The sequence below is a fragment of the Paramormyrops kingsleyae genome, chromosome 3 (genome assembly GCF_048594095.1).
Source record: "Paramormyrops kingsleyae isolate MSU_618 chromosome 3, PKINGS_0.4, whole genome shotgun sequence".
Classification (NCBI taxonomy): Eukaryota; Metazoa; Chordata; class Actinopteri; order Osteoglossiformes; family Mormyridae; genus Paramormyrops; species Paramormyrops kingsleyae.
Window position 1 is genome coordinate 10,613,426 of NC_132799.1, and position 134,886 is coordinate 10,748,311.

General features: G+C 39.5%; 8 protein-coding genes across 12 annotated transcripts; 2 read left to right on the forward strand and 6 right to left on the reverse strand.

Annotated features, from left to right (window-relative positions):
- Window positions 1-9,597: 9,597 nt before the first annotated feature.
- On the reverse strand, window positions 9,598-20,093 carry slc22a15 (solute carrier family 22 member 15). Of its 2 annotated transcripts, XM_023840946.2 has the most exons (12): window positions 19,223-20,093; window positions 18,557-18,703; window positions 18,160-18,292; window positions 17,618-17,782; window positions 15,759-15,888; window positions 14,187-14,408; window positions 12,796-12,936; window positions 12,469-12,554; window positions 12,277-12,385; window positions 11,879-11,951; window positions 11,119-11,277; window positions 9,598-10,720 (listed from the first exon to the last, which is right to left on the reverse strand). In XM_023840946.2, exons 1-12 carry the CDS (start codon window positions 19,304-19,306, stop codon window positions 10,673-10,675), a joined length of 1,497 nt encoding a protein of 498 aa, XP_023696714.1. In that variant the 5' UTR covers window positions 19,307-20,093; the 3' UTR covers window positions 9,598-10,672. The 2 variants fall into 2 exon arrangements, with proteins under 2 accessions (XP_023696714.1, XP_072565693.1); XM_072709592.1 differs by lacking the exon at window positions 17,618-17,782.
- Window positions 20,094-20,226: 133 nt separating this feature from the next.
- Window positions 20,227-27,824, reverse strand: LOC111858835 (receptor expression-enhancing protein 3-like). The gene is made up of 8 exons (XM_023840965.2): window positions 27,523-27,824; window positions 25,285-25,357; window positions 24,212-24,288; window positions 23,991-24,111; window positions 23,085-23,198; window positions 21,593-21,737; window positions 20,763-20,899; window positions 20,227-20,619 (listed from the first exon to the last, which is right to left on the reverse strand). The coding sequence occupies exons 1-8, from the start codon at window positions 27,552-27,554 to the stop codon at window positions 20,548-20,550; spliced, it is 771 nt and encodes a 256-aa protein (XP_023696733.2). The 5' UTR covers window positions 27,555-27,824; the 3' UTR covers window positions 20,227-20,547.
- A 1,072-nt stretch (window positions 27,825-28,896) lies between these two features.
- On the reverse strand, window positions 28,897-31,406 carry LOC111858150 (2-aminoethanethiol dioxygenase-like). Its single transcript, XM_023839631.2, has one exon. The coding sequence runs from the start codon at window positions 31,146-31,148 to the stop codon at window positions 30,387-30,389; it is 762 nt and encodes a 253-aa protein (XP_023695399.1). The 5' UTR covers window positions 31,149-31,406; the 3' UTR covers window positions 28,897-30,386.
- Window positions 31,407-34,872: 3,466 nt separating this feature from the next.
- On the forward strand, window positions 34,873-43,738 carry rtkn2 (rhotekin 2). 3 transcript variants are annotated; one of them, XM_072709593.1, is made up of 13 exons: window positions 34,873-35,011; window positions 35,828-36,029; window positions 37,171-37,364; window positions 37,570-37,628; window positions 37,872-37,925; window positions 38,210-38,327; window positions 39,056-39,256; window positions 39,689-39,783; window positions 40,021-40,127; window positions 40,706-40,837; window positions 41,648-41,813; window positions 42,129-42,236; window positions 42,388-43,738. In XM_072709593.1, exons 2-13 carry the CDS (start codon window positions 35,895-35,897, stop codon window positions 42,918-42,920), a joined length of 1,902 nt encoding a protein of 633 aa, XP_072565694.1. In that variant the 5' UTR covers window positions 34,873-35,011; window positions 35,828-35,894; the 3' UTR covers window positions 42,921-43,738. The 3 variants fall into 3 exon arrangements, with proteins under 3 accessions (XP_072565694.1, XP_023697950.2, XP_023697958.2); XM_023842182.2 differs by lacking the exon at window positions 35,828-36,029; XM_023842190.2 differs by lacking the exons at window positions 34,873-35,011; window positions 35,828-36,029 and adding an exon at window positions 36,214-36,365.
- Window positions 43,739-45,638: 1,900 nt separating this feature from the next.
- Window positions 45,639-79,901, reverse strand: LOC111859464 (AT-rich interactive domain-containing protein 5B-like). Its single transcript, XM_023842150.2, has 12 exons — window positions 79,721-79,901; window positions 70,173-70,484; window positions 68,997-69,112; window positions 68,433-68,687; window positions 66,113-66,347; window positions 61,449-61,670; window positions 56,645-56,763; window positions 55,790-55,991; window positions 55,391-55,443; window positions 54,471-54,568; window positions 51,613-51,814; window positions 45,639-49,657 (listed from the first exon to the last, which is right to left on the reverse strand). The coding sequence occupies exons 3-12, from the start codon at window positions 69,030-69,032 to the stop codon at window positions 47,591-47,593; spliced, it is 3,489 nt and encodes a 1,162-aa protein (XP_023697918.2). The 5' UTR covers window positions 69,033-69,112; window positions 70,173-70,484; window positions 79,721-79,901; the 3' UTR covers window positions 45,639-47,590.
- Window positions 72,036-79,459, reverse strand: LOC140588177 (uncharacterized). 2 transcript variants are annotated; one of them, XR_011989470.1, is made up of 2 exons: window positions 72,576-79,459; window positions 72,036-72,193 (listed from the first exon to the last, which is right to left on the reverse strand). XR_011989470.1 is itself a non-coding variant. In XM_072709595.1 (2 exons), the coding sequence occupies exon 2, from the start codon at window positions 78,640-78,642 to the stop codon at window positions 72,868-72,870; it is 5,775 nt and encodes a 1,924-aa protein (XP_072565696.1). In that variant the 5' UTR covers window positions 78,643-78,856; window positions 79,239-79,459; the 3' UTR covers window positions 72,036-72,867. The 2 variants fall into 2 exon arrangements, 1 of the variants encoding a protein (XP_072565696.1); XM_072709595.1 differs by having other exon boundaries at window positions 72,036-78,856; window positions 79,239-79,459.
- A 647-nt stretch (window positions 79,902-80,548) lies between the features above and the next one.
- Window positions 80,549-84,759, forward strand: tmem26a (transmembrane protein 26a). The gene is made up of 6 exons (XM_023840188.2): window positions 80,549-80,978; window positions 81,235-81,331; window positions 81,545-81,616; window positions 82,623-82,831; window positions 83,379-83,458; window positions 83,839-84,759. Exons 1-6 carry the CDS (start codon window positions 80,788-80,790, stop codon window positions 84,081-84,083), a joined length of 894 nt encoding a protein of 297 aa, XP_023695956.2. The 5' UTR covers window positions 80,549-80,787; the 3' UTR covers window positions 84,084-84,759.
- A 22,582-nt stretch (window positions 84,760-107,341) lies between these two features.
- LOC111858272 (transmembrane protein 26-like) lies at window positions 107,342-114,420 on the reverse strand. The gene is made up of 6 exons (XM_023839895.2): window positions 114,103-114,420; window positions 113,751-113,847; window positions 113,383-113,454; window positions 109,401-109,609; window positions 108,803-108,882; window positions 107,342-108,365 (listed from the first exon to the last, which is right to left on the reverse strand). Exons 1-6 carry the CDS (start codon window positions 114,291-114,293, stop codon window positions 108,121-108,123), a joined length of 894 nt encoding a protein of 297 aa, XP_023695663.2. The 5' UTR covers window positions 114,294-114,420; the 3' UTR covers window positions 107,342-108,120.
- Between the last annotated feature and the right edge of the window lie 20,466 nt (window positions 114,421-134,886).

Below are 134,886 nucleotides of genomic sequence, written 5' to 3' on the forward strand. Positions count from 1 at the left end.
TAAGCGATACTTCAAGCAGACTGTACTGGTAGGTTTGTGTCAACCATCTTTAAATATTGTTTTAATGTCGAATTTGCACCACGTATAAGATTTTTAGTATATTTGTGAATGTTTATATAGTAGTGTGCTGTATACTGTAATAAACAGTGTATTGTACCGTTACGAGTTTTCTCCGTATGTGATAGTTGAAATAGTTGAGATCAAAGGATACCATTGTCTCAGTTGTCTTAAGCCTTACATTTTTCATTCAACATGACTCCTTTCCTTTGTTTACACTGACTGAGGTGGAATTTACATGTGTAATCAATCAACGATCATCCGATTCACTTGGGTTCTTCTGATTAATCTCTTTTTATGAAAGATGAGTCCCCAGTGCAGCTTACAATTGTTTCATATAGCCCTTCACATCTTTATAATTTCTTTAAATATGGAATGCAATTTAAATTATTCTCTGCACTCCTGTGTAGTCTTAAATATGAAGGTCAAATTTATTTACATATCATGTTTAAAATCAGCTGAAATTACCCAAGTGCTGTACACAGGGGCGCTGCTAGAGATTTTGGGCCCCATGAAAGCATATCATATTAGGCCCCCCAGTCTAAAGCAATCCAGTTATTTTCCTAATTTTTTAGGGCCCCTGTCGCTCAGGGGCCCTTGGAATCGTCCTAGGTTTCCTCCCCCTTACGGCGCCCCTGGCTGTACAGAATACGAGCAGGCAGGTTATCCCACAGTTAAGGAGCTGCAGCAAAATCCCAGTCTCCTTTCATCGTTAACTTAGAACATGGAAGCAGCAAATGAAGCTGACGTTATGGCGAGGCATGACGGAAGGAGAGACGATCCATGTAATGGCTCCAACTAAGCAGGATTTATTAACAAAAACAAATGAATAGCCAGAAAATAAAGTGACCGTGAGGGGTCAAAACAAACGGATAAAACAGAAATTAGGGCAGGGAGCAACACTGGGAGCACAATACTAAAGGCAGGGAAGTACTGAGGAAGATTGCAGTAATTAACAGAGAAAACTACAGCACAGGGAATCAGTACAACAACACAGGGTAACAGAGATTCAGCCACAACGAACCAACAAAGAACAAAACAAAAGCAAGCACTTAAATACACAAATAATAAGATGTGACACAGGACAGGTGAAACCCATAACTCTAACATGGCAAAAGGTCTCAGGGCAACAAGGAACAGGTGGGGTGCATTACAATTAAGCACCATAGAGACTAGGGAATATTAACAAAAACTGAGGGCTGCCTACACTACAAAAGACTAGGAACACAAGAACCACAGATCATAATCAGACAAGGCGCAGGCACAGTAGAACAAATACAGAGATACAACACAAAGACATAAATAAATACCAGACAACAGGGAAAAATAAACCAATAAATTAAACAAAAGATGAGGCTGAATAAATGGGGAAAAGGCACATGGGACAGTTACTTGACTGTTACTTGACCTAAGAAGGGCGGGACTAGAATTGATACGGCATATATCAACAATATAAGAAGGAGCCTGACCACGCAATGCCTTGAACAGAATTAATGAAACTTTAAAATCCACTCTATATCAAACTGTCAGACAATGTTGAGGTTAGCACAGGATTACAGGTTACGTGCTTCCTTTTCCTGGTACCAGTCGGGAATCTGGCAGCGGAATTTTGCACCAGCTGAGGACAAAACAACAATGCGTGAGGGATACCTAAGTAAAGAGAATTACAAAACTCTAGCCTAGAATAAACAGAAGGATGGATGACTGTATCTCATAGTCTTCTTAAACGATTGTAAAGGATAAAGAAAAATCTAGAACTTCTTTAAGTACAGTTGTAAAAGCTATCGGTTGCTTCTAAAACTATCTAATTAAACTCACTCTCATGAGGACAACCACAGAAGGACAGAACAAGAATTACCTCAGAAATTGCCAGTTAACCACATCTCAGATTACAGCCCAAACAAATGACTCGGATTCAAGCAGCGGACAGATGTCAAGATCAACTGTTCAGCAGAACCGGTGGGATAGGCCTCCTTGGCAAATTCACTGCCACAAAGCCACTACTTAAGAACAGCAATAAGAAGATACTTCCTTAGGCCAAGAAACACAAGAAGAGGATGATAGACGGTTCACATTTGAGGATTCTGGTTCCAACTGCCGTGTTTTTGTGCGATGCTTCAAAAGTGAATGGATGAAGTCCGCATATCTGGGTCCCACCATGAGGAACGGGTGAGAAGGTGTCATGTTAGGAGGGCTTTGCTTGTGACACTCTTGTGATTTATTTCGATTGTAAGGCACAATTAACCCCCATGGCTACCGCAGTATTTGCGCTCACTTGGGCTGTCATTTGGTTTTCAGCAGGACCTCAAGGACACCTCCAGGTTGTGTAAGAGCTATTTGCCAAAGGAGGAGAGTGATGGAGTAATGCAGCCGATGACCTGGCCTCTACCGTCACCTAGTAAAGATGGTTTGGGATGAACTGAACCAGGGAGTTATGGAAAAGCAGCCAATATGAGTTCAGTATATGTGGGAACTCCTTCAGTTTGAAGAAGTATGTGTGTGTGTGTGTGTTTTGGGGGGGGGGGGGGGGGTTATGTATATATTGCATTATGGGGACCACATGTCCCCACAATATGATAAAATTATGTTATTTTGACATTGTGGGGACCATTATTGTATTTTGTTTGGTTACTTATGGTTAAGATTTGGACTGGGTAGGGGTTAAGGTCGTCATGTTGGGATTAGAGTTTTCCCAGTATAAATGAATGGAGAGTCTACACAAAGATAAAAAGTCAAACCTGTGTGTTCAAATTGCACTGAAATCTGTGAATGCAATCAGCAAACTAAAAATGCCAAAAGTCTTGAATTTTGTTTTGTTACTAATGATTAAGGTTAGGGCTGGGGAGGGGTTAAGGTCATCATGTTGGGATTAGAGTTTTCCCCATAGAAATTAGTAAAAAAACACAGTAACCTGAATGTTTATTTTAAAAATCCCGGTAACCTGAGCACTTCACTGAGAGGTGTAAGTCTGCTCGAGTGCAGTAAGCTTTAAGCAGAGACTAAAGCTCAGGAAGAGCCGTGTGCATTGTTGAGCAAGTTGATCCATCCCAAATGTTTCACAACATTGAATATCCATCCAAATGCTTGTCCTATTCAGGGTTGCAGGGGGTCCAGAGCCAATCCCGGATGCTACAGGAGCAAGGCAGGGAACAACCCAGGATGGGGCACCAACCCATCACAGGGCTCACTCATAACCCATTCACTCACACCTATGGGCAATTTGGTAACTGTGGAGGAAACTGCACAATGACACAAGAACATGTAAACTCCAGATCATGGAGCCATGGCAGAGACTCAAACCCTGGTTGCAGAGGTGTGAGGCAACAGTGCTAACCATGAATCAACTTTAATTCCTATTTTTTTCAGTGCATGCAGCAAATTACCATGCTCTTCATACATGCCAGCTGACGCCATTCTGAGTATCACCGGTCGATACAAATACCACAGCTTGAGAATCACTGATTTAGCAGTGTTATAGTTTGGGGTCATGCCCGTCTTAAGGAAGAGTCAAACGCGAGCTTCATTGTAACTCAGAGGAGGTGCTCTCTGTTTCAATTACTGGACAAGACCCTTTAAGACACGAGCCATTCACACAAAAAAGGGGAGGAAATTTAAACACGATCCACCAAGGTGAAGGATAATTATTGGCTATGTCAGACAACATCTGCTATTGCAGCATTCCTCCAGTCAGCTCCTCCGAAGACAAGCTCAGACCTCCTCCAGAGTTCATGACTGACATAGGCCTCTGGCTGTTCTCTCATTCACACTCATTTATTTCCATTACAATACGTGCACCTGGCTTGATGCCAGAGGAGCAGGGAGATTAAAAAAATGGTATTTTTTAAGAACAGTAAAGAAATGATCTGCATCTCTTTGTGCACATGTGTGTGCTTGTCTTGGTGTGCCACTATCAGGCTTCCAGAAGTAACTTAACTGCAGATCCATAGTTTCTGAGCATTCCGGATGTTTCTTATTATCACTAAAGGTTCAGCTCACCCAGCAGTCAAACCTGTAACACTGAATTACCAAATGTAGTATTCATATAATGCAAAGCAGTGTACTACTAATAATATAATTATAACCTTTATATATGCTCTAGGCTTCCCTGTGACCGCGATCAAGATTATCAATTAGAAATTGGAAAAATGGATGATAATTATTGCAAATCACAAACAGCAAATATTACAAATTAACAATGTGGCCTGCAGGCTTAGAGGTTCCTGTATTTGAGTGGGTTTCCTCTGTGCGCTCCAGTTTCCTCCTGCACCACAAAAACATGTGATTAGTTAAATAGGTGTTTTAAAATTGCCCGTAGTTGTGAACTTGTAGCCTACAATGGGAAATTGCCCTCCTGGGTCACTGCCAAACAGCACAAGTTTATGGGAGATGGATGAATGGATGGACATTGCAGATAAAACTAATCTGTATAAAATCAGCAAAGCATCCCTCACCATTTGTCCTATTCAAGGTCAATAGGTGTCCAGAGCCTCTGGGCACAAGGTGGGGAATAACCCAAGATGGGGCATCACAGGGCACCAACCCATCACAGGGCACATTCACACCTATGGGCAATTTGGTAGCACCAAGTGACCTCAGTATGTTTTTTGGGGGAAACCCCATTATGACTCGGAGAACATGCAAACCCCAGCAGAGACTCAAACCCGAGTCTCAGCACTGTGAGGCAACAGTGCAAACCACTGCATCAACCTTGGTACCCCATCAATAAAGCACTATTTTCTTAATGTACACATTTTTGGTATTGTATTTTTTTAACTCATATTTGGTATTCAGAAATTTATATTTAGTAATTATGTTCAGTGTTAAGTGTTAAAATAATCTGAAAGGTTTTTAAAAACACTTTTTACGAAACATTTTTGCTGGCCTAAATCTCTTAAACACAATGACAAATAACTTGGATTGTTGTGATAGCTCAGAACTACTCAACAGCTCACTGTGAAACTCATAGCAGCCTTGGCCGTGCATTTCCAATAGCTTGACAACCCTAGACCTGTAACAAATAGTACTTTCATAAATTCATGTCCAACTAACAGCAAAGCTTCACAGTTGCTGTTCATGTATAGTCAGCTAAACACAGAGTTGTTACTTCATCCATTTGTCTTCTAATTGCTTGGTACCACAGAGTGTCTCATGTAGTCCTTGCTGTTTTGTTGTTAAGGATTCTCTACAGTACTTTTAGAATAGTTTAATGCTCAGTTCTATTAGGTCCTGTTACTCAATAATTCAAAATCCTTCATAAGTTATATCTTGTGCCCTTTGCTTATTGGGATCAGTCCCAGGATCACTGTAACCCTGTACTAGATAAATGTCTTTCAAAGACATTTGTATAGTTTGATTTTTTTTCCTCACGATCGTTTCCTAAAATTGAGGCTCAGACCAAATTGCTTCATTTTTAAACATCCCAATATTAAGAAAATAATGCATTGTGCCTGACTGACAGATTCTAATAATTCATTAATTTGTTTCACTGCAAGGATGAAGATAATTTTTAAACACCTGTAATGTCATGGAAACACTGTTCCTGGAGTAAATAGTTCTCGAAAGTTGCAGGTGATTTTCGTCATTCGGAAAAATCAGCAAAGACAAGCTGGCTTTGTGGCAGAGGTCAAAGGTCATCTTACATTATGGCTTCCTGAAGTGGTACCTGTTAAGTGGTGCCATTAAGAAGGAGACGTGGTGTCTAGTGTGGGTTAGTAAGCTGCAGATCAGGCTTCCTGCTGGCTCTAAACAGAGTAATTATCCTCAAACTCTTCATGAAGATAGGACTATAATGAGATGGTAGAGTGGTGCGTGTAGCAGGAAGTGAAGTCGCTCTGCTGTTTCATCAGGGTGAGAAGCATGTTTTGGTCTCCAGCTGTGTGTCACAGTATGAACATCCACAAATGAATTTCAATTTATGTGATAAAATCAAGATCATACCCAATGATACTGCTTGAAAGGCAGTGCACCTCAATATGTGCATTGATTAATTGCATTTCAGACGACATAATCTACAAAGGAAGTTGTTTTGTGTCCTGTATTGCTTTGTATAAGCCCCCTGTGACCCTACTGGATAAGTACTGGATAAGTGGTAGGAAGTTGGATGGATTTCATTGTAAAAAAGTCTTTAATAGTGAATTCCTCTGCCTTGTGCCTTGTGCTGTCTAGGATTATCTCCATGCTCCTATTAATCCTGTACTGATCAAGTGGATGGAGTTTCCCTTTATTGTTATTATAATCAGCATACATTTACAGATTTACATCAGTTACAGAATTTGTAGAATAAGGCAAGAGAAAACGTGTCATTGTTTGGTAGAGTTAACTTGGGTCAAGGAGTCCTGGCTGCACAGACAAGGCAAAGTTTTCAACAGAAGATATCAGGAAACTGACAGGTGGAGCCTCAGAGTGGTGCAACAATCTGGCTGCAGGAGTGAAAGCAGGGTATTTGGGTTAAGTACTTCATGGTTTTGTTAGGTGAAATGCTTTGCCTGTTAGGAATCTGACAAAGAGAATACCAGAATCAATTAAACGAGCTGGTCTGATCTAATAAATTTAAGCTGATAGATTTGGTATGTGCTGAAGCTCCACAGCTTTAGTGGGTGGGTCTTTGTGTAACTGCCAAGTTCATAATCTTAGTAAACTCATTAGCAGAAAGTGTTTTGTGTCAGACTGGCATCCTGTTCAGGGTGTTCCATAACCAACAGGCAAATGGGGGGCGGGGGGTGGAGGAATGAAGCAAATGAGAATTATGTGTTTCAGCACAAAAAAAATTCATTAAATGCTTAGTGACTATAAGCGCAACATGAATGTATCATAATTATCCAGCCACTGATCCAGTATATTTCCACAACATCTTCAAAGGTGGTTGTAACTGTCAGTTGAAATAAAAAAGATGAACCTACAAAAAGCAGAAAATATTGAAATTTGATCTTAGTCATTCTCAATAGACTAGCAATAGGTTGGGGACGAACAGCACTTAGAAAATAGCCAGGAGCAAAACTGGTTTTCCAGTCGATCAGGTTCACATCTATCACTGTGTTGTAGCTGATGCGTTGCAACCACAGTTAGGAAGGCGCTGGCACTACAGTTGCACTGACAGGAAACAATTTATAGGGTGTAATTATGATCAGAAGCTACAATAGGTGTGAAAACAGCCCACCAAATTAGGTCATATAGCGTTCAGGAGTTCAGCAGAAGCCACAAGGTTGAACCGTAGCTGGGAAATAGCTCTGTTATAGCCCTGGTCTTAGACATCACTAATCCACCTAAATCACAGTGACAGAACATATTTACTTTTTTGTCCATCTATCATTTTGCAGCTTCTCAGTTGCTCCTAGGAACTGCAATATCCACAGCTGTGAGAACATTTCCTGGGTGAGGGAACTACACGTTTTAATTCTACAATATAACAGCAAACGCTGTAGTTCCCTGACGTGTGCAACTCCTGGAAGTAGAAAAGTTATAAAGTGTGATTATAGCAGAGGGTGACATGCCGACCTAGGAAGTAATAATGAAGATTGCACACCTATTAGATACACTCTGTCTTAATGGTGCAGTACTCAGTAACATACGCTTAGAATCAGGTTTTTCCTCATACAGAACCACACTCACAACCTCCATGTATAAATTCACCTCCTGCCAACAACTCAGATGTTACTCCCACTATGGGGGCTGAGATATATCAGGGGCATCCCTGATATTTCCTGCTACTCATAGAATATCTTGTGGTCTTCAAGGGCCCGCAACTATTTTAGACACAGGAATGGTTAGAAAAACTAGCATATTAACATGTAGACCCCTGGTTATATGTTTTTTTTTTTGTTGTCTGTTTTGGACTTCAAGCAATTGTTTCTTTGACACCATCCCTAGTGAATTGTTCTACTGTGATTTCCATGATTAATTCTTTCCTCCATATTCCTGCATTGTTATCCTAGTGTATGTTAAGGTGCTTAAGATAACTGGAAATGTTCAGGATTCCAAACAAGAAATACCTGGTGAGGTCTGGTGATACTCCCGATGAAATAATTGATTTATCTGCAACATCCATGAAAACTGTTCCGAATCATGGACTTCAAGGATTGATTAAGTCAGGGGTACTCAAATAGTAGAAACACAACGTATTCTGGACCGTACCATTGCCCCCAGGTTGGCAAAATCTACGGAGGGGGACCCTTGCCCCAGTCAGTGAAATTTACCCCACCCCCCACGGTCCTTGGCTAAGTTTAGCTGATGCATATTAGACCTTGGGGAAAAATCATTAAATACTACTGCTGATTTAAACACAAACTTTTCACTTTGTTGTGGGTACACACTAATACAATCATTCTAGGAATGTGTAACTGATCCTTCCGTATTTTAGCTAAAGTGTGGTATAGAGGTACCATATCCATGTCCATAATTTCAGACTTTCGTTTCTTATAGGCTTCTATTGGTATTAGATACATGTTCAGACTTGAACTCTGTCTTGCAGTGATCAATTTTCTATTCAATACTGTCAACAGAAAGACACATCCTGACCCACTTCTTAAGTCTTCCATGACTTTTTATACTTCTGGAAAGGAGGGGTGAGACAAATCAGGTTTTAAATACATTTGCTTAAACTTACTATCAAAGACTGTTTTCCCCCTTGTATTTGTTCAGAGAAACATATCTAAAGTTGATCCTTATTTTATTTACTATCTCTTGTTCAAGATTCATTTTAAATGCATTATCTTGCTATGCAAGGTCACACCTAGGTTAACGACGTTTGTTGCCAATTGTTTGCGAAACAGAATCCTGTGATGGGAAACTGCACTAAGAAACAACAGGATATAATCAGAACATCTGCAGTTATACCTTTTAAACTTGATAGTTATACCTGTTGAACCAGCTGCATTGGCCAACTTTGCCACAGGGTATCATTATTTCGTGTGAGAAAAGAAGAAAAACATTATGTGGTTTTTGTTCTTTGAAATTGTAGATACTGAATCCTGTTGTACTGCTGCATTAAACTACCCGTTAACCTTTAAACAGTAAATATGAACAACAGCGACATCTAGTGGAAGGTTGCTATTTTTCTCATAAACATAATAGCTATGGATGGTCACACTAACATACATATATATTCAGGAAAAGCATTTATAGATTACATTTTCTTTAGTTCTAGATTTTTGAATAAGTCAAAATATTCAAATCTGCATCTCAAACATAAAACAAAAGGAAATTTTAAGAAATCTGCAATAGTGTGGAATTATTTATAAATGCTACATGGTTTCTTACTGTGCCAGGAAATTAAAGGAAATAAAGCATCTAGCTTTTATTTACTGCTATTCGTTTTGCCTTAGATTTCCACTGATGTAATACAACAAATTGTTTCATAAACAATAATGAAAAGGATTCGAGAATCACAGCAAAATCTTTCATGCAAAGCCATAGCATCAGGTGTGATTTATAAAAATGTGCCAACATACTGAAATTAAATTAATTACAAATTATCAAAAAAATTTGCTATGGGAAATGTTGTTTGGATATCTTTGGGAATAAAGCACAACTTATCATTCAATATATCAAAACAAAAATTTTATTATAAAAAAGTACTATGAAATATACGATAACAAAATCACACTTCTGTAAATATTTTTACACATATATACACACACACACATTTGTATTCATATCTTCATTTCTATGGACAAAACCCTAATCCCAATGAGCAGTAATCAAACAAAATACAGGATATTTGACATTTTTAGTTTTTTTGATTACAGTCACAGTTTTTTATAAAATTCCCCTTGTGAGTTTCCCCTTGTGGGGATGGAAAAAATGGTCCCCATAACGTCAAAATATAACACACACACACAGACACACACTTGTACTCATATCTTTGTGGGGACCATCCATTCATTTCTATGGGGGGAAAACCCTAATTCCAACAATGATATTATTTACTCCTACCCAGCCCTAACCTTGCACCTTTACCTAAAACAGTGTTGTAGAGTCAAATAAGTCACACAATGTTCTGCTTTAATTCGGCCATACAAGTCTGATGACTAGACAACATGTATATTCAAAATGGTCTTAATAAACACCAACCCAGCACTCTGCTAATCTAATAGTTTTGACTTCCATTTATAACTTCCATACAACATAATTTTAAATCTTTTTAATGAGCAGCAAAAGACCTGACCAGCAGATCAAAAAGAGGGAAACATTGTAATGTATAATGTAACAGCAAGTGTTAAAACAGTTGCAAAACAAAATTTATTTTTTATGAACTTTGGTAGTAATGATAGCATTGTCCATTTTAGCAACAGATAACCATAACCATTGTCATAATATACCTTAAACTCGTGATATTTACAGGTGAAATAACATTTTCAAAAGGCACAACGTGAGCGTAAGATAAATTTGTTTTCAATCTGCAGATCAAGAACATCCACAGTAATTCGGTTCATTATGCAAAGGCAGCATTAGTAAGCAGGTCAAAGGCTCCCAAGATCGGGGCTCCTGTATCCATATATTGCTTAACAGAGATATTTCCAAATAGAATAATTTGCTGTTGTTGATTTGAGACAAAGCTGCCTTTCTTTGGAATGTCATCTTTGTTGAATTACATAGGGCCATTTCTTTCAGAACCCTTTTACTCTGGTACTTTATGTTTTGAGGGGTCCTCTTCAAATAAGTAAACCTGTTGAAGACAAAAAAAAACATCAAAACAGCTAATATACCAGACTCAGATACAGATGTATTGCATGGTGTCAAGAGGAGCCACAAAGACACAACAGACAAATTACATAGCAATGAACGTCAAACGCCTCAAATGTTGACTGCTGTCAAACATATAGCAGATAAAATAGACATTCTAATCTCTTTACAGAAGTTTCACTGCAGAAATTAAACAAGACTGGCAGTAATAGAAAACAACATGCTCAAGAAAAGTAGCAAATGACAGAAGAATCATACATTTCAAATTTAATTTTCATTCAACGTTTTTTTTTTTTTTTTAAACAGGAACACTAATTTGGACCGTAATGGATGGAAATGTAATGTTCTCATTATACAGAAATTCTAAATGCACATACGCACCTCCTTTTCCAGAATACGCTGGTAAGGAGGGTTCTGCAGCTCCTCCAGTGTCTCTGCGATGGGCCTGTTGAGAGTCTCTGGGAGAATCAGACCCAGGCATCCCGCAGAAATGCCGGTGAGGGCAAATGCCATGAAGGGCATGGACTGGTGAACACCTCTCTACCAGGGCACAGAAATCAATAGGGTGCGATAAACAGCACACACCAAAGCATGGTTATCAGCAGGTGAAAGACAGGATGCTAGATACATACAAATATAGCACAGAATCTTTGTGAACCATTCTCTATTGTTATGTTATTCTGACTCAACAGATTATCATCTATATCCCAATAACAATTTGCACACTGTTATACAGACAGAATAAGGTCAAATTCATGGAATCCGATTAAAATTAGCATAAGTAATTATCAGAAGTTTGCACATTTCTCTAATAAAGACCACAAAGCTCAATCAAAGTGTTTATTAAGGTCATGGAAAAAAAATGTATCTATTTGTGTGTTTAATTACCATTACCGATTATTCAGATATAGATGAAAACCAGGTGAAGTCTCAATATGCAACTGCAAGAAACTATAGCCCTCGCAACTCATTTCACCTAAAAACTTCTGAAGAACATTTTAGTTACCTTTGGGTTATTAGTTTTAATAACTGTTACAGACCATGCTCGACAGTTATCCTGTATAATAATTATGTATATTACACATACTGATTTTAAAATTTGATATTGTTATTATTATTATTATTATTTTGCTTCACATACCAGAGAAGGCACAAATGGTGCTAAAATTCCCCCCAATCGACAGGACATTGAACAGATTCCAAGTCCGGCATTTCTACACATTGTAGAAAAAATGCAAATAATTTAAATCAAATTCCATTCATCATGTAGAGAAAACAAAATTCTGCATGAAAAACCAGAAAATACCAAAGTAAACCACTTATCAACAACAACCGCACACACAAGTATACATCATACACTTTATGCTGGTAAAAACCACTGCAAGCTGCACATAAAAATGCACCCACCTAACCTATATAATACCTAAATACATTTACCTGGAAAACCATTTGAGAGACAGAACACACGGTCAAATCATACTAACATCACATTAAAATTTCATAAACAAGTAAAGAGGTAAATAAATGAGTAAAAATTACCTGATAATCGTAGGATACAGTTCCGATGTATAAACATAGACAATGTTGAAGGCAGCACTGACCATAAGCTTTCCTAATAAGGCTAAAGTGGTAGCATCAAACCATGACCCTGAAAAAAGGTCAATTGCTTCATTCAATTGGGAATTGGGATATCAATTAACAATTTAAAATCATTTTACAAAAAGGATGTACCTTCATGAATTGGTATCCATGTTGTCAATAAACAGGAAACTCCTGCAAAGACTAGAAAACTTGCAACCGATTTCCGTCTTCCAGCCCTTACAAACAAGAATTGTTAATGCATCTTCAAGCATCTACTTAAAATCTTTTATTTCAAAAAACATGCCTAAACTGACACGTCAAGTTTGTGGAGAGATGCTGCAGCTGACTCAAATAATAAAATATGAATGTTTACCTTCCAGAATTTTCTACTGTACATACCAACGAGTTAAATGGAAATGTCCAAATATCACACAGCATATGGAAAGAAGAATTAAGGATTAAGAATTGAGAACGTACCATTGTTTATTAATGAAGTACATACAAAGAGGGTATGCAGGTAGCTCCACCAATCCAAACATTGCTACACGAAAGTAGCGGTTCCCAGTACTTTCACTACCGTTCATTGTCAACCCGTAATACACCAGACTGCAGGCATACCTCGAACACAAATACAAAATGCCCCATTAAAAACCAAATGACAAATATTTAAACAAGTCATGGCAGTAAGTATTACAGATTCTCACAATTTGTCCAAGTATTTCAGTTTCATGATAAGCACACTGCAAAGCTGAGTCACTTTCTAGAAGGTGAAATGTTATAACAGCTTCCTTTGTTTATCATCCATATATTGCATACCCATGGAACCAGATGAGAGCCTATACCGTTTTTTGCAGCAAATTAAGTTGTGAATAAACCAGGTGGAACTCTGTAGTATATCTAATGACGTCTCTTTCTTTTCCGGTTTTGCACACAAACAATCAACAGAATCATCATACAACTCAGCTTAGTCCCTAAGCCACATAAGCACAATGACAGCAGTAATATTATTTTCACTATGCTTTTCAGGAGAAAATATTAACATTAATACATCCCTCAGCTTGTGTTTAATTATTAACTGACCTCCTTTTAATTGCATGACTTTTTGTGTTTCGTTCAAAGGGGCAGAAAATTTCTGTTAAATTTCTAGAAATTTTCCACTTTCCATGGGAAGTAGGGATGCAATGGGGTGGAAACTTTCCAGAGACTTTCAATGAGAAGTTAATCTGAGGAATTGTGGAAATATTGAAAAATTTCAGTTTATTCCTATTAATTCCCCTACATTACCGTTAATTCCCATGGAAATTTTCCAACTTAGAAGATTCCCAGAAGTTTGCAATGGACTAAGGTGCTTGCTTATTGTAGACATCTCCCTGAGGTGCCAATACACTTTTTTTGAATAAAATTACATCCATCAATGTCATAAACATTCTGGTGACACAGTGTCGCCAAATCTCCAGAACTAGGTTTCAAATCCCACCCTGTTCTGTTCTCCTTGTGTTGCGCAGATGTCCTCCTGCAGTCCAAAAATGTGCCCTGAGGCGAACTAGTGTCTCTAAATATCTTCCATGATGTGCATGTCATTGGCCTGCAACAGACTGGCATCCCCTGCCTTTTGTCCTACACTTCTGGGAGCAGGGTCCAATTTACCATGTCACCCAGTACTGGATGACTAAATATGCATAATAAACCTTAGAAGGTTACAGGGACATCTTGAAAACTTCTATAATATTTGATAGCTCATATAGAGGGGGCAGAAAATACTGCCGGTGTTTGAGGTTTACCGAGTATGTGCACCAGTACAACAAAAGCAGCTTTCATGTACTCAAAGACTGGTCCACAGCAGACAATCTTATCACAGAAGCACTTACCACACATACATTAGTACCACAGTTCTCCACCGGAGTATGGAGTGGGTCACCAGAGCCAGAACTCCAGGGCCAGTGAAAACTGGCCCACCTGGATCCATGCACCTCTTGAGCTTCACCACCACCCTATCCTTCCCATTCTGGGAGGCCATGTCCTGCAGCACCTGCTCAGCCTGCTCTGTGAGCCCCTGGGAGTACAGCCAGCGTGGGGACTCAGGTAAGGTCCTAATCAAAGAAAGCAGTGAAACTCATTCAGGTTCACATGAAGAAATAAGAACGTAGCCATCCCATCTTTAAATGAATTAATAATAATAATCATCATCATTATTATTATTATATATCATGGGAACACGTTAATACATTATTATTATTGTTGTTATAATAATAATAATAATAATAATAATAATAATAATAATAATAATAAATCAAGTAAAGTTGATCTTATTACAAGAACATATAGGAAAAAAAAACAAACTTCACATAGAAGCACCTTCATGTCCATTCTCATAATCACACTCCCCCCCCCCCCCCCCCACAAAACATTATTTTTTTTTAAACTATATATAATCACATAGTTATTTTTAATTCCCACATACAATGGAATATGGCAAATTTACAATGGCTAATTTTCCCATCTTTCCCCCCAATATTTCTGGTACATTTGAGCCGTTAAAGTCAGTCGAACAGGGCTTGAGTGAACACTTAAGTGAACTGGTGTCTCCAAACTGCATAAATCGTATGACTGTGAGTGATCTGTGATGAAATTGCATTCCACCCACTGTCCCTACGGAGCCCTGCTCATGATATAATGGTAAAAATGATATAAATCATGGGAACAAATTAATAAAGTGTGGCTTTGATTTCCCTAATACGAAGGAACAATTTAGTAAAACGTGGCCACGATTAAACTAAAACGAGGGAAGGAATTAATAAAACATGGATATGATTTAACTAAAACAAAGGAACAATTTAGTAAAACATGCTCACAACTTAATAAATCCTGTGAACGAATTAGTGAAACCACTGGACCCCTGAGCATGGCACTTAACCCCAACTGCTTCTGGACTCCTCCAAAATCATTTCTACTGTGTTTAAGTCAGGTGGCCAGATCGTGTGCGGCGACATTATATCACTTCCTTTGTAGGCGGCTTGATGTGTCCAAACTTTTGACTGGTACTGTACTTTAACAAAAGGTGTGTACTGCAAAGGACATTACACCTCTGAAGTTGTGTCCTTGTTCAAAAATGTCAATTTTCAAGAGTCCTTTTGATATAGATGTTTCAATGTCAATAAAAGTTGGACAGGAAAAAAAAAACTCTGCCACTGACAGAAGTAATTAATGGTGCAATAGTTGTACTTAGATCCATTTTCTAGAAAATGTATTAGAATAATCTGGAATATAGTTTGTGGCAACTATGCTAGCAGAAGGTAGCAGCTACGAACAGCGCTATTGATCGTACAGAAACTACCAAAAAAAAAAAAAGTGTTTCACATTATTGACCACCACAGATATCACGACAAAGCTTATAACAACAAAAAACACGTAGAAAAATAGCTTTCCCTCCCAGAACTTACACACATAAAAGGAAGAAAAGCACTCCAGGAGAATTGGCTGCTGTTGCAAGACTACGCCATGGTCTTACATAATACCCAAGGGCAGCAAAGAGAGCTATTCCCACAGCAAACGTCATATTGGTGAAGGTTCCTGGAAAAAATTAAAAACAAATACTGCTTGTTACATTACTTATGTCATGTCAGTTTTATTGTAAGCTATAATACTATTTACAGGGATTCAGGAGGAAAGAAACACTTAGTGTTCAAGGTAATTCAATATTATCTTCAGGTGTGAAAAAAATTATTGCACCTTGTCAGTCAACAGATTATGTGTATATATGCTTAACTTCGGTCCTAGCTGTTAGTACAAATCTTCTACAAAAAATAGCATGGTGCAGGAAATTCCTGAATACTGCTGGATAATAGCAGTTAATGGATTAAAAAGTCATTTCTAAAACCCTGGCTCTCCACCAAACTACAATTCAGGGCTATATCAAGTTTAGGAGAGAAGTTATACGCTATATAGACAAAAGTATTATGACACCTCTTAATCATTGAATTCAGGTGTTTCATTCAGACTCATTGCCACAGGTATATAAAATCAAGCATCTAGCTGTGCAGTCAGGTTTACAAACGTTTGTGAGAGAATGGGTTGTTCTGAAGAGCTCAGTGAATTCAAGCGTGGTGCTGTCATAGGATGCCACCTTTGCAATAAGTAAGTCTGTGAAATATCTTCCCTGCTAAATATTCCATGGTGGACTGTAAGTGATATTGTTACAAAGCGGAAGCATTTAGGAACAACAGAAACTCCCAAAGTGACAGACCAAGTAAAGTAACGGGGGTGAGTGCTGAGGTGTGCAGTGCATAAATGGTATACAGTTGTTTTTCAGGAATTGGGCTAGGCCCTTTAGCTCCAGCGAAGGGAAATCTTAATGCTTCAGCATACTATGATATTTTAGGCAATTCTATGCTTCTGACTTTGTGGAAAGAGTTTGGGGAAGGCCCTTTTCTGTTGTAGCATGACTGTGCCCCAGTGCACAAAGCCAGGCCCAAAAAAGATATAGTTGGGCGAGTTTGGTGGGGAAGACTGGCCCGCACCTCAATCCCAGCACCTTTGGGATGAAGTAGAATGGAGATTGCGAGTCAGGCCTTCATGTTCAGCATCAGTGCCTGACCTCACAAATACTCTTCTGGGCAAAAATTCCCCACAAACAAACTCCAAATCCTTGTGGTAAACCTTCCTAGAAGTTTGGCAGCTGTTATAGCTGCAATGGGGGGACCAACTCCATACTGATGCCTATGGATTTAGAATGGGATGTCATAAAAGTTCCTGCAGGTATAACGGCCAGGTGTCAATACTTTTGTCCATATAGTTTATACAAAAATGTAGAAATTTGGAATATGTGGAATCTAGAAATCCACATATTTAACTGTCCCTATAATTCACTCAATCACACACAAATATTACAGAAAGTAGAAAATAAACCACCACTGTCAAAAAACAATGTTCTATAGAGATATCTGTAAATAGTGGAAATTCTAAAATGAAAAACAGGATTAAATTCCTCCAGAGCATCAGCAAATAATCTGATGGCAGATGTTTGCTAAAGATAGCATAACCAGTTAAAGAGGGTATTTTGAACTTATGCAGTTATTTTCATCTTGAAATACACATAGGCAAATTCTATTAAATATTTACACATTAATTTTCACATTATTAATTAGAAAGTTGTTTAAATAGAATACTTATTGTTATTGTAAACAGAATGTACAATTAAATCTATGCATGCAATTCACTAAACAGACAACATTGAAAAAAAAAGTGCCAAGAAATAAAACTGACATCAAGGAGGTCAATGGCACAAACTGTTACATTTTACCTGTCAATGCCCAGTACGACTTCCCCACATACTCCTGGGTCAGCACAAAACACACCAAGCCCATGCCACCATTCATTATGCCCACCAGAAGGCGCGATACTGCGAACACTTCATAACTGGGTGCGAATGCAGTGACATAACCAAACAGCACCTCAAAAAACAAACCTAAGACAAGGACATAAGCACATATCAATGCTACGGAATTCCGTACAATGCAATACGTTTTCCGTACAATGCAGAGCATATTCATTAGTTTGTTTTAAGCACTGCATGAACTTTCACACACTTTTTCTGAAGACTATTTAATTAGTCACCAGGCAGTTAATCCGAGTACTTTGCACAGATAAATTATTCGATTTTAAAATTTGTGCATTTTTTCTGATTACTTCCAACCCACATACCACTAAATTAGCTCATGAGACTTTTTCATAAATCATTTTTCGACTAACCTCAATGCAAAGACTATCTCTTCAGTGTAACAAGCAAACTGGGTAAACACAAGCTAGCATTTATTGTTCAGTGGATAATCTGTGACCTCATACCTATAAGAAACACCGGTCTCCTTCCAATCCTGTCAGAAAGTGGTCCAAAAAAGACATTGCCGATTAAAACGCCGGCAAAAAACAAAGAGCCAGCCAGGTTCACCTTGTAAGCTTGATGCTTAACCAGGAACCACTGTAAAATAAAGTTAAATAAATACACAATTAAAAGGTATGGTCATAAAATCTGTCAACAGTTTTGTGCTGTATTTACACATCAAAATTGTAATGAAGTTTTAAGCCATAGGATGGAAGCACCGTTTTACTCTTCGTAAGTTTTCTTTAACAGAAACTCTAAAAATATCGTTATAAAAGGTTAACATAAGAAAGTTTTCTGCTAAAGGTCAAAATCGAAGGGGTTGGATTGAGTATCAAATTATAGACAGATAACTGTTCCCACCTCTGTCACGATAGAACTGATGTCTTCAGTGAATGTAACATGTTTTATTAGATCATCTTCACTTGTCAGGTCGGAACCTTTTTCAATACGGTAATTTGGTACAGCTCCAACCAGCACTATAAGCATCGACTGGCATGCCATATAAATCTAAGGAACGAAAACGAAAAAGCTGAGCGAAGGATAACAGCTATATAACTATGCAAACAGATCGCTTATTCCCACCGTACACGTGAATTCTTCATAGGACTGCTACCTCGCTATTTACCCGGATAAGATTTGTTAGTTTGACTAATCCACTTAACTTAGCTTTGATTTTTCAAAACTCCGTAACGTTATCTAACGTGTTTTTATCTAATAGCAAGGTACAGACTTTGACAAATCAACAGTGCAATACGTTTTCCGTACTAATACACGTTATCAAAAAGATCTCATCAGTTGCGTAACTGGTTAGCAAGCTGTACTGAAAACATATCGTGAACCGCAAACGATGACAAAAACAGAAAAAACGGATAATTGACAGTCTCAAACTAGCTATTTTAGATAGAGAATCATTAGACACACTGAATAACGGCCTTCGCCGTTAGATTTCTACAACTGACATCAGAAGATAATACAAGATAATTCAACTAGCTCGTTAATTCAACGTAAATTAAAACAAGTTAACACCTGTAGTAAAATTAAAATAGTGACCATCCGTTTCTGGTGTATGCCAAATTCTCCTACTAATTGAAACGCCGCTTCTAAATCCATTCCAAATCGAAAACAAACCACCACGTAACATAACAACGACGAATAAACATTGACACGCGCGCGACACTACGTCACAGCGGTGCGCGGAAATGGGTGGGGGTCACGTGATAGAGCGGAACCCTATTGGTCAGAATGGAGAGCAACTGGAAAGTTCAGTGCAAGTCCTGAACACATATACGTGTTGCTAAAGTACTGGTATTTGAAAATGATCATTCATAGACGTTGAGGAATGAGATGTCTTTTAGTCATAAATTAAAAGGCAAAGGGAAATGCTGAGTTTATCAACTTTTTTTTGAAAATTAGCTATTAAGGACCACAAGTATCGGGCTATACATTTTTACAAGAAAAAAAAAATCAGATTTCCCTTTCACAGATTACATTCTTTATAAATTTTGGCACCTCGTCAGTTCAGCTGTTTAGTCTTTACTGCTTTTGGGGTGGTAAGTGCTGTCTCTTGGATCAGGGATCGTCAACAACTTGTCTTTACAAGAACAAACGTGTCCGTGGCAATACTTGTCTGTGTACGTGGTAAAAAAAAAAAAAAAGGAAAAGAAAAAAAAAAACTATGTAGGTTACGTTTTAGAATACCATGTACATGGTAAAAAAAAAAAGGCATTTTGGTCACAAAGTCTGTCCGAATTTTCCATCGTGTTAACCACTGACTTGGAGCAACAGGAACAAGGAAAAGATGCTGCTAATTCAGGAGAACATGCACAAACACAAAATAGCATTAATAATAAAAAAAAGAAATTAACTTGTTTGTAGGATTTGAATAGAGCATTGAGAGGACATGCTACCATTTACATTTAATTGATGTGCACCAAAAAAGCATATAAAGCTATAGTAATAAATTTTACTATAATTATAATTATAGTATAATTATATCTTAGGAATCCAATCGAAACAACAGCCAACACAAATTAAAAAAAAAAAAAAATCATTGGCATTTTATTCTGATCTATTTGGTTATTGATGTCTGGAGTGCAGAACGTTCAAGTTTATGAGATACAGCTATTACATGCCAGACAAAATAAAGTCTGAATAACATCAAGACAAAAAAACATACTGGATGTATGGAGTACAAGATGTAGTATATATTGGAAATACAAAAGTTTAAGGCCCGATAATTTGTAAAATTTAACAAATACATACAAAGTATGTTTCCACTGTTAAACATGTATTCAATAACTATTAACATCAAAAAGTTATGTTAAAACCATTTAAAATTCAGTGGCAGATTTTCATATTTCATAGTTGACGGAGTTCAGAGCAGGTCTTCGTTTCGTTTTGATTTTCAAAGATCCGTATCGGGGCTATAGAACAGAAAGAGAAAGTTTTAAACAGTTTTCCTCTCACAAACATTTCTACTCAGATGCCTGCGTAATAGTGCACTCACTGAAACAAAATAATACTTGTGAAATTGATTAATTTTTTTCAAAAAAAATTTCAAACTTACCTCCTTGCGCACTTTTGGTCTTGTGCTTTTGACACTCTGTGATCTTCTTAGACTGCGCTGGCCGATGGGCTCTTCATCAGAAAAGAAAGCTTCAGTAGTTTCATCAGTCTTCTCAGTTGGTTCATACAGACAGTAGTCTGAAAATATAAATTGAATTACTTTTTGCCCTGTGTTTTTACATGGCAATCAACACTGCCAAATAATGCACAATACATTCCTGTCCCTGCTTCCATCTATCTTCCAACCACCTATCCAGTACATGGTCAGGGTGAGTGTTTCACAAGTGCAAACCTACTGTAAGACAATCAAGGATCTTAACATATTCCGCATGGTGGACTGGTCTAAGATTCCTCTTTAAGCATGTAGGTTTGGGGAAGGTTTAAAAGTTCAAAAATAAATAACCAATTATATGAACACCCACAAAACTAGCCACAGCCCACAAGAAGGTATTCAGTCACCAGTTTATCAGTGATGCTTTGGTTGTACAGTTAATATTTGGAAGCTGTGTTGAAATGGTCAAAATACTCTACTCAAAGAATTCCACTGAGAACCCATTCAGAGTTCCAAATAAAATAATTCACACCTTAAATACAATCATATTATCTACAGTAGTAGACATTCAGTTCCAGTATTTCCCAATTTTGCCTTTCTAACAAAAATCAGACAGCTGTAATAAAAATATTCTTTATTTTGATTCAGAATTACAAACAAAGCAAACGTATCAAGAATATGCTATTTGGATTAACTACTACTGTGGTGTTTAATAACATATTTCATTATAGAATGAAAGCCATCAAAAATACACTTTTACTAGAATATGATACACTTACCTGGGCTGTTATAACCTTGACTTTTGCCTTTTTCTCCAGAAATAGAGATTCTCAAATATGCTTGACTGCTATCTTCATCACTTGGAATTTGTGTTAGATCGTGAACGCTGAAGCTCCTCAGTCGCTCAGCTATAGCTCCCTGACCCTACAGAGACAGAATCAGACAAATAGGTCAAATTAGCAAAAAACATTTCACTCCCAAAGAACGTCAGAAAGTCTCTGATGTTTGTGAAGGCCTACATTTAAGCTTCTAATTTATACAAAGCAGGATGAGAAATGTCTGTGTGAACATTCAAATAAGCACCCAGGAACTTTTATATATATATTATCAGAAATGTAGGGATATATATATTACTGGAAAGCTAAATTACTGGAAATTTGGACGAAAATGTAACAAAATGTCTTGTTTTGCATAACACAATTTTAAAATATCACCAAGATTCATGTTTGAAACTGTTCACATTCACAATTCAAATGCTTATATTGCACAGTGAGACCAATAAAGTGCCATTTACGACCCAAAACAAACTGATTCCGATGAGGCATTCAGCATATCCAAAGGTGGAACATCTGTAACTCAGCAGATCGAAGCTGCTTTCCTGCTACTGCCAACACCCATCTTATGTCTTTGAGGGGCTAAAAACATCGAACAGTCTCCCAGCTGACGTACGAGTATCACTACGTTCCTGCTACAAACGAATCTGCCACAAACAATCTGCATTTAATGCCACAACAATATAAAATCAAATACTGCATACAGATGAAACTTCTCTAGATACAAACGTGACTTTTGGGGCCAGACACAAATGGTTTTTTTGTAGAGAATGCTAAATGCTATTTCCGTACCTTGAGTGTAAGGAAACTGACGCAAGTTGTGCAGTGTTCATATGGGGGGTAGTATTTTATTTCAGAAATGAATGGAAAACGAAAGCAACAAAATTAAGAACAACAGAAGATGAGGAGAAAAGGTGGTTTCTTCCTGGAAAGGGAAAGAATGATTCCTTCCATCTCCTGCTTCGTCATTTAACAAAAATTTTGTGTCAAAAGAGCACTTACTACATATGCTTAAATATCAAACTACATTTTGAAGAGGAGTTCATATAAGAAATAAAAATTAATTAATATGAAAAAATTGAACCTGTAAGACGTGTATATTATAAAAGTTTACATGAAACACACTTTGAAATACCAATGTGCTGAAAGACAGAAAACACAGGGGAAAAAATGTAGTATATCCTATAGCAGGGGTCTCCAACTCAGGTCCTGCAGAGCTACTGTCCAGTAGGTTTTCAATCCTACCTGGCTTCTGATGAGCCACACCTGTTCTCAGGTAAATACCAGGGCCAGATGTGGCTCATCAGAAGCCAAGTAGGATAAAAAACCTACTGGATGGTAGCTCTCCAGGACCGGAGTTGGAGACCCCTGTCCTATCATGTAATGGTAGTATGACTGCACCTCATATAGCAACAAACACACCACCATAAGAACTCGCCTTGGCAGCTGCTGAGATTGCCGCTGTTGCCGCTATAGTAAGGCCTTGCTTGCCAAAGTTCACCATGGTTTCATAGCTCCGCTCTTTTGCTTGAACAAGGTAATCATCAATTTCCTAAGAGAAAAATAAGTGCACAATGAATGTTTTTTGCCATGCGCCTTTCCAAACTGGTTACAGTGAGGAGGAGAAATGTTGGGACGATGAAGCAAATTTTATTGTGATATATTCATAAACTTTGTATTTCAGAAGATGGAAATCAGTACATCATGTCCGCTTTCCTGTGTAATGTTTTTATACATCCTACACAGTGCATGAAGAATGGCGCTGGTTGTTTGGACCTCTTAGTTTCAGCTGAACATTAGTATTGGGACAAAATAATTAACAGATTTTAATTTGTATGTAACCCACCGACATCACCAGCCCTGACTTCTTACTTTAAGATATTCTACTAAGCATTAAGGGTAGCTTTTCTCAGTAGTTGCTTGTTTTGAGGGTGGTCTAACTACAATTTACTCTTCATCAAATGAAACGCACACTCAGCTGGATTTGGACAAGGAGGCTGACTTTTCATCTGTACGATGAACCCCCCGGTTAACTGTGCAGTGCGCTTTGGGCTGCAGTCTTTGCTGCATTTTGAAGTTTAACCCAGTGATCCGAGTTATCTGAGGATGAGATGACACATTCCAAAGGCAAACTCCAATGGCTACTGCCATGCCTTCAAATTCCCAGCTGTTTTATGTGGGCACAGGAACGCTTTGTAATTAGAAATATCTGTCACTCTTTTGTCCCAATGCTTCTGCTGAGCAAGCTGAAGACACTTTACACATGAATATGCAAAAATTTTCTTTAACTGCCACAATATTTATCATTCTGACTGTAACCGTATTTGCTGAAGTGCTGTCATACCCTTTCTCTTGAAGACAAAAGAGGATGCAAAAACTTCCTGTAGATAAGATTTGCACCTTTTGTGTATGGCGAGAGCAACCAAATCACGAAGGCAATTTTTATTTCATAATACAGGGGAAACCTGCAAAAAAAAAACCCACAATGATAACATAACCATCATTGAAGCTAATTAATAAAGCAAAAAATCTGCACAAGTAGATTAAATCACAACCTAGTCTTACCAAGATAAGGAAAAATCTGCTGCAGTTTCAACTACTGTATAGAGTGCAAAGACAATCCAGTACATCATCCAACGAACCTAAGGACATGGGAACAGGGCCAAGACATCAGAAAGAGGAGGAAATCATTGTTAGCTACTCAGCAGACTCAAATATAATAGAAATCGCATATTGACAAAAAACATGATTTACAACATATTGTCTCTCCAAACAATTCATATTGTTTGAAAAAGTAAGGTTAATTTGCCAGTAGAATTAACATACATTCTAATACTTTAAATTTCATGAAACAACAGAAAAGTATTCAACAATGGCAAAAAAAACCCACTTTATTCTTCCAGGTTGACTAGATATTAATAATCTGGAGGTCTGTATTTTATTAAATGCTTAAGAGATACTTTGGCATAAGTCTTGAATATATACAGCCACTTATTCTGGGCAGCTTGAAAGTGAAATTTCTACCAAGACAAAAATTTAGTCAACACTATTGCTAGCCAGGGGTTTCCGATTCACATCATTTTATATTAGTGTAACCGTATTTACTGTGCACATAATTAAAATAATCCAAAAAAATTAAGTGTATGTCACTGATTTATGTTATATTATTATTATGCTTTGCAGTAATTTTATTGAGGTTAATGTATATTTATTTTACATTACAATGTTATGTTGAATGATCAGATTTAATAATTTATTTTATTTTATTTGTAATCAGTTACAGCACTTTATTATTTCGGTTATATTTACATGTGTTACATTTAGGTTCAGTATGTTCCCTTGGTTAACCGTTTTAACCGGTTTAGAGGGGGAACGGTAGAGAGCGGCTGGAAAAAGAAGTTGGAAAGTGCTGTTTTGCCGTGTTGGTGATTATTAAATGCAGTTGTGGAACAAACTTTAGCCCGCTTACTACCCACAGCCCGAGAGGGAGACTGGCACATGCGACCCACTCATCCAGAACCCAGGGTTACACTAGTTATAATATATCCATGTTCCACCCACATATTCAGAACACAGTTCTGTGGAGTAGTATTTGTCATAATAGATAAATTATTCTTCATCATATCATATATACTCACATATTCTTTCACATTCTTGGATTTGACTGCTTTATAGGAGTAGTACGCAGGGTACAAGGTCCCAAAGACAAGCCTATGATTAAGAGAACACACAATATGAACTGTATCCGTTTTAAAAGGAAAGATGATACATTTTATTCATCTTGAAAACAAATGAAGAAATTAAAGCAGTATCAAATATTGAAGAACATTGGAAGTATGAATACAAAATACAGATAAATCAGGTTTTACACTACTACTACTACATTACTACTACACTACTAATCAGCATTTTTTACTTTCATTAGTATAACAGCATGCAGGAGGGTTACAGGTCACCACCGCTCTCTTCCCTGCCCCCTCGTGTCACATCTTACTATTTCTGTGGTAAAGGAAATTTCGGAAGTAAAGCGCCTGTTAATGTGCGGTTAATAATTGTATTTCCAGAACAGTGCATCGTGGCACAGTCCTCCCTCAATATCCATCATCATTACACCAGCCAATATTTACAGTACAAGCACAACGTAATTACTACTATATTATAAAGACACTGAAATACATTAAAAGACACACACTTAATAAAGTAGGTAATATACAGAACAAAAATTTAAATCTATGGATATTACAATAATCATTTTCCAAGAAGTTTTCATCATTCATTTTCTTAGAAAAAGTGTGAATGGGTGGCTGTTTTGGGGACAATGGATAGCCATTAAAGACAGTTGATGACACCATGCATTGTCCCATTTTCACAATGATAGCTTCTTTTCTGTGTTTGCCCCACAAAGGATCTTTTTTTTGTAAAATCAGCCTGTAAAGCAAATGTCAGGTGGTACATAACAATGCACTCTTCAGATGCTGACCAGATAAATTCTAAAAAGTACTGCAAACAAACATCCCTCCATCCCTATCACATTTCTATGGCAACTAATAACAACTAAATAATAATAATTCTTGTTTTTAACACCTGGGCCTTAAATACAGCATTTGTTGGTCATATTCTAAAAACAGGATAAGTATTCTACTCTTAACCCTCAAACTGTCAACAAATTATTAATTGGCATGTTGTTATCAATTGTGTTGTAATGTATTGCAAATGATGTCATCACCAAATATCATGCTTGTCTGCTGCATATGCAACTAGTTTACAAATAAAAAGTCAGGAAATTATGTTCCATTATGTGGAGACATTCTCCCTCTTCATTTGCATAAATATAAATGTGTTACATAATTTAACATCCTATTGTCAATGTACTAAATTAATGCACAAAAAGAACAATGGATTTGACCATTAAGAACAGAACTTAAGCAACCATCTCTAAACAGAATAGACATTTTCCTGGTATCTGTTTATTCGTTGATCTATACCTTCATAAAATCAAAAAAGCTGAAGAAGCCAAAAACAATTAAAAAGTATTTAGCACAAATAATTGACAAAATATTAGCTTTTGACCTATTATAACTCAACGTGTAAAATGCATTTGTGCTGCCAGAACATTCTGCGCTCATGACATGCACTTATGCACAACTGCCCAATAAATAAACAGAGAAATCTTTGCAAAGCAGAACCTGTGTAATTCCTGATGAAAAGTTGTACAATTTTAAAACAGATAACACTATTTACAATTTTAAGTACATCTCACCGAAGTACCAGCATATTTCAATGGTTCTCTAAGTGCATCTCAGTATCATTCTAAATGCAACTTAATAACGGTTAGGCACATGACTGTTATACAATGTTTCTACAACGTTTTCTTTACAACGTTTACTTAGAATATGTTAGAAATGCTCTATTTAAAGGGACACTGAAACAGTTCTATAACCCTGCTATTTTTATACCATAGGGAAAATGCATGCAAGGTATGGAAAATGCTCATCGTTTCGACAGGAAGAGGTCTGGAATCATATTAAAAAGTAAAACCGTCAGCTTTTACACACAGGTAATCCAGACCAGGCTGAACATAAGAAATCCGAACAGAGATTAAATACAATGGGAAAATGGACAGTTTGGGTAAAACACCTATCTAGTTATTCATCAAGACCGCCCTGTTTTTCAGGCAATTAACAACTGGACTACGATACACTAATTCCCTAATGGTTTTACTTATTTGGAAGATAAATAGTTGGTTACGGCTCTGAGAAGTTTATAGTTACACATCGAGAATTTAGTTACGATGGAGACAGTTGTAAAAGTTAGTTACCTACTTACTTTTACTATGTAAAGCTCGCGTTAATGTACATTTTTAAAAGTTCACTTACACAACAGCTCTAGAGAGGATCCAGGAGACCATCTTTTTAAAAAGAAATCAGGCCCACAACGCGAAAAAAGAGAACAAAAATTACAGGAAAACACCTTCGCACTGCCGGCTCGCCATTTATATCGCTGCTTACGCTACTTTAAAAAGGAAAAACAAAGATAAAGCAGCCGTCTCTATATACGTATATTTTTATAAAGTATGTCTGACCACTCTGGCGTATTTACCACTTCTTTCGCCATTCCCAGGTTTCCTCTCATTCACACCCCTCTATACTGCCACCTTTCGTTTCGTAATACAACCTCGTCGCCTACGGGAACGTCAAATTGTCTCCGAAGAGACACCGGGAAACAGAAGTAGCCCGTTCTTTCGGACATGCTACATGCTTTGTTGATGCAATTTGCGCTAGAATACTATTTTTAACTGAATAGATACAATGTGATGAATCCTTTTCCCCCAATAATAAGTTGCACTTGAAGTTATTTGGTATTTTTGTGCAATTTCCCGTTCCATCTGTAGTAGCATTATCTATTACTAATCATCTGAAACATTTTTGTTAGATATCACACTACCAAATTAAGTCATAAAGCGAATGAGGCCATTCCCTGTGCAGACTATTCTAAAAAGGTCATGCATGTGTGTGAAGTGAGAGGAAAAAATGTTAAATTGGAGCAGAGATTTATTGGGTTTTGTGTTTGTTTGTTTGTAGGTTTTAACTGGTATTCATTGCATTGTTGGATTTGACCTTTCTGCGTTCTCCAGATTGTAATTTCAGTGATACAGTTACTGCACAGTTCACCCAAAAGAGCTGTCCATAGCGTAATAAACATAATTCAAAACCATTGTGATGATGTCAAAATAATATGTGTGTATATGTGTAACTGAATTTATAGTGTATGCACAAGTATCCCGTTATCAGAACTGTCATTTGAGAGATTTTATTTCTGATTTGTGTGTTTTGTGCGAGATCCTGCTACACAGAGGCAAATCTGGAGTACCAAATTTGGCATTGGCTAACCTGGATCAGTATACCTCAGACAATGCTGAACTGCAGATGAAAACTTCTGCCTGATGATTGCAATATGACACTTGACCTACACCACAGAACCGTCAGATCGCTGTGTTGCTACCTCCAACAGCACCCATGCATCGACGAGCTGACACACAAATGATACTTCCAAGACGAAGACACAGAAGTAGTAAAATGAGACACCAAAAATTCATAGGGGATAAACATGTATAACAGTGTGAAAGGCAATGAGCAGCATGATTGTAATCAGTGTGGGTTATTCAAAAATGAAATTTTACACATACAAAGTATTCATAATCAAAATTAATTTTTCCAATAATAATAATAATATAAACCAGCACAACATGCTGATTTGAAACTCTTTACTGAAAAAACTCAGCAAGGCAAAAAAAATGGCATTTATACCACTTCAAATGACAATTCTTGCAATAATAGCAATACAATCAAGGACATTTTATACAAATAAGGAGAAATTGTAAGAAAGAAAAAGATTACCTAGGATGACAAATACATTAATTATAAAACAAAGAAACTGATGCTCATGCATGTATAAACCTAATTACAAAAGCATATTCACATTGTGCTTCCTTGACACAACATAATCACAGCCCCTATACTTGTATGCTTATTTTTAATCACATCTCTGAAATGTGCCCATGACCGAAATAAAATTATTGCAAGACATAAAACAAACAATTGTTATCACTTCTGACAGTCAACACTAAATTGCACGATCATGGCTAAATATATAAACAATTTACATTACACATATATACACACATATGCACACTGCACTTCAAATGCAACATGCTAGTTATACTAGATTTTACATCACCTCAAGTTTATTGAAGTAAATACTTGGATAATCTGAAAAATACCCAATAAATGATGTGAAATCCTATTGCGTACACACACCTACAAAATTAAAGCCAAGACAATTTGCCTCAATTTTGAAAAAAATAAAATAAGGCTCGATTTGGGAATTCTGACCAAAGACATTGACTAAAGCCTTCACATCCTTTGAAAGTTTCAACTAGAACATGTTGTGCAGTTTATGTCATTGCTCTAATTTTATTTTTTACTTAAGGCACACCTTCCCAGAGTAAAAAAGATTTACAAGTGACAAGTGTTCTCTTAACACAAGAATTACAGCAAACTTCGTTTCATGTAAATACTGTAGAGGAAAAAATGACCTTAAAATTCCATTGTGCGAAAAATCACAACCATTTTTCCCAATCGGATAAACAATCCAAAAGGACACATTGCGATAGACTGTTCGGCACAAACCAAAATGCCTTACAAAATGTTTCAGCACAAATCAAACAGGTTGCATAAAAACCTTAAAAGTCATTTTAATAAATAATTAACTAAATGAGAAAGACTGACAAAAATTGTGGGTGCCACCCAATACATCACAATTTTGATTAACACAAACATCTGCAAAACAATTAACTTGTTTTGATTTTAAGAAATCCAAATTATTTCATTCCAAAAGCTGCAACATTTTCACTCAGTTCTCAGAATAGCAAGAAAATATATTACTTGATGTACATTAATTTTTTACAAATAAATTAGTACAGCAGGGTTATAATTTCAAGCCTTTTTAGAGAAAATCCATAAGATCAGATTCCACAAGTTAACAAGGCATGCCTAAGTGCATCATCAGATAGTAAAATTATGAAAAAAAAATGCAGGCAGATAAAGTTGAAACTGAGTTAAAACAGGAGCACAGAAATAAATATGTAAAACATTTTATTTATTAGCAATGGATTATCCTGAGTGTCCCTCTGTAGTTCCAGTAGACATACTGATTAACGATTCACTTCCATGATTTTACTTCAAAGCGAAACCTCCGGGCCGGGGTAAGATTCACCACCACACCAGAAATCTGTAGGCTGTGGAATCTCAAGCAGCCACAGTTCTTTGGGTTCCTGGGACTCTGGTTTTTTGACAGCAGTGTCAGACATGGGCTGGACAACTTTGTAATAGTGGCAGTCCCTTCCATTATCTGGATCATACGGGGGTGCCAGAATATCGAGAAAAGCAGTTGGTCCGTCCACAGCATCGACCTGGTGAAGGTTGTCTTTATGGGGAGCCAGGACGCATGCTGCACTTTCTTCAGTGTATTCTCCAACTGACCGAAACACTGCTCTCTTCAAGGAGTCCTTCTGAAAGGGTAACAGCGGTGGACTAGGCTGTGTGCTGCATGCAGCATCAACGGGACTGTCCGATTTATCGAAACAAGTAATTCTGACCTTGCCGTAAATTACTTTGAGCATGCCGTTCATTCCGGGGTGGTCGTGCAGCGGGATAGATGCCCCGGTCTTCAGCAGAAACACCCCCATGCTGAATACGTCGGTCTCACATATATGCATATAAGTCACCGGTGGGGTATGTGGTGCAGACATTGCAGAACTTTCAGCCTTTCTTGGTGTGATCTTCAGATCCGCCGCTCTGACTTCATTCATGAGGCCGTAAAGCTTACCATGGTTTTCCAAAAATGACTTGCTACTGTCCCCGACTGATGGTGGATTTTTGAATGTCACAAGAGCTTGCCTGGCGATCCTTTGTACAAGCGAAGTCATGTTGTCCCGTGGCATACTGTGGCAATTTAGCTTACTACGAAGCAGTTACCTGCACCGATGCAAGTTTTCACAAGCAAATCCTTATAAGCAAGAGGCTTCGGATTTTTTTTTACCTTGTGATATTCACTTCAAAACCCTCTCAAACGTTTTACAAAATTACAATCACTAAACTTCGCAGCGATCTGCGTCCTCCGCTACATACAAGCTATTGACTTCCACGCTTCCAGTCATGCCCCTACCCCATTCATGGACATCTGATTCACACGTACGCACCCATAGCGCTTACGTACATTACACTTTGCATTATGGGATATGAATTTTCTTAAATTGTCTATATCGATAAATGAACAAAGTTAATCAATAAAGTGACATCCTTTAATGAAAGATATGATGGTAAATTAATTCTTAACAGGTATATTCAAAAATGATTGCTTACATTAACCGTTTACTGTCTCCCTTCATGTGCATTAAATGCTAAGCAACTACAATACCCAAGTGTGTCTAAATTAATGCAAATAGCGAAGAAACCGTTCGGTGATCGACATTATTTTCTTCTTCACGTGGAGGTCTGTCTGTTTGTTATTGCCGCAGGGCAATGCTGTCTTAAATATGTTAAACGTTAAATCTTAAAAACATACATTTCTATAACCTTATGAATATTAACTTCTAAACTGCATAAATAAGCACATTTAAAACTATGTCATTCGATATGTGTTGGTCAAACGTATGTGTATATTCACCATGCACATTAAAACATTAACTGAAATCACACGTCAAAGAACTATTTAATTGAAAACACATTTGCATAGGAAACATTTGTATAGGCCTCAACAGAGAACATAAATTAATATAAATTGACAATAAAATGACTCAATGAAATAAACAGAACAATATATACTGCAGATAAAATTTTATGTTATGATCAGTTATGAAAATGCTATTGTACTTAATCTATTTAAATAAAAATATAATATAGCATGAATGACACCAAGTGGTGATTTTGAAGTATTGAATTTTTAACTTTATTTCCACTGATTTAAAACAAAAAAATAAAAATTTCACGACCATATTTATAATTTATGATGTTTAGTGGTATTCTATAAGCTTATTTTATTTCATGCAAACTTTTGTATTAAGGAAATAATTGATATAAAATTAAGTATAATTAAATTAAAAACTCAAACCTGTTTAACACATTTCCCACAAAAGAATCATATAGCGATTTTCCATAGTAAAACCAGTGAAGGCCTAGCGTTTGACCCCAGGCTTTTGCCTATTTATGACATGATACAGGTCTCACGGTTCAGAATTATGTCATTGCATCTGTTGCTTTTTAAGACTCAGTATTTCACAAATTTACTGGATGTTCAAACACACACACAACAATGATGCAATGATGCTCCACAATGATTTTATGTACAAAATTAGAAAGTTTTTCATCCTTCAAGTGGTTACATCATACTTTAAGTGGTTGTACACATAGCCTCAAAGGAGGTTGGACAATGAAACTGAAGCACCTGGTTTTAGACCATAATAATTTATTAGTATGGTGTTTGGGCCTCCTTCTGTGGCCAGTACAGCATCAGTTCATTATGAGAATGACAGGTAGAAGTCCTGCACAGCTGCCAGAGGGATTTTGAGCCATTCCTCTTGCAGAACAGTGGCCAGTTTGCTGCGTGATGCTGGTGGAGGAAAATGTTTCCTGACTTGCTCCTCCAAAACACCTCAAAGTGGCTCAATGATTTTCAAATCTGGTGCAGAATGTGGGAGATGTTCAACTTCACTTTCATCAAACTACTGTCACCAGCCTTGCTGTGTGTATTGGTGCATTATCATCTTGATGCAGGGCACTACCTTCATGGTACAGTGTTTGAACCACTGGATGAACATGGTCCTCCAGAATGGTTCAGTAGTCCTTGGCTGTGAACAAGCAGTGGGCCTAGGGAATGCCGTGACGTTGCAGCCCAAACCATCACTGATCCACCCATGTGTTGCAATCTAGGTACTTAACAGTCCAGGTTGTAAGCCTCTTTGGGGCTTCTTCACACTGTAACTCTCCTGGATGTGGGAAAGACAGTGAAGGTGGATATTTGCATTGCTGGCACTATTGAAACTGATGTTTGGCATTGGCACGAGTGACCAAAGGTTTGGCTGTAGCAGCTCGACCATGAATATTGACCCTGTGGAGCTCCCAATGGGTAGTTTTGGTGGAAACTGGAGAGTCGAAGTGCACAATTGATTCTGCAGTGAGTTGGGAGCTGTGGTTTTATTTCTTTTTGGATATAATCTGGGTTAGTACCCGGACCTCCCTTTCAGACAGCTTCCTCTTACATCCACAGTTACTCCTGCTGGATGTGGTCCGTCCTTCGTGGTGGAATACTGACATTACCCTGGATACCAAGGCTCTCGATATACCACAAAGACTTGCTGTCCTGGTCACAGATGCACCAGTGAGATGCGCACCAACAATTTATCCTCTTTTGAACTCTGATGTCTCCCATGTTGTTTGGATTGCAATATTTTATGTATAACTGTGCTAAATGAGTTTTAATAGTAAATAGAGCTAAATAAATAGGAAGTAATCGTTGAGAAAGTTAGAAATAATCATTTTCAAAATAAAATAATAATGGTGTTCATCTAACTTTGCATTTGTCAAAGAATCCTCCATTTGCAGCAATTACAGCTTCTTCCCTAAATAGTTCTTGCATAGTTTGGAACTGTGTTTGGGTCATTGTCCTGTTATAGGATGAAATTGCCTCCAATCAAGCCCCATCCACAGGGTATGGCATGGCGTTGCAAAATGAAGTGAGCCTTCCTTCTCCAAGATCCCATTTACCCAGTACAAATCTCCCACTTTACCATCACCAAAGCAGCCCCAGACCATCACACTGCCTCCACCTGGCTTGACAGATGTTGTCCAGCACTGCTCCAGTGTCTATATTTGACCTGCATCTCACAAAAGTTATTCTTTGTGATCCAAACACCTCATACTTTTATTCAGAAATCCAACAACACTTTTTTTTCCCAGTCTTCCTCTGTCCAGTGTCTGTGTTCATTTGCCCATTTCTGTCTTTTCTTTTTATTGGCCATTCTGAGATACAGTTTTCTCTTTGCAATTCTGCCTAGACGGTCAGCATCCCGGAGTTGCCTCTTCACTGTTGACGTTGAGACTGGTCTTTTACGGGCACTAATGAAGCTGCCATTTGAAGACCTATGTGGCATCTGTTTCTAAAACTACGCACTTTAATATATTTGTCCTCTCACTCAGTTAGGCACCAGGGCCTCCCTCTCCTCATCCTGTTGTGGATAGAGCCAGTTTGCGCTGCTCTGTGAAGGGAGTAGTACACAGCATTGTACAAGATCTTCAGTTTCCCAGCAATTTTTCACATGGAATAGCTTTCATTTCTCAGAACAAGAATAGACTGATGAGCTTCAGAAGAAAGTTCTTTGTTTCTCATCATTTTGAGCGTATAATCAAACCCACTGCTGCTGATGTTCCAGATACTCAACTAGTCCAAAGAAGGCCAGTTTTATTGCTTCTTTAATCTGTATTAACATAATTGCAAAAGGGTTTTCTAATGATAATTAACCTTTTAAAATGATAAACTTGCATTAGCAAACACAACATTCCACTGGAACACACGACTAATTGTTGCTGATAATGGGCCTCTGTACGCCTATGTAGATATTCCATTAAAAACAGCTGTTTCCAGCTATGATGGTCATTTACAAGATTAACAATGTCTACACGCTATTTCTAATCAATTTGATGTTATTTTAATGGACAAAAAACGTGCTTCTCTCTCTCTCTCACACACACAAACACACGGGGTACGACTGAAAGTGAGTTGATTTAAAAAAACAAGACGACAACGAGGGTAAAAGATTTAATTTCATTAAACATATTTCCAGCTGTTAAGTTATTCTGGGTTCTATTTTCCAACTATTTAAAACGAATCTTATGGTTGATTTTCATTTTTGACGTTGAATAATTAAATAATAAAATCTAATTTTTAGTGATTTACCATGATACATGACCAGCATTTCATTGATTCTTTTAATATTGAACATGATCAGTCCTTTCGGATGCCAGTCCAACACGAATGGAATTGCAAGACGACCTGCATTCGGTGATCTCAATGCAGGTTAAACGAATTGAAAACTCAATTGTCCAGTATTACAAATGACATACTGAATTTATAGCTATAGGCATACTTATAATTGTAATCAAGTATTGTTTGTTTAAAGCAGCAAAAATTGTTATTTTTGGTTAATTCGCCGACATTATATTTAACCAGATATTCAAAATACTTTGTTTCCTTGTTTATTATAACTATAGCTACCTACGAGTACAGAAACAATGTTGAAAAGTAGTATAAAACAATATTATACAATTCAAGTGTTACATTCTAGCAACTTGTTCCGTATTACACAAATAAGCTAATCGAACGAAACCACTTCGTCACAGATGGGGATAGCCGTAAATATACAGGTATCTAAAATCTTTTCAGCGACAAATATTAGGAGATGATATTTCAGATCAACTAAATACTTCTTATGCATCAGCTTTATGTCGAAAAATCGCGTGCATGTTGCCGTAATACCTGGTAAATTTAAATTTTCAAAAATGGTAGATTCCCCTTATGTTGTTTTGTCCTGCCGAACTTTCACCCCGGTCCCTGTCGTAACTGAAGGGTGGAGAAAAGCTGCCGCTAACGTATCGGCTCATTGTCTGACTGAGACTGGACGCGAACCGCAGACATGGAAGAACCGCGGGATATTCAAAACTTCCGAAGAAATGAAAGAATCAGAGCAACTGTATCGTCCTGTTCTTCACTTAATATGGAAATAAAAAGAAAGAAAATCAGACAGAGCAGTTTGTTTTTACACAATGAGGTAATTTTCTGACATTTTAAACAAGTTTAGATTAAGGGAGTGGACATACAGTCATAGTTCAACATGTAACTAGTTAAGTAACGATTGTTGTAATCATCATTATAACAGGTTGAATTCGGTAATTTGTCATAGGCATATAATTCGTTTCCTCTGTGTGTCGTATGTTATCGTGAATGGGGAGTACCAGCCTATTATACGTGATTTTGATTTTCGCCTGTTTATACACAAGTGTTGAGCGACATTTAAATCAGTTGTTGCCAATCCTGCGACAGTAAAAACAGGTATAGCTAGGTCCCCATGCTTTGGTCGTTTCGTTAAGCCTAGGTCTAAGTTAATGTACGTCTGATTAATTGTTGTCCGTAACTCACACCTCCAAGCTTGGGGGTCTGATCCCAAACGGAGTTTCTTCTGTCTGCACTTTGCATGGGGTTTCTCTGGGTGCATGAGTTAGGCGAATTGGTGTTTCTAAATTGTCTGTAGTGCATGTGTGTATCCTTTTTATCTCCTTAGGGGTGCCCCCTGTCCCATTTTCAGGGATAGACACTAGGCTCACCTGACCATGCTCTGCACAAGTGAGCTGGAAATGAAAGGATCACGTTAATAATACCAATCTCAGCTAAGGATGGGTTGTATTATATTAGCACATAACAGAGCAAATAAAAGAACGTTAGGCGTTGTACTCAAGTGGTAATAAATTTATTGGGCGGTAAAACTAATCTCACTGCTTGCAATTAACTTCAACCTTATATTGTTTGGTGTCATTTTACAAAACAAAAGCATTTGCTATACCAATACCAGATGTATAGCTTATTTGATTTTTTTTCTTTAAATAGCTTTTTCATTTTATTTTTTATTATTAAGGTGCAAGCAAGGCTTTTATTGTTTTGTAATGTATTTCTGCTGATGGCTTGGGACTTTGGTTTTTATTAAAGAAATACAGAATCTTTGAAATACTGAAAGCTGTTTTTAGTATTGAAATATGATGAGTAGAAACACACATTCATCTAGACAAGTGGTTCCTGTGTGTGCCGCTTCCATTAATATTTTTTGTCATATTATTAAAAAAGGAGGCCTTTTCCCGGCTGATGCCACCAGAAGCGGACACTTCGTTTTGCTATCGGGGTTTTTTTTCTGTTTGTAGGAAAGCAAGATTCAAGAGAAAATAGACTTTGAAATACGAATGCGTGACGGAGCATACAAGCTGTTGGGGGCCAGCACCAAGAGAGAGCAAATCTTAAGTGTTTCCAAGAACCTCCTTACATGTAATACTCGCATAAAGGCATACTTGACTGAGCTACAGAACAAGAAAGATTTGGAAACCAAGTTCACAAGAAGGTGAGTGGGATGGTTTCTAAATAGAATATATACATTGGTGTTAGTGTGGTGTTGGTTAAGCCAAATTAGTACTTACGTTGCACACGTACAATAAAACTAGTATTTGTACAATTTGGTATTTTTTATCTCACTTTTACATAATTGTAGCAGTTTATATTAACTTGCATATTAAAAAACGAAACACCTTACACCTTACATTTTTTAGATTATCAGGTCAAGCTTGCAACAATCGTCTGGCTTGCAAAGGAAAAGTTGCAATATCAGGTAAGATTATGGCAGTACATTGTACAAGTACCTTGGAATATTTAATATCTCCTTTACCCTCAGGCTTCAAGTAGTATATCCCAAATAAATGTCATTAATCCTTGGGAGACACTGGGAGTTAAATGAATTGTGACCGATCACTTTTTAAAAACAGATGAGTATTAATGTGTATTCTATTTAGCAAAAGCAGTAAGTGCTAGATATGATTTCAAAATTATATAAACATTTTTGCACTCTTTTAAGGGCTAAGAATACCGCTGCTGTGGAAAGATTCAGATCACTTCAATAACAAAGGAAGTAAGTTTGTTTGTTTATTTTGTGGCCAGTACAGCATCAGTTTGTCTTAGGTGTGACGGATACAAGTCCTGCACAGTGGCCAGAGGGATTTTCAGCCTTTTCTCTTGCAGAACAGTGGCCAGATCACTAATTGAGTTATTTTTGCATATGACCATGGCTTGCATGTTGCCCTGTTTCTTAAGAAAAGACATATAAATGGAATGATATGCTTAACAACTATGGATATTGCTCTGGTTAATATCCCTGCACATTACATATAAAATGCATATGTCTATCTTTTCTAGGTTCTCGGAAAGTTGCTGTGTTTTGCTTAATGAAAGTTGAAGCAGAAGTTTTTGACACGGAGATGGTGATTGTAGACAGATCCGTAACAGATATATGTTTTGAAGGCTTAACACTTTTGTAAGTATTGATTTTAATCAGGGGGTGGGGCAGTGGTTAGCACTGCTGCCTCACAGCAAGAAGGTCCTGGGTTCAGTCCCAGGTCCTTTCTGTGTGGAGTTCGCACACTCTCCTCGTGTTCACGTGGGTTTTCACCGGGGGCTCCGGTTTCCTCCCACGGTCCAAAAGCGTGCAGGATAGGTTGATTGGCGAGTCTAAATTGGCCCTGTGACTGTGTGCGCCCTGTGGTGTGTTGGTGCCTGCCCACGGTTGTTCCCGCCTGCGCCCATTGCTCCCGGGATTGGTTCCGGGCCCCCCCGTGACCCCAGTTGGGATTAAGTGGTTTTGGAAAATGGATGGATGGATGATTTTAATCAGGCACATACTCCTCACATAAACCTGACCTGGGTGCCTAGCCTAGTTCTATCTCATGACAAACAAAATAGAAATAGCAGCTTTCTCTGGGTACACAATCATTATGCTGGAAGTATATATTTCTGTATCATTACCATTGTTTAAAGCTGTCTTATATACTGATAGTCATGCAATAATTTGCATTGTAAACAGCTGAATTTCAAGGTGCATCATTAGTGCAATAAACTTCAGATTGTAACTACAAAGTTTGTATTTAATTCCGGGATGATTTCATGGTAGAAACCGTTTGTGTTACTTGGAACTTTGTATTCAGAGCAGTTTCATTTGCAGTAAAGTTGCATTGTTTCATAATCTCACAATTTCTTCTATTGCAGTAATGAGGCCAGGCCCCATTTTGACTTGTCTCTGGAGATTTACAGCTGTAATATGGAAGAAGAAAGATCCTTGATGAACACACCTAAAAAATTAGCCAGAAAATTTCGTACATCATTTGGCAAATCAACGGGGAAAAGAGCATGCCATCTGGTGGAAGGCGCTGATCCTGAAACATTCCTGCAGTACAACCCAATACCCCCGTAAGAAACCCCTCCCTTCATGCCCTGTGACTTGTAATTATTGCTTCTAGAATATCCTTGTATTTACAGTTATTTTGATTTAACATGCTTCTTTGTCCAAAGTAATGTGCAGGTAAGGCAAATAGCACATTCATTGGTTTTTGTTTTATGGCATTATATTCAAAAACAGTCTTAATTCATTAATTCTGTGTTCTGTACCTATTGTTAACAGTTCTACATAACTGCTAGACTAGCTAGTAAAATTCCTGCTTTTGCAAATTCCATTGTATTGCTAAGGCAGGCAAATTTGATCACGCTGTCAGGGAACAAGTAATGGACGGGAAGTTTGCTTTGTTTACATTCTTGTCTGTAAATGAGAAATCACTGCTGATTCAGTTAATGCACTAATTCCGTGTGAGATCTGATGGAGTCCATTTCATGCTTGCATTCTAGGGATGCCAGTTACAGCCTGCTGGCCTACGCCACGCTGCACTTGGAACAGGCAGAAGGCACTTTTCAGTCACACTCGCTGGTAGTCATGCAGAATGGTGAGATGTTTGCTGGTTCCTTTAATTATGAGCTGAACTTTGCACTCTAGGAGCAATGATAAAGTATACAATGGCATTTATATGAAGTACATTTATGATTTTATTGGATTTAGATATAACTATACATACAGTAAATTTTTACATAAAACAAATATAGATATACGTAAAATGTTTTCTTAAGTGTTATGGACTTCAACGTATATATATATATATATCTGCTATGTATATCTTTATCAGAGGAATCCTCCTCCTGGTTGCCTTTGTATGGAAATTTGTGCTGCCGATTAGTCGCGCAGCCGGACTGCATGACCCAACCAATGATGAGCGGCTTCTTGAGTCAGCAGGTAAAACCCTTCCATTGGCTATTGTGAAGCTCGCTTCCCCAAGACCACCTGCCCCTGCACTTTTCACCGCCTGCAGTAGAGTTGGATGCCGTACGGACAGGAAATAACAGTTCATCTGGTCAATGGGAAGTGGCTGTTAATTTATTTCAGCTCTTCCCCTCCACCCTCCATACAACAACATTTCCACTGGAACTCCCTACCTCTTCATTTTAACCATCTCCACATACTTATACAACATATGCAAGACTACTGGCATTCTTTCACAATATTTTGTTTGACAGATTCTTTACTGTGGGCGAAAGACAGGATAATTGGGCCAGTTATTATAAACAACCTGCTACTGTACTTAGCAGTTCCCTTATTTACAATTTTGAACAATGCTCACAGCTTTTTTTTCTCACGCCCCTCTCTGGGGCTTACAGCCCATTTCCCGATGTTGTTGTTTTCTGTCGTCTCTGCTTTCTTGACCCTCTCCAGGTGACTTTCCTTTTAAAATCCAAGACAGAAAGCTGTGTGCTCTCTTTGCCCAGTATTATTGTCTAGTGACTTACGAAAGGGACCCGTTTCCACCTTTGCAGCAAAACATTGACGGGGCCGTCAGATGTTGCGACTTCTTCTGCGTGCTTAAAGCCGCTAATCTATCTTGCTACTATACCCCAGAGGAAATTGAGGCCAAAGTGGAACCTTCACTTGTCATTCCTGTCAACAAGGTAAATGTAAGACCATGCACATTGCATTACAGGCGGACCAGCTGCCGTTACTTGTACTTTGGACTGTAATACCAAACCTACTTGCTTTTTGTATGTATTTGCATTTATGCCGATGAGCCAAAACATTATGAATAGCCCCATGTGAAGTGAATAATAAAACACAACAGTGCTTGATGTCGTCACACGACACCCATGTAATTATCAAAATTATGTGCAGTATGTGTCACTGTTGCTTTGTACCAGACATGATAGATTTTGTTCACATCTTGGCCTCATTCCACCCTATCGACTCTTCAGGACCACTCAGTAGGTGCTCTCACAGGTCACTGTGATCACCCCCCGCACGTCTTGCCATTTTTAGAGACGCTCTGACCCAGTGGTCTGGCCATAATGATTTGGCCCCTGTCATAGTCACTCAGATATTTATCCCTGGCTATTTTTTCTACATTCAACGTGTCCACTATGAGTACTGCGAATGTTCGTTTACCATCTAATATATCCCAGACCTTGACACGCATAATAGTCAATATTATTTGCTTCACATAGGGGTGGTCGTAATATTGTGGCTCATTTGTGTTCCATAAATGCTGACCATATGATTCTCTGTAAGCAGATGGGGATTTTATCAAATGAATTATGTAGGTGATGTAATGAGTTAATTGTAGTAGCCCTTTGCAAAAGTGGAATTTATCAATGAGTACTAGGTTTATTGAAGTGGGGCATAGAATTAAAGCAGATGGATAATTAGTCCTAATTGTTTTAAAGAGAAGGACAAAGGAAAGGGAAGTTAAAATTCCATTCTTTATACAGGAGACCAGGATACGCATGGTACCAAAGGAACTGCAGAAAAGGCCCAACCACTTGGTAATTATCAACCCAGTTGTTGAAGAAGCTGAGACGTACATATTTACAGCAGAGAACAAAGAGGACTTGGAGAAATGGATGGAGGCTTTCCAGCAGCACTTCTATGACCAAGGTGAGTGACTTGAGTAACTGTAGAGCTATAAAAATAGCTGCAAGCTTTTACAAAAATCAGAAGAGCATGTACTACTGAAATCAAACGATGATCCACAATAAGCCACTGCTAATATTGACTAAAGGTGATATACTTCTCATGGCACAAATCCACAGTAAAAGGGCAAAATACATCAATTTGCTGGTTCTGTTCAGTTTGAGATTTATTTAGCATTATGTTATTTACTCAACTTGGCCCTTGCTAACATAATTGCTCGATGGTACGTCACGGTGCTCTGTATGACGACACTGCCAAGACACGCATTTTCATTTTCAGACCAATGGCGGCACTGTTGTAATGAACTCTTGGAAATTGATATCGCATCTCCGAGGAAACCTCCACTCTTCCTGACAAAACCTGCTGAATCAGTCTACAATGACCTCAGTGAGTGCATTTCACGTGCAGCATGCTATACCTGTGAAAGAAGAACTAAAAATTTTGTTAATATAGCAGATTGTCTTGCTGTGAAGCTATATGTTTTTGTTTTATTGATGTTCCTGATATGGGTATTTTTATTGCACTGTTCAATCTGCAGGTATCAGCTCCCCCAGTAAGTTTGAGAGCTTGACTGATATTATCCACAATAAAATCGAGGAAACAGGAGGCCGCTTCCTCATTGATCAGGAGAAGGAGACAGAGCCACCTCACTGGGCTGCCCTATTTGAGGGTTCCTGCCCCATGGTGGTGCAGAAGACTGTGCTGTCTCCAGGCAAAGAGAGCCAACCCAGTCCCAAAATCATCAAGAAGCGCCGTGCCCCACCCCCGCCGCCTGGCAAGGAGCCATTTGCGCTGGGCCGCTGCAGCAGTCATCAGTTAGAGAAGGAGAACTCCAGAAAGAAGCCCTGGACACGAACAGGCAGGCCATCCCTGGATAACAAATTCTCTGCTATCATCCAGCAGCTGCAGAAGAACCAAGAACCTGCTCGCAAAACAGCCCCCCTTGGTCTTATAGGTATAGTGGAGCAGGATTGTGAGAACCAGATACCTGACCACCTCTCAAGACCTGTGCCAGCTCCACGCCAGAGACTCAGGTCCTTCAGGGAGAAGATGAACCACAAAGATTGGTGACTAACTTAAGAAGCACAAGAACCCTGGCCATACCTTGGTGATAGATCCAGGTAGTTTCATATCTGTCCTGCTTTAGCCTTTCTATTTTAATGTTTTTTTTGTTGTTGATCATGTAAATGGTGTACATGATGAAAAATCTTCAGAATTAGTCTGTTAGACCATACAATACTACACCGCAGTATATTACTAGGGGATCTATTTTCTTTATAGGTAGTTTTGTTGTTTTATGGTAAATGTTTACTGTTTATAGCATAAACTGAAATCATACACAGATTAAGTAGCATATCATTGCCTTAAGTGTAGACTGTAAACCAAAAAGTTTAGTAATAAAGGGTTTTGTCACAGAACTGAAACTGCTAATCTCTTTCCAGTTTATGTAACATTTCCTCTGAAATTCAGAAGCTTTTACACAAAGTATATCTTTACTGTCCTAAGAATTATTTTTCTCTGGCACTGTGAGTCCGTGGTTTTACAGTGGTGATGCAGAATACTTTACATATGTACTCATTACAAATGAGCTTGTTTACTGGAAATTATTGCTTGTTTTTAGCAAGTCTAGTCATGGTTTATTATGGGCACAGAAAGAACAGAATGTGACATAGTGGATGTTTAAAAGCATTCTGTACAATTAACTCTTTCTTCATGTGAACAGACAGCAGTATACACCTTTTACAAGCCAGTAATTTAAATATGAACATCTCCAATATGAACATTCCTTCAGTGTGTATTGCAAATTTTTGTTTGGAGTGAAAGTGCTTTTCTCAATGCATTTTAATGTTTCTTGGCTATAAATATCAATAAAAACCATTGGAGCCCCATTTCAGGGACCTGAACAGCCCTCATTTAAACACCTTGTGAAACTTAGTATGACTTTTGCAGAAAACGCTGATCGTCACAGAGATGGTATTTCTGACAACAATGCATTTTCCATTTGTGATGACTGTTGATGATCTTCATTTGTGATGAAGTGTTTCCTGACCAGTAGATTCCTGCTGATCTCATTTTTCTTGTCAGCGAAGTTTTACTTCCATATCCTAATATTCTGTCAACTTATATCAATCAAAATTGATAATACAGTGGAAACTGCGTACAGTGATCACATCTGTCTGGGTGAAATTGATCACTATAAGCGGATCATTATTATAAACGATTTTCTTTGTCTCAGGCAGATTACCATCCAGTTGACATTTGTATATTTACTACATGAATACAACTGCTTCAAATGCTTTTCAAAATACAGTATTGTACAAATTAAATAAGGAACTGTGTGTAATTTAAATACGCTATAATAGTCCAGTACTGTACATAAAATATAGCTGCTTATAGTTTCATTGCTGCATCTCATTTTTTCTGTATGTTGTCGTGTAAAAGAACACAAAATGAACACTGTAAGCGGACTACTTGATTGCTATAAGCAAATTATTTAAATGGAATTTGCACAGGCATGATTTTGTCCCAAGCTTTTTGATCCATATAAGCAGTTGATCACTATAACCGTGATCACTATAAGCGGTTTCCACTGTACTTGGGGAAACGCAACTTGGCTCTTACAGACTGTTTGCTTTGCTAACTTTCATAGTCATCTTTTGAACTATCCTAAATTAATTGAGGTTGATTGCATTATTTGAATTGTATTAAATCAAATAATATTGTATGTGCGTTGTGCAGCATTTTCTGTTCCAACAATAGTCCTGTTCAATAATCGCAATGTTCTTTAATGGTTTGGCAATAATGATGTCTCCTGAGCGAATAGGACAGGCTCAGTGGAGAGAGGGAAAACAACAGGAAGTACTGTAGGTAGCAATTACTATTTCTAAATATGGGTGCCTGTTATACTTTTAAGTTCACAGAGGCACAGTTTATGCAATTCATGACAAACAGCTGCAAAGGACTAATGAGGGTGGTTGTGATTAAGAAAGAGGTGATTATAGAATACGATAATAAAATAAATTCTTCGTTAAATATAGTGTGATAAAAATAATGATATAGACCTTACTGGTAATAAAAACATTCCATTCCAGTAGGGCAGACTCGATATTTGGGTAAAATACCATATGTAAAGTAATTCTAATTGTATTATCAACTACATATGTAATAGGCCACCCCATCTATACTGCCTATTATCGTCAGCATATTTTAATAAATAAGCAATATTCAACATGTGTATTATGTATATCACAATATCCAGTTCCTATCCTTACTCCTAACTGACGTTACATTTCATTTCTCATAAATGCTTATCCAGTACTTTGTCTTGATGAGCCTATTGGCTATCAAACAAACAAAGGAGATTCTATCAGCAATTTAGGGTTGCTCATCCACCCATTACTTGGAGACCAAGCAAACATATTGAAACAGAAATCAAATCCATAAACCTCGATGTATGAACCCACAGTCCTCCCTCTTGAGTAATTTTTTTTCTCTGGTTTACTTTATTGCTGCAAATAAAAGCTTTAGGTACAAAGGAGCTGAAATCTAATTTGATTCAAGCACCGGAAAAGGTAATAAAATATTATTAAATATACAGGGAAACATAAAATGCAGAATATTATGCTGCCCATTTGACTGGGAACCTCATGACCCAATGGCGTTAAAAGCATTTCAATAAGGCAAAAATGAATTAAAAAAAAAAACTTAAGTGCAATAATCAGTTTATTATTCTTATTTATTTATTTTTTTTTAAATCTAAGGTCATTCAGCAACCTTAAAAAAACAAAGTGTATTGTTTTACAACTTTTACATTATATACAAAGCACACTCATACTGTAACAACAAATGTTTAAAAGATAATATGCATTATATATACAGACAAATATGTTTTTCTGGGACAAATGTTACAGCCCTTTGTCCCAAAACAGATGGATGCAAAAATGTAATAATGAACATGTTTTTAAGTGATCCTTAAAATGATTTACTCAACAACTCCAGTTAGAAATGTAGCCAGATGTTTGTCCCATAGTGGTTTCTGAATGGTGACCACACAATCTTTCCATTAGTCCCAGTGTTACAAATCTTACAGTGAATAACTACAGCAACTATCCATATGAAAACAGCCCATTTTCTTGTTTAAAATTAAAAGTTTTTTCACCTCTTCATAACATCATAATTTCCCATATATAAAGGCCAAACTTCCAAAGCTCATACGTACAGTAAATAGAATGAACTTTGAGGCTGAGTCACATACATGTGTTGTTGCAGCAGTAATTGTATTCAGTATGGCAAGAACCACAACTTCCGATATTTGGTGCATGGCTGTGTCTGTTCATTATCAGAATTAACCAAATCACTTTACTACCTAATAAAAGGTCATGTACCAAATGTCTGAATCTGCAGTTCCGCTCGTACTAAGCAGGTTTGTAACAGTTATTGCAGTAACACATCATTAACAAGGTAAAACTAACCTGTGTCACGATGTTCCATCCTATAGTTACTCAGCCAAACACATATGCTAGTATCAGAATCAGAAAACTTTAACTACCCTGGAGTAGTAAGAATTGCTTTAATATGACTCAGAAATCTATGTCCAAATCTATGTTCACTCTGTGACATGTACTGAATATCATTCGGTCAATAAGTAACATTTATTGTTATATATAATGATATTGTGTCTATGCGAAATTGCCTGGGTAACACTGATCACATGATTTTTAATGTAATCAGAAGGGCCATTTTCTTTCCTTCACAGAGTCACTCAAGTAAGGTTGGACTTGGACTTACAAAGCATAACGCACCTAATCAGCTTTCCAACATTAAAATAGCCCATGTATCTCAGGTGCAGAAAAATGCTCTTGCTCTTCTGCAGCAGTACTTGTATACATAACCGACAGTCCCAAAAGGCACTGTTTTCTTACACACCTAACCAAAAGATGTAATATAACTTATATTCAATTCCTTTATACAAATAGTAGATAGTGAATAAAATACAAAATGAACAATTTTAGACATGGGCGGATATAAAGTCATTGTCAAAACTACAAAACATTTTTACAGAACTGTAATAAAATAGTGAGGATTTTTTATATGGAATGTGAGAATACTACAATCTTCCAGGTGCATAGTCATTCGTAATCCGCACTGATGTCAGAAGAAGCTCCTAAACTGCAAATTGTTTACACTTAAAGAGGCTCCCCAAATAAGGATTTCTTCTGATAGTAAACATATAATTTCTTACAGTGCTTTCAAAAAAGGAAGCCAGTAATTTGGCAGATTTACTCTATACTTTGTATTGACTGAATTACTAAAGTAATTTAGTAATTACTACATAGTTTTAGTTTAACACTTGTTCCTCATACTGTACATGCACCACTCACTTTATTTCAGCACATCATTTTTCTCAGTTTTTACCTCTTCTTTATCAATATAACTTTCTGTTCCTTATTTATTACTTGTTTTTTTCTGTTTATTTTATTGCTTTTGCTATTTTAGTTATGGCAGAGTTGACGGCCTTTCATTTCACTGCAGGTTTATAGTCTCACTGTATGCCTTGCACGTGACCAACAAAAATCCTTGAATCATTCAATTCTTGACCAGTCTGTCAAATTTTGGAAACATACCCAAATAAACACAACACTTATGTGTCCTTCTGATGACAGCTTTACCTCCACATCTCATCTTACTCCATATCCAGCGGAACTAGGAAACCGCCAATGTAGAAAATCAGACTAGTCTATCTATGACATATTGGGGCTGGGGAACTCAGAGGAAAGTTGTGGGAGGTTGAAGGATGACTGGGAACTCAGGGTGGAGAGAAAATCATCGTAGGAGGCCCAAACATGGTGCTTGTCCAAGTTTTGAGGATTGGTGGTGGAATGGAACGCAAACCGAGGCATGAGTGGGGAGATGATGGCTGAGTTCTTCAAGAACTGGAGAGGGTGGGACTTTTCAGCTGGGACTTGGGAGTTCAAACTGTTACAGACATTCTGTACCTGAGAAAAGGGCATCCCAGGGTACAGCTTGGGAAAGATGAGGGGTTGTGGGGATAGTTTAAGGTTTTCAACTTGGCTGTAGGCATGTATGGCATGAGACATATCTACTGGCTTTAATCTCGCACTTTCACTGTCGGGTGTCTTTCCGGTCGCTGCTGTGGAGGGGACAGGTGTCACGGCCCGCATCTTCTTCTCAGGGACCCCGTTTTCTGAATCTTGCTGATACCTTTTCAAGGGCCTAGTAGCAGCAATGTTCTGCATATTACACTTGGTGTTCAGAATTGGCTGTACTAGCTCCTCCATTTTTAGAGTAACAATGTCATCTTCTTTGTCTGGATATTCCTGGAGAGTTTCTGTAGCTTTTTCCTGGCTAGATATTGTGACTGGGGAGATATGGCAAACCTCGGGGTGATAGTCCAGGCTGCTGGTCTGCTGACCATTCTTGGACAAAAGGGGGGGATACTTCAAGTCAGGATGTGCAATGCTATGGGCTTTGAAGGATGATGATTCATGAATAGAATCCTTAGGAAGACTCAAATCTCTGGGTTGGTCCTCTGGTGCTATTTTCTCATTTTTATTTAGAAGTCCATCATGGTCTAAGATGATACTATCATGTTGACTGTTTGGATATGACATCTGAGTAATGTTACAGTCTCCTGAAAACAATTTTCTTTTCCAGTATTTGGTCAGGGGCTCCTTAAACATATGATATTCTGTCTGCTGGTAAATGCTATGCAGATGTGGACAGGAATGAACGTTACCAAAGATGTTTGGTGCGTGGGAATCATACAATTTTTGATTATCTCCTGTTTTCTCCATGTTCTTGAGAACATTAGTACTGAGTGGGTATGAGTCAATGGTAGGGTTTTTCTGTAAGTGAAACTGAGAAGGTTTGCATATCCTGCACAAATCTGTCTTCAAATCTTCATGTGTGAGCCTTCTCTCTTCTACACCTGGGGGTTTAAAACTGTGAGCATGTTGTATTACAGATGGTCTCTTAACTACCACGGCCTTCACACAGGACACGTGTGAATCCTCCACTGGAAGCAGTTCCACAGGACTTTTAGTTATACATTTATTATTGACCATTAGAAGAGCAGAACCAAAGGAATAATTATTAGCAAATGAAGTACCAGTGACCTGAGACAGAAGCTTCTTCTTGGCCAAGGGAGACATAATACCCAGGTTTCCCTTTGGGTACAATATTGGTAAATGACTGAAACATGACTCTTCCTTGCTGGGAAGATCTGTCTCATTAGCTAATGTGTTACAGGCTGTAGGAGAGTGCAATGGCTTTGATTTTAAAGTGGGCAATGGCTTTGATTTTAAAGTGGGCAATAGCTTTGATTTTAAAGTGGGCAATGGCTTTGATTTTAAAGTGGGCAATAGCTTTGATTTTAATGTGGGCAGTACCATGTCCACATGACTTGGAGTCTTTCGATTTACAGTAAGGTCCTGCTTCTTATGTATATTATATTCAGGGTGGCTGCACTGCCATTGTTCCTTCCCTTGATGCAATGACAGATTAATACCTTGGCAAAGCCCACTGGAGTTCTCTAGCACCTTGTAGCCATGTCTTTCTAGGAATTCACACTCTTCGCGGTGCTCCAGTGAATACTGAAATGAGTTATCCTTGGACAGGTGCTTGGATGGACCATTTTCTACAGAAAAGGCAGGGGACAGTGGTGTCATTGCTTGTACATATATGTCCTCAGTCTTATTTTTGTCAGGGAGGTGTAATTCCTCTTCCTTCTCATTTCCCATTTCCGGGGGCTGCCAAAACTCTTGACTCTCCTCCGTATTGTCAGGTACCTGAAACAAGATGGGATACATTGACACTGAGTACAGTCCTATTCCTCCAAATGCTCCCTATCTTTCATCCAAGTGACGTGATGAAAGAAATTAAACATACTATACGGTGAAACACACAAATCAGAAACATTCTTTAAAACTAGGCAGACCGAAGCCGAAGTGAAATGTATCACTTAAAAGTAAAGTGAGCTACTGATCACATTGATACCACTGAAAAATAGTAGCACGTAGTTGCAAATGGAATCTTGAAAAAATTCTCCGGATAGAGTTATTGTTATTGTAAACTAGCTAGTCATTTTTAAAGAAGCACAGAGCTAGTGTATTACATAATATTGCCCACATCATGATCTAATGTGGAAAGGAATTAAACGGACTCTCACGGATGTTTCCCAAAGCGACAGTTAAATATAAAAAAATAATGAATGTGTATTAAATATTTATTGTATTGACAGTTTTTTGTCTTAAATGCACATGAATTATCGTGACCTGATGGTAGACACCGCTACCTTATACCTCTCCGCTAAGGCTCCATGTGTGGGGTTTGTCCCCCCCCCCCCCCGTGTCATTGTGGAGCTTACTCCAGTTTCCCCCCACAGTCCAGAAAACATGCTGAGGTTAATAGGAGTTATAAATTGCCCCTGAATGGTGTGTGCGTGTGCCCTGCAATGGGTTTTCGTCCCACCCTGGCTTGTTCCCTGCCTTGCACTCGTAATGTCCGGGATAGAGCCGGGATAGAGCCGAGCCCCCCCCGCAACTCCGAATTGGATAAGCGGTTACAGAAAATGGATGGATGCCACCACACTGGACATAGAATGCTGAAATTCCATCTCTGCAATTAAGAGGAACACATGGTGACTATTAATTATTATAATAATTGTCTCTGTTTGGAGTCTTCATTTCTAAAATGGTGATCTTATATAATTTTTTCAAATCTTCTACTCTGACATTATTTTTAATGTTTTTCATTCTTTATGTTTTTCGTTTTGCCCTGCGTTGGGTTGGTGCCCCACCCTGGGTTGTCCCCCGCCTTGCGCCTGTAGGCTCCAGGACAGACTCTGGACCCCCCGCAAACCTGAATAGGACAAGTGCTTATGGAAAATGGATGGATGGATGTTTTTCATTTTATGTCCTCAGTCTCATGTTTTCTGAAGAGTTTTAAATACTGAACTATACTAATAGGAGGGTCATAGACAAATGTGTACATATACCAAATGTGTACATATACCACAGCTCTGTTTCCAATCACAGTCCATATTTCAATTCAAAGAGAAATTATATATGATAGCAGCCATTAAGTAATGTCTTAGAATCTGACAAACCAGCATTAAATTCAGATAACATTTAATCACTTTTTCGATTATTTTGTTAGTTGTGGGAAAAGAATAGCCGTGGTATCATTTTATGTTCTTGGTTGTGAGTGACTATGTGGAAAATTTGCAAATCATCACAGATTTATAGCATTTCTAGGATAAAAATAATGTACAATTTTACCAGAGAGGAACATATGGCAGCACTTAGCACTCCAGACAATAATATTTGATGTAAAGCATTTATGCAGAAACTAAGTCTGTCGTGATTTCCAAAAGAAAAGAAACTAAAACAAACCGTTATTGCAAAGGGATTTTATTTGACAAAACTGCTATTCCCAATGTCTAAGAACTTACTGCAGCAAAAAAAAAATAATGAAAATTATAATAAAGGGAACCAAAATTCTGTTTGCATATTCCAGTTATTTGTGTTACATATTCACAGACAAGACAGGGTTGTGTGGTGATATTGTTACTCACTGAACTTAAATGCCATTATTTATGAGTTAATTAAAAAGCAGCATTTTTAAAGCATACTGATAATGAATAAAATCAATGTTGGTTAACGTGAATTTATTACATTGCGACCAGAGGAAAATAGGGTTTTTATGTTTTTGGGTATTGGACATCATACTGTAAGTAATTTACCTGTGAAGAGGAAAGTCCTTTTTCTGAATGAAAGCTGTCAGTCTTGGGTTCCGGCTGATGCTCGTCTTTGGTGTGTTTTGTTATGACGGCCCGTGTCTTGCTGCCAGTGTCTTCGATGTCACACTCCTGTTTCCGCGGCTTGACCTGAGCAATGGGCTTGCCGTCTTCCCCTTTGATGTACTTCTCATATGGGAGGATAAGCCTAGAGCAGTGGCACACGGTAAGAAATCTGGATGGATTTCTACACACACCGTTACTCAGTGAAGGGAGAGGCACGCACAAATAAGCCTTAAGCACAACATACAAAATTCCAGGTTATTATAATCTATAAGATTTTATGAGATAAATCATATATAAAATCCACAGTGACACTTACTCCTGTGACTACCACTCCAATCTGTTTTGTGCTGTATTCTTGTTTGACATCTTGCAACGGAGTTATTTGATGAAATTTACAGTTCTACCAGTTTCCATCTTCCGTAACGTTGTTTGATTAAGGAATAACACTGTGCATTAGGCCTTGGTCTAAAACTATAGAAGTCTGGTTGGATTACCTCATAGTATGAGTATGAATTGTGTATAAAAACAACTACAAAAGTACTTTATGAAGAATACACGCTAGAAAAAAATTTGGCAGTTATGCATTTCATGGCAGAGAAATATGTTTAAAATGGGTTGCTGGTAAACGACTAATAGCTTGGAAAAGTATTTACTGAAACAGCACTATAAGACATCAAAACCATGTACAGCACAAACTGAGCATACATTACAATTGTGCAAAACTGCATGGATTACTATTACTGATGCAGATATGGCCAGCTGCCAGTAGTGAAGAAGTGTGTCATGAAAGGGGAATTCATTTTGGATCCCATTACCAACAAAGTTCAAGCATGTTACAGCGGTTATAATGGAAATCTTGTGCTCAAGTACACAACTACCACAAGTCTGATTCCCACTGTAATGTTTTATTTATGAAAGCATAATGTTACATTGTTTCTTTTATCCTGAACCAATACTATGAAATATGAAATCTGAAGGGTGTGGTTTTTACCGTCCTTGGTTTTGAACTATTAGCCGTACTAGTTTTATGATTACATTCTTTCAGTAATATGACATGGCAGGCATCAGTTTTTGTCCTTAAGAAAAACCAAGTAATATTCTTTCCACATTCTCATATATGAATGGGAAAAGAACTGTTATTTCTTTGTTATTCTCCCTTAAATTGGCTAAGAAGTTACACTGTAAATTAGGTTTAGGAGCTTGTTTGCTTACTGAGAAAACTTTCAAGAGTTCAAGTAGATCTGCAAGATTTTAATTATTTATATTTATATTTCACTGAGCTCAGACTCTGGCAGTGAGGCAGCAGTTAAACTCCATTTCATGCAGATGGTCAAAGGCCCGATGCCAAAAGCACGAAATCTGCAATTAAAATGTTCCTTTATGCAAGAGACCGCCATAAAAAATTCTCTACTCTTGAAAATAGTTTTCTTCTGAATGTTCTTTTTTTGTTTCTCACAAAAAAATACAACACAGAAAGATTTTTTCCATTATCACAAGCCACAAAGAAACAATACTCTTGTCATTTAAGAAATCACCAGCCATACACTACAATGACCTGCAGGTGGCATTCTATAATATTGTGGCGTCGGTGAGCTAAGCACCGATCAGACAGTTTGCATATGCCCCAGCATGCCACACTGCCGTACTGTAAATAGCCCCTGCCTATGTCATGCATGTAGTTAACTTGCCTTGTTCTGTGTGTTATGTGTTCATGCACTGGTGTCCTGTTTAGATTTGTGCTTGATCCCTTTGTGTTTAACTGTGTGCAGATTGCCCACCAAGTGTAGTTCCTACTGTTTGTACAGAGACCAGGGTGTTCCAGCAGGAACTGTCATGTGTTTTTAGGGCACTTGGGTTTATGCAATTCTGAGTGCTGTTAAGGATTACAAATAAAAAGAGCATCACAGACTGCATCCCATCAGGGAACCTTCATTACCTCACCCTGTCCCACCTTGGCAGATGTCAGGATGAAACAACATCTGTGTGCCTTTTTTTCAGATATGAATAAGGTCATCAAGGACCTTTTTCAATTTTCTAAGACTTTCCTCAAAAATATAGAAATGGTAACTGAACCACTGACATCAACCATCTGTACTAAAACAATAAATTTAAAAATTTCAAGACAAAAAATAAACTGAAGAACTTTAAAACAGGAAGACACTGAATAATTTCATTTTCCTTAAAAGCAATGTACCTGAAAAAATATGGTAACAATCATAGCAATAATAGAATAATAACTAAGTATGCAAGCTGATCAAAAATGACACACCACTTCCTATAATCAATGACAAATTATTGAAAATAATTGTAAATAAATATCAGGCTATGGGGGACAACCTTACAGAGCTACTACACGGCGTCCCCTAGGGTCTTGGTTTGAGGAAATCGGCTAATAATTATTTTGCCGAAATCCTTCAATGTTTCATGTTAGATTTTCACAAAACAAACATTAGTCCTATTTCTTCATGCCATTGCATTACACGAAGGTTACAAAGGCTTAGTATTTACTGACCATAGATGGATAGAGGTATGATTCTAAAAATAGTTTAGAATATACATCTCAATCAGCACTGTTGCATTTCATTTCTTAACTACACTGTATCCTTAAGTCACATGTAATTTTGATACTAATTCAGCTCAGCTCACTAATTCAGTCACTGAAAGATATTAAAGCAATGGCCATTTAAACATTTTACGTAAGGGTTGTAAGGGTTTGGGTTATACATCACAGCTCATACTATTTCTTGCAAGTGTAAAGGTACATTTGACAAACAATGAGGATGAAAGAGAAAGTTCACCTCTCATAATGTCTGCGTGTGCAGGTTGCAGCACTTGTGCTTCCAGGATTGCCCCCAAGCGCATTATACACATTTTTCCACTGTCGGCGGGCTGTAATCTGTAGACGGAAAGGGATTATTTATCATAACAGATCTGATTTGTTTGGTCATTGGCAGTGTGCACACCAAAGAAGGCAATCAGAAGATCTCCTGGTAGGTTATAACACTGATGTTAAACTTCTACCGCTTACTCAATATGTATATTTATATTACTAGTTGACCATCATAACTATTAGTAAAATTTCTGTTTAAAATAAATGTTAAGTTTGAGTTTTTTTAAAGGAAGATTGGCATCGGGGCTTAAAATACTCGGGGCTATAGACCCAAGTGATCTGACGTAACGACGCCCATGAGTCCAACAAATGTGTTATCACACAAATAAAACAGAAGTGTAGGAGGGTACTTCTGTGCACCACTTAGAGTACAAAATTACTAAATGGTATAATGCATCAATTGCTTGATAAGATTACTGTTTCATCGGTCTAACTATAGCATGTATAGTATCCAGGATAAGGCATCACAGAACATAACACATTTTGCAGCTTCAAAAAAACATAAAAATCAATACAATTAAATCAGCTTTAATTTCTTAACCAAAGCACGATTTTAAAATGAAAGACCAGCAGTCTTGTTATTTCTTGTGCAGGGCCTGAATTATATTCCAGAGGGCAATAAGCTTCAATTACTGAAATTGTAGGGCAATGTTTCTGACAATTTTTGTTATTATTTTTCAAATGACATAAAACCACAGCCAGATTACAGCATAATGTCTAATATATCAAATGAAGGGGCAAAAGCAATGTTTAATGTCTAAAATGGTGAATTTGAAAAGAAAATATTCAACACAAATGTCGATATAAAAATGATGTGTGACTCCTTACCAGTTCATATCCTCCCAATTTTTGAGCAGCTTGAAACATAGTCCAAAGGTTTACTGTTGCAGGGACAACAGACATTATTACACCGCAAAAGGCCCATTTGATTTAAAATGTGAAAGTTTGAATTCTGCAATACTGTTTTTAATGAAACACACATTTTCAACAATACATTAATATCAAATTTTAAGGAATTCACAAAAATATACCCAGTACACAAAATTCTTCTGTCTATATATCTGTCTATATATTTCTACTGCAATCCAAGTGGTATTGGATGAAGTGACTCCGCATTGGTTCCGTAAAGTGCTTTGAGTGTCTTGAAAAGTACAGTATAAATGTAACATTCATTCATTCATTCATTCATTCATTCATGTGTGGTCTGTAGAGAGACGGTCTACTTACTTTGCTTGAATCCCAGGTAAGGTATCCTTTCAATGGGTGTTTTCCTCTCTTTCATGAATTTGTACAGAGCTACTAGAAATGCCTGCTCATCCACATGGGCTTCCTTGCCTGCCCCCAGCTTGGACTTCTTGACAGCAAATACCTTTTTACAGGCACTGCTGTTTTTGGGTTTGGTAACAAATGCCTTACTCTCCGTTTTTGCCTAAAATCAAATAACATTTTAACATGTGAGGAAATCAACCAGATGAAATATACCACATGGTTTTATTTTACATATCTAACTTGGCTGATTTCGGCTAAAGAGATCCAGAGCACTGCACTGCATAATTCATAGGGGTTTGCAAAAAAACACAAGGTGCTGTATTTTTGATCAGGGTGCTTAACCTTTATTTTTTCTGCAAACAATCTAATATTAACGTTTCGATTTTAAATAGTAAATGTTTTTGTCCAAGTTCAAGTGAGGCAAACAGCACATTATAAATAGAGAGCTGTCAAGCAGTCACATAGGCATAAGTGGCCAGATGTCAGGGAGGAATCTCTGAGCTACTTCAGGTTTTACAAGCTACTTTAAAACTGAAAGGGTCCTGTGCTTGGCTTCTTCTGCTTTGATTGGTTTGTTTCCTTGACTGAAAGACTCATCTAGCGGTTTCACATTAACATTTGTGATACATGCATAAGGGACTGACCAATCAGCAAGAACTCAGTGTTTAAGAGAAATCCAGGTCCTTTTAATTGAAATGGTTGTTCACAAATCCTGTCCTTGTTCAAAGTGTCCTCCTTTAAACGGATTATCTGCTCACCCTAGTTAACATATATGTAGATGTTTAGTTTTGAGATTGCTTGTGAATCGTGTACCTTGACAGTGGCCTTGTCCTCAGCGTTACTGGCTTCCTTGGTGCAGCACAGACCCTGGGCTCTGTGCTGCTGGGAGAGCGGCAGCTTGTTCTTCCTGAGCCGGCCTTTCAAACTAGGGCCTGTGAGGACAGAGCAGCAATAAGGCCCTTCTTTGGTGTCCATCTAACTGGTTTGCAAACTTGTGTAAGTGGATCACAAGTACTGAGCCAACACACATTGCCATTTACACCTGTGTTTATCACGCCTCTCTAAGGTGTCCAGCTGAACACTTGTGATCAGATTTCATTATTTCTTACAGAATGACTAAGATACATGTGCTGTGTAACCATCTACAAAGGCCAATGCCGTAGAAGTAGGGCAGATTTCATGAGGTTGAATGGGACGTCTGTAAAAATACAGAATGCAGATTTCATGAGAATGCCTTATAGATAAATTCAGAGTCACCGTACATTGTGACCCGTATTAGAAAAGAATTGACAGCTAGTTGCAAAATTGGTGCTGCAAGACAAAAATTCCAAAATAGGCCAATCAATTACATTTTACTTTTTACTATTTATTGCTTTTATCAAGCAATATTTTACTTCCCAAAGTCCACAGAGATTAAAGATGAGACAACAGTGGAAAGGAAAAACAGGAGAAACTGGACTCCTCACATATAATTATAAAATATTAAGTACAAAGCTAGCTTGATTTTCCATGTATCATTCATATTGCTTTTTTAATTAATGGAGCAATTATAATTTTATCTAGAGTCAACACAAAATAGAGAACAAAATGAAACTGCTTTACAGAAAAATTCAGTAATTTTCCCGATGATTTAATATCTAAAAATCGTGTGCCTATTAATCTCCCCTGATGTTAAAAATCAACTTGCAGAATATATTTTTTGACCCAGCTACAAATATGTTCTGAAACCTGAGTTATATGTCATAAATCTGCCAAATCAAAGGCTTTGCTTAAATTGCCTTGGCAATAGAGATCCGATGTTACTTTACTCTATTTTAGTGCTATAGGGAAGTAAAAAGGACTTGGAAGAGCTGATCTGCCAGGTATTGTTACCATGACCCTTACTAGAAAGGTACATACATGAATATGTCTCTGCAGTTGAAATATTGATGCCGCTAGTCAGTGTGTGTGTGTGTGTCTGTGTGTGTGTGTGTGTGTGTGTGAGCGGGTTTACCTATCCTTATGGGGACATAATGTCCCCATAACGTGATAAATATCCGTTTTTTTTCCCTTATGGGGACCAGTTTCCTGGTCTATTTATAAAACTCTATTTTATAAAAATCGGTGACTGCTATGAAAAAACTAAAAATGCAAAAACTGTTGTATTTTGTTTGGTTACTTATGGTTATGGTTAGGGCAGGGTAGGGGTTAAGGTTGTCATAGTTAGCATTAGCATTTTTCCCATTGAAATGAATGAGCGGTCCCCATAAGAATATGTTTACCCTACATGTGTGTGTGTGTATGTGTGTGTGTGTCTTTACCCTGTGAGGGGCGGCATCCAAGGCTCCAGATCCCCTGTGACCCTTCCTAGCGTAAGCAGTTGGGAGATGGACAGGATGGAAATAAATAGAAATCAGTTGCCCTCTAGTGAGTTTCTGAGGTATTATTTTGAATTCAGCAATAATGACATCATAAAGATGGAAATAACACAGATGGTGTTTTGTTACAGCAGTTAACAAGGAAACACCAGAAGAGAAGTGCTGTCTGGCAACTATGCAATTATTTATTGGTCAAAGTCCACTGTGATGTTCATATGCAAAATATGAAATACAAAAGCTATTTTGTTTCAATTTTTGTGTCAGCAAAATCCAACAATTTCTTCATGAGTTCACGAGTACAAATAATTAAGCATATAATTTACACAAAAAATGAAATGTAACCTAATGAACCTTGCCTAAAATATTTATCTAAAAAAACCATGCAACATCCATTATTAAGATACACACGTATGTGAAGTGTATGTGTGTATATATATATAGGACATTCTTATATTTGTGGACCAAAATCACTATAATAAGTAGTCTTCCACCAGAATAGAACTATTCTACAATTGGAATCCAAATCACAGAGTTGAGAAAACGATAATCAGAGGAGACGCCAAATAACTCAGAATATTTTTGGGCCCTGACAACTACTTTTTAAAAAGTACTTTATTGTTTACAAAATGGTTTTGTTCATACTTGGCAAAAAATGCTTTTACCTCAGACAGCACAGAACTAAGTCTCAATGAGTTGTGTTGCTATTAACGCAGTAACGTTTATGCAGGTTTGAACTGAATTGTTGCTGGCATCTAATTTCCACTTCTTATATCAGCTGATTGATAATGCATAATTATAATTTTCACCCAAGTGAAACCGGATTACGTAAATTAATCTGGAAAATTTATTTTTAAACTGAATACATGCACATTTTTAAAGTGGATTCTGAAATTATCCCAAAAGGACAAGCAGAGTCATCCAAATGGCCTGATTCTGATTGTTTTGTAAAATTAGCTTATATTTCTCTACTTAATTTATATTCTGCAGCAGGCATTGTAGAATGCTGAAGTTTGTAGTTCATTTCTGTAGTTGATTGTAGTGGTTATTTTACTTTATCACTATTGTTCAACATGTTCCACATTGGTAAAATATTATTTAAAAGTGAACTGATATCAAAATCTAATTTGATCCTACCCATTACCACATTTTCCCAGAACAGTTGTTGATGATTGAAAAAAATTTCAGAGCAATTTAGATAAAACCCAAAGACCCACTGTGATTTAGCATTGCAGGAACCCATTCACACATCTGAAATTCTGTACAGAGCAAATTCATCTGTATTGTGGTTTAAAAATGCACATCTAAATGCACATTTTTAGTTACTATTCTTCCGAACACTTCTCCTGGACAGGGTTACAGGGAGGCCTGGAGCTCATCTCCATAAGGCAAATACTGTATATACTCTGGATGGGAGCGTATGGGCACGTGCACCCAATCACACACACTATGGGCAATTTTGAAATAAAAAATCACCTATTGTTTTGCAACTGCAGGAGGAAACCAAGTTAGACCAAGGAAAGCTGTGCAATACAGGGTGAGCATGCAGACTGTACATATATGAAGGGAGATTATCCTGCGCACAACAGTGCTTTACTTTAAATAATTATAAAACGAATTTCAGAATAGCAAAGCTGTGTAAGTCAATCTATTCTTCTGAATGATTTCAATTTATGCCATTTGGTTATTACAATATTGATAGGAGGATATTGTGCTGTTTGTCCACAAATAAACCTTATTCTGTAGCCAAGACCAAGGGGGAGAGGCGAAGAGCCCCCCCCCCCCCCCCCCAAACTCTGACTATGGGGAAAAGTGACTGTGTCAAGTGGGAAAAAAACATCATGAAAGAAATCTATCATAGGAAGGAAAAAACATTCTGCACATAGAAGCTACGCTTTGTGTTTATGATGGCATAAAGGAACTCAGCTTAATACCATTCAATGAAGTTGTTTTCAATTCTGAAAGATTTATGGCTACCCTTTCGCCTGAAATGAATGAGTCAGAACTGTAATTGGTCCCAAATCACAGAAGAGAGCACTAAAAATAGTAGGACAACGTTAAATGTCAGATTTAATAGATAATCCGAGGCAAAGCGCTTTTATTTCAGAAAAAACACACATGAAAGTCTCAAGTCTATATATCCATTCTTTGACTAATTTCTGTACTTACTTGACTTACTGTTTTCAATGTGGTTTTTAGAAACATGCGTCCATATGTCTTGCAAAGTCAAATTTTCTAGAAAATAATTTTATTTTATTTTATATTTATTCCCATGGTGACATGGGGACTCAGTAGGTAACATTGCTAGGTTCCTGCTGCGTACCCTGATATTCTCCTACACTCCGAAGACAAGAGGTTAAGAATCCCATCCAATCTGTACCCTAGCCTTGTGCCCTGGGATGACTGGGGTGGAAATTGAGTACTTCCTGATTTAAAACCTGTATTGGAAAATACTACTCCTTAATTAACGGGGACTGCAGTGACAAAATAATTTATGAACCCAATCTGAATAAAACAGGTCCTCCTACACATTTATTCTTTAGCACTAATAAAGCTACAGCTCTCAGAACACAAGATTGCTGAGCCCTGCAATCAGAGGAAATGACTGATATTTTGTATAAATACACCGTACTATAAAATATTCCATAGCTCCTTTTCTGATCTTTATAAATCAATACCCTTCATAGCTATGCTGTCCAGTAGTATAAAGCAATTCCTTTTTCCACTGTACAGTTCTTAGGAATGTGGCGTGTAAGAACAGCTAGTATAATATATTGTTACTACCTAAAGTAGTTTGGCAGCCTAAGTCACAGGATAATATACAATAGATATATTTTTGCATGCACTGTCAAGTACTTTTCTTCAATATACTCCAAAATGTAAGCTACTCCAAAATGTTGCTGGACAGACACATAGTTTCTTTTCAATAATATAGTACAGATTTGGTGGGAAAGCAAATTTATTATTGTCATTTTTCAGCTAGATAGGACAGGAGTGCAGCACTGTAGCCATCCATCTCAAGCACTTTAATGACGACGCAAGGTTTCTTCTGATCCTTGCCTCACCGAAAATGTATTACCTTTTACCCTAATTACTGCCAATGAGCCTTTTATTACTAGTTAGTTATCGTCTTTCAGGCAAACAATGATGCAGTAAAATAATGCTGCTGACCCCAATAATGCCAGTGAAAGATACATCATGTAAAAAAAAATATGGAGATAAATGATGAAATCCAGGTTATCAGTATATTTTTTGGCACTTACCAAATTTGTCACAGACGTTTCCATTTTCGGGGAGTGTTGGGTGGTTGAAGGTTTCACGGCAGTAGAATATATGGGTGCTGCCAATGGAGACGATGCCACCCAAGGCCAGCAGAACATGCTCTATCACCAAGGATGAGGGCCACTCTCGCAGGCGGGCTATAACGGACCGATACCGACAGTACTGCGGGTAGCTCAGAACCAGAACTCGCTCCTCATCTTCACCTGATTGAGTAAAAACAGACACAAAGAATAATTGTGAGGCAGTAACATTTCTATCTCCTATTGTGATCATTTCGTCTTGCTTAGAGATCGATTAAAAGGTTTATTCTGTTACTTTCAATTGCAAATGTGTTCTCACATTGTTTTAATGCAAAGACTGGGAATTCAAGGATTCTAGATATAAAATGACTAATTTAAGTTGAAAACCTGAAGAAAAGGAAATTTGATGCACAAATAGATATATGCAGAATTATTGGCTTACAGTCATTGTAGTGCCTATCAATATAAGTTTATTTTTATGCGAGTCATCCAATTCATTTGAAGCAGTTAAAAACTAGCAATACTCTACCGTTACTGTGTAATTGCTCATATTTGTGGAAATTGTTGACTTTCCAAACAAAATAAACCAAACCAAATAGAACAATACCTTCAGGTTAAAACCAAGCATAGTAACTGGATAATTACGTACTGCATCACACTGCATCAGCCACTGAAGCTGAGTGAAAAATTTCTATGAAATCCACAGAAGACAAATCTATTCACTAAAAATGAAAACAATGCATACTAGCATCTTACTCCACAGAATTACACCCTCTCATTTCTAATTGTATGTTATAATAAGAAATAGAAACACTGAATTATGGTATAGCTTATTTCCAGTTCATTCAGATGGATATTTATGGATATTCAGCTTTGCGTAAGCACAGTTATTTGCAGATTAAAGAGCTACATTAAATGACATTAAACAGTTATGTCTGATTAGAGACGGCAACAATCCTATCCGTATCACAAATAAGCCAAGATCCCTGAGTGAGGCCTCTGTATTTGTTACTCTGCCCCCTCAATCAGCAGAGCCTCCACATATCTACACTGTAGTTTTGTTTTAAGCCTTTCACAACTGCCTGAATGAGGAACATTTTTTCACGAAAACCTATGTGGACTTGGTACCCAGCTCGAGGGTTCCAATATGCAGCTTGCAGGATTTCTACAGTATATTTTGCATATATACATTTACCTAGCAGATCTTTTCATCCGAAGTGACGTACCATTGAGAAAGGAAGCAATAGGGAATGTCCACAACCACAGAGCCACACACTGCCTCAAAACATATGCAAACTTCAAGGCTTACATGCAGTATTGCCACACAGATTGAAATTCATATGACAAGAAAATATACAATAAGTACACCAATTTGTCATCTACTGAAATTTATTGCAATATAATTTTGGTGTCCGAATGGGACCAAATCATTATTTATAATCAAAGGCGTAGGTTTGGTTTCAACATTGCCCTCCTAAACACGTACGGTACTCCCACAAAATTGGTAGGGACATGTCCCTACCAGCCATACCCAAATCTGTGCCCATGTTTATAGCATCAAGTGTAGCTTCAACAGTCTTTATGGAGAACTAAGGATGTTTTGATCAGTCAGTGTTATACCATTCATGGGTGTTACATGCTAACATAGATTGTGAAGCATGTTTACCTGGGCTAGGGAGCTTCGGGTGAGACTCATCCTGATCTGGAAATATATACTGACTAATTAAAATTCAATTCAATTCTATATATGCAGCACTTTTACCAAGGTACATTACCATAGAGCACTTTACAGTGCACTGTGCTAGAGGTCCAGTGAGAAAGTTTGAGGCAAGGAAAAATCTTGGTAGGAACCAGTCTTGAAGGTGAAGCCAGTTCTGCTTTGGCCAGCATCTGGCAGTACAAGTTTATAGAATTTTCATTTTAGCACCAACTGTGACAAATACATATCCAAAAAATACATGCAAAAAATTATTTTGAAAGTTTTCGGTGGCTGAACTACATTAGTGTTTCATTCAGTGACCAGTGCTCATTCAACCTTTTCCTATAAATGATTCAATGATGTCTCATAGGAAGACAGAACACATCCTTAAAGGAATGCCAGTCCGGAATACAGCAATCTAAAGACACTAATTCGCTAAACCCCAGGAAGAAAGCAGCAAATCCAGAATGGTGCAGGCAAACCTGCAGAAAACTGACAAGCTATCAAAGGCATTGTGATGACATGGCACCACTAACTGAGCCACTGTGCTGGTTGCTAATGTGTCAATAGTCTTTTATGGTCTTTTTATGTTTTCAGAGAGATTCTGAGCTGGGTATGATAGAGTGATATTACAGTCCGCTTACTGAAAGCTTTGACGAGTGAAACCTTATGGCGAAATCTACAGAAGACAAATTCATCCAGTAGTTATACAGTACTTTACTCGTTTACGTTATTTACAGCAACTAATAATATGGATAAGTACAGCATAATAATATTTATATTATCCGAGGTACAAAAAATTACTATGGGTGTTGGCATTTACGACACAGAGCATCTCGTTATGTATTGTTAACTTGTGGGCAAAATATTAAGTTGAAGGAAAGATAGGGATATTTAAATGCACTGTGTAGTGCCATTTGTGCTTGCAGTATTCATTGCAGTAGAGTTTCCCCAACTGTTTCCCTTTAACAGATGTCTTTCACGTATAACTCAGCATCGATTTGTTTCTTTTTTCCGCAGTGCACGTTTTTTTAAGGCAGGCAGTATCTCAAGCTGTTTGTCTTTCTTGCCAAAAGGAGAGCTGCCAGTAAAGTGCATGAAAAGAATGTCAAGATGCACAATCTACAGATCCATGTTGCTCGAAGATATAATGACCTATTCATATTTAAATTCCTGTAATAAGCTCCCGCCACTGTTTAACTGCGTTCTCCTAGTGAACTGCCTGGATGTTGCATGTGTCCTATATCAAGAGCGCAGGGAAATTCCTCTTCAGTCCACCACTGTTCATTTGGAACTATTGAGGGGTCCACGGTTTCGTTCCCAGCATGTTCTTCAAAGCATACTTTCACAAAGGTCACAGAAACAGAATCTTTTATTTGAAACTCTGTAAAGGAAAAATGCTATACAAGTTCGTTCCTGTTATTTGTTAGATACACTGCATAAGAATCTCCATTTAGCCAATATTTGTAACTGTTTTGGTGCCAAAAAAAAAGATATATTCCAGAATATGAACAAATCATGGGTAGATGTGTACTTCTGCACATTTCATTTCACAAATCACAATTTGCTGCCATTTGATTTCCCCTTTTAAATCACATTGTCCAAACTAAGACAATGCTGACGCAAACCATTTTCTTATCGTTATTACATTACACATTCCATTCTTCAAGCTTTCTTCTTTCACAGCAGCTTCCTAGCAACCAGCTAAAGAACAGTGCTGATTATTATGTAACTGGCACTGTTCCAGTTTCATCTGTCTGTGTTATTGATTGCTTAATACCAAGGTTTACATTAATGGTCTCTGTGATCCATGATAGAATTATTCAAAATTCGCCCACTAAACTGTTCCTTTGTGTATGTGTGTGTGTGTGTTTGTGTGTATTTTCCAAATATATACATTTCCCATAAATTCAAGTCATCTTGCTTTTCCCCAAAATACTATTACAGACATTGTTATACAGAGTAAGATTATAATGGCAAAAACTATGTTTCCAATGCTACTACCCACCCACATCCATTGTGTAGAGCTTTTTAATATATCTTTAATTAATCATGTTACTTTTCTTCATAATTTTTCCCTTTCTAGCAATAACTAAAAAAGATTAATACATAGAAAATTGTGAAAGTATTTATTTTTAATAACTACTGCGGGGCAAATCAGATGTCAGACCTATTTCTAATGGATCCAAATGGGTTTTTTTTCCCCTCAGGTGAAATTGCAAGAACAGTACATAAACATCATTTGTTAGATTTGTTAAAGGAAACAGTATGATCTCAATTAATCTTGCTATATTATAAATGTTATACAGTAATAATCGCTTTATTATACCACATTGTACACAACTTATACTTCACTTGGCAGTGATCTTTTATTTTTCCATATTTCCCCAAATGTGTTTGCCCTAAATACCTGAAAGTTTGCAGCCATTATAATTTCATCAAAAAATAATTAATTGGCTTTCATTATAATACACAATCTAGTTTCTGAGCAAATGTACTATGGTTAGTTCATGTGAATGATCAATGAATTATTCATTTCTGCCAACAATGCCATTTACAGCACACCTTTAATCACTGAAAACTTGCTTTCTGGCAGAATGATTCATCTTTATCTCTCAGCAACAAAAGTCTATCAAATTTAGGCTATAGATTGCCTTTGGTATTCTGCTATGACATTCAGCATATCAGGTAAAATTCAGGGGAAATTTGACTGAGAATTTTTTTTATAGACCTACATGTTTCTCTACCTCTTATAATTCCTCTTTCCTCCACTAATAAAATGACTACATCACCCAAAATGGTTTTGATAGAGGATTGTAATCCATACTAAATTTGGTGCACAAATTTGAGAATTTCTAAACATTATATAGAATGCATTATATCTTGAATAAATATGGGAAATTAAAAAAGGATGAAAAATAATTACCCAATTCTGCCTTTTCGTTTAAGACATCCTTGAAGTTGAGGCCACTGTTGAGAGTTGATTCCCTGTACTTGTGCAGAACCTGCTTCTGTCCATTTTGGCGGAGTTCCTTGACTATGGAAGGCTTCAGAGCCATTGCTTCCAGTCCATATTTCCACTCTGAGAAATCTGACATGGTCCATTTTGCCAAGTTTTCCAACTTCACAACTACTTTCTCAGAGGCAGCAATAATTTCATCCTGCAAAGACCAGACATTCACAGAAACACAAACAAACAAACAAAAAGGGTATAAACAATCAAAAGGGTAGAAACAATCAAAATATATTCAACCCTCCTTCAACTGGCCTTCCAGTAAATGGTCACAAGACACCCAAATATAGCCTATGCCAATTTTTTCATAGGATATTAGTGTGTATATTACCTGTAGCAATTGCTAATCTTTACGGATTGCTGTATTCAAAATAATACCCCCTCAGGAGAAGCACATTTTCAATAAAAAAATGTTTAGTATTATTAAATTCCAAACAGAATATATGAAATAGACATCAAATTAGATCAATTCATTCATGTTAATTTATTTAGCTGTGAGTAATGCAAGTCAGCTTTCTAATTTACTCTTAAACTGTTCCAGAGATGTCTTGGCAGGCAGAGCCCTATGAAAAATGGTACACACTGTTCAAACAAGTAAAACAGTAGATGTCTTAATGGGAGTGTAATGCTGCCCTCTCTAGCTTCAACTAGTATTGGATAGGATGTTTGCCAGAGCAAAAGCACTGCAAGCATGTTGCTGTTTGTTTCTGCTACTGCTGTTTTTCAATTGAATGACACACTCCAACCGGGGGGAAATGACATCATCTGGGAACACTGAGAAAGGCTATTTTGAAACGCTGCGTTTATACAGACATGCATGTTTGATGCATATTAACTCAGTCAACTAAGTACCAAATAAGAGAATGAAAAAAGGAAACTATTCCGAACACAAGCGCATTAAGTCACTGCAGCATAGAAGCTATTATTCTGGCCTAGAAAGTCTTAGTCAAAATTCACAGCCTTAACTCTCAAACCTTATTTTATTTGATGGGGGAGGTGTTTTTATTGGAAATGTATTGCTTCACACATTACCACACATTACCACAGGAGCAAGCAGGTTGCAACCCAAACACTATTCTAGAAAACTTCCCACATATCTCTAGTAAAAAAAAAAGACTAAATAGTTCAAATGAAATAAAATTAGTAATTTTATTAACAATATAGATAATATGGATATTAAAAATATAAATCACGTGAGTGGGTCTAGAATACAGTCGAAAGAGAGAAATACGTGATATTTATTACCAAATTTTCTGATTATTGTTATCTTAGAACTGTTCAACATAAAAATTCAGTTGAGCAAAATTAATATTTTCAACAAGATTTTTGTAATAGCAAAAAACAAAGGATATTCTGTTACTTCATAGTAAAGGACTCCTTATGAATCACGTCAAATTGTATCCAGCATTTACATAGTTAATCCTACGGTAAAGAACAGCACATCTTTGTTTAATTACACAATCATGCGTAAGAACATGTAACTGCGGTGCTCGCTCCCGTTTAGGTATCGTATCCTGGCCGCATTATCAGCTTGCTGTTGTTAATGGATTGTTGCTGGTCGAAAGCAGTTGAAAAGGAAGCAAAAAATACGGTTTACAATATCTTACCGGAGGCTATGTAATCACTTTGTCACTGCACGGTAAACATGGAAACGTGTGTATTAAAAGTGGCCGTTCATATTTTTAAGATATTTTTGCTTACTGACGTCTTTTTGCTTCTTAGTTACGTTTTAAAATACGCCCATGCAGATCTCAGCCAAGATATAAATACATCATTGTTGTACTTGTCATTTCTCGGGTATTCATCTAAAATATGCCAGCCTGATGGCTCTTGATGTCATGTTAGCTTTATTTCGTAATTTCCGCCATATTTCAGTGGCAGTGACCTTATAATCTTGAAACAGAATGCAACGACATTGAATTAAACTATTTGGTGTGCAAACTACACCAATAAAAAAAACATATAATTTGGGAGTAATAAGAAGTCGGGCACAGACACCCAGTAAACTGAACACATATATACAAAATGCAATTAATGTACTATACCGCCATATGCTGTGTATATGGTATCTTTAATTACCATCGCAGTCTCAGATTTATGATATATTATTCACCATTTATTATTGCTGATATATAAAGGATATCTACAATTCACCTTATCTAATATCAAAAGCAACACTCTCCATTATTCTAAGATACAGTAAAATAAGATATGATATAATATTTGTTATCACCTCTCCATGACTGACAGCTCTTCCCCGGGGAGTGTCTTCTGGAAGAAAATAAAGTTTAGAGCTCGATAAAAGTTGCTTGGATGTTTTTTCTTCCCACAACAGCTGGAGTTCTGCTATGCAAATTGGGTCTTCTGGTTCACATCTGACAAAGAAAAAGTCGCCAAGGGACAGAATTCTCGGTTTGCCGTTAAGGTGAAATTTAAAGGCTTTGTAGAGAATGCGAGGTCCTTGCAAAGCGCACGGCGAGCCGACCCACTGCGGAAACAATAAAAACACAATATATATCACAAATGACAGCGGTGGGGTTTATGCCATAGCTACACAAAAGACAAAACCTGAACGAATTAAAAAGAAAACAATTATGCTCAGGACACAGTAGACAAGAAACGATTTTATGGAATAATAACATACAGTGTTTCTCACCACTTAAGTTTAGTGATAAGTTTGTGGCATTCGTTTTAAAACACAAAAATAATTTTACCTGCCTTTTTACACTTGAGATTTATAATTCAAACGACAAAATTATAGTAAAGTATAATATAAATGGAGAGTAGGCAACGATACCTTCAATGAGTTGGGCTCCATCTCGACGTTCTGCATTGATTAAACTCAACATTCTCTCCAAACTTGTTGGCTTGAATGGATTTTCAACGGTCCTGGAAGGATTTTTTTCATCCTAGCTGTCACATCGTCAGTATGAAATCAACACAGCATAGAAATCACAGTTAGGCCTACTAAATATATACAATTACGAACTAGATTTAGTGAGAAATGTAGCATTCGCCATTTATCCCTAAGTAATATGTTTATTACAAAATATTAATGCTAACTTTCAGGTTCCTAATTACTTGATGTAAAGACTTTCCTCTCCAGTTTTTTAAAATGCCCTCTTTCTGGGATGCTACACTTTTATTGTTAAAGGAAAGAAAGACAATTATATTTCAGAACTAATTAATGCATTATATATTATTTAATTTATCAGAATAATATTTTCAAGTATCCATTTACCGTTATATTTATCTTGCAGGACCTGTGTCTAGAAAGTCATTATGTATAATAGAACATTTTATGTGGCGGCTCTGGGGCGCGCTTGTTTTTCTGAATAAATTTACGGTGGTTAATCTTGATTTTGTAATTAAAAGGTTTAAGGCAACATTTCAAGGACTGAAACTGCTTAAAATGGCATTTTGATATTTCGCCAGTTTAAACGTAGCGTATATTAATAGTTACAGTGTGGGCGAGGAGAAAGCGTGTAGCGCAGTAAATACAGACAAGCATCACAAAATGTAGAAAGGTAACTGCCATATTTTGCACATATAAATATTTAAAATGCCACAAGTCTAATATATATATATATATCAGATTAGCAGGAAGCTATTGACGAACGCCTCGCTATACAACATGTACGAAATTGATGTTTTTATATAAAATGTATTGTTAACCTATCCTAACCTATCAATCTTTCAGCTGCTTATCTAGTTTATGTTTTGGTTGGTTACAGATTTTCCTCATTAAATAGTTCCCAAAACAAAATTTCATGCTCAGAAAAAAATTAATAGCAATTAAAACCAAATGTTCTATTTTTGCAAAACCACTATAATTCCATAGAAAATCAAGTATTGTTAACATTTATCTTAAAGCTTTTTTCTGCCAGAAATATGCAAGCATCTGAACAGCTTGAATAGATTTTGTTGTTTTGTTCATATTGACACATGAGTGCATATTCAGGAATACACTTACCTGTACATGTACTGTGTAATGATCTATTTTCCCTGAAATGAATATTGTGCAGTGAAGAACAAGGACATTCATGGAATGACAACACTGAGACAAACTTGTGGATACTGCAATACATTTCGCTGATCTATCACTTGATAACTGTCAAGTCAGAGCACCTCGTCGACATCACAGTATATCTTCCAGGGTGAAGCACCTTGGGGGGAAATGGAAAGAGATGAGAATCCATCCCTGGCACGTTTGTGTTGTCAAGTCTTCATATGCTACCTTCATGACCTGAAGATGTGATGATCTGATATTTCACACCTTCCACCCCTAGAGGAAAAAAAATCCACCAGTAAGATTTCAGAAGGTTGGTGTAGGGGTGTTTTGGGGGGGGGGGGCAGGGGTTACACAGTGAAAACTGGAATTTTACATTGACCTTTATCACTACATGCACATCTTTTGGTTGCTACAGGATTCCAACTTCTATGGCTAGGAGTGTAGCACAGATAGCATGGAAGAAAGTAAAGGCCTGTCTTTTTTGTACGGGTCCAGATCAGCATTGTGTCTGCATGCACCATATCTGGTTACAGGTCCAAATTGTGATGTTTCCTGCTCTCTGTCCAAGGATAGCATAACTCAGTACATTTTTGGCTCAACACAGAACCTGCTGTATTTGACTCCTGATGTTAGTGGTGCTTCCCGGTTCTCAGAACTCTGTTAGAATGATTTTCTGGATAAGAGGCAAACCAGTTCAGAAAGGCCAATGAGTCAGTGCAAGATGGCACGGTCAACGATTGTAAGAAGTGCTTAAAGCCAGCAACATAATAATTGTTGCATTTCCATCCTGACAAGATGTTACCAGTTTTTTTTCCCAGCAGATTGTGAATGTCCAGATATGTGTTGACTTGGAAGGCAGTGAGTGCAATACTCTGGGCGCTTTCCAAAAACATTCGGTTTGGCAAATTAAGTTTTTCTGAGTTGCTTGTAGTATATGTCCATCTGCCACCCAGGTTGTTTTCCTGCCATATGCTTTGTGTTTTATTTACACGTGTTTCACGCTCACCTCTTCCTCTACTGAATGTTTGGTAAATAAATGGATGGATGGATCCAATATGGATTACAATGTCAAAGTATGATATTTTATCATTTTCATTTGGTTATACTGATCAAACACAAATAGTAAAGACCAATTATCCATGCTATAAATCCAGATTTTCATCACATAAGAAACATTTACTGCAAGATTAAAAACATCTACTTAATTAAATAATTGGATGTTATAATAATTAAATAAATTAAAACAAAACAAAAAAAAAATCCATGAGCGGTTCCTCCCTCTTTCCTCCTACTAGTCTATCCAAGTAACTGGAAGAAAACAATAACTACAAAAACAATGGGAATTTGTGCAGAAATGCCAAAAAAGCTTTGAAAATATACATGGAACAGAAACAGCTGTAAGTGATCAACATGACCTAGTACATTGAAACATTACCAAAAATAAGGCTGCTTTAAAACAAAACCAATTCTTGTAGTATGTCGCCACCCTTTGGGAAGTTACAGAATTGCACAAAATTTTCAATCGTGTAAGAGAGGGACCCTAATTGGTCCAAGGACTGTCTGTCCCAGCTTTCTCGGATATGTGTTGCTTTGGATAAAAGCATCTGATAAATAAATTCATGATTAAATAAATCTCACTATCTACACTACATCATGCTCAATCTGCTTTACTCCATTTCTTTGGGATTATATGTAAGACAATTACAGGAAAGGTTTGCCACTCTTGGTTTGGTTTCCTCTCACAAAGACTCCCTATCTCCTATTTATACTAAATCCCCCCCCCCAGAGGATATATAAACAATAAATATATAATAGACAGTGTTATACAGGATTAGCCCTTTATCACTGTCTGGTGGTAGAGGTGTGACCGCTGCGATGCATCCAATGAGAACGCAGAAAAAATATGTTCTCCGGAGTCTTTAATCAAGAGCTTAACAATGCTCGGAACTTGTATATTTCTGCGTGTATGTGTGTGTGTGGTTCTGAAAGTAAAAATAAGAAAAATAGAATAGGAATATAAAAATGTTATATATATACAGATTCCAGTATCAAATAACAGTTCTACCTTCACCGTTATCTTACGGTAACTTAAGCCGCCATCCCGCAAGCTGAATTAACAAGCATCTATAAATGGTAATACACAACGTAATATAAATAAAACTTGCTGGGATAAATAAGTAGGTAAATATAGACCGTCTATAATAAACATAGGCATCGCATGACATTCAAGGTAAACGCAACCTAAATCTAAGTAACAAATCATCAAAATAGAACGTTCGCCGCATCAAAGGGCTCATTTACCATTAATGGTATATGGTATCCCGACATAAAACACTCTCGTATAGTGCACATATATGAACTTACGGGTATCTGAACGCACACAACAAAATATACCCAGCACGGTATATCTCCCTTCCTTCTCCGATCTAACTAAACCCACGCTCTAGACGAAGAAAGAAAAACATGGCGGGGGGTAATGTCCAGCTTACGCTTGCCTCAGTCCGATTCCCCATTTGTCCCGTATCTCCGTAAGTCGTCCAATGACAGCAGGAACTGGGCGGGACTCGCAGGTTGCATGCTGAGCGGAATAAGCGGACTAAACCCGCAGCCCTTCAGCACAGCCGCCCCCAAATTTGCATTGTCAAATTTGTCTAATTCAGAAGGGGCTGCCCTGGTCTGAAGATGTGTCTGGAATAGCGGGGAGATGGATAAGTCGAGCAACGGGCCTGGTGTAAGTTTTATCCTTCACTTGAACATCTGCTGCTCGAACTCGTCCGTCTACTCCTGGGATGATCTTGGTAACACGGCCGACTGGCCAGAGTGCTCTTGGCAGGTGCGGGTCCACTATCAAAACTACTGCACCCAACTGCAGTTGGGGGGCATCCCTTTGCCACTTAGAACGAATCTGAAGAGCAGGGAGATAATATTTAATAAAATGTGCCCAAAATTGATCTGCAAGAACCTGTGAGTGCCTCCAGCGACGGCGGCTTATGAGCTCGGTTTCGGTGTACACTGCCTGAGGCAAGGACGGGTCAAGCCGCCCCATCAGCAGAAGGTTTGGGGTAACTGGGTCAGGATCAGCAATATCGGTTGATACGTATCCCAGTGGCTTGGAATTTAGAATCCCTTCCACTTCCACTAGAACCGTTCTTAGGACCTCTTCTGTAACTGTTTGGGCTTGTACAGTGGCATATAATGCGGCCTTGACCGACCTGATCTCTCGTTCCCAGACCCCTCCAAAGTGAGGTGCACCGGGGGGATTGAATCGGAAACTGATTTGATGCTTAGCTAATTGCTGTTGTAGTAGTGGGTGCAATGACTGAAATGCCTCTTGGAGCTCTTTCTCACCTCCTTTAAAGTTTGTACCCTGATCCGATAAGAGCTCTGCTGGTTTTCCTCTTCGGGCAATAAATCGGCGGAGGCCCATTAAGAATGAGTCGGTGTCCAAGTTAGATAGGATATCTACATGGACAGCCTTTGTGGTCAGGCATTTGAACAACACCCCCCATCGTTTCTCATTGCGCCTCCCGATCCGTACCCTGAAGGGCCCAAAGCAGTCCACGCCTGTTGAAAAAAACGGGGGCTTCAACAGCCGCAGCCGGGCAGGGGGTAGGTCTGCCATCTTGGGCACAGATGGGCTTGCTCGCCATCTCTGACAGTCGGGACAAGAATGCTGATGCCGCTTAACGGCCTCTCGTCCATGTAAGATCCAGTATTTTCGCCGAAGCTCCGCAAAAAGACGTTCTGCGCCTGGATGCTTAAGGCTTTTGTCAGTGTCCTGGATTATCAACTTAGTGACTTTGTGGGCTGGATCTAGTACTATTGGGTGAATGGCATCTCGTTCAAGCTCATCACTGCGGCGGAGCCTACCTCCTACACGGATTAATCGCACTGATAGGTCATATTCCGGTGCTAGCGTGACCAGCCGACTAGTAGAGGATACCAGTTTCCCTGCTGCCAGGTAGTTGTAGTCATCCTTGAAGCTGTCTAATTGAGCTTGCCTAAGAATGTCTCTCTCTGCTGCTTGATAGTCTTCAGCAGAAGGACTAGGCTGCTCACCTACCGCCCCATGGCGGGATAAGGCGACTTCCTCAACCAGCCCTCTGAAGGAGGAAAACTGTTCATAGTCTGGCAATGGGGGGTTAGTAGCCACCTCCGTTAAACCACAAAAAATGGGTTTCCGTAGTTCGGAGGAATCTCCCTGACCTCCAGCATCTGGTTTGGTGGGCCAAAGTCCTGGAGAATGCGTTAGAAAGGCGGGTCCGTCACGCCAACGGTTTCCTCCTGCCAGGTCCCTCAAGGTCTTCCCCCGGGTTATGTCGTCTGCTGGGTTACTGGCCGAGTCAACATAACGCCAGGCTCTAGCATCGGTCAGCTCCTGGATTTCTGACACTCTGGTGCCGACAAACACCTTAAACTGGCACGAATCCGACTGGAGCCAGGTGAGCACTGTCGTAGAATCAGTCCAGAGAATCACATCCTGTATGGTTATGGTAAGTTCCTTCAATAGAAGTGCTGCTAACTGGCTGCCCGTCAATGCAGCGCACAGCTCTAATCGGGGTATTGATAGCTGACGCTTGGGGGCCACCCTAGATCGAGCAGTCAGGAATGCCACTTCCACCTGTCCCTGGGTACCTTCAGTCCGTAAATAAGCAACGGAGCCATATGCCCGCTCCGAAGCATCACAGAAGATATGTATGGTTTGGTGACTACTGGAACAGTCGATTGCAGGGCTTACATAACAACGAGGCAAGGTTACCTGTGGGAGATGCTGTAGCTCTTCTATCCATGCCGACCATGCCTGAAGAGCATCCTCTGGCAGGGATGGGTCGTCCCATTCTCTCTGTTTACTCCACAGGTTCTGCACCAAAGTCTTGGCCCTAGTGGTAAAGGGGGTAAGGAAGCCTAAAGGGTCATACAGACTGGCCAGCACTCTGTATATATTTCTCATAGTCGGGGTGGGATATTCCACCAGGCGGCATTTGTATCCCAGGGTGTCAGAATGACATGACCAGCGAAGACCCAGGGTTTGCTCTTGGGGATCCACCCCTGCCCCATTAAGCCACAGCACACTGCTGTCTGACCTTGATTCCTCTGGCAAGTGACTAATGACTTCCGGCGTGTTACTAGCCCACTGACGAAGATCAAACCCTCCTGCAGCTAGCACCGTTTGCAACTGATCGACTAAGTGTTTGGCTATATCTTTGGAAGGCAGGCTCCTCAGGCAGTTGTCCACATAGAAGCAGCGTTCCACTGCCATCCGGAGATTTTCCCCTGGCTGAGTGTGGTCAAACACGTGCTTCTGGAGAGCAAATGTAGCACAGCAGGGGCTACAGGTGGTCCCAAAAGGGAGAACCTGCCACTCGTATATACTGGGTGGGTCTTCTTTCTGTAGGTTCCTCCATAGAAAACGCAGAAGAGGCTTGTCCTCGGGGAGTAGCCTCACTTGATGGAACATGCCTTTGATATCACTGCTGAAGGCTACAGAATGTTCCCGGAATCTCAGCAGGACACCTAACAGACTTGAGGTTAAGGTCGGGCCAGGCAGAAGCAGGTCATTAAGGTTATTGCCCTGGTAGGTGAAGGAACAATTAAAGACTATCCGATTTTTCTCATTGTGACTCACAATATGGTGGGGTATGTACCAGGACTCACCGGTTTGGTCCAGCTCGTCCTCCGAGACTTTAACGACATATCCCGCTTGCTCCAACTTGTGCATTTCGTCACAATAGGCGGCTGCTTTCTTTGGCTCTTTAAGCAAGCGTCTTTCTGTGCTACGGAGATGTGCTAGCACAGCTTCCTTCGGTGCCTTGAGTTCGGGCATGTTCCTGACCCGTAACAATGGGGTGACATAACGCAGGACTCCTTCCACTTCTACCCGTGCTGTTTTTTCCTCCAGCAACCTCATCGCTTCTTGGTCTTGTTTGGATCGGGTAACAAGCTTCTCACTCCTGTAAGGCAACACATCCAGTTGCCAGAGTCTTTCAACATGTTGCATTAAATCCACAGATGGTGTTGAGGTGGATACATGTAAGCACTGCGTGGGCTGGAGCTGCTGCTGAATGAGCTTGGTAGGTCCCTGGAGGGTCCAACCCAGCCTAGTCTTTACTGCGGCTGGTCCCCCGGGTGGTCCTAACTGCACAGGCTCCACTGGTGTAATCAAGTGGGGGTAGTCGGACCCAATCAACACCAGAGGGTGGGCATTTTTGAATGCTTGAAGTGGCAACCCCCGTAAGTGCCTGTATTTCCTTTGCAGCGATTTAACGGCATAAGTGTGTTCCGCTAGGCCCAATTGCTCAGCAGTAAATGCGCCCTGGATTCTGAAGGTCTTCTGGGGTTGACCAGCAGGGGATATAGTAAATGTGACTGATGTACCATGAATAACTCTAATGTCCTGACGTACTGTTCTCAGAGCGAGATCCTCAGGCTTACCTTGAAGCTTAAGGGAATGGGCAGCAGCAGGAAGTAGAATTGTGCGCTCCGAACCATCGTCAAGGATAGCATAAGTCTCCAAACTGTGTTCGCCATTGCGCAGTATCACTTTACTGACCTTCAACAGCACTTGGCTACAACCTGCTCGCCTATCTAGATAGAGGATATCGCTAGCAGAGCTGACAAGACAGGTGGTGTTCCTTTGATCTGGCCTTGTGTTGAGCTCATGGAGCGCCTCGAGGTGTTTCCCATTACATTGCTTACAGATCATCTTCAAACGACACTGTGCGGCTTGATGGGAGCGACCACAACGCCAACATCTCCTGTTATTCTTCACCCAGGTGGTCTTCTGATCTACGGTGAGTTGACTGAAGTTCCCACACTGGTTCAGATAATGTAGCGAGTTAACACAGTAGGGACAATATGCTATGCCTTTGTCTTGTTGCTTACTGCTGCTAGCCGAAGGGGAATCAGCGGCAGAGGTGCTCACCGCCTGTGGTGCTCCATGAAGTATAGTTGCAGTCCGTTTAGGTTTAAATGGCCTGTGCTTATCCCTTTTGATGTCTCCATCACCCCTTCCATCAGCCTGGGCAAAATCATATCCACTCTCTTGTATCCTTATTTCGTACTCTAGCCAATCTGCAAAGTTCAGGAGGGTGGGAATACGGACATGTTGTGGATATAGATATCTCTTAAATTCAGCCCGCATGTCCTGTGGAAGCTTGGACAACAGCCGAGTGACGTGGGAGCCGCACTGGAGCTCGATGTGCCCACTTTCTCCCAGCTGGTCAAGCATGGCTACCAATGCCCTCACTTTCAGAGCAAACCCTTTAAATCCACTAGCATCACTACTGCGGATATTGGGAGCGTCCATCAGTTCAGCAATTCGCCTCAAGGCCAGTTGATGAGGTTGCCCATAATGCTCTGTGAGAGAGGCCATGGTGTTTAAATAGGGTTGCTTGGAGTTCATGTATGAGTCGGCAATGAGAAGTGCTTCCTCAAACTTGATGTGATCTACTAGAATTTGGTATTTAAACCTCTCCGTTGCATCTTCAGGCAGGATGTTATCAAGGGCTATTTTCAGTCTTGCAAATTCTCTTGGGTCCCCCTTCGTGAAATATGGGATTGTGGGCTTAGGGCCCCGATAAACCTTTTCTCGGTGGTGCTCTGGGGCAATAGGCACATGTTTAGGGGATACTGCCTCATAACTGTATTGTGACTCTAATTCGGAGCCACCCTCTGGTTCACAATAGACTGGGGTTAGATACTGCCTCTCGTATGGCATTGGCTGCGGTGCCCTCCCCAATCGTCTGAGGCAGGCAGTCAGCTCCTCCACCAAACCTTGTGGTACTTCAGTGGTCGGTGATGGCTGAAGCGCATCAGGTACCACTGGAGGAGGCGGCAGCGGCCACTCGGCATCCTCCTCTGCCCACCTGCCTTGCCCTTTAGTCGGCTCGTGTACCACCGTTCGATGGCTCTCTCGTTCCTGGTGTGATGGCTGAGAATAAGGGGCGTGTAACACAGAGGGTACTGGCTGTTGACTGATGAGGGTGGGCGGTGGGGTATGGACACTGAGCTGTCTCTGCATCTGCATCATAGTTAGTTGAAGTCTATGGTTATCCTGCCGGAGTTGCTCAATTGCTTCTAAGGTCTCAGGGGAGGCCTCTGTTCCTGGTTTGTGCTGCGGAGGAGGAGTGCTATCATGCAGCGGTCCTCCATAAACTGATTGGCTGACTGGCGGCGGGCAAAACCGAGGTACGGGACTGCACGGCTCATACTGCTGCTGATACTCGAGTGGGGTCATCTCGGCTGCCCTCTCCGTATCCTGGTAAACTTCTGGCATTCTAGCAGCATGGCGCATCGAGCGCATTGGGGAGCGAGGTCTGTCATAGGCTGGGAGAGCGACATCGTAATCATCGTATCTAGCTGGCGGGCGTATGTACCGCCTGGGCCGGGCACTAGTAGGCTGGGCTTCCCCACGAGGCTGATCGGAGAACATTTTCTAAACTTCCACAGTAGCCACCTCAATCCGGCTCGAAGGACCAAAAATTGTTATACAGGATTAGCCCTTTATCACTGTCTGGTGGTAGAGGTGTGACCGCTGCGATGCATCCAATGAGAACGCAGAAAAAATATGTTCTCCGGAGTCTTTAATCAAGAGCTTAACAATGCTCGGAACTTGTATATTTCTGCGTGTATGTGTGTGTGTGGTTCTGAAAGTAAAAATAAGAAAAATAGAATAGGAATATAAAAATGTTATATATATACAGATTCCAGTATCAAATAACAGTTCTACCTTCACCGTTATCTTACGGTAACTTAAGCCGCCATCCCGCAAGCTGAATTAACAAGCATCTATAAATGGTAATACACAACGTAATATAAATAAAACTTGCTGGGATAAATAAGTAGGTAAATATAGACCGTCTATAATAAACATAGGCATCGCATGACATTCAAGGTAAACGCAACCTAAATCTAAGTAACAAATCATCAAAATAGAACGTTCGCCGCATCAAAGGGCTCATTTACCATTAATGGTATATGGTATCCCGACATAAAACACTCTCGTATAGTGCACATATATGAACTTACGGGTATCTGAACGCACACAACAAAATATACCCAGCACGGTATATCTCCCTTCCTTCTCCGATCTAACTAAACCCACGCTCTAGACGAAGAAAGAAAAACATGGCGGGGGGTAATGTCCAGCTTACGCTTGCCTCAGTCCGATTCCCCATTTGTCCCGTATCTCCGTAAGTCGTCCAATGACAGCAGGAACTGGGCGGGACTCGCAGGTTGCATGCTGAGCGGAATAAGCGGACTAAACCCGCAGCCCTTCAGCACAGACAGTGTCATCAGTATTCCACACGATAGAGACAAGCTGGCTTCCTGGGTCTTACTCTTCAATCCAACTCATGCCACAGCAGCTGCATGGGGTTTAGGTTTGGGGGACTGTAGAAGCAATAGGCTCTAGACCCCCCCCCGCAACCCTGAATAGGAGAAGTAGTTTCCGAAAATGGATGGATGGACTGCAAAGGCCAGATAATCTGTCGCAGTACTCCATCTCTTACCTTGCTCACAAGATTATACTTCTACATCACCTTGAGGTGCGCTTAGGGTCATTATCTCGTTAAAAAACAAACGATTTTCAGTAGGTGTATCCAGACTTTTAGCTGGTACTCTACATTTAGGATGTGATTATGTGAACATCCATAACGTACAAGCGAGGAAAGATTGGGGAGTCAGTCAGCACCCATTGTCCCGGAAAGAGTTGCAGTTAAGGGTCTTGCTCAATGGTCTGATAGGCATATGATTACTTCCCCAGCAATGGGATTGGATCGTTCCATGGCCTTCCGGTTACGGGCAGAGACACTTACATTAACCTTCTGAGCTATGCACCATGTATTCAGTCGGGGTAATTCACATCCTTGCCTAGTATGTTGCGTGCATGTGTAGCCCAGCCAATCCGGGGTGTACTCCTGTCTTACCATGTTCTGCCTGGGGTGGGCTTTAGGTCCACTGTGATGCTGACCAGCAATAGTGGTTAGAATGGATGAAGACGAATTCACCGTAGACAAAAAAGCACAACCGTACTTTGCCAGTGTGAATACGTTTTATTTTGTCATAATTGTTTAAAACAAATCGCCATGTTATTACATTAATTTTTTGAGTAAATAATGTTGCAATATACAGACTAAGGTAAAGACTACAGATTAAGACAATATAAGTAAGTTAATGAGAAAAGAGGTGAAGCATGTTTGACCCATTTTTGTAATGTTATATTCGAGTATAGAACCTAACTGAGTATGACAGAAAAATCCGATGAAAATTGCAACCTTCCAGCTGGGATTTAGTATAGTTTTGGTTTTTATCCCAATAATAAGACTATATAAAGCGTAAGATAAGTCTGTGTAGTAAGTTCTAAAGTACTCAGAGATTTTCACACATCATTACGTTGTCTGTCTTAGGGAATGCGATCAACTTGCGTACAAAGTACCTAAGTCAAAGGAGGAGCTTGTGTTTGCAGGCTGGCCGATATGCATAATTTGCTGAGTTCCTCTGCATCCGGAGTTGTACTTTAACAGCTGTAACAGTGCTGGCTCCCTGCACGAAAAAGGTTTCAAAGTTTGAGTTTACAATGGCTTTAGTAAAGTTTATATGCGCGATTATTACCCGATTTTTGTTCATCCTTGTAGCATTTTTGGGGGTATTTGGAGTTACATGGGTTAAAAAAGATCCTTATTATTGGTTACTGACCCTTCTCTTCCTTCCTCTCATTTTCGAAATGTTCTTAACTCTGAAAATGCGAAAAGGCGAAGACTACAAGTGGTAAATTGAGATTATAGCCTGTTTGAGATTTAAGCTTCTCGTCATTCCCCCCCCCCCCAAATCGTCGCATTCAACAATAACTAACTGCTTCATTTTAGTAAGATTTGGGAAAATTTTGTTTTAAACTCGACTTGCGTATTCATGTGAGATTAATTATAGTTTCACGAGAAATCACGTAATTGCACGTTATATTAAATTGTAGCCCGACTTCCACAAATCCGTCATCATTAACATCGTTGTTGTATATTTAAAATAGGTTCTCGCCAGCCATCTTGCTGTTCCTCATCAGCATCATACCCTCCATATGGATTTTGGAACTGTACCATCAAGAAAATAAATTAAATTATCCACAGGTTGGTGTTTCTCATAAAATAAAATTAAGGCCTACCGTTTTGGTACTGTACGTAAAATGTAACCGTAGGTAGTTAAAAAAAAATCTTGTTTTTTTTTCAATACAAAATATCTAAAAAAAAAAAAACCCTTTTATTACTTTGTTAATTTAATTAACTTTGACTTATCCCTTTAAGTTTTCTGTAAGTGATGTTTTTTTTTTCTAATTCTTCTAGTGTAAGAGACTGGATTCACTGGAAAACGTAATGAGCATTTTAAATATGACTATGCGCAATCAGACACTTACGGTAAGAAACTAAGTTGTACCCAGCAAACAAGGGACATCCAGAGGACATTTGGGGACGTCCTAAGGACATCCTTAGGACATCCGTGTTATTATGAACAATAAAGAGATCCTTCAAAAGCAAGTTGTTGTGACAACTTCCAGGAATAGCATTTTAAATAAATTATTTTATCTGAAGCACTTCTTTTTATTAATGTTCCATCAGAATGTCCAGAAGTCGTCCTTTGAAGACGACTTCCGGACCAAAAGAGGACGTCCTAAGGACAACCTAAGGACGTCTTGCAGTTTGCTGGGTATATGTTGCCCAGTTGTGCTTTATTTCTTTTCATTCATCCATCCATCCATCCATCCAATCAATGGGCAATTTAGAGACACCAGTTAGCCTAACTGCACGTCTTTTGAGTCCAGAGAGTATAGGTGGGACTCAAACCCCCAACCCTGGAGTTGTCATTAATTATTATTATTATTATTATTATTATTATTATTATTATTCTTCACTGAACTGAATTATAAAGCCATTAAAGTTAACAGGCACTTAATCAGAAAACCAAAACACAGTTTGAAATCCATAATGTCTGTCAAGAAAGGGTCAAATCCAGGAAATCCTAAAATACTAGGGCAGACCAAAGTCATGGTCAGGAAGCTGAAACAGGCTGAAGAGACTGGAGACAATGCATACAATACAAACAACGCATATGATACCTCTCAACGGGTCTGGTAAGAGGAAGTGTTTATGTAGATGACAGCTAGACCAAAATCGAAACCTATTTGCTTCAATACTCATGTGAAACCCGGTAACAAAAATAGAATCTTGAGGATGTCTAGTGTGATTAGTGTAGAAATTGAGAGGAAGTTTGGGAAATACTGCGTTGTTACTACATTTTCTTTTAGTAATTGTCAGCTAATTTTAATTTCACTAAGAATTCAACATAGGTATATTTAGATGAAAATAAAGCCGTAAAGATCAATTAATATTGAAACCTTTGTTCTCTTTCTCATGCTGGTTGCAGGAACTGGATGGACTTCTGTCTAAAGTGTGTGTCAATGACTGGATTCTTGCTCTTCACCAAATCCTGCTCATCCTCCTGATTGTGGGAAAGTGGCTGCTGCCTAAAGGAGGCAGTGTCACCAGAGACGGGCTTTCACAGCTCCTGCTCATTTTCGTTGGTGTAGCTGCAGACATACTGGAGTTTACAAGTGAGATACTGTCAGATGTGAAGTGAGTAACATCCTAAGTAACTGTCAATCTCAAGACAAAATTATTTGCAAGTTTATGAAAGATATAAAAGAACCTCCTAAATCAAAGTATGATGATCAGCCTGTTATTCACATGTTCTCAATTCTCATACTGAGCTTTTTAAGTAATTCTACGTTAGACTGATATGAGTATTAAAACAATGTTACTAATTTGCTTTTATATTACTATATTTATGACAGAGAAGTTGCAGTTTCCCATGAAGGGACCTCTTGTATCTCTTAGGAAGGATCTCAGTTTAATTAATAAGGAGATGGATATGCTTGTATAAATTGCTAAATGGACAAATATGTATCTTATATGAGCCCCTATTGTATAAGTAGCCTTTATTGTATGGTAAACCAAGTTTACTGATAAATATTTAAAAATTCTAAGAAAATAGGAATCGCCAAAAGAGAATGAACTCTGTTGTGCTTGAAATAATGACAAACATAATGAAATAACTCATATAGTTTTCTACAGCAACCTTACCTCTGGCCAATCAACACTTTCTTAATTTTGTTTTTGACAGGGAAAGTAGGCCTGAGTTTGTGTACATAATACTTGGTGTGTGGACTTGGAGTATGTTACAATTTCCTTTCCATGTGACAGGTAAGTCTCAAGCATATTGAAATTTTCTTTAATTAAATATTTTATAAATGTATCTTAAAAAACACAGATATAATTTCAGATTTTATTATGGGATACCATTGCCTCCAAATCTCAATGCCTTCTCTAATAAATTATAACAAAAATCATTAGAATCCACAGAATCAAATGCCCATATGAAAACAGTCTTCTAGTCTTCACATTTTTCAGCAGTAAAATATGTGTAAATGTTAAATTTGGAGAACTGAACAAGCAACTTAATTTAATTTCCTTTTTGCCAAGGCAACATTGTTAAGAAACAATAGGCACTACTTTCACTGAAAGTATTCATTGTGTGTTTATGTTTGTCTGTGTGTGTGTGTGCTTGTAATGTCTATGTTTAGTGGTGATCCCTGGTTCAGCAGACGCTACTGAAGATCAAAGCATGTCCTGCCTTAGAAGACGCTTCAGTGACATCTGGGGCATAACTGAAAGTGTGTTAACCCAAGATGGTCCCTTCCTTGTGGTTAGACTGCTGGTTATGATCAAATACAAAGTGTTCCACCAAATGTTGGTGTTCTTTACTATTAAAAATTTCCTTGTTGTTATCCTCAATTTTTACCGCCTGTATGCTATTATGTCAGAATAGGTAGAAATCTCAGAAAAAGACCCTGTATAGGAAGGATTGTGGTGTAATAATATTGTATTTGACATCTTAATATATCGACACTCCTCTACTTACGAATGAGATACATTCTGAACGGCCGTTCATAACTTGAAATGTTTGTAAGTCGTTATTCAACATCATTTTAAGGGTATACGCAAGTACAAAGAACTAGGATGCTGGGAGTCTGCACGCTACGCTCCTGCGTGATGGGAGTAGCGGCCAGAAGTTGTACTAAGCGGAATTGGCCCGCAGAAAAAAAAATTGATGTTGCGGACAGGAAACAGGAGCCAAATGAATACAATTTGGGCTTACAGTCCTCTTCATTCGTAAATCTGAAAGTTCGTAAGTTGAAAGTTCGTAAGTAGAGGAGCATCTGTATTGCATACAGTATTGTGCAATATATTGTACCTTAATATGTTGCAAATGTTATCAAATTGAAATTTTTAGAACATATGCATTTACATTTATATTTGCATTTACATATTCTGTAGTCACTTCCTGGGATAGGTACTAGGCTGGATGTGACCGTAACCTAGAATTTATGTAAATGAAATTTTACATTCATAAATGTATTCAACTGTCAGAATTATATTTCAAGGTAACTATGTTCATGTCTTACATTTTTCCAAAATGATGATAAAAAGATAAAACAGTGTTGATGGACATTTACTGTGTAATATGCATCATCATTGTTGAATACAGAAAAAAAATGTATAAAAATAGTGATTACACTGTTATATTTTCAATATTTTCTTTTAGTTATTTGCCCAAACTATAAATAGTAATAGGGGTACTAAACAAATTTATGAAGCAATTTCAACGGACCTTGCACATTATATAACGATTATTACATTATAAAATGAGTTATTTTAATCCAGGGAACATGTAGAAAAAAACATTTCACTACACAAATATATTGTTTTTGTATATGTGACAAATAACACTTGAATCAATGATTACTGTTAACACTGTAAACCGCAGCTGTCTAACTGTGACATACCGGTTTCATTGTAAGGTCATAGGATGATGACCAAGATCTGTATAGGAACTGTGACCTAAACTCACGACTCAATTGTCACAGAGCTGAGCTTTGTAGAACACCCTAGTAACACAGATAAAGATGCAATTTTGATCAGTTGATTTATTACAAATTTTATTTCTTACTTTCGCATTTACCCATTTCCTTGGTTCTTCAATGGCTTAGCTTGCATACAAACACACTATAGTACAGTCACACTATACTACATTGCATCACCTATGCAATGACAAGAAACAAATTCACTTATTTAACAAAGGAAATTAGCTAAGATGCAAATTCCTGCTGAGGAAAAAGTCAGGACACCCTATGCCCTAATAGGTAGTATTTCCCCTTTTGCCTGAAATAATCTCAATGAGACACTTCCAATATTCCTATCAATCTCTGATGTTGACTGACAAAGTTTCCCCCACTCTCCAATGCAGAATTCCTTAAGCTATGGAACTCTCCATTTCTTTCTTCAAGCCTTTTCTTGGTAGATTTACTAGAATGTTCTGAGTCATTGTCATGTTGCATGGTCCACCCCTGCTTCAGCTTCTGGACAGATGTTATCACATTGTCCTCAAGCACCATCTGATATGATGAAAAATTCATAGTGGATTCTATGATGGTGAGCTGTCCAGGATCTGCTGCAGCAAAGCAGCCCTAAACCATGACATTTCCACCCCCATGCTTCACAGTTGGTATGAAGTTCTTCTCAAAAGTGGTCTTTGGTTTATGCCAAACATGTCCTCTGTTACTGTGCCCAAATAATTCAATTTTAGATTCTTCTGTCCAAATCACGTTGTTCCAAAAGTCTTTGTCTCAGTGACCTCTGGCAAACCTCCTCTTGCCCTGATGTTTTTTTTGACAGCAAGGGTTTCCTCCTTGCACAGCTCCCATGTAAACCAAACTTTTGCAGTCTCTTTCTGATGGTAGGTGCATGTACCTTGACATGAACTGTGGCTTCCTATATGACCCGTTAGGATTTTTGGAGACTTCTTTCAGCATCTTGCAGTCCACTCTTGGGTTGAACTTACTAGGACAGCATGACCTGGCCATGTTGGCAGTTGTTTTAAATGTTCCCCACTTGAAAATTATTTTCTGGAATGGCTGATTCTAAACTCTCTTGAGATCCTTTTATATCCCTTCCGAGACTCATATATGCATCTACAATCTTCTTTCTGAAGGCCTCAGAGAGCTCTTTGGATCTCACCATGGTGATACCGCTCACTTCAAATATCAAGAGCAAACCAAACTAAATGTCTGTGGTTTAAATAAAACAGGCTCCACCAAAAAGCTCTGTAACGATGTTCTAATCATTTTCACCTGATACTGTATGGTGCCACCTGAATGTAATTCTATGCATTTTAAATAGTGATGAGTGTGAGGATGTCCTCAGTGTAAATTAGCATCTTAGTTGATTTCCTTTCTTAAATAAGTGAATTTGTTTCTTGTTTTTTCATAGATGCTGCAATTACATCATCTTTATCTACAGATATAATTTGAAAGAAGATTTCATATTGATATGTCGATATTTCAATTTCAATTTGTATTTTTCACATGCCTGTATCTTGTTGCCATCATCCTGATGTGGTTATTTTGTGCTATTTCTGTAACAGATATAATTGTATTAATATTTTTGATAGGAATCAGTAATTTGACCAAAGCATAAATATTAATAGACTTAATAAAAACCTTTACTTGGCATTTTCCATAGGCCACACATTTCAGTATTTCTAACATGATGAATGATTTATTTTAAGATATTCAAGAAATGTTACATTTATGCAATATTGTAATATCTATTTTAAGGAGGAATAATCCTAATTAAGTATATTTATTAGGTTAATGAATGTTAATTACATATTTATTGGTTTGTTATTTAATTATTTTTTTCAAAATAATTATCAGTTAAATTATCACTTAACTTCTAGGATGAATGATCCATCTAAGCCACTTTGCAATTCTTAGGTGTCTTTTTTCTGTTTATGGCCAGAGGAAACAAGAGGACTCTAAAAGATGGCCAGGACTGTGTTACATATAATCATGAAGTAAAGCGGTGACTAAAGCCCTAATTCACAATCAGTGTTATACAGCAAGCAAAGGCCCAAATGCAAAACGTATACTCTAGGTTGAGAGGTGAGAGATCAGGGAACTTCTAGACAAAATGCTAACTCAGGGACAAAGGAAAACTCAAACAAGGTTGTGACGGGTAAGATTTGAGAACAATTCAAGAAAAAGATTTGACTTGTATTTACTGAAAGCAATGGAACAGGGCAAATATCTAGTATCAATTTGGTTGAAGCAGGTAGGACGGTTTCTGGACCTAGTTGAGGCATCTTTGGTTTGACATCTTTTCATATTGTTTTTGAGCATAAGCGACAGCATGGGGGAAAAAACATTTCACTACACACCTATATAGTGTATGTTTGTGCATCTGACATAGATCTTGAATCAAGAATTGCTGTCACTGCAATTAATAAACACAACTGCTAACAGCATAACATTCTAGTTTCATTATTAGGTCATAGGATGATGACCTAGATCTACATAGGAATTGAATCAATATAATAAATGCATTACTTATGTTTACTTTCACTCTGGTTAAGTTAGGCTGGTCATCTACTTTCACATTGTATCAAAGCTGCTAAGATACTGAGAAGCAATAACTGCCCTCTTCCCCTTCTCTCACAGCTTCAGCCATTTTGCCTCCTTCATAGAGCACATCTAGCAGCTGCACAGATGATCTACAAAGCTGAGGAAATTAAATCACAGGAGGCCTCTGGATTTTGTGCAATGGAATTTGGCATATGTGCGCCCCTTCCACAACCTGTGACCTCATCTAAAAATGCTGTGAGTTAAGGAGCTCTTCTGGCTAAATGCAAAGCTGAAACCCTCTCATTGACCTCCTCAGCAACAGCGACTTGAAGGAGCCCGAGGAGGATGAGGACACTGAGGAGGACGTAGGTATGTGGATCACCCCACTGGTGTGGATGCCATGGTGGTCATCCTACGGCAGCAGGGAGGACCTACTGGTACCACTTCCCCCGGTCAAACTAGGCTCCTGCAGGGTTGAGCTAGCTGTGGACCTGTCTACTAGCTTCCCGTGGTGGACTGCCAATTACTGCTGTAGGATGTGGAGGTAGGAGACACAAGCAGTACTCCTCGAAGAAGAGGAGCCAATCCCCAGCCTGGTTTCCACTCCAGTGCCAGGGGACTCCCCAAAACTCTTCGCCCATTCCGGTAAAGACAGTGTAGAACAGCTGCTTCCATGCCAGGGTCCCTCCTTCTGGACCTAGAGTTTGTTCCCGGTGATATCACCGCTGATCTCATCCTGATTGCAGCTGAGCTCCTCAGGCTTGACCGGGCTACTGCAGAGGTTTCTCTTGGCTGGTGTTATCTCTGGAGCAGGTACCTGGACCCAAGGAACAGGCCATCTGATGCTGGTGTGTGGACTTGCTCAGCTGGAGGGCTGACTGTTGGAGACTTGGGAGCCGATGCCAGAGAGGTGGAGCTGATTGAGCAACACTTGCACACTGCTCAGATCCTGGTGAGAGTGTCACCTGCAGTGTAGACACCCAACCTGGAGAGGTCCGCTCAGCCTGTGACTACACCATCCTCCACCAGTGAGTCTCTGTCGCTTAGAACTCAATCCCTGCTCACAAGCGCTTCCGACCTAGAAGACAACTTCCCCAACGTTGCCGACAGGAATCCCAGTTCAGCCCCACTCACCACCAGGCACCTTGTAGGATCTGGATCTGTCTCCTGGTCCCTAACCAGCGCCCGCTTCGCTTACCCGGGTCACCCAGATGCCCTCTTCATTGTCCCTAGATGTCCCATTTGTGCCTATCCCACTAGTACCTGCTTCATAAGTTCCTGCTGGCCCACCAGTGCCTATGGTCACGCTGGCATCTGCTTTATCTCCAGTCGGTGCCCTGGTGTCTGTCCTGTCCCATGCAGGTCATTGCCTGCCGATCCCCGGACCACCTCCAGCCTGAAGAGGAGAGACCCAAGTGAGACCCAGCCAGGGGGTGTTCAGTGGAACCCTCTTAGACCGGTCCAGAGCCCCGTTTCAGGGACCCTCTTGCCATCCCAAGTCCCAGAATGGTTAGCACGGTAAACAGGCCCAGGAAAGGAGCAGGCAGGGTCTCTGTCCAGGAGGGGATGAGGAGGACACACTGTCCAGGCTAACCTCATAGACCCTGATCCACCCGGCGCTGTCCACAGGGACCTGATGGCACCCGCCTTCAGTAGAAAACCCACTGCACTCTCTAGCTCCAGCCCGACAGCGTCCCCTGTTCCCTGCCCTGCAGGTCCTCCCTGCCCTGCCGTCCAGGTGGCACCTCTTTCACCCTGTCTTGCAGGTCCCCCGCACCCTCCAGTCCTGCGGTCCCAGCAGCACCCACTGTTCCTGGTCCTGCAGGCCCCTCAACCCCTTCTGGCCCTGACCCTGCAGCTTCCATAGCCTTGCAGTCCTGGCAATCCCCTCCTGTCCTGCTCAACACCAGGGGTGGGCAACCTTATCCAGAAACGGCCACTATCTATGCAGGTTTTTGCTGCAACTCCCTAATTAAATTACTAACTAGAGGACTGTTTGGCTGAAGAGTCGTCATAGCTGGGTTTGAGCAGCTGACCTACAGGTTATCCCTAAAACCTGCATACACACCGGCCCTTTGCAGATAAGATTGCCCACAACTGCTCTACACCCTCTTTCCCGTCCTGCAGGTCCCCCAGTGCCACCTGACCATGCAGTTCCCTCAGAGTCTCCCAGTCCCATTGACCCACCGAGGCCCAGGAGGGCCCACATACCTGGGTTGGCACCCTGTTTCCTGGACTCCAGGTATCCTCCATTGTCCATTGTCAAGCCCCATTCCCAAAAGCAAGAGGACCACAAACAAAATAAGGAACATTTTTCCTTCCCCTGCAGCCCTTCCTGGTGTCCCTGACTTGGGTGTTCCTCCACCTGTCCACCATGTTCCTGTCTCAGTCTGCCTGGCCTGTTGTCCCTGCTACCCCTAGCTCTGCCTGTGTTCATTTCCTGGCCCTGGTAGTGCCCTGTCTTGTCCACCCGGTGTCTCGTCCTATGTTGTCACTTGCCCTGCCCTGGTGTGTGTTATGACCTTGGCTCAAAAGGCCACACATAAACCCAGGTACATGACATACAGACCCAAAAGATGACCTCAACACACAGCTTAAAGTGTCTCAATTTATTTTGACCCATAAACATCGGAAAAAGGATGTGGCCAAAACGAGAAACAGAACCCCAAATGCTAACTGAAACAAAATTAGTCACTAACTAACCTATTTTCAAAACAAACATAGAAAGAAATGACACAAACCTACCACTACCTCCCTAACAAAAAACACAGGCACAAAAATCCCCACCCCCGAAAACAAAGCCCCCCTTTTCTTACAAGGTCTATTCTTGGTACATATGGCTGTATGCTCAGTGTGAGTTCTTCTACCTGAGAGCTTAATACCATAAAGAAAACCCATTAAAAACACCAGCGGCAACATGCCCAAACACATTAGGGCCGAACACCAACAAACAGCCTCCCCCAAGTCAAACACAGAGTACCATCCCCGCACTCTTGAGATCCTCCCTTCCTCTTCCTTATATGTTCTAGTACTGCCCCTACAGGCCAATTGGACCATAGCACCATCCACAGGCCCTGGGGGGGAGGGAGGGAGAGAGAGAGAGAGAGAGAGCATACAAAGTGCATGCACAGCAGCCGTCACAGTGTGTCATGCATGCCGTCCTCCTGATTGTCCCAGTCCAGCTGGCATCTTGTCCCCCAGAGTGCCCCTGCCTACCCTGGTCTGTCTTGTCCCCTAGTGGTGTTCTCTGGGCAGTTGTCTTGCAGTATTGCCCATCTGGTGTTGTGTCCTGCCCTGTAATTGTCTCCCATCTTAGTGCATGTATAGCCTGTTGTGTCGCTAGTCCTGCCCATCCTCACTGTGTCCCTCGTGTGCTGTGCTTTGTCCTGCTGTGCTGTCTAGTCCAGTGTCCCTGTTGTTCCTTACCCTGTTTGGTCCCTGCAGGCGGGGGCAGGGTTACAGATTTAAAAGCTTTTACACATTCTTACAAACAGTCCACATATCTAAGTTACTCTCAAAATGTGGGAAGGAAAAGGGAAGTGTTACAAAAATAATGCTATTCCCTATAGGGATCCTGGATGATTGTTTTCAAATCAGCTGTTTAGAACATTTTCCTATTTATAAATTGAGCATTGTGTAGTAAACAAGACATGCAAACATTAATCTGAACTCAAAATTCAATTGTATCAAATGTTTGCAGGTAATATTTTTATCCCTTGACTGACAGAATTGAACATTATGCAAAAATCCCACACATGTACAAAAATAGCCATCTGCCCAGAGTCATTGCCTTGTATAAAGGCCTATGGCAGTAATTGTGGCTGTGAGTCTTGCATGTGCATGAACTTTGCATTTTTATTAGCTTTTGGGGGTTTTTTCTATTACTTCCTACAGAACTATGTGAAGAATGTCAAGACTACAAAATCCTCTTTCACTGTCTCTGGGTCGGTCACATGGTTTTTAACATGTTATCATCATCACTTAATGTTGACCATTATTTGTCCCACAGAGGCCTCAGTGTTTGTATTTGGAAAATTTCAGGCTCTAAGAACTGCAGCGTAGTATCAAAAGTATCAAAAGATTGTTATATAAGCTCATGACTAAGATTAAGATGAACTTAATTGAACCCAGGGGTAAATTCTGGCACATGCAGCACCAAGAACATAGTGTCATGACCTGTGCGTACGATCCTCGTGTGTGCCACGCCCCCTGATCAACCACGTGTGCTCCCCTGATTGTGCCCAGCTGTTTTCTATCAGTCTGATATGTTCTGTGTATTTAGTCCCAGTGCCAACCCTGGCGGCAATTATAGATGTCTCACTGGTGCCTGACGTGCCTGTCCTGCCCGTGCTGCCTGACCAGCCAGTCCTGCCTGATCTGCCTGTCCCGCTTGTCCTGCCTGTCTTGCCGGTACCTGTCCTGCCTGATCCCGACCTGCTTGTTCCGGCGTCCGCCGTACCGCCCAGTGAGGCTCCGGCTGCTGCAGCGCCCCCTGCTGGGCCCGAATCGGGGGTGCCTGCTGCGGTGCCCCCTGCTGGTCACGAGTCGGCGGTTACTGCTGCACCGCCCAAACTCCCTACTGCGCCTGCTGCACCGCCCAACCTCCCTGCTGCGACTCCGCCCGCGCCCGAGGTCCCGGCTCCTGCTGTGACGCCTTCAGATCTGCCCGCACCCGAGGCCTTGCCTCTGGCTGCTGCTTCGCCCGAGGCCCCGCCTCCGGCCCACGCTCCGCCTGCACCTGATGCCCTGGCCCAGGCTCTGTCCGTCCCGGTTCCTGACCCTGCTCTAGTTCCCCTGGTACCAGTCCCAGTCCCAGAGGAGGTCCCAGACAGTCTGACTACCGCTCCTTCCCCCTTGCAGGAGGAGGAGCTCAAGTGGGACCCCTCGGGGACCTCCCTCATGGCTCCTCTGCCCTTGCACCGGCGTGGTCGATCCCGGCCGGAACCCCGCCTTTCAGTGTCCCGAAAGAGCAGGGGACGCCTCCGCAGGGGTCAGGTCCCGCCCTGCCCCCTGGTTCGCCTTCGCTCTCGCCGGCTGTGGCTCGGTGGCTGCCTGCGGGTCCTCCGGCTCCAGTCCGGTTGTCGCCTGCGGGTCATCCACCAGCGGTCCCTCCTCCGACGCCTCGTTGGCCGCCTCCGGGTTCCCCTGCCTGAACTCCTCGGTCACCTGCGGATCCGCCTACTGTGGCTCGGTGTTGGATAGTGCCTTCCCCGGGTTTGGCCACGCCGTCGCCTGCTGTGGCTTCCCCCTCCTTCTTGCCTGCGCCGTGGTCCCCTCTGCGTTCCTCTTCGCCTCTCCCGGTGCCCCCTCCTGCTTCCTCCTCACCTCCTTTGTCCCCTGTGTGGTCCCCTCCGACTCCATCCTCCCATCTGCCTGTGGCCCCTGCGGCTGCTTTCTCTCGCCCGCCGGGGTTCCCTTGGGCTCCCTGTTGTCCGCCGTCCTTTGGTGTTCCGTCCTCCTGCCTGTTCCCCTCTGGTCCCTTTGTCCCTTCTGTCTCTGCTCCTCATCCATCTGTGCCTCTCATGTTCACTCCTGGCCCTTTCGTTCCTCCCGTTGGTGTTCCCCCGGTGTCTCCCTTCCTGGTCTGCCTGTCTGCGTTTCCTGTCTTGTGTCAGCTGTTGTCTTGGCTTTTGTCCCTGTGCTTGTTCTGTGTTTCTGTTCTGTTTCTTGTTCCCCATTGATGCTTTGGTCTTGTTTTTCAGGTCCCGTGTTCCCAGTCTCGTCTAGTCCGTCGCCTCCCCTGAAGCGCGCCCGGAGTGTGCGCCTTTTGGGGGGGGTTCTGTCATGACCTGCGCGTAATACCCTCGTGTGTGCCATGCCCCCTTCTATCAGTCTGATATGTTCTGTGTATTTAGTCTGCGTCTGAGTCCGTTTTCCCCAGACCTGTCATTGTAGTTTCGTTGTCGTTTCATGTTGGTCCCTGTTTGGAATGAATAAACCCCGTTTTGCTCCTATTCACGGCTTCCTTTGCCTGCTTCCCCGACCAGAACGTGACACATAGTGCCCAACAGGCAAGGTGCAAAGACGGTACACATAGTGCAATCAAAGTAAACATAGCGCAACGAGATTTTAAAAATAGACCGTAAATAAATTAAATATTCCCAAAAACAGGATGTGATGCTAAACATAAATTTAAAGGTAAGAATAATGATTATGTGTAACGTCATGATTGGGCATGGTCAATGACAATTCTGTTTGTTCTCCTTGCACCACAAGACAGTCTTGACTCATCTCCATTGCTGATGTATGCAACAACAGAGGAGTCATCAGAGAACTGCTATGGATGGCATGAGCTGGTGTGGCAGTGGATGTCCAACATGTAGCGGGCAAACGAGAAAGGGAACAGGGCGGTTCCCTGGGGTGCCCTGGTGTTGCTCACCATCAACTCCAACACACAATCCAGGAGCTTCACAAACTGCCGTCTACACATAGGTAGTCCACTAAGGCTTGATCTGGAAGGGAGGCCTACACAAGACTGAACAGCAAGTGCTAGTGCCTGGCTGTTTGTAAAGCAACAAGAGCACATTACTGTATATGCTGCCAGCTTTTCACATTGCACCATTACTGTATGTATACACAGACAAAACAATGTTTATAGCCCATTAAAGTGAATAATATGTTTGTTATTTAAGAAACGTAGAATGGTAATCATTCAAAACTGTTTTAAATAGCTTTGAACCAGGCAAAATTATGCTTTTATATACCCATCACTCTTTATCTTACAACCTCTTATCTTAGTCAGGGTCACAGAGGATTCCACTATCTATTTGTATATGATAAATGTTACATCCCCTTGAATAGCTTTGTGGGGTGCCTGCATAGCTATTTTGTCTTTGTTTCGCTGTCTGTTTTTTACCATCTCGCTCTCTTCTCGCTGGGCTGTTTCCCCATTTGATTGGTCTATGCTCCTGTCCATCAACTCGCTCATCCAATCACCACCCTTCACATAATGTATAAAGGTGTTTGTCACCCATCGTTGAAAACAGGGCAGTGATTTTGTAAAAGATTTCCTGATGTATGTTTTAGTTTATATTTAGCCTGGCGCTTGTTTCTACTGTTTTGTCAAATCTTTAAGACCAGGACTGGAACTAGGCTAGTTTGGGATACCCTGTACACACCATTCCCAGGAGGATTTTTCTGTTACAAACACTAGCAAAGATGCAGACGCCACCCTCTGTATGCATTTTGGTTAGTTAGAATAGGAAGCAATATTTTGGTTTGTTAATCGTATGAGTTAATCTCTATTTTGTAGTTAGTTCTAGTTTGGTGTTATGAGTCGGCAAGCAGGTGAGCGGGGAAGCAGGCGAGTAGAGCCAAGCGGACGGGCAAACGGGGTTTATTCAGAGAAGACAGGGCAAACAGGCACGGACTGGCACGAGACTTGACAACATCAATGACCGATCTGGGAAACAGTGGGAGACGCGGACTAATATGGACAGGATATGGTGAACAGAACAGGCCACAGATGAGAACAATTAGGGATGAACACGAGGTAACGAGGTGGGCGTGGCACACATTAGGATCGGACGGAGCGGGGCGTGACATTTGGATGTATTGATTTCATTTCTTTGGGATCACCTGTGGTCCCTACCTGTGTCTGAGATGTACTCCTCCTCTATTCCCCTGTGCAGGGGTGTGTAGAGTGTACCAAGATCAGGGTAGTAGCCCAGCAGCAGACCTCAGGTCACTTGCAATATACCTAGTTTAGGGGCAAAAGTGGAAGCGGAGATTTCAGTGTTGGTGTAAAATGACAGAACTGGCCGCATTCCTGCGAATTCATGACGCTTCAGAGGAAGCATTACAGGAAAAATTAGACTGAAACTGTTTTAAATGATTTTATTGAGCTACAAAAAACTTTGTGTTGCAGTTCCAATAAAAGGTTGACTTTTTCATGACTACTGTTTGTGTGTGTGTATAAATAATATAAAATCTTTTGAAGTTGTAGGTTACATTGCATAAAAAAATTATGCATATACAGTGGTCTCAGGTTGTTTTTAGAAGTTCGGTCATTTGAATCCGTACTAAATGAAAAACATCCAGCGGAACAGCAACTTTCCCTAATTTGGGGCATGTCAGAGATGTGTGAAAGACAAATACTTTAAACGTGTACAGAAAATTAAATCTGCTGCTTCCAAAACAGGTTACACATTGCCATTTTTTAGGCCTTCTAAGATTTGTTTATTGTTACTGGTCTTTATTTTTGTCAGATGTTTTGCAGTATTTCTTCTTTTAACAAGATGTAGAGATCAGCTGCAGCAAATGGATCTCTTGGAACATCCCATCCATTCTCCTCCATCAGCTTACAGCACAGTTCAAAAACTGTTTCATCACAAGGAAACTGGCCTTTGGTGGTGCACTCTTCTTTGCACAAATTCACTTCCTCCATGTCAATGGGTTTCAGTCTATCCTCTGCACTGTCCAACTCCAGAAAAGAGTACATCAGAACTGGCCGGCCAGATGCAGGTTCATGACTTGTTCTTGGCCTGATTCTGTGCGAGTTACATGTGTGTACAACTTCATTAAGCTCATCCTGCATGAAAAACAGATATATCACATTTACAAAATCAGGGACCTTAGACTAGTGATGGCCAAATGAAGCTTCATAAACCATTTGCTGTATAGTCTGACTCTACTACATCGAGCTGAGTGAAAAGATTGAAAAATTAGCCCCAGTGCCATAGTTTGACCCTATTTTTTAAATAATTGATTGTCAGACATCCCATGAACGAATGTCACCTGTTCAACTCTCTCAGCATTGGCGTTTACAGTCACTTAACACACCATGATCGGTAGAAAAGCCACTACAAATGCTATTGCTAATGTTAAACCTGCTGATAATAAAACCAAGATTTACTTTTTCACCTACCTTTTGCTCTTACAAATGTGCAATGGCTTCCTCTAAAACTACGAATTTACAGGAATGCTGCCAGTTCTGTAATTTTACACCAACACTGCCATCTCCACTTCCACTTTTGCCCCTAAATTCAGTGTATTGCATGTGACCCAAGTTCTGCAGCCAGCCTCTGACTCTAATGTCAGGATTCTGACTTTTTGTCAGAATCCTGTTGTGAAATTGTTGTAGAAAAGTCATGTGGACTTAAACCAGGAAAAAAGAACACTATGAATTTCAAAAAATATCTGAAGATGCATCGCTGACATCTCGCTGATGCTTCATGGCATTAAGTTAGCTAATTAGGTGCTAATGTTAGCTAACTAAAGAAACTCTATCAAGGTTCGCTACAGTAGTTGGCTTATAAAGCACGTGGAAATTGTTACGCATATCTAAGATAAGATTAGTAAAAACCAGCTGGCTACAGCAGCTGTCTATTAGCATGTAGTTGTGGCACAAACATTTTTGTCAACATTTTAGTTGGCTCCATTTTAAACTTAACTGACCGATATAAGAAAATAGCTGGTTTTTCCATTTCATCATTTCAAGTTTTACCTCTCATGTCCTAATAAGTATTTGAAAAAAATTGGAGAGATCAGGGAACGTAGTCGGGGGTTAGCGTGCTTGCCTGTATGTGCATTTGGGGAGGCGGTCTTATTAACGCAAAGAGGTTTTTATATACTGTAAAAATGTATACTGTAAATAACAATTTGGGTCTGTATTAAGTGTATTTATTGCATATTTGTATTTTATAGAATGTATTTAATATGTTTAATGGGAAGTGTGTGATAGTAATGTTAACCCAGACCATGGGCCCAGCATTTAAGGGAGAATGTAACCTACAGCCAGCAGGACAGGTTCGAGGCTATAGAAAAAAATCAACCCAACAACCCAGCACTAGGCACGCCCCAGCACCTGTGTTTCAATGTTCCTTGGATATATTGTAATTAGACACAGGTGTCACAATGCACTATTCCCAGTATCTGTCCTCTTCATCATCATTCGACCGGTGCGGTGTTGCCCTTGCCAAGTTTCTGCTGGACCAGCAGGGTGGGCGTTAACAAAAATAGCTTTAATCTTTATAAATGGAACAGTATGCAAACATACAGTACACATATCAGCCATAACATTAAAACCACCCGCCTAATATTGTGTCAGTCCTCCTCATGCCAACAAAACAGGCATGGACTCCACAACACCTCTAAAGGTGTCCTGTGGTATCTGGCACCAACACATTAGCAGCAGATCCTTTAAGTCCTGTAGGTTGCAAGATGGGGCCTTCATGGATCGGACTTGTTTTTCCCTTATATCTCACAGATTCCATTGCCATCGGGGAATACCATTGCCATGGAGGGGTGTACATGGTCTGCACCAATCTTTAGGTGTGTGGTATGTGCCAACGTAACATCCACATGAATGTCAGGACCCAAAGTTTCCCAGCAGAACATTTCCCAGGGCTTCACACTGCCTCTGCTAGCTTGGCTTCTTCTCATAGCACATCCTGGTGCCATCTCTTCCCCAGCTAAACGACTCTTCAGACCAGGCCACCTTGTTCCATTGCTCTATGGTCCAGTTATGATGCTCCTGTATTAATTGGTGGCACTTTTGGTGGTGGATGGGGGTCATTATAGGTACTCTGATTGGTCTGCAGCTATGCAACCCTATATGCAGCAAGCTGCAATGCACTAAGTGTTTTGACACCTCTCTATCATAGGCAGCATTTACATTTTCAGGAATTTGCGCAATAGCTCTCCTGTGGGATCAGATCAGATGGACTAGTCTCTGTTCCCCGTGTGCATCAATGAGCCTCAGGAATAAGGGTTAATGGAAATGTTACTGGATACCATTCAGTTTAGACTTACAACCATAAAGGTAAAGTTTAAATAATAACAATAAGCTGTTTCTTATCATCCATCTATTCATTATTCTGACCAGTTACCGATTACAAGTTCGTGGAGGATTATAATATTGTATGACGTAACTGCTGTCTTTTAGCTATGGTGTAAAGTTCAGTTTGAAAGGCAGATGGCGACATTGAGTAAAATGATAAAGTGGAATACATAAAAATGAATTTAGGCAATAAAGTTATCCATCCATCCATCCATTTTCCAAACCACTTATCCTTCTGGGTCGCGGGGGGTCCGGAGCCTATCCCAGAAGCTACGGGCACAAGGCGGGGAACAACCCTGGACAGGGGGGGGGGGGGCAGATAAAGTTATTAGAATTCAAATTAATTAAAAAGTAAATGTTGAGAGGGCTCTGATAAGAGTTGCCAGAAAGCTGAAATGGCTCAGACAAAAATTAAGTGACAGTCACCGAAGCATTACTAAACTGATAATTACCGTGAATTTTTAATTTATTCATCAATTATTTCTGTACATTAGCTCTTGATATATTTACGATAGATGTTAATTAAAAAAGGGTGGCACATTGGCCCAGTGGGTGTTTCCTCATGCCTCTAAAGCTCGGGTTTAGAACCCTGTCCGTGCCCCCTGAATGTGTGGCATTTACACGTTCTCCTCTCCCACAGTCCAAAGCCGTAGAGTTAGGAAAACTGGTGTCGGTAAATTGTCCATAATGTATGTGTGAGAGACAAGAGATTGATTGACATCCTGTCTAGAGTGTTTCCCTGCTTGTACTCTGTGCTGTGGGGGAGAAATTTGAGGTTCTCTGTAACCCCGTAATGATAAAAGAATGGAAGATTTATATTACCCAAACAGATATACAGTACTAAACACAAAACACTGAAGATACATTTGAGCATGTCTGATGGGAGTTATTTTTTCCTTTTTGTTTGAATGTATGAATTCCAGGAACGCTGTGATTTGTTAGAATCCTGGGAACCTCTTCAAAACTGGGTGCATGTGTCATATGTGGAATCTTGGAAGCACACCGTCACCCAATCATTTTTGAGGCCAGCTGTCTGTGGTCCTTGCAGCTGAGTCCTATATAGTGAGAAATCATGTCCGGGGGGTGGGTGGGGGCACGAGGATGAAATGATGGAGAGTAAGTGGGCAAGTGCCGCAAATAACTTTGAGGACACATTGAAATGGGTGAACAGCAGGAATATGGGCATTTCACAACATGCGAAATGAGGTGGTCTTATTAACCCAAAGAGGTTTTTATACACTGTAAAACTGTATACTGTAAATAACAATTTGGGTCTGTATCAAGTGTATTTATTGCATATTTGTATTTTATAGAATGTATTTAATAATGTGTTTAATGGGAATGATGATTATAACACTCTTACTGGTTTATAATCAGCCTTTATGTTGATGGCTAATTCTGTGGTGAAACTGTGAAAACAGATTTCAAAAGAGAATTTGATTTTTGTGGGTGTGTTATGTGGGTGTGACTGTATATATGTTCAGCAAACAAACAAACAAATAAATATATAGATAAATAAGCTGGTATTAGTATTGTTCAGCAGTACACCCCTTTTCCTGGCTGATTCTCTTTGTATAAGGCCAGCTGCATGCATTAGTATTCCTGGGTAGTCCTGGTTGCCATGGAGAAATACCATTTTGCTTGGTTACCATGGGGATTTTCTGATATAATGCACCTCAAGGAATCAAGCTAGAATTTTCTCCTGCTTAATATTGCCCGTGGCTTATGATGTCAGCTAGTCAGGATGTCTCTTTGGGAATATCTGAAAAATAGAATGGAAAAGAGGAATTCAGAAAACGCCATTCTTGGTTATTAAAAACAGTACATGTATCCATAAACTAATACATTTATTATTTTAATCTGTTAATTTGTATACTTTCTGAGTAAAAGCCTATGCCCAAGTCTGCCGTTACCTCCTCTTGGTACATAATTTTATCTGCTGACACAGTAAACAAATATGTTCTCTATATCTTTCATTGAACATTACACAGCTGTTTACTACATTAATACTCTTAATACCGTTGCTAATCACAATTCACAAAGCTGGGTATGGCTTTAGATGTAGTATTTTTGCTTTTGGTGTGTTGTGTTAGTATTTGCATATCCTGCTTATATTTAATTTATGAATAATTAAACACATAAATCATAATTTAAAAATACTTCAGAAGCCAGCACTGTGCCGGCCACAGCACCGGCTCCTGTCATGCCTCTGTTCTCCCTGTTCCATTAGATATTCCAGTTTTCTCTTGCAATCTGAAGACGTGCAGTTATGCAGATTTGCGTTTATAAATTTCCTGTAATACCTGAGTGTGCCCTGCGTTGGTCCTGGCACATGATCCAAGATGTAGCCGTGCCTTATGTGCTGTGCTGACTAGGATAGGCTCCAGGTCCCCTTGAGAGAAGATGGAACAAGAATATCAAGTCAGCAAAAGACACTAAAACAAAATGATATTAGAGCAATGGCTACCTTAGCCCCTGAAAGAAAAGCATGGATGAATAAAAATAGTGTTTTATAAAAAAAAAAAAAAAAAAAATCCTACAACTTGGAGGTAAATGTATAGAGAATGATTTAATATAATAATTTATAATATAGCTATAATACATAATATGATCATAATATAATTTATTATAATCAGTGCTTAACTGACATTGGTTGAATTTCACATTTGCTCACAACCTAGATATGATCCTGCAGTCTCATATATGCTCAAATGAAGGTGCTATTTTAAAGTTGATGACATGCTTTGTTCAGTTTAGGAACATAGATAGCTTGGGAAGTAATTTTGACATATGGGACACAGAGTCAGGTTTAGAAATGGTTTCAAAATCTTGCTACTCTGCTATAAGGCACTGCATGGGCACGTATCACCATATTTAACTAAACCGCTGAATATTTATAAGCCTAACCACACTGTTTATTAATCTCAGACCATGATGTAATCCCTAAAATAAAAAACACTACTGTTGGTGACAAAGCCTTCTGCAATAGTTCCCTCACATTGTGAAATATCTTGCCAACAGACTGGTTGACTGGTTTCAGTTTACGAAAAAATCAGTGTAAATCAGTGTACAAAAAATAATGCATTGATGCTACTGTGCATGTAGTATACTGTGTTGATGCTATTTTGATAGCTCCATTATCATTACAGTATAATCCCATTATAACGGACTTCAAGGGACCTGGCAAAACAGTCCGTTATATCCAGAGTATTGTATGCCCAGAACACAACTACAGGACACCATTTACTCATGCCACACCCCAGCAGACACACTTGTGATATAGATGATTATATTGTACATGTAGTAATCCAACTTTACCTGACCAGATGCGTCACTATTAATAATCCCGACTGCGTATCTGCGCTGGATATCACCGGCACGCCAGGCGCCTTGTAGGCGGAGCTGCATGTCCGTTATAGCCGAACAAAACTACAGCTAAAAGCGGCCTGGGGACCAAATTGTTTGTCCGTTATAAGAGAAATTCCGTTATATGCGAGTCCACTATATCCGATGCTTTTTCTGCATGTTGGTATAGGCGCACGACTGGGATCAGCGGACCTCCTTCCGTTATTGACGATTCAGTTATAAGCGAGTCCACTGTAACGAGATTATACTGTTCATTAATATACCAGGATTTATGGTATATTAATGAACATGGGAGCTATGCTCACACAAGTATGTTCTGAGGGCAGAACGAAAAATGGTTGGTTTAGAGAGACAACCAATCAGATTGTAGAGGAGGTGGGTCCAAGCAACTTGAGGAGGAGGGACCAAGATATTAGATTGGTTGGTCCCACCTCCTCTATAGTTGCTTGGACCCATCTCCTCTTCAATTTAATTGATTATCTCTCTGAACACATCATTTTTCGTTCTACCCTCAGAACATTTTTGTGTAAGTAGAAGTCCCTGCTGATGTTTGCACATATATTTGAATTGTATGGCTACCATCCCAAGGAGGTGTGGGAACTCAGTTGACCTCGGATCCCCACAGGAGATTCCTCAGAGGCTTTTCTTCCTTTACCCGACCAGATTAAGGGATTTTTATTTCCCTCCCTATATTTAAAACACTCACCCAAGGCACATTTTGGGTATATCTCCATACATGTCAGTAAGTGTAAAGCTAACATTGTTAGTTAAATTAAGGGAGCATTTTTGGATCATCTATGGGGTCATTCGTAAGTCAGTAGTTTCCTTGATTGCTCTTTCACCCTTCCTAAATCCAGGACTAAAGCCTGTGAATTTTACAGATTAACACCTTTCATTCATATCAGGTACTCAGTTCTCCTCAATTGATCCATTAACAGTTATTTTCTTCAGCTAATCGTACCACCTTCAGATTGTCATCTTCTTGCTTTAAAAATATAACGTTTTGTTTTTTTTTCACTTCAAAGTTGTACCATACTTCTAAATTTGCAGTGTGGTTAAAAAAGGTTTCTGTAGAGAACAAGCTGAGTGATCACTGAGAACTGACAATCTGCCAAATGTTCACTTAGACGAATAAAGATTATGTCCACTGTATAGTAATTTAAATGGACGGAAATTAATGTGCTTTTAAGGTGTCTCCTCTTCTGGAAGATGCCACCTAACAATCTGAAGATTGCTAGTATGAATCAAGTTAGCAAAAACTACTTCAGTTGGCATCAAGTATCTAATATACTCAATAGCACAGTAATGCAGTTGCACTGATTTTTTTTTTTTTGCTGAAGTCTGTGACTTTGCTGCACAATGAATGACAACTCGATATAATTTCCTGGTCTCTGATTTCTTGCTCTTAAACCCTTGCTTTGTCTTGTTTCCTGTCTTCCACTTAACCCCCTTTAACTGTCCGCTCCAGTTATTCCATATCTGGGTTTCTCCACAGCTGGGTACAGCCTTTCACACTCTCTGTGAGTGTTAGCTGGACTCTAGAACCAAGTCTTGGTGACCATTTACTGTATAATTTGTTATTTCTATAATTTTTACCGTTTTAATTTACAGGGAGTCTTCGGGTTACGACACATTTCTATTCTGTTCTGGGCCAGTGATGTAACCCGAATTTTGGTGTAATCCGAAACACACCCTTTTTCTGGTAAGCCTACTGGGGGACCCCAACTCCCTCACTCATAAGCCACATTACTGCATATTCTTCCACCTCACACAACCAAACTAGTTCGCTCATATAGTCCGTAAGTACTACGCTAACAGCGTAGGCTGAAACACTCACCTCTCAATTTTTAAATGTTTTTATGGGAGTGAGCGTCGTAAACTGGAAAAGCCGTATGTCGAGACGACGTAACCCGAGGACCCCCACCTGTAAATAAAAACATGGAATTGCTCTGAAATGTTCCGCTTCAGTGCAACCCTCAGATCTGGTCCATTCCTTAGTAACATTAAATACATTTCAGAAATCAAAATTGTTGCTTAACATTTCACAGCATCAAGGATTCAATGAACAATTCAGCTTAGAAAAGGAAAGTTTTAGAGGTGGAATTGTCCACCATCCAAAAGACATATAATTAACAGTAGGCCAGAGATCAAAGGCATCTCACTGATGACATGTGAAGTTGAAAGGAGGCTGACATAAACTGAACAAATCACAAGAAAGTCGACAATTACTTATCAGTAGATTACTGGTGCTGAAATAACCATTGTGAGAAAGTATGAGCACCTCACTGGCTGATGCTACTCTTGCTAACCAGGAATCTTTAGTCCTTTGGTTTCAACAATAATATCTGGTGACGCACATTCATTATCCATCTCCACTGTAGAGTAGGGCATTTTCTGGGCTATAGAAATATTCCTTGCACTGTCAGAGTAGTTTATGGCTCTGTGAGATAGAATTATAGAAACCTGTGATCAGAAGGAGTTCAAATCCTGTGGTTGCTCGATCGATATCAGTATTTGGCCCTTGAACAAGACCCCCGACTCCAATTGCTCCTTGAACACTTTCTGGCCCTTTTCTCAGATCCTCTCATGGATGAAAGCATGTGATGTCAATCTATTTTCATCCATTTTTCCACCTAACTCACATATCCTCATGTGATTTGTGTTGCGTAACTCTCAACTGTCTGTAAGCACATTCTCGCATTTAGGTCCCCTCTCACACTCAACACTCCTTGGCATCCAGTTTTATTCACTTGCAAAATTTAGTTCATACACTGGTTCCAGTTACCTCTCTACGTAGTGTTAGTCATGCCGTCTCTTTGTTACATTTGCATTTTAAATGTAGGGAACACAGAGTCAGGTTTAGAACTACTGTAATTTCAAAATCCTGCTACTCAGCTATAAGGCACTGCATGGGCAAGTATCACCATATTTAAGAAAAAAATGTTGAATATTTATAAGCTACACTGTTCATTAATCTCAGACCTTCTTGTAATACCAAAAGTAAAAATAAAACTACTGATGGTGGTACAGTATTCTGCTACAGGGCCCTCACATTGTGGAATATCTTGCCAGCAGTTGTATAGGAGGCCCCTGTAGTCTCAGTCCTCAAATCAATGTACAACAAATAATGCATTGATGCTGCTCTGTATGTTGCACTTTGTCTTGATACTGTTTTTATAGCTCCATTGTCATTATATTGATGTCCTGGTATGTTCCTCCCTCTCCTGCACTTTCTCACAGGTGTCCTCTCATACTCAGCACTTCGTAGGATCCGCTTTCTTTAACTGGTAAAATATATGACATACAGTACACCCAGACTGCTGGTTTCAGTTCCATTTCTATGTAGTGTTAGTCATACCCCCCCCCCCCCCCCCCACACACACACACTAAACATCAAATTCAGACAATTACCGAGAAGATGTTGAGTAACTTGGCATGTTTAGTACTTAGCCAAAGCTTAACAAGAATCATGCAGTTCTTGCTTGCAGTAAATATCAGATTCTTCATTCCAGGTCTGACTATCGAAAATGCCCATTCATCAAAACTATGTAATGGACTGAGGTGCTGTTTTAACATGGCATAAAACACTGTTATCCAGAAACCACTGAAACGCTGCATTAGTGTCTCACTGGAGACCAGGAACGCAAAACCAATGTCAGCTTTTGGATTCTAGCAATAGTGGTTGGGTTCTGTACCTTTCAGATGTCCTTACATTCAGAATGTAAATCAATGATCAAACACAACAGAAATGGCCCATCGTAATGCGTACGCAGGTGCACTGACTGGTTTTTGTGGTGTACCGTTCAATGCCTCAGATGTCTGTTTAGTTTCATTGTTTTTGCCTGGCTAACAAATTTAGCTTCTCGCCAATAGTTTAATTCCTGTGACTCCTAATTAAGTGCTATGCAGTTGTGTTAGGGCTGCTTCTCTGTGTCATGGTGGAACTAAAGCTCTGGAAACCCAAGTCCATCCCGCCAGCTGATGTCAGTAGTGAAAAGGTTTAAGATCATCAGACTGCATAGTGTTGGGCCAACTTTGTAATGCATGTTGACAAAATTCATATGACAGTGTCTGTACTAGTTACTGTCCAGGAATTACTGGTGTAGCATTTAGGAAGATAACCAACATCATTACTTCCAGAGGCCTAGGTATTGCCATTGGGCTTAATGATAATGGAATACGACTGAGAGCATTTGCACTGAGAATGTCAATGCCAACGAAAGACTTGAAAGTAAGCTGACAAAATCACTGCCCATCAGTAGATTCTATTAGAGAAAATTGGTGGAATGGCCTTGAATTTACACCAGAAACCTGACTCCATTGTGCAAAATCCAGAGGCCTCCTGTGATTTCATTTCCTCAGCTTTGTAGATCATCTGTGCAGCTGCCAGATGTTCTCTGATGAAGGAGGCAAAATGGCTGAAGCTGTGAGAGAAGGGGAAGAGGGCAGTTATTGCTTCTCAGTATCTTAGCAGCTTTGATACAATGTGAAAGTAGATGACCAGCCTAACTTAAGCAGAGTGAAAGTAAACATAAGTAATGAATTTAAATTTATGGCATTGATTCAATTCCTATGTATATCTAGGTAATCATCATATGACCTTATAATGAAACTGGAGTGTCATGCTGTTAGCAGACAGTTGCAATCTACTTTTGGCCTTGTTTATTAACTGCAGTGACAGCAATCCTTTATGTCACATGCACAAACATACACTATATAGGTGTGTAGTGAAATGTTTTTTTCCCCCATGCTGTCGCTTATGCTCAAAAACAATATGAAAAGATGTCAAACCAAAGATGCCTCAACTAGGTCCAGAAACCGTCCTACCTGCTCCAACCAAATTGATACTAGATATTTGCCCTGTTCTATTGCTTTCAGTAAATACAAGTCAAATCTTTTTCTTGAATTGTTCTCAAAACTTACCCATCACAACTTGTTTGAGTTTTCCTTTGTCCCTGGGTTAGCATTTTGTCTAGAAGTTCCCTGATCTCTCACCTCTCAACCTAGAGTATACGTTTTGCATTTGAACCTTTGCTTGCTGTATAACACTGATTGTGAATTAGGGCTTTAGTCACCGCTTTACTTCATGATTATATGTAACACAGTCCTGGCCATCTTTTAGAGCCCTCTTGTTTCCTCTGGCCATAAACAGAAAAAAGACACCTAAGAATTGCAAAGTGGCTTAGATGGATCATTCATCCTAGAAGTTAAGTGTGACTGATGATTGTTTTGAAAATATAATGAATTAACAAACCAATGTTTTTTTTTTTTCATATTGCGTTTGGTATGTTTATTTTTATTGTTACATTTTTTGTACAGCACTTTGTGACTTGTCTGCGAAAAGTGCTTTTAAATAAATTTTACTTACTTACTTAATATGTATGTAATAAACATTCATTAACCTAATAAATATACTTAATTATGATTATTCTTCCTTAAAATAGATACTAAAGTATTGCATGAAACAGACAGCTTCAGTTTACTTTTGGATTGTTTATTAATTGCAGTGTTAACAGCAATTATTTAAGTTTTTTTGTCACATACAAACAAACACTATATATTTGTGTAGTGAAATGTTTTTCCATCTGTTCGCTGGATAAAAATAAATCATTCTTATAATGTTATAAGTATTGTATAATGTGCATGGTCCATTGCTTGAGAAATTTATTAGCCATATTACTGTTTATACTTTTGGCAAATAACTGAAATGAATACAGGAATTGTAATCATACTTACAGTACCTCATTATTTTAATTTCTTTTTTTTTAATTCAACAATAATTATGCATACTACACAGTACAAACAATATTCCCTTGAAATACACTGTTTTATTATGTTTTGTATAATTAGCATTTTAGGAAAAAGAAAGACATGCACATAATTTTGACAATAATTTTGACAGGAGAATATATTTCTGAATGTAAAATATAATTAACATAAATTAAATCAAAACATACTTAAAAAAACCAAATTTTTTTTTTTTAGATTTTTTTATTTGTCAATATTACATTCCATCCTTCTGTCCTTCTGTTCTTTCTATCATTTCCTCATCCAGGTTAAGGTCAGATCAAGCCTAGTACCTATCCCAGGAAGTATCTCATAAATATGCAAATGCATATGTTCCAAAAATTTGAAGTTGATGACATTTGCAACATGTTCATGTATAATTTATTACACAATATGTAATATATTAAGATGTCAAATACAATATTATTACATCATCCTTCCTACACAGGGTCTTTTTCTGAGATTTCTACCTATTCTGACATAATAACATATAAGCGGTAAAAACTGAGGATAATAACAAGGAAATTTTTAATAGTAAAGAACACCAACTTTCTGTGGAACACTTTGTGATTGATCATGAGCAGCAGTCTAACCACAAGGAAAGGACCATCGTGGGCTAACACACTTTCAGTTATGCCCCAGATGTCATTGAAGTGTCTTCTAAAGCGGGACATGCTTTGATCTTCAGTAGCGTCTGCTGAACCAGGGATCACCACTAAACATAGACATTACAAGCACACACACACACACACACACACACACACAGACAAACATAAATACACACCATTAATATTTTCAGTGAAAGTGATGCCTATTGTTTCTTGACAACACTGCCTTAACAAAAACGGAATTAAGTTGTTTGTTCAGTTCTCCAAATTTAACATATACACATATTTTATTGAAGAAAAATATGTAGGGTAGAAGAGTGTTGTCATATGAGCATTTGATTCTGTGGATTCTAATGCTTTTGTTATAATTTATTAGAGAAGGCATTGAGATTTGTGGGCAATTTTATCCCATAAGAATTTGATATAGTTTTATAATTAAGTATGCCTCATTCAAAGAATCTGAAGTCATATCTGTGTTTTAAATGTTATTAAGATAAATGTAAAATATTTAATTAAAGACAATTTCAATATGCTTGAGACTTACCTGCCACATGGAAAGGAAATTGTAACATACTCCAAGTCCACACACCAAGTATTACGTACACAAACTCGGGCCTACTTTCCCTGTCAAAAACAAATTTAAGAGAGTGCTGATTGGCCAGAGGTAAGGCTGCTATAGAAAACTATAAGAGCACAACAGAGTTCATTGTCTTTTGGCGATTCCTATTTTCTTTGAAATTTAAAAATATTTATCAGTAAACTTGGTTTACCATACAATAAAGGCTACTTATACAATAGGGGCTCACATAAGATACATATTTGTCCATTTAGCAATTTATACAAGCATATCCATCTCCTTATTAATTAAACTGAGATCCATCCTAAGAGATACAAGAGGTCCCTTCATGGGAAACTGCAACTTCTCTGTCATAAATATAGTAATATAAAAGCAAATTAGTAACATTGTTTTAATACTCATATCAGTCTAACGTAGAATTACTTAAAAAGCTCAGTATGAGAATTGAGAACATGTGAATAACAGGCTGATCATCATACTTTGATTTAGGAGGTTCTTTTATATCTTTCATAAACTTGCAAATAATTTTGTCTTGAGATTGACAGTTACTTAGGATGTTACTCACTTCACATCTGGCAGTGTCTCACTTGTAAACTCCAGTATGTCTGCAGCTATACCAACGAAAATGAGCAGGAGCTGTGAAAGCCCGTCTCTGGTGACACTGCCTCCTTTAGGCAGCAGCCACTTTCCCACAATCAGGAGGATGAGCAGGATTTGGTGAAGAGCAAGAATCCAGTCATTGACACACACTTTAGACAGAAGTCCATCCAGTTCCTGCAACCAGCATGAGAAAGAGAACAAAGGTTTCAATATTAATTGATCTTTACGGCTTTATTTTCATCTAAATATACCTATGTTGAATTCTTAGTGAAATTAAAATTAACTGACAATTACTAAAAGAAAATGTAGTAACAACGCAGTATTTCCCAAACTTCCTCTCAATTTCTACACTAATCACACTAGACATCCTCAAGATTCTATTTTTGTTACCGGGTTTCACATGAGTATTGAAGCAAATAGGTTTCGATTTTGGTCTAGCTGTCATCTACACAAAAACTTCCTCTTACCAGACCCGTTGAGAGGTATCATATGCGTTGTTTGTATTGTATGCATTGTCTCCAGTCTCTTCAGCCTGTTTCAGCTTCCTGACCATGACTTTGGTCTGCCCTAGTATTTTAGGATTTCCTGGATTTGACCCTTTCTTGACAGAGATTATGGATTTCAAACTGTGTTTTGGTTTTCTGATTAAGTGCCTGTTGACTTTAATGCCTTTATAATTCAGTTCAGTATCTGTGTATGTCCTGCAGTAGGCTGGCATCCTGTCCACTATGCATGCAAGCCATGTGACCTAAGATACCTGAGAGAGGTTTCAGGCACCTGCAACCCTGACCAAGATAAGCAGTTAGAAGATGGATGGATGGATGGATAACAACTTACAAATAAAGCAAAACTGGACACCAAATACAACTCCTCTTTATATGTGTCATGATTGTTCGAATAAAATCGATTACTCAGCAAAATGGCAGAAGAAAGACGGTGCATAGAGGATGTGGATCCAAATACAGAATGGAAGCATCATGTGTGTGTATAAGCACTTCACATTAATAGAAAATGAAAATGCAGTCGTCTATCAGAATTGCAAAGCATAACTTTCGTATCAGTACATCAGGACTGCAATGCAAATACATGTTAAAAGGCGACACTTTGGTTTGAAGGACTCGTCCAATAATGCAAAGTTAGCCCTAGCCTACTGTCTATACTTGAGAAACTCTCACATCCCTGCTCTTCAGAAACTAAAGAAATTATGGATTTGATCAACTGGTCTCTCAACGCAATTGACACCATCTTCTCGATGAGAAGCCCAGGTTCGGGTGAACCTGACTGTCCTGCAGGAACGTATGCAGCTGGCTACACGATGGACGGACGGGAGAAGTGGAGGGTCGTGTGTCTGGCAGTTCTGTCCGTGGAGGACATCGAAGATATTTACCTATTCGGAACCATGATTACAGGTCTTATGCTGATTGGATTAGGCATTGCCCTGGTTTATCGGAAATTGAAGGTAACGGTGACAGCCGCTCAAAGCCCAACTAGGCTGGCCGGGATGATTGACGGACTTGGCAGAGCTGTTGGCGCTCAGACTATGGCTATAGATCGCAAACTGGATAACATCACTGTGTCTAATCACCGCAGATTTGATAACATCACGGAGAAGCTCACGGCTCTGCAAAGGATTTTGGATGGCGGAGACCAGCATGGACATTAGAGGAGCTGCGAAATTACAGCTTCTTGCCCGAAAACCCAAACATCCCCATTCTATCTGCTTTTAGCTCCCCCCTAATCAGCACGGGCCTTGGCCAAGGCCGCTGCTGAATTCAACAACTCCCCCTGAAGAACAAGGCAGTGAGACTCTCTTGCATTCCTCTCCCCCAACCACAAGGACACCCTACCCCCATCCCACGCCTTCGCCGCTTCACACCCCCAGCGTGAACAGGCGGGTCTGTGAACAGCGCCTCTGGCTGCAGGACCGGATGGCTGTTTGTCTATGCTGGACTACCTCCATCTCCCCATTCCCCTTCCCTATTGCAAGTCTCGACTTTAATGTTGTATGGTGTGGTGCTTATATGTGCTTATGTTGCTGAGGTGTTTTTTTTCTGTTCCTACATTGTACTCCCTACTGGAGTACAGTCTGGGGGCTGTTTTTTTAAATTTTATTCTCCTCCTCTCTCCTCATGTAATTCTGTTTTCTCTGTTCTTCCTATATCCCCCTGTCTTCCTGACCTGTCTACCCCCTATAATGTGATGTTTGTATATGTATGGTCAGGTTGATGGCCAGTTTTTCGCTGGTACAGTACTTGTGACTAGTGACATGGTGTATCGCAACAGCAATAAAGGGTTTCATCATCATCATATGTGCTATTTAACCTCTGGGAGCAACTTAGCCTGTCTTTGACATCAATTTGACTTAATTATTTTGCTTAATTTACTCTCTATGATTCCTATATGTCAAAATATTTGCTGCTAACACGAAAGCCAGCCACGTTGCTTAGCTTATTTTACATAATACAGTACACATAACCAATTACTGTTTATTAGGCCTATTTTTTGTGAACATACTTTGTATTAGAGCTGAACGATACTGAGAATTGTTCATATTGCGATATTTCAAGTTATTGCGATAATTTAGCAGTAGAAAATTAACTATATAGCCAAACGAAACTTATTAGGCCTATCTAACAACAGTCTGGCAAATAAGTTAGCGGTACCTTGCGTTGTGCCAGCAGACACAAAGCAGAGCTGACAAAACACTCTGTTCAATATCGCATCTCTATCGAACACAAAATATTTCCACACAGAAAAGACATTTGTCTTCCGCATGACCAGTTCTCGTTTGCTTTTCCCCTCTTCATGTATTTTTAATTTCTCACAAATGTGCCTCAAGATCTATGAGTGAGTCCAACAGCAGCAAGGACGTGAATGATTATGGCTGTCTCAGAGAGTGCATGCAGAGGTCATGCAAAAACAGTGGTGGGAAACTTTAGTTCTTTTTTAACATATACTACATAATGTTGCATAGGAACCATTAAAATTGCGAAGCTTGCAAAATATTGTTTCTTAAGATTGAGTAAAAATGTTTTAGTGCAATTTATTGATGGTTTGAACGCAGCAGACTATTTCAATGCGCAAGTGCATGTGCATGAAACGCCACGTCGATATTAACACGCACATCCTGTAAACTGCAGACATCCACTGCACACTGCCGCTTTGTGTTTGTGGAGTTTCCACGTGTGTATACAGTGCTTTGGCAGTGGATCCTCCAGTTTCCTTCCACTGTCTAAAAACATGCAACTTAAGTAAACTGGAGTGCCAAATTTTTGCATATGTGCGACTGAGTGTACAACTGGGGTGGGCAATCTTATCCGCAAAGAGCCAGTGTGTATGCAGGTTTTTGGGGTAACCTTTAGGTCAGCTGATCGAATCCAGCTATGAGGAATCTTCAGCCAAGCAGTCCTGTAACTAGTAATCTAATTAAGGAGTTGCAGCGAAAACCTGCAAACACACTGGCCCTTTCTGGATAAGATTGTCCACCCCTGGTCTACACCAATTACAATGCCTATATTATGCATCCATCCATTTTCTGAAACCGCTTGTCTTATTCAAAGTTGTGGGGGGGGGGGGGGGGTCAGGAATCCATCTTGGAGGCTACAGGCACAAGACAGGGAACAACCCAGGATGGGGCACCAACCCATCACAGGACTCACTCACGCATGCAATTTAGCAACTCCATAACCTCAGCATGCTTTTGGACTGTGGGACGGAAACAGAGCACCCAGAGGAAACCACATGACAGCAAACATTTGGAACAGAAAGCTGAACCTAGGTCCCAGGTGATAGTACCAACCACTGCACCACTGTCCAATCTCTATGTTTTATTGTATCATTGTATTAATTTTACAAATGATTACTAGATGGATTGTCAGATTAATCGGTAGATCACTCGATTATTGTCACAATCGATAGTGACAGCCCTACTTCTCTTCATTACTTACCCTGATTTTCTCATTGTTTCTGGTCTTATTTAAAATGCTCCTTACATTTTCTGTTAAATTCAGGTTGCCACACTAGGGGAATTAAAACGGAAAAAAAACGTTAGCTTGTGGTCAAATATATCATCAAATATAGAAATTTAAACGGATAACTGAAAGTTACTTAAATTAACAAAACAATAACATTTATTTAGATATGTTGCCGATATGTACAAAAAAAAAAAACTTACCGTTTCCCTGTGCATGATAAGCAGTCGGAATTAATGGGTGGATTTATTTTTTTACTGCCTAGGCTTATATTTTACGCACAGTCCCAAAACAGGGGCCCTTTTTTTAATTTTACTTTATTTTATTTTATGAGAAACACCAACCTGTGGATAATTTAATTCATTTTCTTGATGGTACAGTTCCAAAATCCATATGGAGGGTATGATGCTGATGAGGAACAGCAAGATGGCTGGCGAGAACCTATTTTAAATATACAATTTAAAAATGTATAGTATGTTTAGTATAACTATAAATTAATTGCACAACGCAAGGTACCGCTAACTTATAAACTATAATTAATCTCACATGAAAACGTATGTCCTGTTTAAAGCAATTTTCCCCTCAAATCTTACTAAAAACCAAGCAATCAGTTGTCAGTTATGATTTCGAAAATAAATGACTAATAAGAAATTCAAATGACGAGAAACCAAACCTCAGGCTATAATTTCAACTTACCACTTGCAGTCCTCGCCTTTTCGTAATTTAAAAGTTAAGAACATTTCCAAAATGAGAGGTAGGAACAGAAGAGTCAGCAACCAATAACGACTATCTTTTGTAACCCGGATAACTAACGAGACCCCCAAAAAGGCTACAATGATGAACAAACATCGGGTAATAATCGCGCATATTAACTTTAATAAAGCCATTGTCCTCCCCTTAAACTTTGAAACTTATTCGTGAAGGGAGCCAACACTGTTATCTCTGTTAAAGTACTGTACAACTCCGGATGCAGAGGATCTCAGTGTAGGAGGGTTACCACCCCGCTACTTTCGAAATGACTTTACTCTGCCAGTCGGTGACGCCGTGGCTGCTTCCTTCTGCTGTTTGCGCCACTGGGCGTTTCTCTTTCGGCACCTGCGCCCCGGCATCGTTCGGCTTCGTTCGTCTTCCTTTGAGCGGTGGACTGTGATCGAGCGGTATGACACGTGCTTAAACTGACTGCACGCGCGAAGGAAGATAACGCGCTTAGCAAAAGGCTGATTTATAGTCATGGGAATTAAATGTAAATACAATTAAGTTCTTACTTTCCCATAATGCATAAATAAGTCATACCTTCTGAAAGGCAAGGTCCTAGGTTATTTACAGGCTAAATTGTGTCAACTTCTACTATTCCAATTTGAGGTAGGCTACTGTAAATGCACGTTGAATTGCATGGCTTTATGCATATTTGGTTTATATGTACTGTACCAAGTCTGAGAGAACACATCTCAAGATTTTCGCATAATGCATAAATAAGTCTTACACATTCCAACAGGCAACGTTCTTGCCTATTCTGACAAACAGTTTGGTCAACTTTTACCGGGTAACTAACTGTTTACAGTTTAAACCCAAGTGCGGAGCAAAACAAAAGGTTTTAATGGACAATCGAGTTGAATGGTGAGTCGGACTTTCCAGGAGGGATAATAATTGTGGCAGGGATATTTTGGAAAAAAAATGTGTATTTTGTTCTAATTATTGTGCTTCAATATATAATGTAATATGTAACTTTATAAAGTAACTTTTTTCACAGCATTTTTCCAAGGGGCAATTGTATGTTAAGAGTTTTAGAAATGACTTGCCACATGTCACTCACATATATACGGGGGAAAATGCCACAAAAAATCTTATGGTTTAATTTAAAACTTGCCTGGAAAATGGTGACAGAAGCCCCAACGAGTGCTGGTACATGAACAGGACTTCATCTTGTATGTGGCCGCCAAGATGATCAGGCACTATGGGTAAATTCCTAGAAGAAACTTGCCACAATTAATGCATGAATATAAGTTTGATTTTACTTGACAAAGGTAAAGTAAAAGCTGACCAGATTTTGTCTGTATGTAGTCTGGTACCTTTCCTTTTAGAAAGTAGAAAACATTTTCTGAATTATGGGAAACATTCTGAGAAATGGCCTGTCAAACTTAACTCATATAACAAAAAATAACTTGGATTTCAAAGTGAATTTTCTTGAAAATGATAAAGTAAAAGTTGACCAAAGTTTGTCTGGAAATAGCCTTGGACCTTGCATTTCAGAAGGTATAAGGCTTCTTTATGCGTGGGAAAGTAGGAATTTCATTGTATTTAAGTACGTGTGACTAAAATGACCATTTTCGGATGCAAGATCTGATACCGTAATGCTATGCCTACGCGTGCAGCACACATTTAAGCGCGGATAGCGTGACCGCCGCTCGAGCGTCTTTGCTGTTGTATAACATTTACTGTAGAAGCATTTCGAAGTGAAGAGTGGCAGCTGCTGTTTTTCTTCTGCACGCTTCTACCTCCGTGTTTGCTGCTCTTATTTTTTGGTTTAGTTTCGTTATTGTATAATGATATTGGTATTTGTTATTGTGCCACTTTTGTTTGTGCCACGGATTTGCCAACTGTGTATTTGAACCTGATTTATGTGTTTAACTTATGTTTTGCGATTAGTTAAGCCTTAGTGGCTGTGCTCAAATTTATCTTCACTGGTAGCTGGTCTGAGTTCTGGTAAATAGCTTTTTGATATGTGTGTGTGTGTGTGTGTGTGTGTGTGATCCAGGTATACATTACATTGGGAGGACCATTATTTTGACATTATGGGGAAATTCAATTTTATAAAAATCTGTGACTTCAATCAAAAAACTAAAAACACCAACAGTGTCAGGGATCCGGGCGGATTTGGTGAATGGGCGAGGCATGGTGCAGGCATAAATGGTGGCGGTGGGACGACCCACTTGCAGCTTGCAGGGAAAACAAGGCTTTATTAACAAACTGAAAACACGAGGAACACTACAAAAATAAAAGGACCACGAGGGGACAAAAGCAAAAGGGATAAACAAAGACTAACTACGAACAGAACAGGGCAGGGCAGGGCAGGGCAACAAAATAACAGAACATTCAATACCAGCAACAACATCAAACAATCACAACAAACCACTGGGGAACTGAACAGAGGCAGGGACCTAAATACTGAGGGGTAACAAGATTAACAAAAGGCAGGTGAGATCAATCCACAAGGGTTGGGAAAACAGGTCACAGGTGAAACTAATACTTAACTCAAAGGAACTAAACAGGGAAACTATCCAAGAAACAGGGAAAACAAAACTGGGGGGTATTCCATGAAAGTAGCTAAAAAAAGGCAGACTTTCCCGAAAAAGTCAGACTCAACCTACCTCCATCTCTAAACTTAGCCTCACGTTGTTACACAAACGCAGTTCAGTTTTAATTAATCAAGGTTCATTCAAGACAGACTTGCACACCCGTGATATTTAAGAAGCCCAAATACAGTGGTACCTCAGTTCTCGAACTCATTAGAACTCAAATTTCTTAAAAGTGGAACCAACCAGATCGAAAAAAAAATTACCTAGACCTCGATCTGAATCTCAGAAGTCAAAGACCTAAGATAACTTGTACGCGGGGAAATGAGTCACGCCACACGTCTCTCAGCGGAAACAAAGGGTAACGCTTCAGTCTCAGCCTCGCATTCGCTGTGACAGCACCGTGCATGTTTACACTAACTGAATACATATATTTAGACAGTAAAAATACATTTAGACAATGATAGACAGTAACCGTAATTATTATTATATAATAAAATACATTTAAAAATAAAGATTCTTATTCATTATTTTAATATTAATAATAAACCATTAATACGTTTAATTATAATAATATTGTTGTGCTGAGCAGGGACGGAACGGAGATAAAGGCGCAGACGTCAGGGTATCGGAACGGGGTAAGGCAGGCAAAACGCAGATGGACAACACAATGACCGGATTGGGGAAACTGAAACGCGGACGAAATACAGAGGGCTAATGAAAACAACCGGAAACAGCTGATAACATGGGGATTCCACACGGGGTTAACGAGGGGGCGTGGCACACGGAAGGAGCGGACGATCGGGGCAGGACACATTGTTTGGATACATTTATTTTCTTACTTTACAAATTACTGTTTTGATAAATGTGCTTAGATGTGTTTAGTACAGTATATGCTCTTCTTGTTTTATCCGGTTCATTTTGTGTTTAAATGCTAAAAAAAACATATTTAGGTGTAATTTTTTTGTGGCCGGGAACCAGTTAATTGGTTTTCCATTATTTCTTATGGGGAAAATTCGATCAGAACTCGAACTTTTTAGGATTCGATCCGGAGTTCTGAACGGATTAAATTCGAGTTCTGGGGTACCACTGTACATGGATGAACGATAGATCGACCAATGAGTCGGAAAGCCTGTAAAACGAGAGCGGTGTTTCTTTCCGCCGAAGAATAAACGCTGCTGATGGAGCTGTATGAAAAATACAAAGATGTAATCGTAAGAAAAGGCAATAGCCTATATACTGTGGTCATAAACAAATCGAGGGAGTTGGCTTGGCAATGAATTGCAGACAGACTAAATGCATAAGTTACGTAAATGTTACAGATGCTTAGTACGGTGGCATGGTGGTACAGTGTTTTATGCTCTCAACTTATAATATGAAAGTTGCTGTTTCGATCCCCATAGCCAACGGGAACCTTCTTGGTTGATTTCACCTGTCCTTATTCCTGTATAATATTATTTGATCTCCGTAAAATACTTCAAATCACATCCGTGTGAAATGTTCTGCACAAATAACCGTATGTTTTCTTTGCTATTTTAGTAGTAAACTTTCAAAGTACACAATGACTAAAAATATAAAGATATCTTCCTGTTCATATTATTTTAGCGGATTTTTTTTTCCAATTACAGTCATTGCATTTCATGTGTCACCTTTGTAATATGTGTTCGCTTTCATTTTACAGTAAAATACCGTTATAACGGACTTCAAGGGACCTGGCAACAGTCTGTTACATCCAGAGTTGTTGTATGCCCAGAACACAACTACAGGACACCATATACTCATGCTACACCTCAGCAGACACACTTGTGGTATAGATTATTATATTGTACATGTAGTAATCCAACTTCACCTGACCAGATACAGTACGTGACTATTAATAATCCCGACTACAGTACGTACTTATCTGTGCTGGATATCACCGGCACGCCACACGCCTTGTAGGCGGAATCGCATGTCCGTTATAGCCGAACAGAACTACAACTAAAAGCGGCCCTTGGGACCAAATTGCATGCTTGTCCATCATAAGCGAAATTCCATTATATGCGAGTCCGCTATATCTGATACTTTTTCTGCATGTTCGTAAAGGCCCACAACAGGTGTTCCAGCGGACCTCGTCCGTTATAGACGATATTCCGTTATAAGCGATCGAGTCCACTATAACGGGATTTCACTGTAATTATTTTGGAATTAATTGGAATGCTAAGACGTGATTTTATAGGTTTTATTATATTGATTATGTAGCAATTCTCCATATTATGGAAGTATCACGCAGAGCTTTACTTCAGAAAAGATGGTTTTTATTCTCAGTTTTCTCGTCTTGCTTTTACTCACAGCACTGACTACAGGGTTACATTTTTTTATATACGTATATACAAGACTCATTCTCCCGCTAACTGAAACATAATCATGTCATTTTGGTACACCTTACAGATTAACAAAAATTCAATCAGATAATGTAAAATTAAATGTCAGAAGGTGAGGACACATAATTCAACAGATCACATGGCATTATTAATGATTAATAGTAAGATTGCGGAATTTCGTCCGACGGAACGATCTTTTGGGAATCTGTTCCCACACGTCGGAAGTTCTTTGAGACAACGCTAAACTAAGCGTTCGTAGGTATAAATTACCATGGTAATTCAGTGGGGATTCATTTTAGCCACGTTGATGGAACGGAACTCTCACTTAAGTAAGACTGACTTGTTGAAATAAGTCAGACTTTCCCTTAATCCTGCTTCACGGAATACCCCCCTGGGGGAATAAGAAAGACAGGTAAAATGCACAAAGCAAGAAACCAAAACAGAAAACCACAAAATCACAGGAAATAGGAGAAATTGATGAAACAAAAACAGAGGAGGTGAGATTCAAACACACAACAGAGGGATTTATACTGTAGCTAGCCACACACTCAGCTCTTTTGTTTGGTTAGGGCTTTTCATTTCCATTATTTTCCATCAGCTGATCTTGCTGTTTACCCTTATCAGGCTAGCCTACCCTATATGTGCACATAGGCCTATAGCCTACCCCTCTCTCCTGAACTCCAATCAAAATCAGTCTCATAAGAAAATGCTTATGAAACTGCTAGCTAAACCGACTGGAGCTTCTTTATTGTGCTCTCTGCTGCATTTTGCTGACAGTTGTCAGTTCTGCACCTGCTGATGCACTTTCCTTATCTCCTCCCCCTTCTGTAGTGAACCATTTGGAGGTTCGCACACAAGGGAGTGCTCTGCCCGCTGCCTGCATCTGTTCACCGTCTGCCTCACCTGCACACTTGCCCTACTGCCTTTCTGTCTGCCCCATGATATACCTATCTGGCTGTGCTCTCCTGCCATCTGCCTGAATTTCCCATGGCCTAAATTATTTAATGTTGTCATGCAGATCAAAGGAGGGTAGGTTTCCCCCTTCAGTCTGTCATTCCGCTGTCCTGGTAGGCTTACTCGTTGGGACACTCTGTAAAATGCTCTCTGACAGTAATCCTTGTTAAAAGTGCGATAGAAGTAAAAATGAATTCAACTAAATTCCAGAGGTTATCTGAACATCACTGTCAGCCATCTGCAAGGAAGTGATGTATGGGTTCACGATTAGATTTTTTTCAGCAAATGAATACCCATTAATTAATAGTCCATGAACAGTGAATTAAGCCTGTGCAGTCACCAGAGCTCAATATAAGTATCTGAGGGGTAGGACGGAGAAAATTATCCATAGCAGAGATATATTACCATTCAATGCAGCACCCCTGGGGGAGCCTTGGGACTGGACCAAAATTTCTTTGCAATTTTTTAAGATAATAATGCTGTTGTAAAAAGTTAAACACAGAAATATGCATGATGCGTGTAACAGACTGCATTTCTATACATTCTATTGAATATATTACTTGAAAATTGAGTCTTTTTAATTTGTACAACAGATATACTTGATACACAACACAGCAAGCACGGCTGCTGGTGATGTTGTATATGCCATTTTGATCTACCGTGCATTTCCATCAACATGTCTGTGCATGTTCTGACAACCCATGTGCTCTGCCTTCCTTCCCAGATGCCTGGATGGTGCTTGGGGTGGACACCATCTGAGCTGGAGTGCTGGTTCAGTGCCATAGAAGGGTGACATCATGGATTCGACTTACATATTTTAAATTGCGCATGCCGGCATCAATCTTCCACCCTACCCAAGCCAACATGGAGAACTGACTCAGTGATGAACTTTGGCTGTGACTCTTTCTTTTTCAATAGTGTTAACAGGTCTAGAGGAGGGGGGCGGCGTAGTCAGATAATAATGTTTTTATTCCTGGTAATTATGAAAATAGCTTTTGAGAAATGTATATTCTAACTTATAGATGTACCAACCCAGTGGTAGTTATATTGAACAGAAAAATGTATATTGTATGAAAAATGTATCATGAAATATTGAATATGAAATACTTTCAGGCTCTGGCTTAAAAAAAATCCATCGGTTTTTGAATTAATGCCATATGCGTTATCGAGTATGACATTATGTAAATAATTAAATGCAGAAATGTATGAATATGTGAATGTGGTTCACAGAGCGATGGGGAGACCCTGCAAACTCCATACATACAGACTACGGGGCAGTAATGTAACCGACAGCCCAGAAGGCGTGAGGGCACCATGTCACCCTACATAAATATTCTTCACTTGTGAGATTGGATTAAAACACGATTCCCTTAGACCAAGCCAAACTTCATATATATTTTTCTCTTCCTGACGTCTGGCACAAATCCAAATTGTGAATCATTTGCTGTTCTTTACAATATTTTTCCCTATTAAATGCAGAATGTTCTAGATGTTGTTGAATAATAGAAGAAACACGTTCTGCTTTGACAGGTGCTCCCTTGTCCACTAGAGGGCTGTATGGTGAGCAAGTTCATTGAAATAATCGATTTGTGAGAGGGTGTTCCCTTTCAACCGCTATTATCTATCACGGTTGATGCAATTTTATATTTTGCTATGTTGAATGCCATCTGTTATGTTTTACTTTCAAGTTGGCTTTGTTGTGGACATGCCACAGTTTCTGACTATGGTTTTCTCCCGTCTGAGTTTAAATAAAAAGCAAAAACCAGTTGTAAATGTAAATACTTAAACTATAACTCAGAATTAAGTGACTATTTAATAGTATATCCATTCTAATAGTATATTTAAACATGCAAATGCTATCACAATATTTTGAATGTAAAAAGAAAATAAAATATTTTAAGCCTGTATTAAACGACATACTTAAAACTATGCCAGTAACATTCAGTGTTGTCAACAATAGGGACTTAATTGTTCTTCAATGGACCAGTTTTAGTGGTAATTCTTCAAAAAATAATCAATGGTTTAATTTCACCCAGGATTCATTATTAACCTTAAAAGGTATTGTTTATATTAAACATTTAACTTGAGCATCAATTAAATCAATTAGATTAGTTTAAAATGACTGTCTTGCCATGTAAAAGGTCCTCTGCTTGTCTGTCTGTCTCACCATCTTGTCTCTGCAGTACAGGCAGCAGAAATGGTGCTGTTGTCTGGCAATGGCTGCTGTTGCCTGGCAATGGCTGCTGTTGCCTGGCAATGGCTGCTGTGTTCTGGCACCGGTGCTGCTATTGTTGTTTTTCGGTGAGAAATCATGTGCTGCTGAAATGCTTCAGAGAATAACAGTCTGTGCATGAAAGGAGGAAGCAGTGGGCACTGCAGCCTTGGCTTCCCCCAGCCGTGCCATCACTCAACAGTCTCTACCCATGATATAATGTTTTTTTTTGTTTTGTTTTTTGTTTTTTTTGCAATTACAAGATGAGGGCTCAGGATCTAAAAAAACAAGGATTCCTTTTCTGCAAGGGCTTGGTGCATTATATAAATTTCTGTTTTAATTGCATTTTGCTTATTTACTTGGTCTTAAAGCAGTAGCTGTTAATTCCAGTATCTTCTCTCTCTCTCTCTCTCTCTCTCTCTCTCTCTCTCTCTCTCTCTCTCTCTCTCTCTCTTTCCCTCTCTCACACACACACCCTCTCTCTCACTCTGCCTCTCCCTCTCTGTGACTAAAGAAGCGAGACTCCCCTTTAGCATCAGCAAAACTGTGAGAATCCCCAGAGGACCAGAGGTGGTGAAGTCCGCTCCACTCCCACTGTGCATCGTCGGACCTCCAGGAATATACGTTTCTTTGATTCCACTTTTTTCCCCGCCTGTTCCACACCCTTGTTTGCGTGTTTGGGAGCCAAGTCAAAGAGATCCATTCAAGTGACGCTGAGTGACAGAGAGCATCACCCTGCCAGGCATTCTCTCTGGATACTGTCTTTATGGACTTTCTTTCCTCATCCTAACCTAATGCAAGAATCTTAATGCTGGAAAAAAGAATAAAAGCGAGTTGCTCCCATAATGAGTGAGGATGCCAAGGATAAAAGCGCCGGCAAGCCGGCTCATCGCAAGAAGAAGGGAAAAAAGGTAAGAAGATCAATCCAAGCACTGGCTTTTGGGAATTGGTTGCTATGGTAGGATAAAGAAATGCTTCTGACGAATGCAGAAATTATTTGTTGATTTATTGATCGATGTCTTACTTTTTCACCAAAAACAGCACACTGTCCTTTGTTCTATAGGTCTGAGCCTGATGGGTGTGTTTTCTCCTCACATTTGATTTTCTCCATCTGAACTAAGCATATAGATTGAGCCCCTCCTCAGACTTCCTGTTAGATGGTGTCCAATGCCTGTGTCCCTCATATTTGGACACATTTGTCAGCGTGGAAGTAGGTTTATAGTGGTTATATGGAGTGTTAGATGGACATTGAACTAATTCTGTGATTTTTGAGTGTGTGTTTTGTGTGTCTGACCGACTGATTTGGAAATGGTGAGAGACACCATAAAACAGATCTGGAGATGCATTTGAGGTAAACCTGTGTGACTCTGGGACCATTTATTACACCTACTTAGATTTGGATGAGGATGATGTCTCAGTGGGAGGCTCTTTGTATTTGGCACAAGCCCATAGCTTGCTGGTTGCTGCTATTCTGCCTTGCTGTTATTGGTGTAGCGGCTGTAGCCTGACAGGCCACTCAGGTCGTTTTGTTCAGCATCAGTAAGCGAAGGAGAGTGTTGACAGTATCAGATTAAATGTGGTCAGTGAGGGAGGGGATGGATTACGTTACTGCAACCTGTTGCTAATTATGCTCATCCTTGATGCCATCAAATACATAGGGAGGTCTGTCTGTCTGCAGCAAATGGCATCCATCCATCCATCCATCCATCTATCCATCCATCCATTTTTCATATCAATGCTTAATGGAGGACTCCATTTCACTGCATTTGTTTGTTGTTGACTTCTATTGTAATAAAAATGACCATAATATTGAAAGAATATGCCAACTTTTAAATCAATATTTCAATATGCTGGTAGATTCTTCCGTATGATCACAATGCAATCTATGGAGATGAAAAATAATATGATTTTTTTCCCCCAGTTCAGTACCATTATCTAGATTTTTGGTGAAAGTCAGCTCAATAAATTTAGTGGGTGGAGCAGAACTATAGGAAAAAAGGTGGAGGGAAATCATTAGATTATACCCCATTAATGCCATTCGGTATTAGAATATACATATATATATATATATACACACACACACACATTTATAACTACTTGATGTGCCCCTTCTGATAATATTCAGGTTGATTTTTGGTTGAATATTTATTTAAATGCTGTATATGTATAGGCTGGAACAGTGACTCACTGGGTACTGTGGGCCCACACGTCTCGGACTGGGTGTTTGAATTCTGCTCTCTGCCTGTGGATTTTGCACATTTTCCCCACATTGCACCGGTATCATCTGGGGAATCTGGTTTTCTTCCATAGTGCAAAGAAAAAACATGTAGTCAGGTGAAATGGCCTATCTGAATTTCCCAAAGTGTATGTGTGTGTGTGTGTGTGTGTGTGTGTGTGTGCAAGTTGTGCAAGAGTATGAAAGTGTGAGCCCTGCATTGCACTAGAATCCCAGGTGTTCACTTGCCTTGGGCACCCTGCTGTCTGCTAGAGGCTCCAGACCCCTCAACAATCATGCTCAATATGAGCGGTTGATGGATGGATGGATGGATGGATGGATGGATAGGTAGATAAAGTTGCTGCATAAAGAATGTTGGTGTCAGTGGTTTTGAGTACAGGATTATCTCATTTGGAGGGCATTGATCAACGGACTGCACAACACAGAGCATGGTAAATTATGTGCATATAAATGCCACCCCTCAACAAAATTTACATTACACCCATGTGCATGCAGTAGCGATATAAAACATATACATTTTTATGCATTCATTTACAAGACTTTTTAATATAGATTGATTTTAAAGTACACAATTTTGTATGTACACACATCCATACATACCTATATACATACACACAAGCACACACAAATACATATTATTTACTAGAGTACAATAATTTGTATAATTCTGTCAGTTTTATGTTATGTAGAAAATTATGGAAAGTTCACCACTGAGAATCATCATCTAGCCTCTCATTGCTTTGCAGAAGTGACAGCAACAGACATTGCTTACCTGAAAAAAAATCATTCTGGAGCTGATAGGCTTGTCCTTTAAGCCTTCTCCCTCTACACCACTCAAGATCGCACCGGCCAGCAGCACAGAAGCATTTCTGGAGATCAGGTTCAGTGGATTCTGCCAGTAAATAGTCACTCATCGACTGGGCTCTGCAGCCACTGGCATCTCAGCCACTCCTGCTGAGGAGAGTGAATTTAGAGCAGAAGAGCCTATCAGCCCTTCAGTCGGCCCGAGTCAATGGAAGAAATCATATGTTGGAATTGCTGCAGTGCCACCAGCTCTGATCCCTGACTGCAGTGGTCACATTAGTGGAAAACCATTTGGCTGTCTGCCCTAATCTCCCTATAGCTACAACTGCTAATGGTTTGACTTTACTGGACTTTTCAGTCATCAGTAGCGTAGAGATTGTTAGGAATGTCAATCAGTTAATGCTACAGTGATTCCAAAAGCACCGTTGTGTCCATTTATAGAGAATTACTGAAAAGAATTACAATGTCTCCCACCCAACTATTTTCACATAATGCATGGGAACCTAACTTCATGTCATGTTGACTAAGCACTACCCTAACTGGATGCAACACCTCCGTGAAATATTACAATTACAAATATCTCTAAAGCCCCCTTCCATTTTTGTTCCCCTGCTGGAATCCCAAAGGAGGCTCTGATAGACTAAAGCACAACACTTTTGTTATGTAACCTCAGAGAGCTTCATAAAACACTGCCAACTGGGAGGGAACAAAAATGTGGACTGACTGGCATGGATCTGGGAGAACCAGCTTGAGAAACACTGCCACAGACATTATTTGATTTAATCTTGGTGTTCACTCTTAAATTTGTTTAGCTGTGTAAATGGGGCATTATTATCTTTGAATATGGAAACATGATAAGGGAACAATGTTTACAGCATAATGTATCCCCATGGCCCTGTGAAATTACTTCAGATTTCTTGACCGTTATACAAACTCGCAGTGCAATCATTGGAACTGACTCCCTCAAGATAGTTGCCCATGTCATCCATCTTTCCATCTTCGAACCATTTATCTTGGTCACGGCCTGGAGCCTATCCCAGGTAGTATAGAGCACAAGGTTCTGGCATTTCCTGGACAGAATAACAATTCATTGCGGGACGCATACATAAGCACATTCATACACTGTGGGCAGTTTAGAGACACCAGTTCACCTAATTGTACTGTATGTCTTTGGACTGCGGGAGTAAATACGCAAATTCAAGAATTCAACCTCCATTTGTGGAAGTGTAAGACTACAGCACTACACACTGAGCGACCATGTCTTTTGCTCATAACTCATGACTGCGTGTTTATTAGTGAGTTGAAAGCATCATTTGACTGAAAACAACATTGTGGATTAAAGGCGTCATTTGACTCTTTAAATTCCACAGGTAGAAAGTTCAGGTTTAGGAAGTACAAATCCATTCCAAGATTTTGTTTCACCTAACCAGTTGAGCATAAAGAATCATGTTCACAGAGTACTCAGCTGGTTGGTTGAAGTGAAATCTTGGTCTGGATTTGTACTTTCTGAACCCGAACATTCCATCAGCTGAATTTCTGTGGTAATTTCTGAGACTGTACATTAATGGTGTGAAGCAACTTTCCTGTTAAGCGTTCGTCTATCACTTTCAGTGAGCTTTGATTTTAGACCGTTGCTCCTCTTTCCCAGCGTAATTTGTCTGAGTTTGGAATATAATGTAGTTATTGTGATTGTGCCCCATGACATATTGTGACCAGTGCACCGGCAATTTGATCCCTGAGTCTGTTAGTTGCCTTGTACTGCTCTGAAACTTCAGAATACAAAATGCTAATTGTCAGACCGTTTTTCATAGCTGACACATGCTGCTAATTGGCATTCAACCTAACATGACTCACCTTTTGTAGCTGAATTTGTAATTATAATTTAGTTATTTCAAAGTTATTGTCCCTTTTCATGTTGCGCCCTTGTTATTTTGTTCACCTTCATGTAAACCTGCAACCCTGAAGAAACCTTGAGTATTTTGTGCCGTTGTGGTTCTAACTTCTCAGAGTTATTGTACTACATTTCTACTCTTAATATGGCATTGCATCCTACTTTGCCCTCAGAACCACCTCAAATCGTTAGGGCAAGAACCCAGAAGACTTCCACAGGGATGTTGGCCCAAGCCAATTCTAGTGCTACCGACAGTTTTGTTGAAATGGACAGTAGTACAGCTCTGCTTCACACAACTCATTCCATGTCTTCACCCCGATGATCATTTGGATTGAGATCTCATTACTGGACAAGTCAATATATACAATGTGAATTTATTGTCATGTTTGTGGACGGTCTTAGCCTCAGGCTCAAGGGATAATTCTACTGAAAAAATCCATTTGCAGATCAATGCACTGCTGCAACCCACCTGATTGGCAATAATGTTCGGATTTCCTGTGATATCAAGGAGTCCGATGTGTCCAGTGGAAGCACATCCCTGCATTATCATGCCACCACTTTCACCCTGCAAGGGACCAGGATTCATCATTCCAGACAATTGAGGCTGGATGCATTTGCTCAGGATACACATGAAGCACTGTTCAGTATTTGATACATGATTATCTACATATGGAGTGCAGATTGCAGTGATTTTTCAGGTCTTTGTACAGATTTTTAATGCTTCCCTGTACTATTCTTTCTCAACTCAGTCCTCGGGGGCCCCCAGAAAGTCCACAGCTTGGCTCCTCCCTGGGGGCTGAGAGGGAGCAAAACCGTGGATTGTTGGAGGACCGGCTTGAGGAGCACCACCCTGTATTTTCCATACACTATAATTATTTACAAAGTTAAAGAAAAGCCCCACTGACAATCCCAATATGCAATGTCACGGAAGAGGCCCGGTTGTAGGGTATTTATCCCTATATTCCCAGATTATTTTGACTGTGCTGCTGGTTGCATAGCGGACTGATGCTGAGCGACCAACGTTGATGTTATTAATGTCATGGGTATGTGAGACATACAGACTAATGCACAACACCGACACCACATTAAAAAGCCTGTGAAACCGGATCACTTGGTTCCAACCTTCCTTGGAAGACATACTGTAGACACCCCATGATCTTACAGGAAGCCTGATATCATCCATCACTGACTCACATCTTAACACTGACACAGTCTTGCCGACATTTACCTCGGAGTATAAGCATAAATTACGAGCTACTTTTGGCACCAGCAAGATTGTGACAATTTGTAACCAGCCCACACTCAGTTTTTACGATTTCATGGCTTGTTTTCTTTACTGGAACTCTGCGCAGCTACAATGAGATATGATAGACAAACACTGCTATACCACCTAGAATACACTGATAACGTCCTTCTAAGGACCAAGTTCCTAATTCAAATCTTTGTTAAAACCAGATACCAGCTTCAGGTCTGAGCATAGGAGGTCGAGGGTAATGGAAAGTAAAAAAAAAAAAACTGGTGAGAATGCAGCAGCATCCATTCTACCCTGCACTGCCATCTATTTTAGTGGCAAATGTACAGTAGCTGGACAAGGTGAAAAATGAACTGGACTACTAGATTAATTCTTAACAAGAGATGAGGGATTATTGTGCTTTAGCCTATACCAAAACTTTGCTGAACCTAAAAATTGATTAACAGCCAATTGCGTATGGACACTAAGAACCTTGCTGAGTCTTTTTCAGTAAATATCGAGTACCTCATGATTTATTGCTGGCCTTTCTACCTACCAAAGGAATTCTCGCCTTCACTTACTGCTTTGACTAAGGAATTGGGAATTTAATTGCACTATTTGCACATTGCCGATAAGACGCATTTAATTAACTCTTGAATAAAAAAGGAATGCGCAACTGATGTTGCATTTAGATGTCGATAGCCGTGCATACATCTTACTTATAACAATCATGCTAAAACCTATGGTTTGTTAATTAACACAAACTCCAGATTTTGCAGTAAGGTCTGCAACTCCTTTCTCCCCTTTTTAATATTTCAAGTAGTGATCCAATAAAAAATGCAAGGAAGAGAATCAACATGGATGTTGGGCCCAATAAAATGTGCGCATTGCTAAAAGCGACTAATCATTTTATAGCCACTGTGTCATATCTTTCCATATATTTGAAGAATTTTAATTTGCATATTTCGTGCGCCATGTCATCTGCTGTGAACCAAGAAAAGAAAGGACTTCCGGAGGATCCCAGAGTGCCTTAAGGAATCGTGTGCACACAGGAAGTACTGTGTTAATCAAAAGAACAGTGTTAATGCTGTATTGGAGGATTCATTCTCTTTCTCACAGCTATTCATCTTTAAATGAACAAGATGTTACAGCCATCAGAGTAACCATCTGGGAAAATGAGTCATTATACCTCTTTAAAATTAATAGATAATCATGCAGACAGAATTTTATATTGGTTTTCACAACGAACATAAAAATATGCACTGCACCAGAAATTCCAGTCTACAGTAATCCACGCTTTAGCAGAAGAAGATGCAACACACAGTAAAAGCTTTATCCCTGCAAGAGAGATAGAACCGAATGCAACCACAGTACAATGTCTTCCAAAGGTCTTATCAACCTAATTTTAATCATTGAGGTTAATAGATCTTATAATATAGTGTCCCTCCCAGTTCAGTAAAAGATTGATATTGATATAATCTAAGTATTGGGGCAGAGTGTGGCTCTATGGATGAGACTGGAGGGTGGAAGTGGTGCCACTGTAGGACCTTTGAACAAGGCCTCTAACCCCAGTCACTTCAGGGACTATCTGACCTGCTCTCTGATCCTCGCTTCCTGTGGACAAAAAGTGTTTGGTGAATAAAGGTTATGCTAATGTTTGTCTCAGAGCAATGATGTAACAATAAAGCCTTTTTAGAGAAAGACTGAGATCTGCCACACTCTGCCGTCTATGAAATTCAGTAAATCCTTTGTCTCTAAAATAGTCTGCAGAAGCTTTGGTATTACTGCCTAGTATGTACTGGAACATTCTATTCCTTGGGCCATTTATTGTAAATATTGTAATATGGGCACAAAGGTATAAATCAAACAGAGATGAAGTAAACTTGTGTTCTTTTTCTTTTAGTTTGTCTTCCTGTCTTTGCTGTTTTGTTTGCTTATAGGGCAGGAAAAATTACTGAAGAAAACCGAAAACAATTATTATCCTGGCCTGGCATGAGGTACTCTGAACATTGCTTTTTCTGTTAATGAGTTCTTCCGCTGCCATACTCCCTGTCGGCTACCAGGACTTAGTCATGGAGTGCTTGTAAACACAGACGAGCTGTGCAGGGCTAGACCCAGGTGCAGAGTAAGCCATGGAAGTAGGAGCCGAGAGCAGACATGCAGAAGGGGCTAAACTAGGAGGAGATTCAAATGCTGGAAGTGTGAGACAACAATACTACCCACTGAGCTAACATGCCACCCCCTAATTTGACAAAAACTCTGTTTAAAAGATATGTTTTTTGCTGGTTTAGTTATTTCATTAGTAGTATACTTTCATTAAAAATATTAATAACCAAACTCAAGGTTAGCGCACACAGCATTTACAAAAGGCTTCCACTGTTCTTAGTTTTTTTTCCATATACATACCTTTACACTTCTGCCTGAAAATTAAGAATTCTTGCATACAAATACATCACATTCATGCGCCTGAGAGACAGGAGATAGCATTTCTTTCAAAAGGTGACCTTTTTCAAAAAGTTTGAAAACAATCTGAAGGTCATGCTGTTGCGCAGTCATTGAATATTAGTGTGATAAGCTTTATTTTGTAAATACCTTTCATATGATAAATGAATGCATGATATATGAAGTACCTTTACTTACACTGTCAGCCTGGTAATGGAATAGCACAGACAAACACTACTATCCTACCAGGGGAATTGATAAGTTGTTACTGAACCAGAAAATGCAGAGAACCCCATTACCACATTGCTGAATATGTTTATAATAAACTGGGAGAGCATGAAGGTTAGTAAAGTAGACATTTTCGAAGGTAAATGCAAAGGTAAACACTTTTATTGTGATTTTTGCACCCAAGCTGTAAAACTGGGCTGTAGTCTAAGAAGCTCAGAAAGTGTGAATATATTGCAATGCATAGATACTCATTAACATAAACTAGCTGTTATGGGAAATACTCACAACACATATAAACAGAGGTGGAGATTTCAGGTCCAGAGAGTACAAATCCAGACCAAGATTTTGTTTCAACCAACCATTTGAGTACTCTGTGACTGTGACTCTTTATACTCAACTGCTAGGTTGAAACAAAATCTTGGTCTGGATTCGTACTCTCTGGACCCGAAATCTCCACCTCTGCATTTGAGAGTTCACACACCGTTTCACAATACCACGTACCAAGCCAGAAATACATTGTCTGCTAAGAGAGACTCAGTTTTACATTTAAGGAATGTTTTAATTATAAAATGTATAAATCGATGATTTTATTTTCTTTACATTGTATATTTCTGTACATAGGCAAACAAAGATTTATTCCAAATGACTGGAACTGTATTTCATATACCTGTCCTTTGGTCTGTGTCAACTATGGAGGATGAACTGACAATATATTTTTTAAATAGCACATTGCTGCTACTTGGCCAGCAGCGTCTAAATTTACAATCCAAAAGAAATTTACATTAAAAAGATATACAGCGGTGCCATTGTATAATTATAATAGCACAGGGATTGATGCGAGTGAAGTTCACCCGTCACGTCTAAATGGAAGATCTAGCTGCACAGAGTGTGTAATGCTCTATTTTCTGCTCTCATGTTAGTTGCCTAGGAGATCCATGGCTGAATCCCCATAGAGGCTCGAACTGACCTTACAGAGGCAGGCAAAGCAAATTCACTGACATCTGCGTGATGCTTCCCGTTTATTGCATTCCTTGGTTCCATTTTATTGCACGCCATGTTGATTTTGTATATCTGTAAACTAACCCTTTCCGTGAAAAACTGTTCCTCACCCTTAAATGAAAGCCAGACTGGATTTAAATATATTATGAACATCAAAGTATGTTTATAGTTCGAAGGTATCTATTTTTATATACAGTAAGGCATCATTTCCAACAGGGATACTTTCTTAGAAATGTGGTGTTATGTGATTTTGTCCTTGTGCAAACATCACACAGTGTACTTACAGAAACCTACATGGTATAGCACACTACATACAGTACCTAGGCTATATGATATGGACTACATTGCTAAAAGTACAGTACAGTAAATACAAATAAACCAGTAACATAATTTATCATTATCAAGTACTATGTACCGTACATAATGTGCTATACTTTTATATGACTGGCAGCGGAGTAGGTTTGTTTACACCAGCATCTCCACAAACGTGTGAGTATTACGTCGGCTATGACACGGCTAGGCGATAGGAATTTTTCAGCTCCATTACAATATAATCTTATAGGACCACCGTCGTATATGCAGTCCGTCATTGAGCAAGACGTTGTTATGCAAGCATGACTGTGTATAGATCCATATAGTTGCCTACATCCTGGAGGAGCAGTTCACTGGTGGGTAACAGAACAATGATTACCCGACCGTTACCTGGAAGACCCATACCGACTTTACTGTTCAGGGTGAGGGAAAGTCCAGATGTCCTTTACCGTCCTTTTTGTGATTGGAGCCCTAGTCAGCGGACATGAGTAAACCCTAGATGGCACTGGGGAGGGTTGGCTGTGAGTCCTGTCTGTTGGATGGATGGAGTTCAGTACTCTGCAGCACTGTCAGTGACTTCTATTGTGGATAGAAGTACAGTAGTCCTTGCCTAAATGCTCCACTACTTCATTCATGTGAGACATAGGGTAGCTAAGCAACACCAAAAGGATGCTTCAGTATTTCAAACTCCTAGTTCCCCAGCCATGGGATGGGTGTGACCCACCTCCATGGTCATGTCCATCTGGCTCTGCAGTAACAGCATTGAAGTAGTCCTCCACAGCCCTGGAAAACCTGTTTGGGAGGCAGCCAGCTACTCTCTGCTCACCCCTTAACCTCCAGGAAGCAGTGTGTTACTACGATCTTTCCATCATTGTTGAAGTTCAAAGGTCCCCGCCCATGTCACCTCCTGGAAAAGGTCAGAAAACTTTCACCCACTTGCACCAGGACCACCAGCTGCCATGCAGTGGTGGGTGTTCACTGTAGGTGACACTAATGCCTTGGGCATTGATCCCGGTTCAGGATTTCTGGGATGCATGACTGGAGGTCTTAATGCCGGTCCAGTCCCACCCCAGTTGTAAGGGTACTAGTAGGTTGGGAACCAATCTTGTCCATGGCAGGTTATTCCCTCCCTAGATCCACAATACACACTGTGGTGGCCGGGATGGTTCTCAAATCTCCACATACACAGGTGAGGGACAGAGAGCATGTTGTAGGAACCCCCCAGAAGGCAGGAGGACCAGGCAAATGATACTGTTTCTGGAATCCAGCATAGCCAACACCAAATGACCTTGGACGCAGACCATGCAGGAAACTGGGTGAATAGATTTGTGATGGTAGATGCTGCAGTATTCTAGCCAGTTTTCAGGGCTGGACCACACGTCAAGGCAATGGGCATAGGCTTATCCAAAAGGAGAAAGGTTGTTCCAGGACCCTCAAAGGTCCTCCTCAAGGGACTCAGCTGGGCTACAGCCTCAGGTCCAGAGTCTTCTGGGAAGGGTGACAGCCAGTTTGTCAATTCCATTATCTTTTAAGAGCTTGAGGGCAGTGATGACTCAAGCACTGGCATTGGCCACCTTGATGGAGATTGTTAGACCTGCTGCTACTTGTGTTGTGTGGCACTCCGAACGGGGCCAGCACTGGCTGGGCTATGAGCTGGCAGATGTAGGTGCGGCCGCCAGCTCTTCAGCTACTGTCTGGGGAGTGGTAGGCAGCCTGTTCATCCATCAGTAGTTATGGAGGCAGGAAGTGAGCCCCATGCTGCAGTCTGCCCAATCACAGTGAGGCATGCCTCAACGTCATCCGCAGCCGTCAACTCAATCAGCAAAAAGGCAGTCGCAGGTCGAGATACCTGATTTATTCCTTTTCCAGAGTAGTTGTATATTGAAGCTGCAGAGAAATTGCATCAAGTCCGATCTCCTATTCCCTCTAACACCTGGAGAAACTTTTACAGGATGTCGACACGCCGGGCTTCCCTCTAGTCCCAGTTCACAAGCGAGGACCCACAAGCCGGTGTCAGTGTCATCTCCTGCCAGCATTCTCCACCAGTGAGGAGACAGAGGTAACAAGAATTTCAGAATAAAGGGAAATATACACAGGTTGTGGCAACAAAGGGGCTGTGGTTTGTCGTTCTGGGGAAAACACCTCTTCTCCTAAACAGGCGGGCATCGTTAGTGCAGGACAGATGGGTTGGTCCAGAAGTGGCAGCCCCCTCAGGGAAGCCATCTTTCAAGCTGTCTCTTTTGGAGGGCGGAGAGAGCATAAGCAACAGGCTTAACCTTCTTCTTGACCTTCTTCCTAGTGCGGGCTTTAAGCTGCACTGAGGACGGCAGTCTCACCCCTCTGGCTGAGACAATTAGCAGCTGCCAGCCACATGTAGCAATCCTCAGAGCCAGCCGTGAGGAAATCACGTTCGCCTTCTGACTGCATGGTGTGTTGCTGTTGTGTGGTGTATTCCCAAAGCACTATTTTGTCACAACAACGGCTAGAAATACCATAGTAAGCACAAAATCTGTAA

Bases quoted from the DNA above. Each gene is read 5' to 3' on its own strand.
- LOC140588177 (XM_072709595.1), bottom strand. From the start codon at position 78,642: ATGTTCTCCGATCAGCCTCGTGGGGAAGCCCAGCCTACTAGTGCCCGG.
- LOC111859464 (XM_023842150.2), bottom strand. From the start codon at position 69,032: ATGCAGAACGTCGAGATGGAGCCCAACTCATTGAAG. The intron at 68,688-68,996 runs GTATCGTTGCCT...TTGTTTCCGCAG, and splicing joins TGGAGCCCAACTCATTGAAG to TGGGTCGGCTCGCCGTGCGC. The intron at 61,671-66,112 runs GTAATTATTTTT...TTACTCAATCAG, and splicing joins AAACGAAAAGGCAGAATTGG to GTGAAGATGAGGAGCGAGTT.
- slc22a15 (XM_023840946.2), bottom strand. From the start codon at position 19,306: ATGGATTTAGAAGCGGCGTTTCAATTAGTAGGAGAATTTGGCATACAC. The intron at 12,555-12,795 runs GTACGTTCTCAA...CTTGTTTGTAAG, and splicing joins TACTTCATTAATAAACAATG to GGCTGGAAGACGGAAATCGG. The intron at 12,386-12,468 runs GTACATCCTTTT...ACCTTTTTTCAG, and splicing joins ATGGATACCAATTCATGAAG to GGTCATGGTTTGATGCTACC.
- LOC111858835 (XM_023840965.2), bottom strand. From the start codon at position 27,554: ATGGTCTCCTGGATCCTCTCTAGAGCTGTTGT. The intron at 25,358-27,522 runs GTAAGTGAACTT...TCTTAATCATAG, and splicing joins ATCCTCTCTAGAGCTGTTGT to GCTTGTCTTTGGGACCTTGT. The intron at 20,620-20,762 runs GTAAGTTTGAAA...TCTGTTCTATAG, and splicing joins GACCAAAAGTGCGCAAGGAG to CCCCGATACGGATCTTTGAA.
- LOC111858272 (XM_023839895.2), bottom strand. From the start codon at position 114,293: ATGGCTTTATTAAAGTTAATATGCGCGATTATTACCCGATGTTTGTTC. The intron at 109,610-113,382 runs GTAAGTAATGAA...TGCTGGTTGCAG, and splicing joins GAAACAATGAGAAAATCAGG to GAACTGGATGGACTTCTGTC. The intron at 108,883-109,400 runs GTGAGTAACATC...TGTTTTTGACAG, and splicing joins GAGACACTGCCAGATGTGAA to GGAAAGTAGGCCCGAGTTTG.
- tmem26a (XM_023840188.2), top strand. From the start codon at position 80,788: ATGGCTTTAGTAAAGTTTATATGCGCGATTATTACCCGATTTTTGTTC. The intron at 81,332-81,544 runs GTTGGTGTTTCT...TAATTCTTCTAG, and splicing joins ATAAATTAAATTATCCACAG to TGTAAGAGACTGGATTCACT. The intron at 81,617-82,622 runs GTAAGAAACTAA...TGCTGGTTGCAG, and splicing joins TGCGCAATCAGACACTTACG to GAACTGGATGGACTTCTGTC.
- LOC111858150 (XM_023839631.2), bottom strand. From the start codon at position 31,148: ATGCCACGGGACAACATGACTTCGCTTGTACAAAGGATCGCCAGGCAA.
- rtkn2 (XM_072709593.1), top strand. From the start codon at position 35,895: ATGGAAGAACCGCGGGATATTCAAAACTTCCGAAGAAATGAAAGAATC. The intron at 37,365-37,569 runs GTGAGTGGGATG...TACATTTTTTAG, and splicing joins GAAACCAAGTTCACAAGAAG to ATTATCAGGTCAAGCTTGCA. The intron at 39,784-40,020 runs GTGAGATGTTTG...TATCTTTATCAG, and splicing joins GCTGGTAGTCATGCAGAATG to AGGAATCCTCCTCCTGGTTG.